This window comes from Ammodytes marinus (genome assembly GCF_949987685.1).
Source record: "Ammodytes marinus genome assembly, chromosome: 22".
Lineage (NCBI taxonomy): Eukaryota > Metazoa > Chordata > Actinopteri > Uranoscopiformes > Ammodytidae > Ammodytes > Ammodytes marinus.
In genome coordinates this window covers 9,370,113-9,487,612 of record NC_137226.1, presented here as the reverse complement: position 1 = coordinate 9,487,612, position 117,500 = coordinate 9,370,113, and the positions used below count along the sequence as shown (strand labels likewise).

Here is a 117,500-nt window from a genome sequence, read left to right as displayed (position 1 = left end):
TTTTGCAGCTTGTTTAGCAAATACTAAAACATGATTAACTTTTTTCTCCCCCTGTATCCGGTGAACGCAAAGCAGCCACCGAACCACCCCCCACTCGCATTAGACAGGGATTTAAAACAAGCGTACCCCCACACACAACAACAGAGTCAAGTCCTTTGAGCGAATGTATGAAAGACAACGTCAATAGCTAGCCATCAGCAAGGTTTTAAAGTTTAGTGCAGTTTAAAATTGCACTTATTGGTACCAAATAGCATGGTATATACCTTCTTGCTCTATGAATTATTGCTTTGGCACACACAACACTGAAACCTGCTACAGCTCCAGAAAATGATTGACAGATCTTTTAATTCAGGGGCCAGCACTGCACACAAGAACTGTGTTTTAAATATTAATGTTTCCCCGGTGCTGTCAAAAAGATGTTTACACACCAGTTATTACTGTAAACACGGCAGTAGATTTGTCAAGTCGTTTCCGCTTATGATCAGTCAAGAAAGCAAACGGAATGCTGATCTTTCATCTCCAAAGTCAAACTGTTGACTTATCTATGTGACAAAGCTGTCTCCTAGGAATTGACATTTCTGTTAAACTAATTTTCAAAAGCAAATACATCAAGGAGAGAACATGAAGCTGCCCGAATGATATAGATTTGTATCAACATGAGATGGAAATGCTGTTAATTAACATATATATCGCAAGTTGATAATCATGCTTTATGTATAAACGTGCCACCTCATTCCCTCGACAGAATGCTGCAATTGTGAGCATTATCCAGAACGTAATTGGGAAAAACAAATTAGTGGTATGTAAACATCATTTCTAGTAGCATATGACCACATTAGTCCATTGTGTTTCATTCAATAATAACAATGCAAGTGATTTATGAGCAACACAGTAAGAAAGGTACTTGATTTGAAGTAGGTTTTATTGAGATGGATAGATAAAAGCTGGTCAATGTAGCTATCCATCCATGGCCATCACAGGTAGGGTTAACACTACAACCTTGCCGCAGTGGGAATACTGTTATCGTAAACTCTATAGTGTTGCTAATTCAGAAGTTCAACACACAACCACGCTACTGCACACACAACAGCCCTGATATCTGGCAAAGAACGTGCACATCCGCTTGCACGTAAACACAAACTAGTGCACACACACACAAGAGAAGAAGTGGATGAAGGAGAAGGCTTGAACGAGCTGACAAGCAGAAGATTAATCCATCTTTCCCGGCCAGTCACTCCCACTCAAACCTCCTCCTCCTCCTCCTCCTCCCATTTCTGTTTCCAGCCTCATTGTTTTCAATAAAGTGTCAAGACTGGCCATTTTATAATCACATTTGTGACTTGAGATCTGGGATTCAGATGCAATCAATGTCTATTAGAATCACGGGGTTATTGATTGAAAGAGGAGCGATGGTGTGAGCGATATCTCCCATTACCATCCTCACTCTGTCCCCTCACACACACACAAATTGAACACATATTTACACAGTAGGATCTGTGCATTCCTGTCTACAGGATCCTGTTACATTATCGCTAGTAACTCAAGCATCTTATTGTTATTATAGGCAGAAAGAAAATAAGTATTAAAGAGGAAATTTAAAGAAACAGACAAAAGAGATAATTTAATGTATGACTGTAACAGTACTATGGCTATTTTTAAAATCAGTATACACATTTAGCATATAATAGTATTTTTGGAGGATTTTGTGTACTATTTCGAAATACTTTTTTTCCTGCTTGTGTTGGCGCTGTGTCAATTGAACCAAATTCAAAGACATGTTTGTAAGGGGATGACTGTGTTCCTATAACATGAACTGTAGTTTTGATCAATTCAAGGAAGTATTGATTTCTGAGAAAGAAAAAAAAGTGTCTAAGTGTGTATTTGCGCAGAAGGATAAAACGCAGAATGTGGAAAAAAAATATCAACTATAAAAAGCATTGAAGAAGAGTGGGAGATGGTGCTTCCTGTGCTCCTCCATTTATTCTTAGCAGTATAAAGGATTAAACATATGCAGCTGTTCGTCTTTGTGTGTGTGTGTGTGTGTGTGTGTGTGTGTGTGTGTGTGTGTGTGTGTGTGTGTGTGTGTGTGTGTGTGTGTGTTTGTGTTTGCATAAAGCGGTGTATGTCAGCTCGGGTCTGCGCAGCATTTCCACAAGGTGACATTTAGGGGACAGTTTCACACACTGAGGACATGGCTCCCTTAACTGCTGTTTATCACCCGCTTCTGGAAACGTCACCCAACCTTACAGTAGCAATATATCAGGATAGATGTTTGTGTGTGTGTGTGTGTGTGTGTGTGTGGTTGGTGTAAAAGAGAGGCAAAGAGAGAAATAATCTATGATCTTTATTGTTTTGTTTTGGTTATAAGTGTGGTAGTTATTTAGATCACGTCTATGGGAGGGCTGGAGTGTAACCTGCTCTTAAAGATAGTAAATAAAGTCTGGGCTTGTGCAGATCTGCTCCCATGGGTGACATTGGGATCAGCAGTTACATTGCCTCACAATAAAAAAAAGACCATGGTCAACTTTCATGTTGGCCAATTAAAAATGCTCCTCCAATCACCCCTTCGCCAGGGCACTGCCCTGACAAATAAAGTTGGTTCATTGGAAGAGTTACATTTACTAAGGCACCAGCTAAGGGTTGCCAATAAAACCTTTATTGATTTTATTATTTATTTTGTGTGTGTATCAGTGCGCGCGTGCACACACACACACACACACACACACACACACACACACACACACACACACACACACACACAAACACACACACACACACACACACACAGACACCAGTAGAGATTCTTTATCTTACAGTGGGGGAAAGGTCTTCTCCCATCTAAGAGACATATTCAGTATATTTGCTCAGAGGCACTTAAGCATGAGTCACTGACACATTGGATCGAAGTAGAACTATTTTCAAGTGAGCTTTGCTGACATCGGTTTGACCATATGGGAATTCAGATCAAGTAAGCTGCCAATTGGATCAAAATGTTATAAGTGCGAAGTTGTCTTGCGCCACAGGCGAACTCTGTTCTACATACAAAAAAAAAAACAGTTACAGTGACCTCAATTTCACCCAAGGCAAATTTGGGCTTTAGACATCTACATAAAGTGGAATTATTTTGTCTGTTCTTCACTAAGATTAGACCAAAGGGTTAAGGTTCGGAGTACAGGATAAGGGTTGGGGAGAAGCAGTTGGGATGGCTACAGCTACTATAGGATACTTTCAATGTATATATGTCACTGAGAGTCTTTCCAAGACTAGACGTATAAAGATGTGTGCGTGGTAGACTTCTGCTTGTGTGTAAAGCAGCCTCGAGTCCCAGGACGACTCATTAAGCGTGTAGTCCTTCCATAGTAGAATGAGAAGAGCAGGAGACTGTGCTGCAGTCTGCACTCAGCATGCCAGTCACACACAGGAAGCGGTGTGTGTGTGTGTGTGTGCGTGCGTGCGTGCGTGTATGTATGTATGTGTGTGCGTTTGTGTTAAGGAGACATACACATCCAAACCTCGTATACAAAAAACCTGGGCTTGCTTTTTTTCCCCTCTCACCCACATTCTCTAACACTTTCATAAGGGACACGGTCACACTGACCCAAACACACACACACATACACAAAACTTACAAAGGCTGACATGGATTTATGTTGCTGCTGAATGAAGGCACACCCGGGGGGAAAGGGGCAAATTCAACCAAAGAATAGGAGCACCCATTGTTCAGAATAACACACAAACACACAGACACACAACTTATGTGATCACACACTCTCTCACCCTTACCTGAAAACTGCTTACTGTGTGTGTGTGTGTGTGTGTGTGTGTGTGTGTGTGTGTGTGTGTGTGTGTGTGTATGTGTGTGTGTGGGAGAGGCTTTCAAATGTAGTCACTGCATGCCACTGTGTACTGTGTGCTTAATGGAATAATTGAGTTCAGGGTTTCTATTGACATATGCAAGGATGTAAAAGAAAAAAAAAAGGAAAACACAAGCTCACACTGATAAATGCTGATGGAAGAAGTGTTCTGGGGACTACTTGCGCTGTGATCGTGATAAGCATTCCTCGGATTCATGTTTGTTTGAATGGAAATGAAGCATGGGATTATGTTTGGTTACTGTCTTGTGGTGAAATGAATGGAAATGGAATTTTGTGGAAGAGATTTGTGAGATGACTGCAGGACAATGTGCTTTAAATGAGCGCTTGTTTGATTTGGGAATTGGAAACCAAAATGTCTTTACTTCATTCTGATTTGCACTGTTTAGTGATTAAGTAAATACTGTTTATGTGCATTTTTTATCTTATCCGTTGTATGTCCATCTGGCCCGCTTTCTGTCATTTCAACCCTCCTCCCATGCCTTGTGTTGTTTCCTTTTGTCTAGCCCTCCTTCCTTAATTCAATCTTTCTAAACGCAGAGAGCAAAATGAGATCTTAACAAAACTAGGGACAGTGAAAGAGAGAGGGCAAATGAAGGAGAAATTACGTGAATCCTTTGTGGCGCTCACTTTCGCCACCAATTTTCTTCTCAGTCGATGAACAAAGAGTGTGTGTGTGTGTGTGTGTGTGTGTGTGTGTGTGTGTGTGTGTGTGTGTGTGTGTGTCGGGGGGGGATAGAACACAAACAAAAGGGAAAATAGGTTGTGCTCCTCCATCGCTCCTTAGCCCTCCCGACAACTCCACACAGCAATCGATAATCAATCCCTAATCTCTCTTATCTCTCTCCCTCCCTCTCTCTGCCTCATCCTTTCTTTCCCTTTCAAGCCCTTCCGTGTCAGCCAGCTAAGATATTGAACCTGCTGCGGGGACACGCACAGGGCCGACACAAATGGAATTTTTTATGCACAGACACAAACACACACACACACACACACACACACACGAGTAAAAGCAAAGACACCATGACATGCTAGGCACTTAATAATCCTCACTTCTGTTCTGTGGTAACACTCATTTGATCTTCTAGGCACATACACACAGAGTAGCCTAGTTGTCATGTGAAGACTGAACACTGCAACTTTATTCACTTACAAACAGCTAGCAACTAACGCTACACTTTTCTAAGTCAATTTTATACTGTTCAGTTGTGGATGGATTAAATGAATGAGATAGGCCTACAACATTGTAATCAAAGAGCAGAAGAAATGCATGCTAGCCAGATGTTGTGTTACCTTACTACAGATGCAAGCCAACAGTTTCCTTCCTTTCTTGTGTGCTAAGCTAAACTAAAGCTAACATGTAAACGTGAAAATGTTTTTTTTTTTATATATTTTTTGGACAGTGTAACGCCTCGTTTCCACATAAGGATCCGACCAAAAGTCCATTCATTCCTATGTGGTGCTCCATAATGTCCGTTTGCCTCCGAAACTCCTCCAGGGCCCTCCGTAATATTTCTGTCCGGTTTCTGTATTATACGTTCAAATAATTTAACTTTTTACGTGGATTACGGACAGAACCTGTGGAAATTTTGCTAGGTTAGTTTACATGTGATGTCCTTCCACTCAGTTAATGTTGATTGTCAAGTCAGTTTGATGATTAAAAAGTAGCCTACTTGTTCATATAGTTTGAACACTTTGTGAATCAGAGTGAATGTTATTCTGGTAAAATATTATATAATTTAAATACGTTATACACTGTTTACAGTCGGATCGTTTTTTATCAGTTTGATATTAAATACAGTCATCATATGTGTCGGTTTGATATGAAATACAGTCAGATTTATTAGTTTAATGACACAATTGAGAGTGCCCGCGATCGCTGCGGCATCGCCAGAGACACGGACGCCAAGACTCACTTGAGATTTCCTTCCGTTGGACACTAGAAGCAACCTCCGTAAGTGACATACGTAGGCCTATGTGGAAACGAGGCGTAAAGGTTGAGAGGTGACAGGAAACATGGGGAGAGAGATGTGGGGTTGACCTTCAAGGTTGCCGTCTGGAATCGAAACCAGCGACGTCGCAATTAAGTGACATGCACGCACAGCAACCACTCGGTTGGCCCTCCAGTAAAAGTGATAATGACTTGGATTGACCTTGACGAGAAAATCTACAAGCACATTTTCCAAGACGCTGAAGTAGTATTGTATTAAAGAAGTTTCATGAGATGTAGGCTAATGCAGGAAGTTAGCAGTGCACCTTTTCAGTAGAAGTAGGGCACATAAAGGGCACATTCAATGTTTGCTTTTAAACAAGAGTCTTTAGTCTAGCCATATCTGGAATCGGACACATTTAAAATTAGAGTGGTACATGTCCTCCCAATCCCTAGAGGTAATTACACCCTTACAGACAGATAAGAGATGCCCATCTTTGCCTGGCTTATGTGTGCCTATAGCGCTAGCCCTTGCTACAGAGTGCCAGTAAAGGCAGCAACATAGCCTATCTCTTATGTGCCTCAACACTAAAGGTAAAACTTCAGCCACACACACACACGATCTTCATATGGAGCTCAAGGGTCTGCCGCTCAAATATAAGCAATAAATCTACCTCCCCTTCACCTTCATGTAGGCTACATTAACATGAGGCCATTGCTTTAGGAAATGTTAATCTAGCCCATATGGACACGATAAAAGCGAGAAGAGAGATTAGCGGTTGAAAGTAGACAGGGGAACGGAAGAAACAAAATGGCAGAGAGAAGAGGGATCCAGGCTGCCAGTGATCTAATAGCATTTAATCCATTTGCTTTATGTAGCCATATGGACCCCTCTGCAAGCCTGTGATTAAACCTGTACCATCACCTTCCTGTTTACCTGCTGCTGCCACCTTACTGTCTCTTGTGTCTTATTACCCTTATACCCTGATTTCTTTCGCACTTTCTGAAAAGAGCTAAAAGAAGAAAAAAAGAGTGTTGAGTTATAGGGGAGAACGGGGTAAGTAAGCACACTTTTTACTCTAGTGAGAATTGCTCATCACCAAAACATCTGTCAATAGCCATTCCTACATTAAATTGAAGCTTAAGGTGTTGGCTAGAAATGTGTGTCTCTCTTTTTTTCCAACTTATTGTAATGAAGAAGTAATTTACCATCAAAGACACTCTGACACATTGTGACAACCAACCCCATCAAGGGGTCGGTTGTCACACACTATGGGGTTGTTTGTCACAATGTTATCTTAATGGGAAAAATCTTAAAAAGAAGGCAGAACCAAATTTGAATGTTTAATTGCATTGTCAAGTTGACAAATAGGCCTACATAACGTTCTGTAGCCTTGGCAGCTGGTCTAGTTTGGGATGCACTGGGTTGTTTTGATTTTGTTGCCCTTTTTTCTTTTGCTTGCTAGCTGCCTTTTCCTGCTCTATTCTTTCCTTCTCTGGGGTGTCAGTGAGGATACAGCTTGACAATTTCTTTCGTTATTGGGTTCCTTTTCTGTCTGCAGCCTTGAGATAACATGTGACAACCAACCCCCCAAAAAATTTGACGACCAACCCCAACTTGAATTTCTTGCTAGCATCAAGGCCAACAACCATCTGACAACTAATTAGCTTGCTAACCACAATCTAAACTATAGTTTACCCTTCACACTTTGTATGGGTAACAAGTGTTTTGTTATAAACCCATTGTGTAAAAGCCTAGAAGAAAAATACTGAGAAGCAAAATATTTTGAATTTGACATGAAAAACACAAAACATCCTCTCACCTGAAATGCAGCTGTCTTCCTCTGAGGAAGTCTATGTATGTGACCTCTGATCCCAATTCTGGACCTTTTTTATATCAACATTTCAGAGCTAGCGCGCTCTGGTGGCGAGATATAACGAATGTGACATCCAACCCATGTGACAAATTACCCCGTTCTCCCCTACTTATGAGAGAGACAGAGGGAGAGATAGATAGATAGAGGGCTAAAAAGAAGAGACGAGATAGGGAAAGTGCTTCCCATGCCGCTAGGTGCCTGTGTTAAACATCCACAGCTGAGTTGTGGTGTTGACAGAACATTGACTAAGAACAGTGACTGCTTGTCAGCAGAAGCCACCTGCTGGTTCTGGCGATTGTATGCATGTGTGTGTGTGTTTGTGTTTGTGTGTGTATGTGTCTCTCTTTGCGTGCGTGTGTGTGCACGGCGCCTGCTGTGGTTATTGGGGATGAAGAGGTGTCCCCGCTCAACACCTGTCCAGCTGCTGGCACTGGCAGCGGGCGATTCACACTCAATTGCTCCTGAAAAAAAGAAAGAAGATAAAGCACTAGATAATGCTATTTAAAGGCAAAAGCTACTTTGACATCTAGTAAGGTCTATTATTCTGTGTGTAATGAGCATTCACCTGCAGGTCAGGCGTGAATCCAGAGAACACATGGCCAACTAAATATGCTTGGGGACACACCGTCTGCAAACATCCCTAAGCAAAGTTTGAGTTGTTTCCCTGCAGGCCAAACTTGCAGCCTTTCTCTATCTACGCAAGTTGTGTAGTCGGTCCAAAAAATGTAATTTAACCGTCAGTTACATTACAGAAAGCATCCTTTATGTAACCTGAGTTGTATATAATAACACCATTACCTCCATTATGAGCTCTGATATCTGTTTTCTAAGGACATCAGTGTGTAAACCAGAAGAAAAAAAACAGGAGAAAAGAGCCATGTTGTCATCCACTCCCAGCCTCCAGCTTGTTTCTTCTTTGATGCTTTTAAAAGGCGTTTGGTATCTTCCAACTCCCGTCTTCAAAAAGGTGGCTCGTTAGACAGCCGAGGAACAGTATTTTGCATTTCTTCACATTTAGAAAAAGAATAATGATCTACAAAGGGGGCTAAATGTGTGTGTGTGTGTGTGTGTGTGTGTGTGTTCTTCTCTGTGGGGGAAACGGAGAACAGTGTAGCTGCTGCCCCCCGGAGCGATCACTATCTCTGCGTGACGTGTGTAATATACGGAAGTCCTGGGAAAAACAGAACAGACAGACCTGCAAAGGGCCTCCAAAAGCAATGACTCAAACATCAAAAAGACAACTTGAGATTGGAAATACTTTTGCACCTGCTCCCCCCCCTGTCTCACTCTTAAGGACAGGGACAGCGAGGAATAGGCCAGCAGAGCTCAGAGCTTTTCAATTCCGCCTCCACAAGTGGTATGAAGTGTGAGGAGGGTTGGTGGTTGGAGTCGCCAAAAAACTCTGCTTGGTTCTCTTTCTGGCTTTGTTCCATGGTCCCACGTCTAACACTTGTTTTAAATTCCAAATGTGGGCACTTCAGAGCTCACATCTTTTATTCATTGGTCTGATTGTGAAACACGTTGGTGGTTTTTTGAAGAGCTCACGGCGGTCACCTCCCCTAAACCGCATGCTCTGCTGATTGCAAAGCTGCTTTCAATCAGGTTCTATGGTTATTCAATAAATCACACACGCAATGACACATTCAAAAATGTGTAGGAACATGTATTTAGCAATTAAGATCCCGTCAGTCACACACACACAAACAAAAACCAACAAACACAAATCAAATGCTCTCTTTATTAAGTGGGATGAGATTTTTCAGACTCTGGCACCATAAAAATTCAAAAACCCTTGCACCCACCTAACCATGAGAAAGACACACACACACACACACACACACACACACAGATTGACAGAAATGGCTCTGCAATGATGTATCAATTGCCAGAACAGGAGTGCTCCAAACTCAATAGATCTCACCGACATCCCAATTCAATTCATAAACGCACCCGTATACGTTCTACAGTAGGCCTACTCATCATTCGCAGGCAGCATTACATTACAGACCATAAAAAAACGTGATGAGTAGGATTCATACAGTAGGTTGTCATGGTGACTTCCTCTAGGCTCATTGTATTAGCTATATGGCAGAAAAGAATGTGTTCAGTAGTTCAAATACAACCTACATTGTGGTTACACTTTTCATCATCTCATTGTGCAAATAATGGGATGAGTCAAAAGTGCATTCTTGCAAAGAGAAGTTTCGGGGGGAAATCTATAAAGTCACGTTGCATGCGCCTGCGAATGCTGTGGGAAGAAAGGCATGCTCATATATAGATACAGCTATAAAAAAAACTCACTAGATAAAAGGGAACAAGGCAAGACACAGATAGAGACGTTGACAGGAGAGAATATATATCATAAGTTCTCACTAATAATAGTGCACCATAAGATCAAACATTACCATACATGGATGTGTGCATTACTCATTCATGATCTGTGGATGTCAGCATGACACACACATGGTGTTCTATCTTCAAGCACATGGAAGGGAATGAAGACGGGTTAAGGTACAAATTCTAATATATTTAAAATCATTGAAGTTTTTTTTTTAACCCCGCCACCCCACAAGGGATCATCCAAAGTTGCAGGGAAAGATTTTTAACACAGTATTGTAAAATAATGCATTTATAAGCAAGTGTGCACGAGAGGCTATCCAAATAACGAGATTGGATGAATGCAGTGGGGTACCTCTGGCGGTGTCTGGTTTGGAATTGATATTGGGGAAGCTGGGGTGGGCAATTAAAGAAGAAAAAACCCCAAAATGAAATAAATGCAGTTCATGCAGTTTGGTACATATTAAATTGGGAGAATAAGAGTGACTGATTGATGGTTTTCATTAAGGTGCCACGCCACAATAATGTTTTTCTTCCATACAGCAGAAGAAGAAGTGTATTGCCTCAAAGCGCATGTCATTAGTATCATGTTCCGGTAACTTACACAGAGATATTAATTTGCTGAAGCCGAACTGGAGTAATAAGGAGCTGTATCTGTTTCAGATAGTGATGCTGCAGTGGTGTTCCTTTTTGGATAAAAAGAAGAAGCTGTTATCCTATGCTGTGCTGTGCTGTGCTATCCAAGCCATGTCCCATAGTGACCAAAGCCTTTTTTTTTGCCTCTGGCTCTATGCGATTTAAGGGTGAGGAACAATTTAAGGCTCATATTAAATACATAAAATAAAATGTCAGGTCAGTGTGCGTGAGTGTGTTGCAAATAACGATTGCGTTTTTTCGATCCCGATATCCAGTCAAAGTGCTGAGCTGACACAAGCAACAAAAAACACACCCTTGAGTGTCTATGAGCCCTGCTTCCATTACCCCCAATGCCACTTAAACACAATGAGCTCAACACATTGATAAGATATTACCCGTTGTCCCCTCGGGCTGCCCCAAAAACACACACACACGCACACACACACACACACACATAGAAGTTTAGCATTTACACACACCTCCAGGGTTAAACTCCCCCCAAACGCTGATAAGCCAATGTCATTCACACAAAGCGTTAACACAGCACCATGTCTGCTGCATCAAAATCAATAATGTGCCAGAGGCGAGGGCTGCGTACCACCTTTAAGAGCAACAGCACCAAACAACGGCAGCAATAATAACCATGTTAATGAGCTCCGGAGGAAAGGTCAAGGCTAAACAAAAGAATTCCTCCTTATAAATATTTAAGTGTGATCAACATTAGCTGTCCTAATTAACCCATCAGTCTTTGCCCGTGTGAAAGGGCCTTTGATTAGTCAACACTCAGGATGCCTCCTTTTCTCCAGTGAAGAGCGACTCTGCAAAGCCCGGATGGGGAGGCTGTTGAGGAGTGTGTGTGTGTGTGTGTGTGTGTGTGTGTGTGAGAGTGAGTGTGTGTGTGTGTGTGTGTGTGAGAGAGAGAGAGAGAGAGAGAGAGAGAGAGAGAGCTTGGGGGAAGACAGGCGGGTATTTTGTGTTTGTTTTTGAGTGTTATTTTAACCAATAACAGACTAAATGTGGATTGAGGAGTAAACCTAGCAAAACAACATTTTTCCAAAATACACAAGTTTCCGCCCAAAGTTCATGAGGAAAGGATATATATATATACAGTATATTGAATAGACTACATGGCCACTGGAGTGTGTTCGAAAATAACATAATTTGCTTAAGTTTATTAGTATTAATGAGTATTAACAAATAAAAATAAATGATCTACAATAGTAAACTCCACCTTACAACACACTATGTAAAGACAGATGTTAAAATTTAGTTTGGGGAGATAGGGGAACCTTAAGAGGCCATTCAGGTCTAATGCAGCAGGGAGAGAATGTCATACCTTAAAATAGCTGCCAAATTGCTTTGCACAGCGAGGCTCAGACCCTATTTACCATCACATTACCAGATGTTAGTCTGTGGACATGGCGGGGCTCTGCGGTTGGCACGGCCACCTCACAGCATGATCGGTTCACAGATCAAATGTTGGCCCAGGAGTCCTCTGTGCCCAGTATTTTTTATAGAGGGTTTGATTTCCTCTTGCAGTCCAAAGTCATGCAGGTTAGGTAGAGTGGAAAGTGACAATGTGGGTGGGTGGGGAAGGGGTTGGCGCTATACTCTAATTTGTTTGCCAATGTTTACAACGGAAAGTTGAATTAAATTCACATTATTACGATATGATAGGTAACAGTTAGAGTGTATTATAATTTGGAAAGTTGCCATGGTGTTCCAGATGGCTTTGGCCCGATGCCTCTTCTGGATGTAAAGTAGACTTATATGGGAAGCCAGGAAGCAATTTTGAAAATGGATGCCATCACTACTAATGGATGTACATGCATGTATGTGCACACACAAACACATATGACAAATAATCAATACAGCACCACAGCCCAATGCCAAATTACAATAGTCCAAGTTATGCAGATGGATTGAGTGTTGACCCCGTCATTGTCCCCTGGGTTATACATACAGTACATGATTGTTTGTGTTTGTGTGTGTGTGTGTGTGTGTGTGTGTGTGCGCGCATTGCTGACAATGACTCCATGATGTCACCCCTCTCGATATGACCCAGTCCCAGACATCAAATGGAGATAATCATGTTTGAGTGTGTCTGTGTTGCCTCGAGGCACCTTCCACAACCACTGGGAACAATGACATCTCAAGCAAAGCATGCTCGAGTGTGTGTGTACACAGTATGTGTGTTTCGGGGGTTTAATGTGCAATATCTCCCGTCTGCCCTCCGGCCCTTTGCTTACAATATGAGAGTCTAAATGTGCATGAGCTGCAGCCATATTGGTAATAGTAAATAATAATGTATGTCTCTTCTGCCTGTGTGAATGGGTGTCCAGGAATGTGTTTGTGTTTAATATAACCTTTGCTGCATGTGTTTCTGTACATCACAGGACATGACTATAAAATAGTTCATTTGAATGTGTGAGTTTGTGTGTGTGTTTGTAGGTCTCAGAAGACACAATGTGAGCAAAATGTAAATAAATGGGCTCCAGTCAATCGAGTGTATTGGGCAAAAAATAAACAACACAAACGCTCCAGGCACTAGCTGCAAGCCACAGCACAAGTTGTAAGTGTAAAGTAATTTAAATCCTTCTCTGAAGGATGCAAAAACATTTCCTTTTTTTTTTACAGTTGTGGGGATTAGTCTAAACTTGCTTCTTCTCGCAGGTCACGGGTGGATAGGCTTATAGCGGGCCATGTAACGGGTTTAGTAGCCACCGGCTTATGGCATAGTCAGATCATGCTTTTAGACACGTTAGCAACCTATTGCCTCAGGACATCTTGGTGAAGGCCTATAGTCCATTCAGGGTTTATCATCTAAGAGAGAAAAGCAGAGAAATGTACTGTAGCAAGTAAAGGTGCTTCTGTTACTTTTAGAAGTTGGGATCTACCTTACAAAAATTACAAATTTTGATCAGAACATGAATATTTGGTCCCTTCAATACTACACCTTATAGGATGGGGTGACAGGAAATTATACACAAAAAAATTCAGCGTAATTCTGATGGAGGGATTAACAAAAAGATATTCCCTACTTGATGTTTTGCTGATGGTGGTAAGGAGCATTGTCGAACAAGTCGGTCCACAATCTCCCATAGGTGGTTAATTGACATCTGACTTTAAAGGCTACAACAAATGATTCTCTTTGTTTTCTCATGTATAGAAAGTGGACCAACATCACAAATGTTTACGGTGACAATGGGTTAAAGGAAAAAGTGAGGGGATACTATAATAGCGCTAAACACAGTCCATATAGGGAGAAGGTTGAGGGTGGAAGAATGGATTCCATGGAACAGGGGTTCTCAACCTTCTGCAAGCTGGGCCCCCCCAAAGCTGGGTCATTGCAGTTGGGCCCCCCCACCGACCCTGACAACCCCCCCCCCCCCCCGCCCACACACACACACACACACACACCACCCTACACAGATAGATAGATAGATAGATAGATAGATAGATAGATAGATAGATAGATAGATAGATAGATAGATAGATAGATAGATAGATAGATAGATAGATAGATAGATAGATAGATAGATAGATAGATAGATGGATAGATGGATAGATGGATAGATGGATAGATGGATAGATGGATAGATGGATAGATGGATAGATGGATAGATGGATAGATGGATAGATGGATAGATGGATAGATGGATAGATGGATAGATGGATAGATGGATAGATGGATAGATAGATAGATAGATAGATAGATAATCTATTATTGTTATTATCACAAGGGCTAGGCACAGTGGCGCACCTTTGAGTTGAACATTGGGTTTAGGGTTGGGGTCCGGAAATTTCTTATATTTTAACGTTAAATTCTGGTGCACTTTAAAAGCTAATTATGAGATTGTATCAATGAGACACTGAGGAAATTTTTTTTTTTTAAATCTCCTTAGAAGAGAAGAAAATAGTAGCCTAAATAGAACATACACAGAATAAATTCTACAATAGGTATACCTGTTATGAAAAAGCTTCACAAAACAAAGTCTATGATCAATGGGAAACACTGCTGTCTGACAACCCAGTTCAGAGAATGTTTCAACTATTGAGTCTTGGATTTGGAAAGTGGCCAGATTTAGCTCAAAATGCTACCTGCGATGAATGTGCTGTGCAGCCTGAACACGGAGTTGTGTGTGTCTCAGTGGCGATTCCAGGAAATTTTGACTGGGGGTGGCCAAGGTGGGCCACAGAGCTAGAGTGGGGTGGCCATCGCACCCCTGAATGAATAGCATGTGATATGCTGTACAACCAATTCAAAGATGATTTATAATCCCAAATGCCCAAATCATGTTAGTATCCATTGTAATGTTTGTCAGAAAACTAAACCCCTGAAGGGGGGTCTGGGGGCATCCCCCCCAGAAGATTTGTTTGTGTTTTTAACATGTAATCTAAGCATTCTGGTGCATTCTGGCGAAGATAATAAAGGAAAAAGTCAATATTTATTTCAGTTCAGATGAATAGTAAAATTAGCAAGACAACATAACTTGCTAGCAGCCAGATGCCTAACAACTGGACAGAGGGACGGATGACAACTAGCTTTTGACCAAATATCTTGGTAAAAAAATAAACCTTTTTTTATGAAATTCTGCCCTAAGAACATGTTACACTTGCTAACTACAAACTTAAATTTTTTTATTCAGATTTCAAAAATCTGCTGGGACACGTGCCCATACACATGCATGGGTGGCACGCATGTCACAAGCACACTTATGCTGTTTTCAAGACCTTTGCTGACCAGAGACCAGTTCTAGTGGCCACAGTCCTACCATTAATTCAGTACTTGAAAATTGCAAACTGATCTCATATCAGTGGATTGGAGTGTTTGTGTGATGAACTTGGCAACTACCTATCAAAAAAAGTTAAGAAAGAAAAAAAATACATATCATCTCTGAACTAGGCTACATATCAGGAAAAAAATTGAAATTACAAAAAAAAAAAAAAAAAAAAAATTAAGATTTTTTTTTTTTAATTTTTTTTTCATCCCCCTCGCGCCCCCCCGGTAGAGTGTCCGCGCCCCCCCGGGGGGGCGCGCCCCACCGGTTGAGAACCACTGCCATGGAATATCAGACTTTAAACTTGGAGACTGCTTATTTTTTCCCCCGCTTCCAACTGTCAGTCAATGTTGTGTTGACCTAAACCCCAACCTAGAGGCATCACAGTATGAACATTTGAAGATGAATCTATTTTTAAAATGTAACAGAGATCAAACCAGTTAAAGCGAAACAAACACACACATTTTTTTTATAGTCGGCTATGCGAGTTTCATCTCATTACCAAACTTCTACGTTACCGTTTTTCTGACTTCAGCCTTCCAGCAAGTCATTTATAAAAAAAAAAATTGTTTTGTTTATGTCATGCAACCCAGAAAAGAGCAGGAAAAGATAAATTGCAATATGGTGATTAGAGTGATTGTCGCTGTACGAAGAAGACACACACACCCTCTGATCCTGCAATCTGTTACTGCACATTAAAACAACAGTGAAGTCTTTATAGAGCTTTTTATATTGTGCCCTTGGGAAGCAATTTTTTCCTCTGGTGAAAAATATACTATGCACCTGACCTGGTGACTAGAACATTAATTATGCGATACGGACTTAATGCACATTGTTATGCTAGGGGTTCTCTTGTTCCTCATTTATATTAAAAGCCATTACCATCACCCAGCATCATGACACATTTTTTTAAGGGAAAAGATTTGTTTTCCATTTAGCCACCTGTAATGTATGATGATAGAATACACAAGGAAAATGACTGCCACTTTCAAGGGAACTTTAACAAATCCATTAACAAATAGCTCAATTTCATTAAGTTTGTGGATCTAAGCATGTATGTGAGTGTGAGTGTGTGTGTGTGTGTGTGTGTGTGTGTGTGTGTGTGTGTGTGTGTGTGTGTGTGTGTGTGTGTGTGTGTGTGTGCGTGTGTGTGTGTGTAACTGACTTCACGGTCATCCTATTGCGCCCGCCATAGCTGATGTTAAATCTTTTCAAAACTGCTTTTACTATATAGATCATCCATCTTTGTGTTGCACGCTTTCACATATTTTAATTTTTTTTACTTCTTCCTTGCCTTCATCAAATCTTTTTCTTTGCTCTTTCAATCACTTGAACAAACAGATAGTCCTTTATCTCCATAGCTTTTTTACCACAACAGGAGAGAGAGCCTGTGATTTATACACAATTAAAGCTCATTTGACTCAACAGGGTGTATTGTTGTCCTCATTACATAACTATTACTCATTCTAAAAAGACGAGGCCAAATTAACCTCCGGAAGGAGAATAGAAGCACTTAAACCAACTTAAGCAATATGCCCGCTTTCTCGTTGATACATGGTGTTCATATTAAGTAGCTATTAGGGCAACCAACACTGTGTATTACAGAGGGAGAGGCTTTTTCTAACCTTTCATTCAAAACCTAGCAGCAATATAGGCTAGTTCATGGCTACCAGGGCTGCTGTGCTCATGGTTAACATAGTCATACAACAACAGCAGTGTTGATCTCTGTCTTTTAGGTAGTTGAACTATTTTGGACGCACATGGAAAGATTGATACCAATCTCGAATTGTTCCAGCAAATATACAGCTACAACCAGCAACTGGTTAGCATACAAGACTGGAAATGGGGTAAAACTAGACAAACCTTGTGTTCCAATACCCATACTTCCATACTATAAAGTATGCCAGAATAAGACTAAGGATGGCCCAATACATGCATGTCAAATGCAGAATGCCAAAAATACCAGGATGCCCCAATACATCCATTAGCATTTTGCCGTATGAAAACCAGCATGCGCTGTATGGAGTATAGTATAAAGATTAAGTATGGGTATTGTAACTCAGGGTAAGTAACTTCACCCCTGTTTCCAGTCTTAAAGCTCCCATATTGTGCAAATGCACTTTTCCGATGTGTTTGAACATAATTATGGGTCTACGGTGTGCCTACAGACTGCCAAAGTATCAAAAAAAAGAAAGCTCTCTCCTTTTCTCACTCTCCCTTTTTCTGAAACCCTCCACCTCTCCACCCAATATACTCTAGTCAGAATTCTCCCCGTTTCTGACGTCAAAAACTGGAAAGCCAGAAGCTTCCACTGTGCAGTCCACCCCCCTATTTCTTATTGGTCCACGGCCCCGAGATCCTCTCGAAAAATATTCCTTCACCCCCATGTTGTTTGCTTGTTGCTAAGCGACAAGATGCCTGTAGTACGGCAAAACATGATGAATGTTGCATAATCCACTAATTTATCTTAACCACAGCAGCCTCATTTTTAATAACACAACGGATAGGAAGCTACTTGTGCTTTTTTTCAAACAGTGAAACTGAAATAAATGTTTTTATTGGTATCTTTGCCTGACTGGTGTATAGCTATTAGCTTTGGGACAGGCATTCAGCTTTTGCTCATAAAAACATATTTCTATTACCCACACCAGTCTGGAATTGCCTCGTTTTTAACAGGACAAAGGATTGGAAGGTATACTGAAGAAGTCTGAGTTTGAAAATAATTTTTTCACTGATTTTAGTGGTATTGTTAGCAGCTAGCTCCCGAGCTAGCTTCGCAGTAGCCACCATCTTTTGCAGCATTTTTATTGTGAACATGCCGTTTCCATTAGCGTGTGGCTGTCAGTGCATCTGTATGAACATAGTCTTTCATGTAGACAAGGATAGGTCATGTCAAACTGTTCAAAGTGCGTTACTAGCACTAGACTTGGTTCTTCTCATGGGTAGGCTAAACCTAACTGTGCTAACAGGCTATATGTCATCATTGTTTACAAACAGACAGAGGGCGAGGCGTATCTGGCTTCGCTTCCGGACAGGGGGCGGGGAAGATTGTATATTTACGAGGGGAGCTGCAGCTCTTTTAAAAAAATAGGCCATTGTGAGATTAGCTGAACATCAGCATAGTACAATAAATGATCTGAAAGTTTTTTTCAGCAAACAATTGAAGAAAAACATATTAGGGACCACTAAGACCATATAATATGGTGTATAATAGAACCGAAAAGTGTATAATATGGGAGCTTTAATATGCTAAGCTAGTTTAGCTTACCAGCTGCTGGCTCTAGTTTCATGTTTAATGTACAAACATTAAAGTGGTATTGTCCTCATCTCATATTGCCCTGCTGCTTTAGGAAATACCAACTTGCACTGCGATAAACTGGCTTTAGCTCGATAACCACTAAAGTTTGACTCCGGCGAGACTTCCTCAGCCACCAAGCAGCTCTGCCTCCAGAAAAGTGTTTGCATGACCAAAACTTAAATCTGCCAAAAAAAAAAGTTGAAAAAAAGAATTAAAGACAGAAGGCCGGAAGGTAGCAGCACTTTCTAACAAAGAGCCAATAACTCAATCCCCCCCTCCTTTCCCCAGCAGCAGTAGATATCCCCAGCTGGGATGAAACAGCCTTTATGGTGCCAAGCAGACAGACACCGGCACAGACTCGGAGGAAATAAGAGAAGAGGTGCAGACCAAAAACAAAATAAGTACAAATAAATAACAGCAAGGGAGAATAGCAGGGGCGAGTGTGAGGGGGAGAAAGAAAGAGAGAGAACTGTATAAATAGTGGCCCCGGTGCAGGGCTGCAGGGAGGGCGAGCAGCCTGATGAATAGAGCCATCAGCCTAAGCAGAGGCTACAGAGCAGCCTGCCATCTGCCTAGCCATTACTAGAATAGAGTGTATGACAGTCTACCCTCATCTGCAGGCCCCACTGGCATCGCTGGCAACCAAGAACATTTCTTTGGGCGGGTGCGTGCCTGCGTGCGTGCGTGCATGTGTGTGTGCGGATGTGTTTCTTGCTGAAGTCCAAATGCGACGAGGCGTCCTTGCCTAAACAAAACCATGAGCACATTTTCATAGTGTCTTTTTCTTTTGTGATATTAATTAGTTTGGGCGAATGCATTTGTCAAGCGCTTGTAACTATTTGTAGCATACTGTGCCAACCGCTGTGTGTGTGTGTGTGTGTGTGTGTGTGTGTGTGTGTGTGTGTATCGAATGCGCGAAGAGGCGAGGGTGGCCCTCGGAGAAGAGTTACAGCGGCGTGGCAGACGCTTCACACCTCATTGGCAACCAAGGAGAACCAATCACCACCAACAGATCCGCCCCCCAGGCTGCCAGGCCCCACAGCTTATTCCTCAGTCTCCTCCATGAGTTAGAGAGTGTGTTTGAGTATAGAGAAAGAAAGTTGGGAGAAGTAAAGAAAGAGAGCAGACGGGGAGGGAGTGAGATCATGGAACAAAAGAACAAAAAAAGGAGAGAGTAAATGCAAACACAAGAAAGGGGATTGACACTAAAAAAACAGGCACAAAGAGACACACAGACGGTTAAGAACCGGAGAGGGAGTGTGTGGGGAAGACTTTCAAGGGAAAAGCTTTTTTTTTCTTCTTCTTCTTTGGAGGTCATTAAATCAAATGTGATTAGTCACCACGGTGGAGGATGTTGTCTTTGCAGAGCTGAGTGCATTCTGGAGTCAGCTTCTTAAGAGAACAGAGGCAATATTATAGGACTAAAATATCATAAAAGCATCCAAATGAAATCATAGCTTCACTCCAATCGCTCCTAACTACTCGTCCACTAGAGAGATACTGCTGTTGGTGGCTGTGACAAAAAGTCTCACTGTTCACTCAGAGACAGATGGTGCAAAGAGCCCTTCTACTGACAGAAGCTGATAAAAATTAACAGTCAAAATAGCATACGCTGCTATGGGTACAGGTTGGGCGTGAAATGAAATGTGAGGTAGTTGTAATGACAGAGAAAATAGCGTGAAATAATTTTTTATAGCATCACATAACGCTAAATATATTTTATTCCCAGAAGCAGTAAAATGGGTGAAGTGTCAAGTTTGAATTGAATCAGTAAATAAAAGAAAAAGGTGTGTGTGTGTGTGTGTGTGTGTGTGTGTGTGTGTGTGTGTGTGTGTGTGTGTGTGTGTGGATCCAGGGAAAAGTCCCCTCACTGATTTGAAGCTTTGCAGAATTACACAGCCAATATGTTTCTTTCTGTGACGGCTTTCAACTAAACCCTTTCTGTAGTGGTTGTTGATAGTGCTGGTTGGCAAATATACAACAATGGCCGGAAGACCATCCAGTAATTTTTTCTCATTAGTGTTGTGTGTGTTTCTGCATTTATTATAGTAGTATAATAAATAAAGTAGTTATTTGTAATGATAGTGCTGGACACTTAATTTATGCATGACAGACTGACTAAATATAAAAGAATACTTTGGAGCAAATACTTTTTTTTCAACATGACACCTATTTTCCAGAGGCATAAGCCATCTCTGAGATACTAGAATATACAGTCATATGAAAAAGTTTGGGAACCCCTCTCAGCCGGCATTATAATTGACTCTGCTTTCACAAAAAAAAAGATAAAAGTGGTATGTCTTTAATTTACCAGGAACAGCTAATTACTGGGATGTTTTCCAAACAAAGATTTTTTGAAAAGTAGTATTTGGTTGTATGAAATAAAATCAGATGTGAAAAACTGGCTGTGCAAAAATATAGGAACCCTTGTGGTTTTGTTGATTTTAATGCCTGTAACAGCATGTAAAACTGATGACTTTAAACACAAAGTTGGTTGGATTATGTTGTTAAGCCTTGAACCTCATAGAAATGTCTGTTTAATCATGAGAAAAGGTATTTTAGGTGCCTAAAATGCAAGTTGCACTTCTCTTTGACTCTCTGCTGAAGTGAGACAGAATGGGATCATCAAAGCAGTTCCCAAAAGATCTGAAAAACAAAGATTGTTCATTGTCATGGTTTAGGGGAAGGCTACAAGAAGCTTTCCCAAAGGTTTCAATTGTCAATTTCGACTGTAGGGAACGTTGTCAGGAAATGGAAGGACACAGGCACAGTGGCAGTTACTTGCTTCTGTTTCCCTAAGGTATGTCATATATGAAAAGGAATTTGCTTCTTTGAAATCCCAGCTAATGATGAACAAAAATCCCCAAAATTAGAAGGGGGTCCCAAACTTTTTCATATGACTGTAAATAAAATCGATGGATGAAATATTTTAGATTGGTCTTGAAAGAAAGCCTTACTATACTGTCATGTAGTTATCGAATAGTTTATTTGAGTTTTCTGTAATGTAAAAATCTTTAGCAAATATCAAAAGACTGCAGGTATGACAAAAAAAAGTTAGACCAGGTGGAAAACATTTCCTTTCTCTAAAAATGAAAATACTGGCATTTAATATTAGTTTTTTTTTATTTTGATTAGAAAAGGAATTTTTTTCAAAATAGTCTAAACAGAATTTCACCAACAGTGAAATCATTTTTTTGATGAATGGATATGAGGTTTTTGTTTGGTACCATTTTTTGTTTTGCGACATGAACACATATTTTCACCCTTAATATGAAAGCTCAATTCGATTCACCTTCACACTAAATACCTGTTTCCACTTTTCAAAAGTTTGTTGTCCTCTCTTTTCCGCTGCCTCCATCACCTCCAACCGGCAGACCAGCGGCCTTCAGTAGCCATGACAAACTCTGAACGCTTGGAGCTCCGTGCTCAAGGACATCTCAGCTATACTTGTCGCTGAAGTTGCACTGAGAAAATAAGAAGTCAATATCCGTTCAGCTCACTCTGCTATTATGCACTTATTCATAAAAAGAAGCTCATTACTTCTATCACCTGATAAATGGAAGATTTCAACTTAAGGAGGCGTGTATGTAAACTCCAGCTAATTTAGCACTACATTCATTCCAACTTGGATTTTGCACTTCCCTAATAAATATATAGCAAATATATATATATGTTTTAACAGCAAGTCTCCATAAAATTAAAAAAGGTTGTTAAAAAGGTCGGGGTAGAGGCCTTTAAAGGAAAAAGGTAAGCCCCATGTTAGGATATCATGATTCTCTAATCATCCTTTAATTATATTACAAGGGATATAATGTCATTACAGACATAATACACCGTTAAATCACTTATCTCGGCACGGAGGTACTGGGTCACATAGAGAAGTGGTGCGAGTGTGTCAGTCAGACAGGGACAGGGGAAAAACAAATGATGGGGGGGGGGGGGGGGGTAAGGAGAAAAAAGGTCAGCCAGACACCTGCCATGAACTCCAATACCCATTATCCCCAACCTTTAGAAAAGACCCTCAAACATGGGTGCGCACACACACACACACACACACACAGTATAATAGGAGTCAACCCCTTAGCCCTGAGAGACCGCAAAAGTCAAAAAGCAAAAGGACAGCTGAGTGACAGACATAGGGGGATTAGTCGGAACAGATCACATGCTTGCACGGACACACACCATGCCTTTCACGATCACTCGCTCCGTCTATCACACACACACACACACACACACACACACACACACACACACACACACACACACACACACACACACACACACACACACACACACACACACACACACACACACACACACACACACACACACACACACACACACACACACACACACACACACACACACACACACACACACACACACACACACACACACACACACACACACACACACACACACACACACACTTTTGTTTTCAGATGCAGAATTAAGATAACGTCTCCTTTGTGATCACCTGCCTCCACATCAAACCCAGACGTTGCCCTCACTGCCTGCCCCCTGACACACACACACACACACACACACACACACACACACACACACACACACACACACATTAACTGCATAAAAAGTGTGTGGGAGGCTGCATTATCCCCCCCCCACACACACACACACACATACACACAGTGGCTGTCTATTCAGTTAAACCCAACCCAGAGAGTCTGGCAGAGTGCAGACAGCGTGGAGAAGCCGTCTCCTCCAAAGCAACATTAGCCCGGGAGGCTGAGCAGAGAAGAAACACACTCCAGAGGGGAAGAGAAGAGGAGAGGGAGGGAGGGAAAGACAGAGAGAAGTAGATAAGTAAAATGAAATGGGGAACAATGAGGGGATAAGGGAAAGAGGTAAGAGATCCCCGCTCTTTCACTGAACAGCTCGAGCGTACAGACGATACACAAAACATTTTAAATAAAGAGACAGTTGAGAGAAAACAGAGAGAAAAATAGATTATAAAATGAAACCGAACATCTGGGACGACCCCCCCCTCTCCCAAGTTTCAGTCTCCCTCTCTTGGGGTCATTCACTCCGTTTGGCAAGGGCCGCGTATCCATCAAAGATGCACAATGCTTGCTGTAATTAGCATACAACATACACACAGACACACACACACTCAAGAGACAGAGCCCGCTGAATATTAATGACACAAAAAAAGTTCAACAACAGCTACTGCATCGCTTCGTCTTTTATTTTCCTCTGATCAGACATTGTCACAAGTGTTGGTCTGGATGTGTACTCAACAAACACAGGGATGGTTACATTATTAACACAACACAAACTCGCTCCAACAGATGCGAGGAGGAAGACGAAACAGATGCGCGCATGTGCATTGGTGTACATGATAGTGCCTTTGGGAACAAGGAAAAAACAATGAATTATGGACAAACAAAATGAGGACTGATTTTTTTTTTATCAGGAACAATATACTTTTGTTTTTCCCCTTACGGTGCTGGAGTGAAGAGGGGAGGGTGGGTGTCTCCAAAGTGGCTTGTGACAGAGGTGGATTGTGTTATTTTTTGGATTGCTGGTTACTGGTTCATTTTTTGCTTGTCCTTGTAGCGGGGCCAAGCTCAGGCCTGGCGAGTCCCCCTGCTGTCTCTTCTAAACATGGCCGACAGTGTCACTTGCCTTGCTTTCATACTCACAGGAGAGATAGACGTATAAGGTAAGTGGTTTGGGGGGAGGGGGGGAGAGAGGGAAAGGATTGAGGGGGGGGGGGGTCTCTTTTTCTCTCAGGGTTGTTGCTGTGTGTTTCGGTGCCTGCTCTAGTCTGGGTTTTTGAGGGTGTGTGTCTTGGTGCTGCTGACTCATTCCTCACTTCCTCCACTCTCCGGGTTTTGGTCTGTCGGTCGATAATAGGTAATCCCACACAATAAACTCTTCATTGCTCCATCTTCCTCTCTTTTTCTCTTTCTTAACCCCCGGTCCTCAACTTGTTCTGCAGATGTAAAAAAAAACAACAAAAAAGAGAAAAATGCATTAGAGAGAGAGAAAGAGAGAGGGAAAAAAATCCAAAATAGAAAAACAAACAGCACAGAAAGACATTATGTCACACAGGGAGAGACAAGACAGAGAGTGCTAGGGCCTAAGAGAACAATAAAAAGGGAGGAAGATGGAGTGAGTCGGAGGAGGAGGAGTAGAGAACAGACCCGAGGGCAGTGGATTTCCGTGTTAGCCATAAGTGCAACCACAAATCCCCAGCACTCTCTGTCAATAACCATTTGAACTGGCCTATTGAGGCTGATTCCACCGGATAAAAGCGGTCCGGGAGGAGGAGAGGGAGAGTAAAAAAAGAAAAAAAAACTAAGAGAGAAGAAACAAGGGACAGGAAGAGGGGGAATTACAAAAAGAAAAACAACCTTTTTCTTCGCTGACCAACTTAATAACGTTGTTGTGGATGAGGTAGGAAGGTGTCAGGTGCATTTTATTGCGGTAAAGGAATCCCGGTTTATTATTGTGCATTAGTGATCCGCCCGTGAAAGGATCACCGACAAATACAGTCTGCAGTCTACTACACTGAGGAATCCAGGTTTGGTCATGGACTATGAACACATCACTTAAAACGGATAACACCACTTCATTAGAACTGGTGCCTTATATTTTGAAGTTCCATCCATCATTTCTATTGCTCATGTTAACATTGTATCTACCGTTTCCAAAGTAACGACTGAATTATCTCAAGAGCAAGTCTGATCAGAGTGTCAATATCAAATGAGTGGACGCAGTATTACGAGCCAGCTACTTAAAAAATCCTTGCAAACATAACACCCCACTGAAGCCACAAAACAGAGATTTAAGCTTGGCCCTTTTCAGAGTTAAAAGCAAAATGGAAGGGTCAGTCTAAAATATGAAGTGGAGAAGGAAAAGATAGGAAGCAAGAGGCGGCCATGCGGTGAGAATACGCAATGAGGAGGCAGGCAGTGAATGGAGAGATCGGCCTCCATGATAAACTCCTTTCTTTTTTTTCGTCGGAGGGAGAAGGAGAGAGAAAGAGACTTTATCTGTCCTTCGACTGCCTCTTCCTCACAGTTGGCTATCGGGACCCGTTAAGTGCTGAATGCATTAGAAATGCGACTTGAGGATGAAGGGATAGTGGATGGAGGGAGTGTGGGAGCAATGGTGGCAGGGCAAAGGGGGCACAAAAGGGAGCGAAAGTGGGTCTAAATGTTATCACTGACTGTGGTGATAAGAACGCTAATTATCAGTGACAAACGCCGGAGCAGCTGACAACGGCTCCATCTTGGCCGAGGGGTCAATATTGAAAAAAATAAAATAAAATTAGATTTGGGGGGATTTGGATTTTTATCCTCAGTGAAATGGCATCCTTGACATCCCTATCTATGCATGGTGCCGTGGGATTCTTAGCGCAATTTCAAATTTGAAGGGAAAGGACAAAGAAGGGTGAAGAGATTTGGCTGTTTGAAAAGCTATGCTATCAAGGGCCTTTGACAGAAATGGCAAAGCTGTTAAGAGGGCACGTTTGGCTCTTCTGACCTCCAGGGGTCAAAGTCAATGCCCTTTGACATTTGTAGCGGTTGCAGCTTCCTGCCTGGCTCTGATAAAGCTGTGTAAACATCTTAATCATGAAGCTCCATCAGTTCATATCAACCCTACTTAATTCCCTTTCCTCTATTTTGCCGGCCGTGTAATTCTGCATATTATTCCTTTAAAGCCTTATCACAGATCTGTTCTTTTTTTTTGCTTTGTTTTGCACCTAATGACTTGACGATAAGCGCAGACATACAGGAGTGCGCTGCGATTGCCGTAGGGTGATAAACACAAGCGGATTACCATATCGTCTCGGGGTTGCATCCAGAACAATTTACGGCATCATCACAGCATCGTGCTGAATCTTGACGAGGCTACAGGTAGCTCCCTTAAACGCACACACCAATGCCCAACGTGCACATTCCATGCACCATGAATAAAACATTGTGCAATTTACATGATGTATAGCTTAAAAATCTGCCAGCATCTGACTTTTAGATCTAATACCACTACCCGCGACAGTGAGCGGGACACACAACTCAAGTTTGCCCTCATTTCCGGCAAAACAATGCAATTGCGAGAAAGAAAAAAAAGAAAAAATCTAATAGAAAAGCTCCTTGAATGTAAATTGGGCCTTTGTGGGACCAATGGCTGCTAGATACTAGAGAGGGAGAGAGGGGGGAATCAAGTTAATATCAACCTGAGTGACATTACTATTACCATACAGTGTGTGAGCGTGGGAGACAGAGGGCGAAAAAACATTTGCACTTTGAAATGAAAGGAGAGAACTCCAGAGAGGGCAATGCTAGCCAACTAGCAGCGCCTTACTCTCTTGGTCTTATTACATTAAAACACACACTGAGACAGCCCGGGGAACGCCTGTGTCAGCAGGTATTATGGAAATAGATAGTAAAGTTTAAGCCGGCTATTTAGAGTGAGCTTTATTCAGGCGCCAGTAGCCCAGTGGAAATGATATTCTCCTGTCTAAAAGCAAGGAGCCTGCACATTTAAATGGACGCTAGTTTGTGTGTGTGTGTGTGTGTGTGTGTGTTTATCTTTAATTCATTTAGACATGTAACAAGGGAAAAGCTTCTGTACACACGTAGATGATTCCAATGACCTAAGCTGTAGCTAACGCACACACAGGGCTACTTTGTAATACACACATTCGATTCAACTGAAAGCTACACTACAGGATTAGGATGCGCTACAACTTACATATCATCTCTCCATGAGGGTGCATGCAAATGTTTTCTTCTTGTCAAAAGGGAAAGAAAGTTGTTATTTTGGAGGATTTTTAAGGATTCAAGTAGTTAAGCATTGTTCTCACGTGCAAAGAATAGGCTACAGTTGCACACACAATGAAACGTTCATTTGTTGCACTCAACAAGCATGCGATACACATAATGCATATGCAAAAGATGTAACAAGTGTAGCTAATGATGTTCAAGTTCGGTAAATACGCACCTGTTTGTTTTGGTTGACACACTGCAGGTACCGGGCTGCTATGTTGGAGCAGTTGAGGGTTTTTCCAACATTGTCTTTGTAGCACGCCAGGATCTGGCCCTGCAGGTCTGCACACACAGGATACATCTCATAGCGCCTGTGGTGGGTGAGAAGAGGAGAGAAATGGTGAGAAAAATGTGAAAAGAAAAACACATAAAGATGGGCAATGCAGCGGGGATTGACAAAGTGAATGAGATATAAAACATATAGAACGAGAAGGAATAAAGACATATCCCTGGTTCCTAAAATGAGCAAATCGATTGGTGACTTTATCTCAAGAGGGTCCGTGGACTTTGAAAGCCAACTGAGCTACACTGCAATGTGTATACACCACCTGCCTTTTTCCATTAAGGTCGTTCCAGTCCAAAACCCCCTGAAGCAAGACTCAAATATACTGTATGTCCTGGGAGGAGGGTGAAAGGTCAGTGCAGCCTCCCCATAGCCTGCTGCGATGATCATTGGCCAATGTGTTCATCACAACATATTGACCAGAGAGGCCTGAGGGTTCGCTAAAAGACTGACAATAAGAGGTGTCAAATAAAGCTTCCAACAAAGGCGTACTATCCCTTTAAATGGGGAGAATGATCAGTGCCATGGGACGGCATGGAAGAGAAGCTGACACAGTAAATCAATGTGTAATGCACAGAAAACAAGAGAAGAGCATTGCTTTAGCAATAAGGCTTACTTGTGTTACAATGCAATTAAAATGAAGCTCCAGATAAGTATACCTTCATACCTAGTAAATTAGTCCAATTCTTATCTTTCTGATATTTGACCCCCAAAACGCTTGAAAATGTAGACGAGTATAGATCATGTAGAAGAGTATAGCTCACTCTACAATCCATCCATTGATGCATGAAGGCTCCCTGAGAGTGTCAACCATTAGCATACTGGGTAGCTTTCACCTTGGAATGGTATTAATAGCAAATTGAATCTTTAAGCATCCAATGAGAGTTGGCAGTTGTAGACTGTGAATGCTAATATGTGTGGTTATAAAGGTAACACATGACTCGCTTTGCATACTTGAGTCTGCTGCAGCTTTAGTGCTACTGTCTTACTGTCTACTGGTATGATCCAGGTGCTGGCACGTCTAATGGCAGCGCCTATGCTGAACTTCAGTGATTTTAAATGGGACTCCTATACGTCAGATGTACGCAAGTGTTGGATCCTTTAACCAATTTAAGTGGAAGGATGTACCAGCAGCCATGGTGCCTCGCCGAACGTTAACTGCTTTTGTCTGTCTCTTCCCACACCCCATAAAAAAACTATAATGATGACACATGCACATGCTAGGGCTATTATGCTAATGGCGGTGTCATCGTTTTGTTCACGCCAGTGCCCAGGACACTCCATCTGCCTCACTAAATGCCTTGCATGTGTGAAAGGGAAAGGGGTTTTGCCCGTCAGCAACTCCGGTGATCTCAAAGGAATATAGGGGATGGAGGTGTGGGAGGTTGAAGTCGAGCCCCTTTAGTCAGAATCAGATGTTTGATTTGCCCCCTGGAGTGAGAAATAACCCCCCGTTGGATACCAAAGCAAGGGACCGAGCGCGGTTCATTACCCCGGGTGAGATGCGGGCGGCAGGAAGCTGGTGCAAAGGAGATGTGTACATACGTGCACCGCCACATGGTCATATTTGTTAGAGTGGCTGGAGAAATCTATAGTCCTTGTAAGTGCAGGTCAGGGACAATTTGTGACAGCATTGGAGTGGCGCTCCTGATACCTTCAAAGACTTCTAACAGTAATTTGATGAATCAATACACACATTGACTATCCACGTAAGTAGATCCAAACGTCAGTTTTTAAATAGATTGAAAAAACAAGATCGAACAGGTGGAGTCCGTGATTCTGGGGAACGCTTGCTGTCAAAATAACTTTGTCAAAATCAGTAAATATCTCCTCACGAACAGCTACCTGGACCTGTGTGTGCAGTGCACTGAACAAAAATAGTGTTAATACAAAAATTAACAAAGGGGGCCCACTGAAGCTAGCAACATATCTGTAGCGAGAGCCCAGGCTGTGAATTAACACTGGATTTTTGTTATGTTAAGTTTAAATAACGGATTGCTGGTTGTACCTTGTGTATTTACTGTACGGACATGAGCATGCTATCAATGTGCTCATGTACAGTAGCTCTTCCGGGCAGGGACGTGAATAAGCATTCTATTTTTTCAAACAGTGCAACTATTCCTTTAAAAAAAAATACTGATTGATTCCACGTAAGGTCTCGTAAACACTTTGAGCACAGGCTGGAACATTGCGCACCATTGGGTATGGAGAAGGATCTTGCATTTGGTGGATCCACCGGGGGGACACATTCAGTCATTTGCTAGGAAGCCATGACAAGGCCATTCATTGCTCTGCGTCGTCGGGGTATTGAACGATGACAGCAGCGCTAGCAGAAATGGTATTCCTATATGGATCCCCGCGCTCATTTATTACACCGCCTATGGGCATCTACAGGGGAACCAGAGAAGCCACATACACCCACTAATTACTTTCTTAAGCGCTCGCGTTAATGCCAGGTGCATCCTGCTGATACAAACCGCCGTGTTTATCACCAGTAATGGCCTCCGAGAGGGAGGGAGAGAGAGAGGGAGAGGGGGAGAGAGAGAGAGAGGGAGAGGGAGAGAGAGAGAGAGAGAGAGAATGAAGGTGGTTGATAGACATGAGGAGCATTTCTTGATGAGGAGCTAGACAGTGGTGTTTCTATTTTTGCTTGCTCTCTGCTTCTCTCTGTGGGGAAGGGGCTCAGACAGTGGTTGAGTTAATCATAGCGACAATAACACTGTCACGGACAATCTGTGGCGGCACGTTTTCCATCCTCTATCATCTATCATTAAGATTAACATTAAGTTCCTGTCACCAGCCCCACCAAGACTACAAACCTCACTTGTTTGTCAGTTTTATATTAGGTGCTTTCATATCATTTACCAGTGTGAGCAGATGCAAAACATATTACTTTGAACACAACATCTAGAATATTATATCTTTAGCTTTAATATATGAATCTAATGGCAATCAAAAGTTCAAATATACAAGGTCATTAATGTACTCAGCTTTAGGCAAGCCAGAGGGGATTTTGATCCTTGTATTTGATCCCAATTCTCACCTACAATACCTGCCTGCCTACATAGTTAAGTCTCATACCATAAAAAAAACAAGGTTAACATAAGTCCCTTCATGATGAATCAGAACAAGATACATCTAAGTATATGGAGTAAAGAGCTGCAGAGGGGATACACACAGTAAATTCCTCCACTCTGGGAATCCTAGGCTAAAAATTATAAATATAGTCAAAAACAACTATGAATCATCCAGTTCCCATGTAACCTGAGCAGTAAGGCATTTGTAAACACGAGAGAGAGACTGTATCCCATTCCCAACGCAAAAACCTCTTCTTTAGTTATGTTTAAAAGATATACAGGAAATGAAATGGGGGGAAAAAAAAGAGGCAGTGATGGGCCAAAGGCAGTTTGACATAGGAATTTGAGTTTTGGTTAACAGGTTGTTATGTACTGACACAGAGCTCCAGTGGTTCCCAGACACTCTTGCTTCTGACCCGTTATTATGCTGCAAATTTGACCTTCAAATGGTTCAAATGAAGACTGATTTATTTCATCTCAAGGTCTTTTTTTAGAAGCTTGTAAAACTACACTACAATGGAGTATTTCGTTTTTTCTGTTTTCCTGACCACTTCCATTCATTTTGTGGCTTCCATCTAGAGAAATAAGCCCTTTCATATTATATATTATATAGACACTACAATGCTTTACCTGTATAGCCTTCACACTAAAACACACAATCGTTCAACACGGACAGATTAACACACGCACACACACTTGCTCAACAGTTAACCACTCATACCAAGCACAGTCACGCACATATATAATGGTACAATATACATTTCCTCACTAACAATCAGTATCATTTTATAGGGTAAAGAAACAAGCAGCCATTGTCATGCCCTCCACACAGTACACACACACACACACACACCACGCACGCACACACAATGCTATGTCCCCTATTGCCTTGATCCTCCGATAAGACTGAAAAGGAGGAGTGAGGCCTGTTAAGACGTCTATACATTACGGTTTCTCGGTTCTGCATCGTAAATCACGAAGCAGAGAGATAGAAAGAGAGATCTGACAATAGAAAAGGGACAGAGAGCAGGGGGAAAGAACAATTTAAATTAGAGAAGAAGAAAGAGAAGAGAGACGCAGGAGAAACAGATGCTAGACAATGTTGAGAGGAGAGGCAGAAATGATACAAGAGGGTGAATATGTCCCGTTTACTATGTAATAAAGCAGAACAGATTACTTCCTCACTCCTCTCTCACTGTTAGTCTGTCTGTCTACCTCCTCAAGGTGTCCCTATATCATTTCATACAATCCCTTTCTTTCAAGCCCCCCGCTGCTCAAGTCAGCACATTTCTATGTAGGTGGGGGACATATTCCAATAGTTTTATGGCTGCGGCTGCATACTTCAAAGAACATATTGACTGCGAGCTAGGGGATGCATGATTGAGATCGATGATAGGATTTGTCATATTGAGATTGATTCTGGGATTTTTTTTCTCCATACAATATGCATGTGTTATGCCAACGGACTAGGGTACGGATCAGAGCATTAGTGCATCCGTAGTACAATTTTTCAAACCAACATGTATTGACCACACAACGATGTAGAGCTGTGCGCTGAAATGACATTCATAGATCACAGTTAAGGACGCAACATGCTTCAATAGGTGAACAAAGTGCGGGACACATCTGGATACACGCGCGTCCATCTGTCATGGTTTGAGATGCATTACAACCCCCCTGAAAAAAAAGACCACACAGATACACACAAGTGAAGAGGGACACAGAGGTGCATGGACAAACTGACCATTCAAATACCGCATAGCATTCATCTTTCCCCCTACAAAAAGAGTAATTGATTGCACAACGGGTTCCAGAAAATTAGTTAGCAATACTTTTGAATGTGTAGTAAGAACACCGCTTGCTTGGTTTAACATACCAAGCAGTGGATGAGCAATAATAAAACCGGTAATGGCTACAAACGGGTAGACAAAAGAACATGAGATAAATCAAAATGATTCAAGTGTTTTCTGTGTATACAAGTAACCCTATCCTCAAAGAAAGCCATTTGGTGTACTGGCACATGACTTTACTAATGGACTTATCGCTCTATTATGATTAAAAAGCACTTGACCAAGAACGTTTTTATGGTCCGATTTCACACATGTTGCCAGTATTTATCTCCCCCAATCCCACTTGTTTTTCCACCCCGCACACGCACACACACACACACACACACACACACACACACACACACAAACGAAACACATACTGTAGCTCCATCGGCAGTATGGATTGCCCTCGCCTGCCACGGGGATTGAGTTCCCAATCGCCACATTGTCTATTTATCATAATTTGGGTCCACTTAGGGGTTAATAGGGTTAAGAGGTGGGCGCCGGTTCCCCCTTAAAAAGCCCTCATGTTCTCTCTAGTTAAGGCAGGCGTCAGTGCAGAGGGGGGTAAATAAATACAAATGATCCAGTTAAGGAGAAAAATGACACACATTTCGCTCATGCTGCTTTTTAAAAGCAGACCTGAGTGACCCCCCGCAGAGGAATCCATCAGCATGGATAAGAGATTGAATGAGAGAGAGAGAGAGAGAGAGAAACCGAATTAGGAGAAGCATCAGGGATAAAAGACTAAAAGAGAATGGATTAAGAGAGAGAGAGAGAAAGAAAGAGAGAGAGAGAGAGAGAGAGGGGTTATAAGTGAGTGAGATAGGCAAAAGTAGACAATAACAAAGAGGGAGTGATAGAGATTTAAATTAAGACAGAAAATGCTGTTCCTAAGTGAGCAGTGAGGGCGACAAAGATGGATGAAAAGGGGAGTATGTCTTTCCTGACCCTCTTCTTTTTTTGCTTTACATTCTCACAAGGAGACTGGTCCCTGGCATCAAGCAGAATAATACAGTGCAAACGTACATTGAAAGTAGCAATTGATTCAGGGATCCTTATTTGTGAGAGACACCTTGAAATTCATCCAACAATGTTAATTAGCAGGGATTTTATGGTACAAACATTTCCTGCCTATGCAAATGTCTGTTCTTTTCTGTTCCATCCTCTATTTCACTCTGCTTTTTCTCTATAGGAAGAAAATAATAATGCAGAAAAGCAATAAAAGCCGTGAGTGGGTTTCCCGGCCATTTTCGAGTCACTAAATCAGCCACTAAAAGCTGTGTGCGTGTGTTTGCATTTGTGTGTGCGGCACAACCCACGCAGGACCCTAGACTTCGCCGGGCTTTTTACAGCCTGGCACTGCAGAGCTCTTAAGGCCCCAAAGGAGAGCTTTTAAAGCAGTTATTGACTTCTGTCTCCTCGGCTGACCACCATCTTGTCCCTGCGCCCCCTGTTGCCTAGCTACTGAGCTGTGGTTCACACTCACCTAACAGAAGGGGTCAGAGTAGTGGCCGGCCTCGTCGACGGCTGTATCACAGAAGAAAAAAAAAGCCAAAGCACTTTTTTGCAATAACTTTTTTTGCCGAATTACTTCCTGACTGTCATCTTTTAGTAATTAAAAAGTGCCGCTTGCCTCAATTAAAACACCCATAAATCATTACTTCATTAATTTTGGAACATCAGCATTAGCTCCCTTTAAACAAGCAGGAGCACTGCCAAGAAAATGGTACGCCTCTAACACCTTATTTACATTTTTCAGCAGCAGGGTTGATTTAGCATGAAAACCAGCTGGATTATTTCCCCCATGTATCCCCCCCCCTCCTCAGTAATGTGAAAGATAAAACAATTGCAAAGCAAACATTGTCCTGCAATCTTTTGTCGCGCGGAATTTCCTGATTTGTCCAAAACTATCACGACAAAAAGCAATTAACGACATTTTTAACTTATTAAACTATTGGCAATAAACTTGACTGTAACTAGTGTTAGTTAGTTAGAATTAAATGCAACGTATCACAATGACATGAGTTTGAAAAATACCGCACTGAAAAGCAGCCACTTAATTACTAAGGAGTTTGCTTGTTATATTGTGTTATGTGTTAACGTATATAAACGTACATAAAGCAGGTGAGGGGTGGTTGTTTATTGTGAAATGTGTATGGGTTTAAGGGGTCGAAAGAGGGATAAGTGTGCTATTCTTTCTCCCACGTGTCGTGCTACAGAAATGACAGACTGTGAGGTGTGTGAGCCCTCTGACCCAGGCAGCACAGTACACCGGTGTTATGAAGGAAAACAACAAGCTTTTGCTCCACGCCTCCTCATTCCACCTTTGCTTGTATAAATATATGTGTGTGTGTGTGTGTGTGTGTGTGTGTGTGTGTGTGTGTGTGTGTGTGTGTGTGTGTGTGTGAGAGAGATGCTGAGATGAAGCGAGGGCTGCTGCTTCTGTTATTGTCAACTGGATGAAATTAAAAAGAGATTTATTCAAAAAAGATAAACGAAATAAACAACAGACAAAAGGGAGTGAGCGTGTAGCCTGAGAGGAGTGACAGTGAAGTGGCAAACTAAACTGAGATTGTGTTCTCTGTGGCTGACTGTACGGGGAAGAAATCGGATATGCTCCTCTCTCTCTATCGCTCTCTCTCTCTCTCCATTCTCTTTTTTCATGCTAATTTTTTTTTTTAAATTTAAAAAATTAAAAAATAAAAGTGTGAAAGAACATCATTGCCTTTTTTTCTGATCTTATCCCAAATCTCACCATCAAGGCTGGAAGCTAAGAGGAATCTCACTTTTTTGAGACCTGAGAAAAAGGAGAGGAGGAGACATGGGAGGAGTTGAGAGACTTAAATCCTCCAGTAGTCTTACGCAGCCTTGTCAGACTGAACTAGGTGTATTCACCAGTAGAAGACGTCCCTGTCCCTTTCTCAAGTCTGCAGGGACTCCCAAAACAGTGACCAGCTTCAACAATGAAGCCCAAAGCCCCACCAAAAGGTTAGCACTGACAGAAGGACTTAGGACTGTGCCATCCCTCTTTCATTCCCCCCCATTCCATCTCAATGCATGATCTCACATCTATCATTTTCCTCCATGCCTGTCAGTTTGCATTTCCAACTAAAGCCCCATTGGGTCACTGCAGCCAGTTGAGACACTACACACTACACACGCACGGACTACTAAGCGGATATTGACGTACACATGCATGCATACATGTGAGCACACTCGACCTTATTCATCGTCACACATATGCTCTGGTACATACATGTGGTGCAGTAAAGGTCATGCATCGGGTGCTGGCCAGCGTGATAATGCGTCAGGCTTGGATAAACAACTAGTGGTGAACGTGGCAGGATATAAATCAGGTGCAGGAAGAGATAGCCTCCTTTTTTTCTCCTTATTCAGGAAACTGGGAACTCTTATCTGCAGTCAGTGTCACAGGGAAAGTGAATAAAAGCTTCAGTCCTCCTGTGTGAGTGTGTGTATGTGTGTGTGCGTGTGACAAACCGTGTCTAAATACATAATCTTACATGTTGCATATATTTAAGCACATGCGGAAGAACTGTACACCGAATGTCTTGATGCAGTATTTATTCATACTCACTTCAGATAACATTGTTCATGTGTGTGTCCATAATAATTTGGTGAAAAACGAGACAAACTTTAAAATGTTCAGTTTGTCAACAAGTTTTTAAAGCATGAAATGTAAATATGCAAAAAAAATGACAAGGGATCAATTTCAATTTGTAATCGCTGTGACTTTACATAGAAAATTACAGCAGTGAGTAAGTGTGAACATATGTGGGAAAAAATATAGAAGTGTGGATGTCCCTTCAAATACCAGTGTATGTATGTATGTATGCGTGTCTTTTTTTGTGCAGTTTGGATGTAATGAGGTCACGGTGATGCAGTAGTGTTCCAGTTGAGAGAGCTCCATCGTTTTCAGGCGGGAATACTGTGGGAGAAAGGCAGGGAACAGCTGTACTGCACACATACTGTACATACACAATCTCACGTTTCCTTGCCACACACACAGAAAAATGACTGAGCTGATGAATGGGACTTATGCACACTGGCTACTTGCTGAAGCCCACAACCTATTTGTACAATGTGAAGTAATAAACTACACAAGTTTATAATGAAAACCACATTCGCTTCAAAAAACGCTATTAGTGATACAAGAGGGACACATGGGGCAAGACATTCTTGGTCCAATCACTTGTACTTCCGTCCCTAGTTGCCATGTTGACTATTACTGAGCATCAACCACAAAAGCACCTGCACAAAAACACATCCCATCCTCTCTTGAGACCTGATTTCCCTATCTTGCCTTGATCTGAATGTCCCAAAGTAATGACGGTTTCTTCTTATGGAAGTCCCAGACGTCATATCCACATGGTAAAGTCAACTCAAACCAACCAACAGCCCTCATTAAAACTTTCCAAAGCACATACAAGAGAGCCTATACTCCTGTCCCACACATATTCTTTTCCACTATAATAAAGCATGGCCTGATATCAGCCCCCTAACACTAATCAATCCCTGGAGTACTATCTCTCTCTTTACAGTGGCACCGACATGAGCTGGAGGGGGTGAAATTAAGACATCGGAAGAAGAAAGATGTCATCTCCCACACTTTATAAGATCCTCGTATTACCATATCAAATGTTAATTCTATCAAGTATGGATAAGACCTTGGCTTTTCTGCTTTTTTCTTTCTTTCTATCTTTTTTTTCTCTGGGGGACATTTTCAACTTTGAGGAAATCAAGAGCCTCATTAAGACAAAAAAAAGTCCTTTTATTATTTAGCCGAGGCCATGGATAGGATCTTATCTCCAGAGGTCTGTGTCATAAGAGAGAAATGGAGAGGGAGCTTTAAAGGAAAACACAGAGAGTGTGTTCACTAAAGATGTTCAACATACGAGTGCGTACAAACATACACCATCACACGTGAACCCGCGCACATAAACAAGGATGGGCAGAACACGCCCCATTAAATCCAATTAACCCTCCGCTCTGATCCCCTCAATGCATCCCTGCCCCTGTCTTGTAACACCAGACCTTCCCGCCATTTCATTAGGGCACACACACACAAGTACACACAAGTACACACAAGTACACACAAGTACACACACACACACACACACACACACACACACACACACACACACACACACACACACACACACACACACACACACACACACACACACACACACACACACACACACACACACACACACACACACACGCACGCACGCACGCACGCACGCACACACACGGATACCCTCTCCCTTTCTACAATTGTAATCCAGTCACAACCCAGCTAATGTACCCCCTGTAATCCAATCAGCCAATCACTGCTCTTCAAGCAAAGGCCTGCGTCACATGACTACCCGCACGTTAAAGCAGACATTGCCTTGCAGTTAGCGCTGTCATTTAGCGCTAATGTTATTCCACTGTATTCTTATTTTTTTCATTCTTTAATGTGATTGGGGAAGTCTCAGCTCTGGCTTCCACAAGTCTAGCTCTTAACCCCTGGTGGGCCAGGCTAATCAGTTTCCAGCATTTCTCAGGGAGACAATGATCCCAGTGTTAGCGCGGGCTAATGACAAGCTAACACAATTAGCCTAGCCTCCCTAGGGGAGAGCGCAGAGCCAGGGCCCATTCTTGCCCCACCTCATGCAGCCTCCTCATCCACTTTCGCTGCATTACTATGGAGCCTAATGGCCTCTTATTAAGAAGACAGATGGAACACGGATGGGTTGGGACTCTGCATCATCTTGAGTTACATATATGTGTCGGATATGTGCTTCATTCATCACTGCGTGGATGCTTAAAATGTTAACAGCTTCAATGAAAAAACAACAACATTATTTTTACAGCAAGGTGTGGCTGTAACATGTATACATAATATAGCTTAGAGAGTGACGACCAAGCATACACTCATGGCGCTGTAAATCACTATCGATAAAAAAAGATGCCAAAGACCTTTTTATTATTTGTGTGTACAGGGCTAGTGGTCAGTAGTTTTTACATTATGAGAGGGCCAAGGAGTCAACTAATTGAAATAAATGTGGACATCTTCTCTGCAGCACAGAGGTTATTTTAAACTTTGTGTGTCCAGATGTAGGAAGAACTACCCTTTTTATACAACTGCTACAAATTACCTAATACACTTTCGAAGCTAAAGTTTTACTGAAAAAATGGATACTCCTTAACCACTGTAAAAATGAATAGCATACAATAAAAGCCCTCTCAGCTATTATCAACATGTGTTCATGCTTATCAGTGAACCACATCGTCAACATCGGCTAATGGCATGGGCTAATGTGAGTCTGATTGAAAGACGTAGGTTAGCATAATTCAATAGTGTATTCACTGGTCCACATGGACTTCCAATCTTCAATGAATGCATCAATTTACAGTAGATAACACAAAATAAATACATACTATGCAGCAGAAACACTTGAGTGAATACAATAAAAAATAAAAATAACACTTTTTTTTTAGGTAATTGTAAAGTACTCAAAGCCTTTTATCTGCTTTGGATCAACTGCATCTCAAACTTACCTGAACTTGGTGTTCACGTTGTCTGCGGCTTTGTGGTAGTTCTCTGTGGTGACCTTGTAGAACTGAGCACTCTGCAGAGAGACAGAGAGAAATGCAAGACGTTATTTAGAGAAATGCATCAAATGTGAATCATGTGATTGTAATTTCATACACAGTTTATATTGACACTATAATAAGTCCAATACATTTTTTCACATCTTCAAGTTGAAACTATCCTGGGCAAAGGGCAACATTTAACCAAAGTGACGCCTCACTTTATAATTAATAAAGTATATATATTATAATAATATAATATATATAATGATTCCGATGATCGGATCCAACAGTGCAGCCGAGTCATCGGATGCCTCATTAGGGGGCCAAGCCCGAGAAGGGCTGGGACCGCGTTTTGCAGAGCAACGCGGTTCCCAAGCCCTGCGGGGCAGGGAACCCTATTGTTTTTGTAAGGATTATTCTTTATTCTTTATTCTTTATTCTTATTCTTCCATGCGTAAAAGTGGTGCTGCAGCCCAAACCGTAAAGGGTTGGGACATGCCACTTGCATGGCTTATCCAGGTCCATGGTACGTACGCAGAGGAAAAAATTCAGACATCCCGGCCACTAGGTGGCGCTACAACAAAGGAAAAGGCGTTTTGGGCTATAACTTCCGCACCGAAAGTCCGACAGTCAAAAACTTTATATCCACAGATGCACACAAGTTAGATGCATCTTTTGAGATAGGCCACGCCCATTTGCGTATATATACATTTTTCGCTATATCGCAAAAACTGTGTCAGTCACCAAAACATACTCCTCCTACAGTTTTCGCCCGATTTATACGAAACCAAAAACATTATGCTCTACCAACTCCCACGAGCAAAAGTTGGTCAAATAATTTTTCTACGACCATCGGAAGACCAAACGGTAGCGCTTTAAAGATTTGCGAAAATCCGTAAAAAAAAAAAAAAAGAGGGATTTTCTTGAAACTCAAGGGAGACTATCATGGGGCATACCTGAGTCTATAAAAAAAATATGGGCAAGAAATTCCTATGTATGCCGGACTTATTAAAAAAAAGAGTTTTTCAATTTTTTGGCCTTTTTTCGCCATTTCCTAAGTCTTTCGGCGGGAAAATGGGAAAATTCAAAAAAGTCTCTTTACAATGGAGAGGTTCACAATTTCATTTTGCTCATAACTCCCCAACCAAACATCGCACATTGAAAAATGTAACATCCACTTGTTCGGTACATTGAGCTGCATCTTTCTATCAAACACAGTTTTGCGAATGTCATCCATAGGGGGCACCAAAACCACAAAAAGCAAAGAAAACGCGTTTGGGCCTATAACTCCCACACCGAACATCGCACATTCAAAAACTTTACATCCCCGGATTCCGTGAAGCGAGGGGCCGGCGCCGCGGACGACGACGCCCGATCCCGAGTCGCGTGGGAGGCTTGGCCCCCGTTCACAACTGCTTGCAGTTCTAGTATTAATTTAAAACTTGAAGGGGGAGGATGTTAAGCGAACAGTTGTGTTACTAGTTGGGCATATTTTTCAAGCTAACTTTGCGATTGTATACAGGTTGTTAATGGGGAAATATGTACGTAGGTATGAAGTGTGCAATGATGAACAATTATAGCATTTTTTTATGTGTGTGTGGTTGTGCACCACTCATGCTTGCCTCTTTGGGCGAGGGGTGTGTATAATGGCCGTTTCTTTGTGTGTTGTTCATGTGTGCGTTTGTGCTTACACTCACACAAACAACTGCCGTAATAACAGGCAGCAATCCTGTAAGGTCAGAGGGTCGCCAGTTGACAACGTACAGACCACTGATCATATTCCCCCGGTGAACCGTATCAACTGAACCCATAGCTGAACCCCTCAACCTGAATTGCCTCCTCAAACACGGCCATATAACCTCACTCCTACACCATTTATATACTACTCAAGGAAAACCTGTTTGGCCAACCCTCTACGGCTGTGTTTACATTTATGATCAAACGGTGCAAGGTTGTAAAGTGAGATGGATGGCTTGATTGAGAATGAGTAGTATGAGGTTTGATCCATGGGCTAAATCTACACAATGTCTACCAATGCAAATGCTTTCCTGTGAAGGGCTCCACTATAAAAAATATTTTCTCTTACACTATGACTCTCACAAAACTAAAGCGTAGTTCACATGAGGATAAAATGTCCTTTAATCATCATACAGATGAGAGGTTTTGTGCCATTATCATCCTGCCTGGAATACAGAAATAGCAGAAATGTGACAACTGTAAGCCTTTTGGTCCCCATCTGCCCGAACCCAACCTCCTGGGAGGAAAGGCATTCATCATAGTTCGGAAAGGATCAATAGGAATGAACTGCCCTGCTGAAAAGATCAATAGTCGTGTGTAGCAGTGCTAAGAGAAGATGGGACATGACAACGCTGACAAAAGGTCTGATACAGATTTGAGCCCTATTCATTTGGATGGGGCATACACTGAGGGTTTGCAATGGATTCAGAGTCCTTCACTATTTCATATTGTTGAGTCATAGACATTGTTTCAAACTATTTATATATTTTGCAGACTGCTATCATAACACGGAAACAGGTTTCGTAGATATGATTTAGAGTATATTCCTCAAAGATAGTATTACAGTATATATTGAACTGAAACAAGGAATTACACTGTTTACGTACATTCAGACCCTTTACCATGGTGCTTTTCATCTGATAAATAATGTTTTACTTGTCATTATTGGGCAGTGGGCAAAACGAGGACAAACTACTTCCTGCAAGGATATATACAACAGCACATATGTGGTCAAAAAAGGAAGTGGGTTGAATGCCCTCTCAACCCACTGCACACATTAGTTTGTATTTTAAAACACAATTATAAAATTATAGCCAAAGTTTAAGAGTTAATGTGTAAGCTGAAGCTCTATCTGTGCCCCCTTTGCCTCGAATGAAGTGGTTTTCAGTTTAGACAAAGAAACTGTCAAGAACTAAAGAGAGTGATTTAAAAGAGAGGCTTATTCAGAGATAAAAAGACCCCCCAAAAAAGAGAGATTTTGAGGGCTGCTAAAGAGGCGAGAGTAAGACTGCTCTTGGGTGCCGAGATTGAGCCACTGAAAGGGAAGGGGAAAAGGCTGGATTTCGGTCTCTGTCTGGAATACCAAGTATAAGGTAATAATACCTGGCTAAATGGCAGAACTGGCACAAATCAGTGCTAATCCACTAGGAAGGACAAAAGGCCATATGTGACGATGATTGCAGGACCACTTACAATACGTGTACCCCCACACACAAACAAAGCACGGACATTAACGTCAACACGTACACACACAAGCTGCCCGGACATGGCTGCCAAAAAGGTCCAGACATACTCTGGTGGCTGGATATAAACAGTGCCACGAAAAAACCCCAAAAAAAAAACACACTCAATCACCAACAGGCAGACAAGAGTGTAATTTGTGTGATTACTGAGTGGTCTCAAACTGTAATTTCCAGCTGTTGCCCCAACTGATTTAAAGAGTAGCCCTGACCTTTTGTGAGCCCAGAGATGAGAGACTAAGCTTGTTGGTTAGGTGGAAAACATCCGTCTCCGGACCAACATACTATATTTTTACAAGCAGCAAAACAACCTTGTTTTTTTAAGTGTCATTGAAAGAAGTGTTATGACCGCTGTCAAGCAATTCTTTGTTAATCGATTAACAGAATTGTGTTGCTACAAGAATCTGGTACTGAGCATAGTACCTCCATATGCAATCAAGGTATCTACCTCTAAGGCACTGCTTCTGTTTATTTTCCTCCTATTTGCTTTCAACTTGTTTTTTTAGCTGGAGACTAACAAAACGCCGGTGGGGGGTTGTCAAAGACAGATTAAGTCATTACTACTAATGCGCTCGGCGATATGGAGAAGACATGAGCTGCACCTGAAACACAGGTTCCAGCTCAATTTAGTCAGAAAAAAATACCTCACATTTTTTAATGAAGAAAACAAATAACTCCCTGTACTGATGGCTTCTTTGTCTTATCTGCTGCTGAGCAGGAGGGCCAGGAATGAGAAGACACCCCACCACGGTCAACATTACAGTTCTGCAGACCTAGAGAAAATGAGACTTCTGCTGTGTGCAACTCGCTCAAAAAGGAGAGCGAAGAGGCTGGTTAAACTACCATTGAGCCCATCTCGAATAGAGAGAATTAAATAGGCATTTCAAGATTTGCCTTAAAGCTAAAGTGCGTAACTGCTGTTCATCCCCCGATGAGGAATTCTGAGTAATTACAACACCGTTGGTGCATATACATGACGTAAGCCTTCAGTGCTCATTGTTATACCTTTTGCTGTATGTGCAGGTTTTTTCTTAGCAGTAGAATCAACTACTGACCCATTCTTTGGGCGCTCTTTGGGATATTTCTTTTGTGAAGCTAGGCTTAATCAACTTTGCGTCAACTCGTTTGGTGATGGCTTGAATATAAGCAACATCAATTTATATGAAAAAGTTACACACTATAGCTTTAAGAAGCACGAAAACATCCTAGGGTGGAGATGCGAAAGACTCCAAAACCAACCCTAAATTAACCAATTTTGAGATCAGTCACGAGGATGAGCCTAACACAAACAGACACATCCCTACCCACAAAATCAGTGCATCCATTGCTATTTAGTTTTCAGCTCCAGTCTGTGCAGTAGAGAAGCTGGCTGTATGAGGAGGAAAAACAAGAAAGGCCGGTGGTCAAATTCTAGGTAAAAACCAAAGTGTAAAAATGACATATAGTGGTTTCACAAGGGGTTTATGTGCAAGGCCAGTTCTAGGCCAGGCCCAGTCACTGCCTGGAGTCTGCTGGTTGTAGCTACAGACACCGGAGTGATATCAATCTTTTCATGTAAGTCTTTGCAGAGAAGCCTCCCCCCCTGCAAATGTCAAACTATTCCTTGAGTTTATTGAAACAATTTAAAGTTTGTATAACAACTTTCAATATGATGCAGTCCAAAAAAATACCACCATTAACTTTGGCCTGGAAACTTAAGTATTAGCTGAATCAACATTTCTGTGACTAAATAAGCCGCCCTATAAGCTGATGTTTCTAAAAATTGTGTATCCCAGCAATTTATTTGAGCCTGTGGAGCGTTAACACTGTAGGGTTTTTTGTTTAACATAAACGAATGTGCCGCTCTCTTGTTGTGAAATCAATATTCCTTGAGCAGACTCCCCCCGTTAAGTCCCTGTGTGAATCCCATCATGCAGTTAGAACGGTAAACAGTCTCAGACACAATAATTCAACACTGCGGCGCGTAGTCATGTCTTCACTCCGGATTACTGGGTCTCCAGTTTTACCACCACCAGAGCCCGAGAGACACTACATTGATCGCTTCACGGTCAAGGGAGAAAATTCTATTACATCCTCACTGCTACAGAGTAAGCAAAGCAAACAAGACAAGCAAGAAGCAACTGTTTCAAATCTTCCAACTTTTAATTTGACGCTACAGCAGGAACAAAATGTGCCTTACATTATTTTAGCTGCAGTCTCAAGAAAGAGATAGAGGGCAAAAGGCTGAGAGGGAGAGAGGGGTAGAGAAATGACGGGCCAAGGGGAGAGATGAAGATAGCAAGTCAGCGACAGAGATAGAGAGATATAAGCTATTACTGTTTTTTTAATGCTCTTTCCCGCGTGTGTCTTCTTCCTTTCACCGAACTGTGGAACTTTGCTATGAGATGGCAATTGCCGCGGTGATTGTCCTCCATGGGAGAGCAGAAAAATCCAATTTCGTCGATATATACAAGGCGAAAAAGAAAGATAGAAAGAAGGAGTAGAGAAAAATCTCAACCAGAAAAAGAAAAAAACTGAAGAAAACACCACTTAAAGGTTTGAAAGGGAGAGAGATATATATATAGAGAGAGAGACAGTCGCGGTGGGGGAGGGAAGGCTGGAAAGAGACATGGAAGAGAGAGAAAAAAAAACATGGCCAAGTTGATTGTTAAATATGAGATTGTTTTACGGCAGGGCAGGTATTGAGTGAAAATGTAATAAATATATAGATATTGTTTTCAGGGGCTATTTGGTAGCTGTGGCCCCAATGAGCAGCAGAGGCAGCGGGCTGAGCTGCCTGGGTGCCTGGTGATGGCCTGTCACTGGAAGCCCCTCTGATGAATGGCCATGTTGGATTGGAACGGACGTGTAATATATATCAGACTTATATTTTCTCTCTCTCTCCCTCTCTCTACTGGTGCCTCTTGGAGGGCGCACAAGATACTGGGGGATTCCTGAGGTAGAGGGAGCAATGGAGGGCAGATGGAGTTAAAGGGTGAGGGACGTGACGGGAGATAATATTGAGCTGGCGGGGTAGTCCAGTTGAAATTTGATATAGTGCATTCTCGCTGTCAAAAGGGAGAGACAACTGATGATTTTCTTTCCATGGATTAATCTTTTTTTTTTATCAATTAACAATACTTTATTTATCTGTATTATTTCTTAAAATATTTTTATTTTATCCAACAAAACAGTCTACCTACAACCCGACAAATATTAATTTTACATAAATTCATACTGATGAAAGCGGAAAATTCTCTCATTTTAACAGGTTGAACCACTGAAAAGGCTGGTATATGTTCTTGTCCAAGCAGACTGCATGCAATACATATAGATGCAATTACAGTACACAGTAACAACTTGACCTGGATAAGGATTTGGAGCTGGTATGTTTGTTTTCAAGACATTTTATATCCATTTTCATAGATATTTCAAACATGGCTTCTTCTTGTAAATCTGTTCTGCACTACCTATATGTATCGAGCTCCATCATCTGGCTAAACAGGTCTGCTACTATCAGAACAGTACAGAGAGGCTGACGTGACTGGGCGCTCTGGCCAGAACAAGAAAAATGGAGCGTTATTAACACTGTCCAAACAAACTGCACCCCCTATGGAGTCCCAAGCCGCTGGCTGCACAGTGAGACAACATGCAATATGCCCACCATTGATCTTCAGTTACACACAGGAGGATCACACAAGACACACGCATGGTGGCCATGGATCCTGACAAATTTGTGGTGTTTGCGTGCAAATTTGGGAGACAAAGTGCTTTGGAAATAGAATTCATGTATCACCTTATTACTGAGCATAAAATCGATAAACAAACCAGTGTGCACTGTTTTGTGCACATTCACACAGACAAAAGCCTTTCCTGAAGCCCACATTCAATTCAATTTCTATTATTTTATTTCAGCATTCACTGAGGCATTGCTCTTTCAACCTTTCCTTTGCCTTGCTCTGTGGTTCTTTATCATTCAGTGACATTTTATCTTTTTACCACTCTTTCTTATACTTTTGTCTTATTCTTGTGCTTACGCTTTATCACTCACTCATAAATGTCACTTTCTCATAATTTACTGTGATATCTCCTCAGGTAGGATATCCAACTCTCCTGCGTTTTCTGCTAACCCACCTTTCTCTTGTTTAATATCTACTGTAGTTTCTTTTTTCTTTAAGCTTCTCTCTTTCCTTCTTGTGTGCTCCTCCCCCTCTCTCTCTCTCTCTCTATCTTCTGTCCCCCTGCGAGGTGTGAAGGTGATTTGTTGACACTTTGATCTAAGGAATATTGACCAGAGGCCAACATGGCTGATGAATGGCCAGTGCCTGGAGTCGATAATGCCTGTGTTAGCTTGGACTCATCACTTCCACCATCAGCACTCACATGTGGCTCCTTTACAGGGCAATGCAGTGGAGCTACACTGTCCAAAATATGTAATAATGCGAAATGAGCCGGCTACAATCTCGTACTATTTCGACATCTTTAAGTCTTTTGCAAAGACATCAACCAGCTAATGAAAAGCCTGTTACAAAGTTGGTTGTTATCTTAGGACACGATTCACGTCGGCAAATGGACTTCCTCGCCGCTTCCCAACCAAACCTGCACGGACCAATGCACTTCCAATTACTGACAGACGTCCAGTACTACCGCTCAATACTGGCTTGGGCTTAAGATTTCCTCCTCAACGGAAGGAAACTTTGCAAGCTGTAGTGACTCCAAAGGAAATTGTCTTGTCTTGTCTGTCTGTGTGTGTGTGTGTGTGTGTGTGTGTGTGCGTGCGTGCGTGCGTAGCCATGTGTGTGTGTGTAACAGGACCTAACAAATCCCCACATAAAAATGTTAAACAAGCATGGTTATCTGCAATAGTTTTTTAAACACTTTTGAGAATTGTGCTGCTTTGTTTAATCAACTATGATGATATGTGCACATGCACGGGTAAGCACACACAAGATACAACACAATTTCTTCCACCAAGGAATCGCAGTCAACCTGTTTGGGGAAAAAAAGACAAAATCATTCGACATCGGAGGTCCTTTTGAGGACAATTTGCCCACTGAGTTTGTGATATTTGTTTTCATTCCTGCATTCATGTGAGCATATAAGATGTTTTAAGAGTACTTATTCTTGAAACAATAGCCACAATGAACATCTGGCTTCACAACACTGAAAATTCCATTTTGCTTCCGCCGTAGAGGGCATTTGACTTTTTGCACTCTCCAAAGGGGAGAAAACGCCTTCCCAGTTTGAAGGCTTCATTTTGAGGACATTAAATAGGGACATTGTTTGATTATAAAAACACTTATGATTTGAGAGCAGCACGAAGGCATCCTTTGGAACACACATAAACGGGGCATTTGACCCCCCCCCCCCCCCCTCCATGCATCTCTCACTGGGACCAGCGTGGTGCTGCCAATTGAAGTGGGCTAAGCACGCCAGCTGACCTTTGTCCCCCTCCATAGGACACTGGTTTGACAAGGAACATCAGGGTAGTGTCATTTTCCAGGGAGAGGAGGACACACACAGGGATGAAAGAGATGTAACCCTTTATCCTTCAGACGGAGGAATGGAGGACGAATTAAGGAGAGGAAAAAAAAGAGCGAGAGAGCAAAGGAGCTGAAGAGAGACAATTACGGAGAGGCAGAAAAACGAGAAATCGCATGACACACTCACCTCATACAGCGTTTAAGTTGAAGGACGATAACAGAAACAGTGGGGGCTGAGCCCAGTGGTGACCATGCCCACTGCGAAAAGGCTGGCTGATTTTTTGCGCAGGAATCTGTGTGTGCCTGTGTTTGTGTCAGTGTCTATGTGCGTTTCTGTGAGCACTGCGGTGTGGCGATGAGTGCATTATACATTAACAGAAGTATATTATGAAAACTATTCCCCCGGGCAAAAAACTAGAGCTGCAACACGTGATGAATGTTATAAAATAGCTATGATGTCATCTCGCTTGGTGAGACCGTATACTGCGGCATTTAGTTTTTCTAGTTTGACTTCTGTTGAAAGATGGATATAACTTTTGTTTCTTTTTTGGATACTGTATCCGTGTAAAGCAGTCTCATATTCTCTTAAGTTGTTCCTTGGTTTGTTTTAGCACATTCTTTTGTTTATGTGTTAATCAAAAGTATGTCTATGCTTTTATTATGTAAAGTACTTTCTGCCACCTTACTTGAGTATGAGAGGTGCTCTATGAATAAAGTTTGATGTGATTAAACGTTGCAAACTGTCTCTTACCCGCTCCTCCAGCCGGGCCACCTGCTCTCTGTAGAAAACATCCTGCTTCTTTAGGTCTGCTTCTCTGGCCTCCAGCTGCTTGGCCTGAACACACACACACACACACGCACACACGAAGAAATGCCATTACTTATGTGCTCAGTGGAGCATTGCCCATTTTAACAAACAATCACAACATACATACATACATATTACGAGAGGGATCCATTAAGAAAACTAAGACACATTATAATACAAAACAGACACATTACATGGCCGTTGTTTATTGGCTTTCATATGCCAGACCGAATGATTTATTATTGCTGCGCCTGCCAGGATGTACATACAACCCGAGAGGAAAAAAAAACAAGTTTTGAATGTTCAGGAAAATGTGCACATTTCGCTTTATGTGTAGAAGATACAACTTTGTGTCCATGTGTGTGTGAGACTGATGGTGTCTGACATGTATTGTGTTTGAGCTTCTTTGTCCTCTTGTGCAATCTTTGGCCAAAGCCCTATCGGGCCAACGGGGATAACATCAGTTCTTGGTGTGAAAAGAGCACCATGGCAAGGCATATATATTATTTACCCATCCAACCAATCTCCACTGTCCTCCCTTCTACTGTGACCTTCACTAAACGTACGGCTGACTCTCTTTGGTGATGTACACAACAGATAAGAGCTGGATATATCGTTTACCAGAGAGGGAAAGAAAGCACACCTTTAGAAGGCCAATGATTCAAGTCCAAATGGAATTTAAAAGTGCAATAATCATGATAGAGGTTCTCTCTACGGACAGGACAACAAATATTTGAGGACTGTATATCATTAATTGTGGAATTATTAATAATAATTTTACTTGTCAAAGCCTATTGGTATATTTATTGCCATGGCAATCAATGATAAAACAGGATTTATAGACTTGTTGAAGTGCGACTTCTATCAAGCAAACCAGGTTTGACTTGAGGGGAAAAAAAGATTTGTGGTATTCTTTAAAAAAAAAAGTGTGAGAAGGGTATATTGAAAAAGGAGGTGGAGAGCAGGGTTATTCACGCAGACCTAGCCGAAAGCATTTTGTATTACTGCTCCCTTCTGTTAATAAGTCTTCAGAAAACGAGCTGAAATTGTCATCTCATCTATAATTCCACAAAGCATTTGAAGCAAGTGGGGGAAAAAAGCTGAAATACCTGCTGAAAAGAAAAACGTCACATGTCAAAGAAGCTGAAGGGTAAAAAGGAATCATCCTTGACTCTATAATGCAGGAAAGAGTGAGAGAGAACTGTGGAGTCGAGGAAAAGGTAACGATCTCTAGACTTACCTTCCGTGTTATCTCCTGATATAAGGGGGGCATTGGAAGAAAACAAGAGAGAGAAAGAGATTTGTAAAAGTGGCACTGACTCATCCGTGAACTTCTTTAAAGTGACATTTGGAAAGGTTTAGTGTTCATAGGCTAAGGTTGACACTGTTCTGCTTGAACACTTCATCCTCTCAATCTCCGCTCTTACTGGCATATACACACACAATATACGGTATATAACCATAAACCATTTTTGTATGCACACTTGCACAATCACACACATTGGAACTCAAGCATACCCACACAGCCTGTCATGCTGCAGAGGACTACACTAAGGAAGGCAGCCATGCAGGGAAGACATGAAGCCTCTGCTTTAATCACTACAGGATGTTGAAGGAGGCTGAGAGAGAGAGAGAGAGAGTATGAAGTAGAAAAAAATTGCATTACCCCATCCAATCTCTTCTATACTGATAACCATCTGTGTTTGGCTACTCAATGCACTGCGGGCGGAGCCGCGTGCTCTATGCATTGTGATGAGGAGAGGCGACGAGTGTCACCGAGGGGCTGTCCGCACATGAGATGAGTGGGGGGAGGCAGGGGTTGACACTAAGGTTTCAAAAGCACTTGCCCATAGGGCAAATACAGGTAATGTTTTACTTGCCCGAATGTCGTGCTCACTTGCCCAAGGCTAATTGAATTATACATTTTAGCGTATATGACCGTATCTCATAAATGCAAACACTGCTTACTTGTCTCATCCTGACCACAAACAACCAACAACAATTCATATAAGCCTATATATCATGACATCACACTACACCAAGCCCTTGGTCCTGCTGCAGCATCGTGAAAGGGCCTCTTTTTGCCAGGCACCTGGCCTGGTTTTGGGGTGCTCAGAAAACTCAGTCTAGCTCAGAGTCAAGCTGAATGTTAGCTTCCACACAAATGTGTTCAGAAAAATTTAACTTATTTTACGTATTTAAAAAGGTCACATTGTGCCAAAAAGTGATCGTCTGCCATAAAATTATTAAAGTCCACCATGTTAAAGCTATTGCCCAGTTATACTGTAAGTAGGGAGGGGGATCATTAATTTCTATTCATATTGATACCATTATAAATAATCCACAATCCAAATCTTTATAGATACTTTTCTATTATCTTGTTAAAAGAGAACTGGTATTATTGCTTTAATTGCTTATAAGCTGAGCAGAGCTAAGGATAGGACTTTAAACAGGTCATCATTCCATATTTAGGCCTACTATTTACTTTATATGGCTGGGAAAACAAGTCTTTCACCCAAACTGTATTATTCAAGCTTCTCGCGAAAAACTCAAATTTCTTTTTTTCTTGATGTTACATTTGAACACATCATGATGTCATTTTATTGACCTGTGCCTAATAATCAGTTTACTGAGCCGACCTGAACACATCACATTTTTTTTAAGCTAGCTACTTCTTATCCTGCAGATTTTGATATGGATTTAAAAACTATCAAATGTTTTAACTGCGGGACTTGCAGTCTCTCGTTTGTTGATCACCGCTGCATTGACTTAATGATGAGACGGCGCCGAGCCCGTCTGCAGCGGCAGCGACTCAGGACAGTGTTTTATTTTTTTATTTTTTTGGGACACGGAGTTGAAGCGGGTTGAAGGAGTTTCTTCAAGACAGTCGAAGGTAGCTTACAACACTTTTACAGCCTATGATGCGGACCAGTGATGGAATAATACGCCGAAGAAGGCCTAATTAGTAGAAGATCACCCTGCTCTACTCAATATTTAAAATTACATCATGTGACCTACTGGACTCCATAGCGGTATCGATAAGCTCAAACATCATTGATTTCTGGGTTTTGAATATAGCGGAACCAGGTCCATAGAGCCGGCTTTCAGAACGTAGACAGCGAAACTGCGCGCACACAGGCTGGTGTGTATGTGTGTGAGAGAGAGACAGAGAGAGAGAGGGCGAGAGATGCTGCTGGCTGCCGCGCGCAGCTGCTCAATTGCAAATACAGGTATAGCCGATCTATTTTGTGTGAGTTAGCGGGAATTTTTTTTCTTCTAAAACACATGAATAAATAGCTTAGACTACTGAGAACCCCACTTAAATCCACTTTCCCGTTCGGGCAACCAAAGAGCAATCTCAACTTGCCCAAACATTATTTTCACTTGCCCCGGGCAAGCGGGCAACCGTTAGTGTCAACCACTGTGGGGGGAAGTTTCAAAGTCAAGGAGATGCTCCAAGCTTACCCACTACACACACTGATGACAGAAACCTACAACACAGGCATGCACCTGCATACACAAACGTACACACAAAAACCACCACATTATCACACTCCCTGACAAAACTCATAAGCAACACCATGCATGACCAAGTTGCTGCTGCTGTCTCCGCTGTCCTCAGCACAACCTAACATTAGCCGGCCTTTTTGTCCAGTCAGACAACTGTCTCCATTGTGTTCCCTTACCAGCCTGAAGTGATATTGTGCGCCCAGTTTTTATAGAAAAGCTAAAGCTGCCTGCACTGCGGAATCAAGTTGAACTTAAACCTAAATGAAAGTGCCGGGTGAATGTAACCTGAAGTACACCCTGCAAAGTACACCGTATGTACACTAGAAGTAGCAATATCATGACCATTCAATTTGTTATCGATTTCGAGCATGCAATCAGGGCTTCTGTGATAGATTGGGAAAAGTTTTTTTTTTCAACGGATTATGTTGGCCGGGTTGCCAAAAAGCTGTCTCCTGCCGACAGCTCAATTTAAGAGGAAGAGAAGAGGGATGAGGAGAAGAGGGGAGGAGGATTGGCAGGGGGCTGTGTACTGTCACAAGCATGTCCAAACTCAATGTTACGCTGATAGGTGGCGACGGAAGACTTTGCAGCGAGAGACAAAAGATGCACACAGGCGACGAGGCGCAAACAACGGCTCAGACACACTGATCTGAAACGCACACGTCAGCACACACATGCGGGCATCCACACACCAGCCGGAGCAGCTGTATCCACAGAGAGCAGGGCTGGAGAGATAAATTTGTGCTGAAGGCGAGACTAAAGGGGTCATTAAAAGAGGAGAGGTGGTGACAGAAATGTGTACCCAGGGATTTTCCTTTTTTTAGCTCACTTTTGTGTATATGGTATACGTCTGTGCGTACAGGCAGCCGTGCGTGTGCTCAATTTCCATGCGAGCAGGCCGGCCCTCCGCTTTTGACGACACATACAGGCGCAGACACACACACACACACACACACACACACACACACACACACACACACACACACACACACACACACACACACACACACACACACACACACACACACACACACACACACAGTCAGGATTACTTCCGACCGATTAACCCCATTCAGCGGACTTTAAAGATAATCTAATCATACTAAAGGGCCAAACAATGGGACAGACTTCACCACTGCCCCTACACCTTTTGTTCGCTAATGAAGAGGCGGTGGTGGGTGGAGGAGGAGGAGACGCGGGGGGTTACTGTGTGGGGGGGGGGGGGGGGGGGGGGAGAGGAAGACAAGGGCAGAATTTGACAAGAAAATGGAAAAGAACCAGAGAGTGCAAAAAGAACAGAGAGATTAGAGGCAAAGAGAGGAAGAGGACAATAAAAGGTGATTTATCATTCGGGGTGTCAAGAATGGAGAACTGGCTCTTAGATTGGACATGAAGCTGGGGCCAAGTGTGTCCCTATATGACCTTTTTTTTAAAGTTAAAGTGTGAAAATTATCACAAAGCCCAAAAATGAAGAAAGAAGTTATAAGGAAGAATCGGGGGATAAAAGGGGACACCTGACACTCTTACAACTTCCCAGCTGCTTTGAAATCCAGGCTTCTCCCAGACAATGATTTCTTAGTGGAAGTGAAAGAGGACTGTCAATCACCCTCATGATGACATTTTTACAAGCACATTTCCAAAACTTTGAAAGTCCAGAGGACGACGTAATTTGCTAATTCTTATTCAGCCTCACTCTTTCAAATTTTCCTGCGCAGCAACCCTTGACATAAGATTTTTTTTTTTGTTGCAAACTTAAAATACAAACACTCATAACAGTACCCTCCCCACTGGGTACAGACAGATTGCACACGCTGCCATTTGCAACCCCCAGGAAAGCACATTAAAATCAACAGCAAACCTTTACATTCCCATCACCCCCCCCCCCCCCCCCCGGTCACTTTTTAAGTACAGTAGCACAATGGCTGAAGGTGACAGGCGGTTGAGAGTGAGACTGTGGTGGTCAGATTAAACGGATCGTTTAGGCGAGGTGAATGCCTCTGTGAATATCAATTAGCCAGCCGCTGAATAATTAAGGACAGCCATGTTTTTTAATTAGCCCACTGCCGCAGTTTGAGCTGGGAGCGGAGGAGTCGAGGAGGGGAAGAGAACGGGAGAGGAGGATGGAAGAGGGATGAACCAAGGTGGGTTTTGCTGCGTCAGCCCCCCTCCATCACCACCCACCCACCTCCTGTGTGCTCACTGATATGCTACCGTATACTCAATTTTCTTCCAACACCTGCTTCTTTGTTTAAAGTGTTCTCTCTGTTCACGTTTTTCTTCTAAAGCATACCAAGGGGACTGCGATAAAAATAACTCCTGCCCGCAGTGTTCACAAGGCTTAGGGCAACTACATCTGTGTGTGTATGTGCTTTTAATGTGTGTGAATGGGTATAGAACTCCCTGATATAATAAGTTAGACATTGGAGAAAACTGCTCACTTCTAGTTTCCATCTGACAGTCAGTCCGTCATGATTGGTCCAGTACCTTAACCACATAGTTACTGCTGCAACCACGATAACTAAGGTCTCCCACCCTTAAAAAAAGTCCCAAACCATGATATTTCCCTAAAACTAACTTAGTTTGTGCCTCTGCCTTAACCTAACCACACCTTAACTGTAGCATTGTCACATCATAACACAGATTCCTTGGAAGGCAAAGACAACTTATGTTGTCCTTGTGATAAGGACATCAAATCAGAAATATCCGTTAAAAAGGATGTTAAAATGAGTGTTGTGCCTACACAGTGTCTCATTTGAAATGTTGTAATAGGTTAATGCTGCTGATGCCATAGTGCATTCCAAGAGGCAAAGTCTAACACATGTTTACATAAGTTTCTCTGTAGAATCAACCATCCCAGACCCCTGCAGAGGTCATAAACTCATTTAAGATGGGATAGTCCCTTTTAAAAGGTTGGTTAATCCAACCAGACCTTTGGGGACTGAGTCTCTGCAAGTTCCACAGGATGAAGCTCTATTTGGAAGCTACCATGAAGTTCAAACCAGACATGGCAGGGCCCAGGCACCCTGCTGTGTTTACCTTATCTCAACTCTGAGACACAAGCTTCAAAGCTCTCTTTTCCTAAGGAAGGAAAAGCACCTTATTGGCTGGTTTGAATGTAAACACTGCTTGCTGATAAGACAACTAACTTCTGATTGGATGAGAATGCATTTGGACTGTTTTAATACAGGATACAATACTCTCATCTTTGCCATTCGCCTTCGGCTTCCAGCCGTGATAGAAGGTACGAAATGCTTAAACCTGAGGCCTAGGAATATAAGCAACCTCAACCATCAGTCTTTATTCTCGCTGGACGAGTTGATGGACTGCTTGGAACATCTTCTTCTGTTTTCCCGGATTCGAGAGAGAGAGTTTCCTACAGAAACCTCTTCACCAGAGCTGAAGCACACCTCAACCTCTCCTCAAAACAGAACGACCCCACACGCGCAAAGCGTGACGCCTGCACTGCCCGTTCCACGGACCGGAGCCAGCCAGCGGACCCGCCGAGAAGTGAAGCCGCCTATCACTTATCATCTGGGCCGTTACTACGCTGCCACCAGACGCAGCGCCAGCAGAGAGCAAGGCCCGATGCAGAGGGAGTTCTCCGATTCCTCCTCTCCTCCTTGCAGATAGAAATACATGGGTTTATAATCTAAACTGTTCTTATTATTGCTTGTGCTATGTCTGCTTTCTTAAATTAGATTAGTTCATGGTTATTGACTTATGTGTATCGTTTTAATCAACTTGCCTAAGTAGATAAACCCTTACATTTTGATTTTAAGAAGCAGTGTCTGTGATATTTGTGTCTTGTATTTCACTAATTGCTGGTAAATAAGGTTTATGCTCGAATATTCACTCCTTCATTATCTTAAATGTACATTGTAACCAACTTTGACATTCTCAAGATAAATCCCTTTAACATTATGACACTGTTTTTCTGATTTGATTCAAAGTTCCCTTTTTCAAAGGGTGGTGCTCCGTAGGTATTAATAAGTAATTTGATTAGCTGGACTAATTTAATTGATCATTAATTAACAATTTTTCTTAATATTATAATTTCCATGAAATTAATAATATTCTTGACTTTGACCAAATCTACCCCTTATGAATTCCCAACATGAAGAACTCCAAAATAACCAAATGATTTGCCTAATACCAGCAGATTTAACTTGACAGCTGTCAAGCTCCGTGTAAAAACTAAAATCAGTGGTGTCCAACCTTTTTTATTGGTTACCCCTAATTTGTCTCCCTTCACCACATGTCAAATGTGTCTATGAGTTCTGAGCTGTCTAATCCAAGCAGGTTTTGTCATCTTAAATGGTTTGTTTGAGTTACTTGAAAGGGTAAGGGATAAAAGAATATTACTGTATTAGAGTCTCAAAACTGACAACGAAATGCACTTTTGATTCTCTCCGATACCATTCATCATCTTGTTACTACTCACATAAACACTGCGACCCCTTTGGGGAGTCCTGACCCCTGGCTTGAGAACCATTAACCTAAACAAGAGGATCTTCTATGATATAATTCAGTTTATAACAGGTTTACAATACTAGTATTTGCAAAGAGCATATGAAGGTTAGGCACCACAATATTTAAAAAACAATTACTCAGTGCTTAAGAGGAAAAAACAATCTAATGATTGCCATAAGCAATTCTGCACATCTACCATTTTTCATTTCACACCTCAATGACAGAGACCTCTACATTGTTACAATGAGGTGACTCATTGTTACACTGCACGCTGATGCCCACTACGTGCTTAATAAATCACGCCAGATGAAAATAATCTTGCAAGATGCCATGATCGATATAGAGCACAAATCAAATCTCATCACATTAAGTAACAGCACCTCATCCATAACCTTGGTCTCTTTTGTCTTCGCCCTGCCGCCATCAAGCTCAGCCTCTGATTCACCGCTGTCACAAGTAGCATCATAATCAATGCTCCCTCACACCATCCGAGGGCGCGGCGTGGCACGGTGGGTCAGAGCTGCTCACCAAGACCCCATCTATCACAGACCCCGCGCGACAGGGCCCCTGTGACAAACTAATGCTGAAGCCGCGAAAGCCTCGGGTCCTGTGTGCTCCGACAGGCAGCCTGGGAGGGGTCAAAGATCACCACAATGTGACCGTGCTCCGCTGTTAATTGGCACGGCGGAGGTGTAGGTGGCACGTGGGAGGTTAGAGATGGATGGCGGTATAAGGGAGGCAAGGTGGATGGAGGAAAGGGGAGGGGAAGTTCATGGGGGTTGAGAAGATGAAAGGCAGGGAGAGACAGAGAGGTCAATGTGTGGACGGAATATGGATGGCAAGATAGTTGGGGGGGGGGAGAATTGGATTTTTAGACAGTTGTTAGGAAGACTGTCATATCAAGCTTGAAGATAGGAGAATATTTTAAAAAGGGTGATGTGGTGGAAAAAGCACAGTTTCTTACTTTTTTGGCAGCTACAACGAATACATACAAAGCTTATAGAGAGAGACACACACACAACTTTTTCAGACACACATCCCTCTAACAAATCTTGACTTGTACTGTGAGTGCCTCTAAAACCAATGCACCTCTATCTTTAAAGGCTATCACTGGCAGATTAAATCAAAGTGATGGAGTGTAAAATGATATCACCTTACACAGCTCTTATTGGCAGTATTACGCATCACCCTGAGAGTCACCAATAAAACACGCTTCCTGGTAGCAGTAACTGTAAAGGTCCATTGGAAACTATTCACCTTGGCTGGTTAATTAGCATCATGGGGTTTTATTGAGCGGCAATAACACTTAGGTTCAAGGCCAGCTATTAGTCTCGATGGGAGGTATGGGTAGGGCTGCAGCAATGAGTATTCTACTGATTATTCAACCAATTAATCAGTTGATCGAAAATACTTTAAATAAAAAAAGAAGGTAAAGAGAGATGTTCAAATTCTGCCTTCCTATTCAACTTCAATCAACTAGCCAACCATACCTTCATAAAAGGTGGGATGCTTGTCAGATTGTCGGTTTTGAAAAGATTTAAAAAAACTTGTCAGAAGCAGTTCCCCTTTTTGGATTGAGATCAGATGCTGTTTCATTATCCAATAAGTTCTTTGTTTGAAGGATACTGACCCCTCAAAGTATGCCTATGCTTGTTGTAAGAATATAACACAACTAACAACATTCCAAAAAATAATGTAAATAAATAATTAAGTATTGAGTTTGACTTGCAACCAATGCTACACGCTGATTTTCAAGTTACTGAACTAACATGCGTATTAAGACTGCTGGGCTACAAGGACACCCCGAAATAAACTTGACAACATGGCCGCCCTGTCACAACATAATATTGCAGCATCATGGCCACCTCTTCACAGGGATTTATGTCAGTTGAGCTGGAATTGGTCACAATAAAGTCAAAAGAAGCAGTGGTATCATTAATCATTGAGAACAAGCTGACTGTGGAGAAGCTCTGACTGAAGCTCTGACTGAAGCAATTACCTTTTTAGCACTACTCCGTACAAATTACCCTTTTTCTTTCCATGCATTGGATTGTCCCTTTTCCTATGTGGTACGGCAGGTGATACTTGCTTATGCTGTGGAGATTATGAATGAAAGTCAAGTTTATATACCATACCTGGTGTAGGGGAGAACGGGGTAAGTAGGCACACTTTTGACTCTAGTGAGAATTGCTTATCACCTAAACATCTTTCAATAGTCATTCCTACATTACATTGAAGCTTAAGGTGTTGGCTTGAAATGTGTACCCCTCACTTTTTCTATCTTCACTGGGTTGTTTTGATTGTGTTGCCCTTTTTTCTTTTGCATGCTAGCTGCCTTTTCCTGCTCTATTCTTTCCCTCTCTGTGGTGTCAGTGAGGATACAGCTTGACAATTTATTTCGTTATTGGGTTCCTTTTCTGGCTACAGCCTTGAGATAACATGTGACAACCAACCCCCCAAAAAATGTGACGACCAACCCCAACTTGAATTTCTTGCTAGCATCAAGGCCAACAACCATCTGACAACTAATTAGCTTGCTAACCACAATCTAAACTATAGTTTACCCTTCACACTTTGTATGTGTAACAAGTGTTTTGTTATAAACCCATTGTGTAAAAGCCTAGAAGAAAAATACTGAGGTGCTAAATATTTTCAATTTGACATGAAAAACACAAACAGTTGTCTCACCTCAAATTCAGCAGTCTAACTCCAAGGAAGACTATGTAGGTGACCTCTGATCCCAATGCTGGATATTTACATACCAAAATTTCACAGACAGCGCCTTCTGGTTCCGAGATATAACGATTGTGACAACCAACCCGTGTGACAAATTACCCCGTTCACCCCTATTTTAAACTTAACTTGACTTTTCCCTCAACAAACAGATGACGAAAAAGACAACAGAGCCACAGGCTGCAGACATAATTACTCTCCCTTGGGGATCTCTTAACAGAGTGAGTAATGACACAATGACCTGGTGGGTCAAAGGGCTGACCAGCTCAGGACAGGGACCAAGGGGCCAGGACGTCGACCAAAGGCCAAGAGGTGTAGGTGGTGAGTGTGGGTGTCTCAATGCTTGTGCGTGTATCTTAACTATTGGCTCTTTAAGGGCACATAAACATGAAGTGTCCTTGTTGAGTCTGTAGTTCATTGACAGTGAACAGGGGTCAACAGAGGGCTTGATCTGAACCAGCTGGCCTTAATGATGCTGAGACAGCGGTTTCAACCCACTCACGCATTTACATCTCTTTTGCAACTTATCCAAATTTGTAGATGTATAATTTTTTTTAAAGGAAGCGGATAAACAGTTAGGTTTATATCAATCAAAAATGTATTAAAGATACCTTTACGATGTCCTCAGAATTGAACGGCAGGGAATAACATCGAAAAAAGAGAGAAAAGATCCAGTGAAAACAAATGGTACAAGTGAGCCAACAAAAGGTTGGACTCCTGGTAGAAACATGAAAAATGACTTTGCTTTCTACTCCCAGACACTTCAAGCCCCTTAGCGTTTGTTGAAGACACCACCTCCACCACCACTCCACTGCATGCTCCTTCGCTGAGGGACAGCAACAACATCTGCTGGCTCAGAGATTGATTTATTGGCTGATCAGGCGCCCGCGGTGTAAACTGATTGATTGATCATCTTGCGGTTGGAGCTGTCTTTATCTAGAGCCCCGGGGAGCGAAGCTCTGGAGGTCCCCAGTCATCTGTCATGTCCAACAGACAAGGGAGAGATGAAGAGCCGTGGGTTCATTACCGAGACATGGGGGGGCATGTATGGAGGAAGTCTCAGCCAAGATGGGAACAGGGGGCATGGAGCGAGAACAATGGGAACATGAGGACAAAAGGGTTTTAGGGATGAAAGGAACGGAGAAGAAACTCTGGTGCTTGTAGAGCGAGAAAGATTGATACAGACGTACATGAAAGGCAAAAGAAGAAAGGACGGTGGCCAAGTCAATTACATCAAGATCGCCATATGAGTCAGTCAATCTCGTCTGTATACAGACTCGGAATCAAACAGTCCTGATAGACCTCATTTTTCATGTCTCATTTAGGTGGGAGGTATACGTACAAACTATGATTATTTGGTGTTTCTTTTTAAGGATCCAGGATAAGAAAAATATACAACTTCTCACGTTTCATTCACATCACTGTTATACGTAGTGAGCAGTGGGAGACAGTTATGACATCCAGGGAAAAGAAGGTGTGAGGACGAGAACAAGTGTGGAGAGTGCTACTAGGCATTCAGTCTGACAGTCGGAAAATTCCTTTGGCTGACGGAAGAGGACACAGTGAATGACCTGAGAGTGGAGAGTCACATTGTCTTTGGACAACAGATGTCCCTAGGGAGAAAAGTGAATGAAAGAGAGAGAGAGAGAGAGAGAGAGTTGGTGAAGGAGAGAAGAGAGATAGGACAACCTTTTACAGAAGGAAGGTGAGAGGAATGTCGATGGGAAGGCAATTGGGGAAGACATGGCAGGGAGGGGAAAAAAGGGACAGCCTCAGGATGTGTTGCTGACAAGGGACCTTATAGAGGACTCAAGCAGCATGGGCCTGAACCGTTAGTGTGCATGTGCCCGCAGCATGTGAATCTTTACTTGGATCCATCTGCATGTTTAAGACCATCCTAGTGTATGGGTAAGTGACAGAGTCCTGTGTGATTATGGCTGTGGGCATACTGTACGTTTCTCAGTGCATGTGTGCTCATGCTGGGTATCAATGCATATTCATTCGATCCGGCAGCAGGTGGTCTTCCCAGGGCTGATGAAACTGGGAGGGGGCCACAGTCCACCTTCAGCTTCTGCCTATCAAGCCCATGTCAGCAGACTCAGGGTCACCTCTAATCCAAAGGAGCCTTTAGCCAAATACATGGATTTTCCCCTTTCCTTGATGCCCTACTTACCGGCTGTTAGTTGTCACAGACAACTTACTTTAAAGTGATGCAGAGAAAAGAGCCAGGTTAGCCTGTTCATTTATATATGACTCGTAAGCTTCACAATCCTTTCTTATTTCAAGCTGCCGCCACAAAAATATAATTTTTTCCGGATAGAATGCTATGCCGTTGCTATTCTTCTCATGCTATTTGACTTTTGTTTCAAGTTTACACATTTGTCTGTGGTTCGCTGTTTTGGATTGGTTTGTTTCATAATTGGACTTTGCAACCTTGTTTTGAAAACTGCTTTGTGAAATCAATATGTGTCTCTCTCGTCTGCTCTCTCTATGCACCTTTTTATTCCCCTATCTTTTATCCCCTTTCCATTCTTTCACTCCTATATTTCATCCAGATTTTCTGCTGTTTCTGGCATTTTAGACTTCCCTCTTCGCTCTCTCCATATGTTTAAGTTCTTTCCAACGTTTAATCAAAATCTCTACCTCGAGCACCATTAGCTGAGCCGAACTGTTCACTGCTACAAAACCTCATTACTACTACTATCCTGTCAGAGCCAAGGGGGAAATTCACAGAGAATGACCAGGAAAAGGTACGAGCTCAAAAGAAAAATATCTGTTACTGATCCCACATATCTACTGTACTGAGCCACATACACACATACAATACTTTGTCGAAGTTGACACTTGTTTTTCAAATATTTGCACTTCAGTATCTGGCCATTAAATCACAGCTAGGTTGATTAAAAGAGAAGGTAGGAAACAAAGACAAAATGTTGCTATTCTCAATCATATTATACTCGCTGCAAAGAGGTTGTGAATAACATGATTGTCAATTTCAACACATACGTTTTATAAACACAGTTTAAACATACCTATCCATTTATTGTTGTAATCTTTGCTTTCCTGATTTTTTGTTATCAGAGAAATCGCCCTCTACTTCTTACCCTGACAACTTAAAATTCAATCAAACCCTGTTAAAATAACAGACAATGGTTCAAACCTGCTAGGACTCACTCCTAAAGCCACTAAAATGATAATTGCTTTTGTCGCAATCACTTTGATGAGGAGAATCAAATTATACAGTTGCTGTATGGGTGTCTTTAGCTGTAATGACTTTAAATCCACAAGTAACGATGTCTTGTTGAATTCACTATTAGGGAGGTGAAATCAAGAGGAGAAAGAAAAGTCAAACATGAAACACTTTTTTGAATATTTCTTCTCTCTTGGCTGAAAAGTGCCAAAATGCCAAAATATAATTAGGACTAGTATGTCCTGAAAGTATTATTTGGTCATTGAAGTCAACGGCAAGTGTTGTTCAGCTTTTCAAAATGTTAAGAACAAATGAGAAGGAACACATACATTAATACATACACCTCCAACTGAGTCAGAGGCTGTAAATTGACTGTACACGCTCTCTTGTCAGAAAGAAGCTCTCCTGACACCAGTATCTATCCATCAATCGAAGCGCTGCTGTAAGCCGGCCCCGCTGCTGGCCGCTCGCGGTGCCAATTAACTGACAGGGTAAGGGCCTGGCACAGTGTGCCAGCCACAGGTCCTGCCAATTAGAGCCTGACCTTCTGTCTAACCCTAATACTGGCACAGTGTGTGGGCACCACACCCTGGGCAGGGGTGAGGTGCGGCCGCCAATATGTAAAGGACGGTTGAGTGGACACCCTCCGAGATGTGAGAAGGTGAGCATTACAAAGACAGGAGAGAGAAAAAGAGGAAGAAATTGACACATGTATGATGAATGTACAGTACACTGTCAGTATGAAACAATCAAACAAAATGAATACCTTCTCATTTAAGCTGACCTCTTCCAATACACAAACACTTAATTATGTCCCATCTATTGAGAAAACAGACGAGCAATTACACAAAGATTAAAAATGCCTCTTCCTCAGGCACTGAACTCTTTACAAACCTGAAGGTTGTTAAGAGTTTGCATTTCCAAAAGGCAACTTTCCAGAAATTAGAAAACAAACAGAGAAACAGCCGATCATCATGTTGAAATTGAACCGCTGTACCTAATAAAGTGTCCGGTGAGTGTATTTACACAGAGACTGATACATTTCCCCTCCAGGCCTATTAGCGTCTGCTTTTTAGATCTGTAATTGTAGCTCCCCCTCTGGGCCAGTCAATGAAATTCTGATAATGCTGCAGAGCAGCTTTGCCATTATTACTATTTCAAACACTAATTTATATTTGATACAACTCTTTAACAGTCATTACAGTGCTAACAAAGTACAGTTAGCACTTGTTCTGCACCACTGAATATTTGATACATAAGTGTAAAATACGTCTCACACTAGTAAACTAAACTCCTACAATAGGATGAGGATGGTGCATTTTCCTTTTCTCTTTTAACATGTGAAGACTTTTGATATCGCCATGTGAAATGCTGAAGGAATTGTGGAACTAATCAGTTTTTTTCCAAACTGAAACATGTAATTCAGCATCATTGGTATGCTGTTGGTTCTTCAAGGTACCTGCAGATGTTGCGCTAAACCAAGCTTATGATCTGTGCTACATAGCCCTGTGCACCTCCCTTAATACATCTGCATAGCATACTAATCAAACGGGCTGACAGTTCTCTTCAATTCAGTTGTCTAAAGCCTGGCAGGGGTTACTTTTACAACAGAACTGGAGGTAAAGATAGGATGCAATTTGTCCTTGTAGAGCTGAGCAATTCCAAAATGTATGTAAATCACATTGTACGACTACCTCTCTTTATCTTTTCCATACTCTGATGTTGAGAGAAAGAATAATAAAATAAAAAAATAAATGTTTTTTTAATACCACCAACAGGCATCAATTCAAAACCCAGCAAGTTTCCTTTAATACCTGGGAAATTAAATTGTCACCGTATTATCAGCTAGGTCCAGTCGGTTGTATCTAAAATGCAACAGGGCGCAACTGAAGTACACAAGGTTCTCCTAAAAAAAGCACATTTGCTGGAGACTGCCGTTTTTAAAGGGTAGAAAGGAGAGAGCTGGGGTGTGAGCAACTTTAGGAGGGAGGGTAGGCGTTGCATTTAAAATGTTAAGCTTTACCCAAAAGTAATTTTCAAGCCAGCCGAGCATCAAATGGAACACAGTTTAAGGAAGAAGTAGGTACAGATTTTTTCCAGGAGTTCTGACAGGATGGACACGGTTTGTGTGTCTGACTGTTTGTGTGTAGGGAGCATACTAACAATCTTGGTATGCTGTATTATCCCTTGCTGTGAAAGTAGTAGTGGTTGGAAAATCATGGAAAATCGCATTGGCTACATGTGTGTTTCTCTCAATTTTTCTGTGTGTGTAAGAGCGATACAAATGAAAACAGAAGGAGCATAAAAGCATGATAAACAACTTCAAGGCTGATAGGTGAAACAAAATGTGGATTGAAGTTACTCTTGTTAATGAGGTGGCGACTGTTACTGAATTATAGGGGAGAGGACAGGATATTTTGAAAGGGGATTCATGTCTACTGGACAGAAAAATATTGGTTCAATCGACATGTGAAGTCTGCTCACAATATTTATGCTGTTTCTACACCAAACAAGATCATGTATTAAATGAATACTAACTTGCAAAGCCTATTACACTACCACTAGTTAGTTTTACGTATTGGTTTTCAAGGACACAAATCTACCCACATCCTTCTGTAAGCATATTTATATAGTTAAACTGTTGCCTACTGTCTCTCAATCAAAGTGCTAGATTAAGGTCTCATACACAGAGAAAGAAGTAAGTGTGAGATCTGAGTGGTTTGGACCAGTTGCCAACAGTAGACAAAACCATTGCCGCCAGGTAGACCCCACCCAGGCCTCTGTTTGGAGCTCAGGAAAGATTGATGACTCTGGGTTTGATTGAAAAGTCTACCTCAGGGCCAGTGATTGATTGGCCACTGGACCAGTTTGGCTCCGCAGGGAACACAGTCGTTGAAAATCAAAAAGATGGGATGGCGGAAGTCTATGATTTCATTAAAACACAGATGTGTGGACTGACAGATAGATGTAGGCTTTGAGAGCTACATGACCCGTTTATGCCACGAGCCAGTATATCTCGGTGTCAAAACTCGTCGTTTGTACGAACATAAAGAGAAGATTATATTGATATTGAGCTCCATCAGTCACTGGTCTTTTCTGCTTGGTCCTCAGCCAGTATCCACTACAAAAGAATCACATATCCCCCAATTGATGTTGCTGGGGAAATTCAGCACTAATTGACCTTTTATCTAATTAAAGGATTTGTTTGTGGGTAATGAGTCTGCTAAGTAACTCTTTGATGAGGCCATCTTGACCGCATCGGGGTTCTTCATCTAGAAATTATTCCGAATGACCACATGATGAGAAGATATATAAAGGCCGTCTTTATTAGGTTACAAATCAGGTTGAAGGGCAAAACAGCGCAGTGACAAGCGTTTTCCGACAATTTTCTTTTCCGTGTGAATTTAACTATACATTGACCCTTTTGTGTTTCTTGGAAATTTTGCTTTTTCTCTCTTGACAAGCAGGAATAATCAGCATAAAGACAATTTAAAAAAAGCATCTTTCTAAAAACTTTTGGGTAATTTAAACAGTAATTATGTATGTTATTTGTCTAATAGATGACCAAAGAGGAACAAAAACTAAAATCAAAAACTAAACTAAAATAATCTATTCGGAAAACACGAATATATTGCTCTACTTTCAACTACCAAGAAACCCTGGTGGTATGCTGGTGTTCCCCCTTTCCCTTACAGTGGTTCCCACTGAGTGGCAGAACATGTGTGAGCACTGACACCGGACATGTTCCCCTCAGACAACGGAACCCCGGGAACCCGACAACAACGTAGATGACAACACACGCCGTTGCCTACACTGCTGTGAAGTTTCAATTACTGGCAGACTTGGTGGCTGCCTACTGCCAGTCAGCCTGACAGGGAGGGGAGTGACTGGTGCTGGAAAAGCCTGAAGGACAAGCAGTCCCACCAGGGTGGTAGGAACCGTAAAGGACCTCTGCTACACTTGACACCACTGCAATTTATATTACAAGATTCTACGCTACAGAAATGACCGGTTTAGATCACCCCAATTGATTTCTACAGGGATGGATAAGAAAAATTGCTTACTGCAACATAATTCTTGTTGGAAAGCTGAGTAGAGTAGTGCTTATCACTCTACATAACACAGTCGCCCAGTGAATAAGAGAGTGAGTACAAGGTACATTCAACCCAAGAATAACAAATAAAAACCTATGTAGAACAGTGGACTTTTGATGTGCTTGCACACCTCCTATTTTATCTTTAAAAAAAAATAAAAAATCATAAAATACATATAATTTTTTACTAACTACCGTCAATAGTTCCTAAAATATGCTGAAATTAAAGGTGTTTTAGCTTTAGCTTTCAATGTATTTCTGTTTCTTTTAGACCCTGTATACAATACAAACCAGAATCTATATGTGGAATCTAAATCGATAAAATCTAAACGATACCCAACCCAGGTCTAACCCCGTGTCTTGGGGCAATCCTCCAGAATGGTTGTCACTGTAATTGGTGCTGCTATGGTTGCCGAGGCTATGGCTATTATAGGTGAGCGTGGGGAGGCATAACTGCTCGCAGCATCACTCTCGCTGTGTTTCAGTTAGAGGAGGGAATGTATGGGGTCCTGCTGTTCCCCGTGACCTGTATCTTAATGAGAAGGACAAATCAATACTACGCTGGACAAAGAATACCAGAACTACAGCTGCCATAGACTAATGTTTTCTCAGCAGCAATGAACATGAGCGTGGGGCGTTCAGGTCAATTCACATTCAATTAAAACAATTTGAAGTGCAATAAAATCACAAATAAAAACAAATTCCCAGCCTTTCACATTTTGAGCTACATCCAGAGCTTCTCCTTTCCCTGTCCTTGCAAAACAATGATTTTTGTTTTTTTTAATAAATTTTTTAAATTATTTTTTTAAGATTATCATATAGTTTGAGATAATACCCTGGTTGGGCAGATGGAGTGAATGATGACATATGCAGTGTTTAATAATGTAGTTCGCACTCTTTACTTTTGCTATTTCCAAACTACTGAAAAAAACAATAACATTCTCTTGACATCCTAAATGCCAGGGGGCTGAGAGAAAAATAAAGAAAAACACATTTTCTGGGAACACAGCAGAATGATGCGCATCACTCACAAAGAAGATGTTATGTGTCAACAATAGATTGTTGTTAAGGTGGACAATGTATTTTTTGCTACCAAGTCAACTTGAGTTAACTAGAGGACGTTCAAAGCTAAGCATTCCAATGTGTATTCCTAACTTCTCAAAATGACTACTACTACTACAATAAGGTTGTAGCTCTAAAGCACTGTTTTGTTAGATTCTGCCAACAAGCTAAATATTGCATGAAAGCCAGAGAGAAGGGGGGAAAAATCAACTTGAACTAATACCTCATGATTAATTGCTTAAGGACAAAACAGGGTAGCCTAGAAGATTATACGTGAGGTGTTAACAGGGTTACTGGGGAAAGGGACTGAACAAATCACCTCTGAAAGCTCTATCAACCATCAGATTATGTGCTTAGTACAGCAAACCACAATCTCTCTCCGGAGCTCTTCCTCGATCAAGTTATTGACTTTAACCAGCATTCAGAACCGATTTTCACCTTTCCAATTACTGATGCTTTTGTGCTTTACAACAATGTCTATCTCATTTGTTGTGAAACCTATGTAGAGGCGGTCATGTGAAAATTATCAAAAATAGCCTAGTTGCTCGAATGTATCTCTTTCAATCTTCATATATTGAGTCTTTTAGCTATCTTTTTGAGTTCAAATAAATAAAGTCTAACAAAGACACATAGTGGCAGGGAGATAGACAGACAGACAGATGAGGGATGGCGACAAACCCGCACACAAAATACCTTAAAAAGATGTTTTATTTTTCATCAAAGATGAGTTCGCTGTGGGTAGACCACAATCCTGGAGTCTGACAAACACAGAGTGAAATGACAATGGGTGGTAGACGTCTTGGGGGGAGAGGCAGCCTTTTAAAAAGGGAATAGTCCATTTCCAGTTGAAAAGAACAGTGGCCGCGTGGAAGCGTCTGACTTGACAATTACATGAGTGGTGCGAACGGCACTGCGTCTGTACTGATAACCCGTCGGATTCTATTAAAACTCCGGCACTCCAAAAGAATTCTCAAACTGAGGACATTATCACACAGACACAATTTAAAAACCCTCTGACAATGACTCTTTTGCTGCAATGTGTGTGCTTTAAGGAGGCGGAGACAAACTGGAGAGAGAACTGGATGTATGCCGAAAAATATAAGTTATAGACAAAGAATGAGTGTGTGTGCGTGTGCGTGCGTGCGTGTGTTCAGTCTCATGTTGAATGCCTAGCCACTGTAGTGCTGCTATCTGTAGTTACAAAAGGTTGCTAACAGCCCTCAGTTAGCCTTGGGGCCACAAGCAAAAGCTTCAGGGCGAATTGAAAGGAAAAGTTAGTAAGTAAATTCTTCAGGAGCAAGCACCAGGCAAAGACAAGGACTCTTCTCTGTGACAGTTCAGTAAGACCCTGAACAAATGATCCTAGCTCATATAATACAGATACAAAACAGGTGTTACATTCTTGCCCTTTCTCTCCTCCTCTATTTTGTCCTGTCTACCTCCCTATAAAAAACAACATAAATTAAATTACAGAAAGCCTACAACCGATCTTTACGGATTCTGAAGGTAAAACGGCATCACATTATGTGTCTCTCTCACCACCTCTTTTCCCCCTTTCAATTGAATGACCGTTCCAAATGAGGGATCCCTTATACACTCGTCCTGGGGCGTGGAATCACGTCAACGCTCCTTCTCTTTCTTTCTCTCAAACGAAATGATTCATTTTTCTATTACGGCGATGAGCGTGTGAAATGAGCTATATGATCAATAGCATAGGTTTGGAAACAGCAGACGCACTCCGGGGAAATGCTGCTTGTGTGTGTGTGTGTGTGTGTGTGTGTGTGTGTGTGTGTGTGTGTGTGTGTGTGTGTGTGTGTGTGTGTTAAGGAACGCTCATCTGACAATGTTTACAAGGGCAATTTACAGGAAATAAAGAAACAGGCTGCGGAAAAATGAAGGTAGCTTTAGTAATACAGAGGGATGAACAGGCAGAGATGTGAAAGAGGACAAACATATCGAACCGCACGATGTGGATAGAGCAAAGACGGGTTTACTTAGCGATAGTTTTTTCTTTCTTTTAAATGCTCGTGTGTATGTTTGTAGAGTCAACACAGTTAATTCTGTTCTATGAATTACTGCTCACATTGACGCTCTCACACACTCACAGCCCTGATATTTGTCACTGTAACGGGCATGACCCGTCAATTACAGCAAATAGTTTCACTTGTGTCGGCCTGTGTGATAGAACACGAATATGAAGGAATAAAACAGGGCTTGTCTTCATGACAAAATAGCTCTTATCAGCGAGTCCGTTCTTGCAAGGTCAAAAAGTGTAAATGTGCAGTGAGTGTCTGTATCATACTTTGGGCACAGGTTTAATCCATCTGAACATTAATAATATATGAAATTGTTTAGCCAGATAAAAAGGTACAAGGAGATCGTAAAGTTCACATGAAGCTACCATACATAGACGTTGTTTTTGGAAGGACTTACATAGAGTTGGGCGCGGAGCTTCTCGTCTTCGGTGGAGATCCTCTCTCTCAACACGGCCTGCTGCAGGCTCTCAGTGGCCACAGCGCGCTCCACTGACAGGATCCTGGACACCTCGTCATGCACCTGGGACAGAGTATCAGACTGGGCCTGGGCTGATGACCGCGCCCTCTCCGACTCCAGCCTGTGGAGCACCAAACGTTTGACATGATTAATGCAAGTTGTTTAATCCAATTTCTAAAAAATTTTACATGTTTATGATGTACAGAAAACCGTTGCACAACCTAGACTGCCTGGACTCAGGTTATAACAACAACGCAAATTAGGTATATGAAACACGTAAAGGACTATTTGACTCACTATTCTTTCCCAAACAACTATTTTTACAATGCATTATGGGCTAATTACATTCTCAAATCTGTATTTTCAAAATAGAAATCATGTCAACTTAAATTAGTTAGCATGGTCATCTCTTTAAGCACAGAGAGCCTCTCATCACCGATACATGATTAAAAAAAATGTTTTGTTAGGATATTCATGTATCTTCCAAATTATTTAGATTCAATAGTGATTTAACTACCAATTTGTGATAGTGTTTTGACATCTGGTATATATAGTTCTCCAATACTTTATCTATGGAAGCCTTTCCTTGACTATATCTCAGTTCTGAAGGGACCTACTTGACACCTCAAATAACAGTTTGACATTTGACAAAGACCCCTGTATAATAGAGTACTCCATGTTTGTCTTGTTTATCTTTAAATAAAGTGTTAAAAAAAAATGTATGGGGCACCCATAGCTCAGTTGGTAGGGCGTCCCCCCCATGGGCCTCGGCCAGCAGCGGACCCGGGTTCGATTCCAGCCCGAGGTCGTTCTCCGCATGTCACCCCCCTCTCTGCCCCATTTCAACTCTGTCTCTACACTGTCAATAAAGCATAAAAATGCCCAAAAAATATCTTTGAAAAAAAAAAATGTATAGTGTGTAATAACACAAGAAAAATAATGACTCCAGTGAAAAGTGATATAGACAGAGGCAGTATGCTCTCTGCAGACTCAAGACCACCATTTGAACCCTGTCACTGGGTTCTCACTGTTGCCTAGCAACGCACTCCCTTCTGGGCGACAGCGTGCTTGATTGGTGAAGAGGAGGAACGTCCCTGAAACCCTGAAAGTCTTTCGCTGCGAGAAATCAAACAGTGTCGGCAAGGTAATGTAAACACAGAACAGGCAGAAGGGAGTGCATTATGACAGACTGATGGAATACGGCAAGGATCGTAATAAAGTTCTCAGAAAAATTCAAAACAGCCCTGAAAGAAAGCCTTGATGAGGAGTAGGCTACAAACACTGAGAGTGGTGGCGAAACTTGACTGATTTTTTTGACCTATTCTATTCAACAGACAAGGAAACAGTTCAGTATGAAATTCCATCACCATTAAATGAACTGTCTTATCTATGTTGAGCCATCATTTGTAAAATCAATGTCTAATGTATTAATAATCCCTATGGTGGAAAACACTATTGAACCATAACAGGCATTTTTAAATGGGAAATTTAGAATAACAAATTATTTTCAAAGTTGGTCATTTTCGTTTTAATCATGAACACTGAAGTTAAAATGCATGTCTCATTTACAGCCTCATCAGGTTTGTGCATTGCTCATTATGATAGTTTAAGTGCATCATCCCGGTTGTCAAGCGTGTGGTTGGTAACAGGCATAGATAAAGTATCTGGATTTTACCTCCTCTTGGCTCTGTTTTCTCTTAAAATTACAAGCACCCACTCATCCGTCAATGTGACAGGTTTTCATCTTTTATTCCATTTAAAATAAATCTCATTCATACCTCCACTCACCTGTGAATATACCCAACATTTAGACAGTGAGGAATTGTGATGGACATACTCGTCTTAACTGATCCCCATCCCATGTCTTTGGCTTTGAGCAGATGACGGGTGGGTCTAATAAAAATATGTCTGATGTCTTAAAGCTGCCATTTGCCCTGCAACACCACTAAATGTCAGAGAGCAGGGAGAGCAAGGCGGGAGACAGGGGAAGAGAGAAAGAGAGAGAAAGAGAGGGAGGGAGGGAGAGAGAGAGAAAGAGGAAGGTGCGGGAGTGAGTGGTGGCAACATGACATGTTTGGCCCTGAGGAAGTGAAGCAAAGAAGGAGTGAGGCAGAGAGTGGGAGAAAAGAGATGGAGGGAGACGGAGAGAGACCAGCCATGTCCAGTCTCACAGTCCACTGGTCTGCACACGTCAGCACACTCCATCCATCATCTGGCTCCAACTCACACACACACACACACACAGATACACACAGTGAACCTCCTAATGGCCTTTTACAGTCACCATTTCCCTACAGTCCACACCTGCCTGCACCGCTAATGCACCTAAGCTACCTGTACTCAAGAAGCTTAAGGTTGCGTTCCGAATCGCATACTCTTTCTTTTTTCTATTCTACATACTACATTCGACGATAAAAAGAATCTAGTTAGGATGCAGTAGGCATACTATTGGGACATACTTTACTCTCTTATTTCATCATAACATTGCGCCTTGATCTTGCCTCTTACTTTTATATCCGTCGCATCCCTGTTTGTTTTCATATGGAGGCTTCGTCGATGTGACGTCACTTCACGTGCGCAATGGATTGTGGGTCAGAATCGCCCAAATAGGATGCAGTTTTCAACACTAACAATCTTGGCCGCATGAAGTAGGACATCCGGGTACTACTAACCATCCTAAATCTGGCCACAAGAATCGGGACATCCTAAATCTTTTTTCCACATACTATATAGTAGAAAGTATGCGATTCAGAACGCAACCTTAGTTGCTACTACTATGACAGAAGGTACGGTGAACAGGGATTTTAGAAAGTGATAGCCAAAGGATGTCGGCGGTGCTCATGTTGACTAGCATTAGCAATCAGATCTTTTGTAGCATGGAATCTGGAACCTTGTTGTTTGGGGCAAACCTACAATATATTTAATCATCACATAAACAATTGTTATAAAAACACTTAAGTAATGAATTACTGTGGCTAAATAAGCAATTTGCCAAATTAAGAAATGTTGAGTTCATAAGATTTGGATAAATAATTTAAAGTATCTCTGTATTTTGTTAAGGAAGAAATGAACCAATAAGATTTTATTTTTGCCTAAACCAAAACATGTCAAATGTCATGAGGATCAAAAGGAAAAACTGGGACAGGTGAAAGAAAGGGGATCAGGAAAATAAGAGACTTGCAAAAAAAAAAGTCCTTTTACTGACTTCCTCACAACTGCTAACCCAAGCAAAGACTGCTATCACTAGCTGGATGCCATCTATCTGCTTCACCTCTATTGCTTTCCAGTCATTATTGCCCTGTCCCTTGGATATTGGACACATTTTTCATTCCACTGTAGAAGATTGGCACTGGGTAGGAGAGGGCAGCTTTGAGGTGGAGAATGGTTGAGTCAGACACAGATAGAAAAAAGACCTATGAAAGGGGGGAAAAGATATAAGTGGATGATGTTTGGAACCGCACTGGATAGAAAGAGAGGAGAATCTTGGCCCAGTAACCTGTGTTTTTATGGATCAGTGGATCGAGCCTTGAAAACAGAAAGATGGATAGACAGAAGCAGTGAGGTATCATTAATTTTAAAAGGAGTGGGGTGCAAGGGGGTCAGACTGTGTCAGTCTTTCCAGAAAGTAACTATTTACAAGACATGACCTTGAAGGCTGTACATCGGAATACTTCAGTTCTCTTGAAAGTGACGGTGATTAGATCTGTGGCAGTTTACATGAAAAATTCAAAAGGGTGAGTAGCTGATAGGCTGACATTTTGGGTTAAGCAACTATAGTCAGTGGCAAGCTTAACATGTGTGTATGTATGTGCATATGCAGGCTGCCCAATAACAATGATGTGGATGAACGGTCATTACTCAACAGCCAACTCAAATCCATTAGATCGTCTTCACATAATGCTATACATTTAAACAAAAGATGGCATAGATTTAAAGTTACAAAAGACAATTGTGTCTTCTACCTCCTTCATCCTTTTACCTCTTTACCTTCCGTCTCTCTCCTCAGCTCTTGGACGATTAATGCTTCCGGTTGTCTACCTGTCAGCTAACGTTGACAGCTAACAGATGTGTCTCAATACGGTCTTGCCTGGCAGGATGGATTCTGACAGACCTCCATAACAGTGCAGAATCGGGCCAAGTGCCTTGAAACAAAGGCATTTAAAGGCCCAATGCAGTATTGATGTTAGGAATAATGTCGCTGAATACTGCCTATGAATATTTTATGGAGCTATGCACTCTCCCTGACACACACACACACACACACACACACACACACACACACACACAACACCTGACTGTGGGTGCTATGAATTCCTCGAACAGTTAAAATTAAGTGCATAAGAAAGGACAGTGCAGTGAAAAAAATCATTTAGAATGGCCCCCACTCTGCAGACGACACAGAAAAGCTATTTTGTACTCCCTTGTCTCCTTTGCCCAAAACTATGTAGAGATAACTGCAATGTTTCCAGAGCCTACGACCATGCACGTTCACCTCTGTTGTTGTCTTTTCAAATATCATACCGAGCGAATAAAGCTCCCCAACATACAGCTATTTCATAAACTAAAAGATGCTGAGCACATTTTTGATTAACCGAGCAGTAGAAAATAAGTACGGAGGGCCAAATGCTGCATGGCTACCATGGTGCTTTAAACACTGGAATATTAGAAAATAATTCACCTTTTGTGCAGAACTCCCTCCAATTGATTCTATCTGTTCAGTGTAAGACCAGCATGAGTAATAGACAAACCACGGACAGCAGATTTGCTAGGTGACTGGACAGAGTCAATAACCATTACTGTTCTACTGAAAAGGTCAGCAGCAGGCTACAGTACTGCAAAAAATTATGATTTTTTCTCTCTCCAAACAGTTTATTTACTAGTTTGAATATTCTCCCACTTGAAATGGCCTCATTCACCGGATATGGGAGCACTTTAAAAAACAAAATTGACCAGGTGTTACCAAATACATTACATCTGTTTGCACAAGTAGTGAAACATTGAGATGATTACATTACACACAAACACAGATAATCAAAGAGGTACGCAGTGTGAAATGTTCACACCACTGTAGCCTCAGGGCTCAACTGTAGACTGAGGGGGTCTTCCTGATTAGCTGCTACATAGCTCCTAGCTCCTGCAGTAAAAATGTATTGAATTTCATAGTTGTAAATAGTAAATTCAAGTGCAGTGAGAGAGTCTGAAAAAGGGTCTCCATGTCGATGATTCAGACATATTTTTTAAGGATTTTTAAAGAATCATAACTCCCCAAGCACAGTCCTGGTTGAATTCAAGATCTTTTGGTATTTCAATAACCTCACAACTATTCTTACTCTTTAAAACTGAGATGGATGTCTTGTGTTTGTGTTCGTGTATGCATTTAAGAGTGACCAAAAAGATAAAAGAAAATAAACAAAATAGTTTAATATATTTTTTTAATAATAAAAAAAATAACTATAACTATATATACACTCAACAAAAATATAAACGCAACACTTTTGTTTTTGCTCCCATTTTTCATGAGATGGACTTACAGATCTAAAATTCATTCCAGATACACAATTGTACCATTTCTCTCAAACATTGTTCACAAATCTGTCTAAATGTGTGATCGTGAGCACTTCTGCTTTGCTGAGATAATCCATCCCACCTCACAGGTGTGCCACATCAAGATGCTGATCTGACATCATGATTAGTGCACAGGTGTGCCTTAGACTGTCCACAATAAAAGGCCACCCTGAAATGTGCAGTTTTGTCTCACAGCAAAATGCCACTGATGCCACAAGCATTGAGGGAGCGTGCAATTGGCATGCTGACAGCAAGAATGTCAACCAGATCTGTGGCTCGTGCATTGAATGTTCATTTCTCCACCATAAGCCGTCTCCAGCAACTTCGCACAGCCATTGAAGAGGAGTGGACCAACATTCCACAGGCCACAATTGACAATCTGATAAACTCTATGCGAAGAAGATGTGTTGCACTGCATGAGGCAAATGGTTGTCACACCAGATACTGACTGGTTCTGAGTCCCCAGACCCCCAATAAAGCAAAAAAATGCACATTTTAGAGTGGCCTTTTATTGTGGACAGTCTAAGGCACACCTGTGCACTAATCATGATGTCAGATCAGCATCTTGATGTGGCACACCTGTGAGGTGGGATGGATTATCTCAGCAAAGCAGAAGTGCTCACTATCACACATTTAGATAGCCTGGCATTCCCAGACCTGCCACTAGGCGCTGGCAAATTAAATTTGCTGCGCGTGTTGGTCTGGACACGCTCCATTGAAGCTTTATCAAGAAAACCAGAAATCTGGCTGATGGTTTCAATTGGTTCTATCTAATATGGGCGCGCCAGAGCCCTTTATATGGTACTCTGGGGAGGACGTAACCGGATGACGACAGTGACGTGCATGCGACGTCGAAGCCGTGATAGTAAACATCAAAGATCGCTGCGGATATGTTGTGTGAGTTTGAGACTGCTTTGGCCTCGACCCTTAACGATTTGGAAGACGGCACTCAAATCTTTCATTAGCAAGTAAGTGGAATGTTCTGTTTTGCCGACCGACAACGGCAAACGTTTAATTTAACAGTTTAACAGCTGTTCGCTAAACGAACAGGGCTTAATACGTCGCTCTGATTGGTTGTAGTGCTATCCAACTGCGTGCAGTGGCATTTGAAATGCACGAGTAGGAGCCGCCCCTTGAGTTGGAAATTACTATTGATCGTGGCCAGACCCTCTATCGTTCAAGATATCAGGGTCTGGATTTCCAGGCAAACATTTAAACAGATTTGTGAACAATGTTTGAGAGAAATGGTACAATTGTGTATCTGGAATGAATTTTAGATCTTTAAGTCCAACTCATGAAAAATGGGAGCAAAAACAAAAGTGTTGCGTTTATATTTTTGTTGAGTGTATATAATATATACATAAATACAGGCTCGAGTCTATGTCTGTGTCTGACTTGGGAGCAATGAAGAATTTAACAGGCAGCCTGGTTAGCGGGGAGAGAAGACAGAAGGTCAGTGTTCTCACTCAAAAGTCTGACATGCAATTATAATGGCACAAGCCAACACAAGCTGCTTGACTATATACGCTGAAATAATGGGCAAAAGTTTCACAACAACGACTAACCTTTAAAGCGTCGGACACTCAAACACTTGAATTTCGTGTCGAGGGAGATTGAAAGAGAGGGAGGTAAAATGTTGACGTGAAAAACACGGGGAGAAAAATCGAATGAGATATAGAGGAAGAACATTGAGATACAGACATAAGAGACGGCTATACAAGGAATGTGGAGAAAGAGAAAGGAAGGGGGCAGATGAGGGGAACACCTGAGAGAGTAAGCGAGAGAGAAATAGCTGCTTTGAATGGTGATGCAGGAAGAGGAAGGTCGAGGGAGAAGAGGAAGGATGGTGTGAGAGTTTATTTTCCCTCATCCCTCCTTCCCTCTCTCCGAGTGTTTCTCTTAGTGGTTCTGCTCGGATGCCTCACAGAGAGGCGGGAAGGGGCAAATCTACTCCCTGCAGCCGCTCCTTGCTACAAATTAGTTTAGGCTGCACCAAATGAGTTCCTCATAGAGCCTTCCTTCATTTCTACCAAATGCTAAACATACAAAGCCAGATCTCAGGGGTTCAAGCATGGCCCCTCAAGCCAAACCGAATAAAGACTACCTCGGACTAAACAACGCTACTTCTAGAAAATTCCGTAGATCTGTGTGCCTATGAAGCACTACTAGATAGTATGATACTTCCATTCTATCCTAAGTTTGGAAATAATGAGAGACACATTTTAAAACAGGCAAACTGCAGGGGCAATTTTTGTTGAGGTTGAACATGACCTTGAGATGTTGGCCTCATGTATCTCATGTGTGTGTCTACATGTATGCGTGTTCATTCGCAATGACCTGAGGGCTTCACATATTCTTCCTATTCTCTGTGTTCAAGCTGTGCAGTTGTATCACTGCAGGGTTCTAGAACTAGTGAGGCACTGTGCAGTCCTTGTTAGCTGAGCTTTGATACACACACACACACACATATCTGACCTCTTAGTTATTTTGCTGAAATAGCTATCCAGTGTCCTTGCTTAAAATGTTCAACACAGCTATGGCCACAATCACTGTCTGTGCCTCATTTGCCTTCAACAACCAAACACTCCATGTAATTATTGCCTGCACTGTGAAAAGGTGAACTAGCCTATACCATTACAATGGTTTGACAGGCTCATCTATTCCAATTGAAATAAATCATCGGTCACCTTTACCTGCCATAACATCAAATTAATAGAAAAGCTAAACTGTGGTGATACAAAAGCAGAGTATGGCCTTGCGAATGGCAAGAAGGGCTAGTTAAAATGAATTCCAAACATTGTGATGTGGTGAAAAGTCTTGCTTTGGGTCTGTTCTGCAGAAACATGCCAAGACAAAAAAACACAATTTGAATAATGTGCTAAACCAAAAAAGTTAAAACAAACGGCACACAAGGCAACATTAAACATTTGTATCTGCAGTCTGTCTAACGGTAATGGTTTATTTACCATTTCATGTTTAGTTAAGTCTCAAGTGTAAACACAGCCCATGCCAAGCACCGAGAAAAATTGAGGGATGAAAGCCATTATTTGCAAGGAGGGCATCATTTTTGAAGTACTTACTCCTCTGAAAAGACATCAATAAGTGATCCTCAGTAAGCAGTTACATCAAAAAAATCTATAAACAAATGATTTTGAAGAACCCACTTGTTTTTCTCTCTCCTTGAATGAGCCTCAAAAACTACGGTTAATATTTGGCTAAGACTACCTCCTACTGGTTATGTGAATGTGTCCCCCCCCCCCATGCAGTACAATTGTGTGTTGTTTAGTGGCTAATAACACTTTTTCACATTCAGCAGGGTCTGCTGGAGATCATCCAGGCCTATTGAGGGGGGGGGGGGGGGGGGCTGATTATCGGACATTATGGCATGTGCACCTGCTTCTTTAGGGTCAGAAAAGGAGGAGAAGAGAAGAGAAATGTACTCCTAACACGAAGAGTATATTTTCTTCATCAGGCAGGGCTAATGTATCACCCACTCAACACCCAGGAAATTACCTTAGCATGGCGCCCTCCTTTCTCCGGCATGATTAATTGATCCGGTGAGAACAAGAGAAGGAGAGGAGAAGAATAGATAGAGGAGGAAAAAAAGTGCTGATGTGCTTTCGGAGGAGAGGTGGATTGGAAGCACAGTGGGGATCGGAAAGACTGGTGCTGACCTTTTTGACTATTAATGAAAGAGGGAAACGGTCACATCCGAAAATGTCTTGGGTCTATAATGAAATCTCAGAACAGGAATTGACACTAGCGCGGCAAACCCCGGTTCAATCTATCATGATGCAAAGGAGGGAGGAAGGTGGGGGGGGGAGAGCTAAAGGGAAGGAGATTCTGGGATTTTTGACTTTCAGAAAAAACAAGAATAGAAATTTCAACTCCAAAGCTCTGTCTGTGTTTGGGTGTGCGTGTGTGTCTGTCCTAACCAGTTTTGCAGGTCTTGCTCTGCCTTGGCCCGGTCCTGCTCCATGTCTTTATACAGTTCGTCTGTGATCTTCTTCCTCAGGGCATCTTCATCAACTGAAAAGGGAGAGAGACAGTTAGAGAGAGATGTTCGTAACTACGCAGCTGTTGTTTGCTGTCAGACATATTGTGCCTTTGTTCGGACACTGAATAGAGTCAGAGTGTCTAAAGGAGAAAAGAAGGGAAGGATGGAATGAGACCTGCCAGGTGTTTGAAAATCTGCATTAAATAAAAAGAAATGAATAGTTCATAATGAACCTTCCAACAACAACAACGGTACAATGAAAACAATACTACTATGATCTGGGTTGTTACTAGAGCTGAAACTATTGTCTCTTTAATCATGTAGACGATCAACAGAAAAATAACAGGCGGCTGTTTTGATCATCAATTAATCATTTAAATCGTTTTTTATGCAAAAATGCTAAACATTCCTCTGTTTGTAGAGTTAAATGTGTTCTCTCTCTGTGCTCTCTGCGAGTGTAGCCATGTGAGACACAAATCTTAGCCCTCAGGCTGCCATGCTATATACTTTATTGTTTGTGCTTGTGTGGGTGTCAATAGAAGCAAGGCCCCAAGGTATTAAAGCATAATATCACACCGACACAACACACAAACAAACAAAAAAGCCTATACAGCTTAAACACACGGCCACAAAGAGACACACACATCCTACATCCTCCACACCACCCTGTCTACATATATATATATTCATGTCAGGGACGTCATACATGTATGATTCCATGTCTCCGCCGCTCTATCTTGGCAGGTAATTAAGCATGAAAGTAAAGATGCCAGCCCTCGACCGGGGCCAAAACGTGCTCTGAAGACAGAAGTGCCATGCGGTGTGCTGCGGCGCTGCAGTGACAGGTCTGAGTGTGTCAGGATTACTCTCCCACTGCATTAGTTAGATGGGATAATCCCTATTGTCAGAGTCAATTATTACCTGGAAAAAGCAGGCCAGTGGATGTGGATGTGGACACACACACACACACACACACACACTAATTCCTGATTTAAATGTTAGGCTAAATACTTTATTTTTGGATTGGAACACAAACACACAACTGAAAAAGTGAACACACAAACCAAAGACAAAATAAAATAAACAATTAACAAGGCGTACTCTACTTAACAGGTTTCTAAGGACATTGTTAAAATAAAAAGGTAAAGAATACTGCAGAATCATTTCTTTATTGAAAACAATGATAGTCATTCTCATCCATTCACAGTAAGTTCATATTTACCCCGGAAATTATATTTTTGTCATTACAGAAAGAGCTCAGTGCCTCCTATGTACTTTGCTCTATGAAGAATGAAATAAAGTTCCACTTGTTATGTCACTCATTAAATACAGCAAATTCCAAATTATAAATATTTGCAGTTGTGAGAAAGTCCTGCTTAAAGCCACAAAACCAGAATGAAGTTAACCTGATCTTTTCTCTGATTTCCAACACGTTTTCTTCTCAAACCGCACATAACAAGAACTCCCAGAACTCACGACAACTATTTTCTACAGTAGAGAATGAATAAGCGTCAGGTAGAGGGGAGGTTTAGCATGACAGGGGCTTCAGAAGAAACAGCAGTGCAAACAGAGGTGGCGACAGACAGTTTGACAACTTTTCGTCACACAGTGCATTCTCAAAGACAGAGACCGTTTTCATATACTGTCCGGGGCGTGACGAAAGAATATCCATCTTGGCTGACAGCACTCACAAGCCCGATTGATCCACCTCAAAAAAGGAGAGCCTAATTACAAGTATGGAAAGAACTCCGACAGAAACCAGACCACCTATAGGGCTAACATCCTGACAGCTCTATAGAATTATTTTGTGTCTTTAAGCTAATTGTTTTGGTTTCATGGCCAGCTGATTGACAGTTTTGTTCAGTCTTTGCACCATTTATCTTTTATTACCTTAGGAGTAATAAAAGATAAATGATATAAATGAGAGTGAATATTGGACTTGCATTCACCAATGACTCCAAATACTGTAACTGTTGCTCAATGTGTGCTGCCTGCATGTGAAAATTGGCAACTCTAAATCATTCTTCAAATACAAATTTCAATCATTTTCTGAACTGACTACATAGTTCTAAGTGAAATATATAACCATTCCCTGTACTTGCTATATCATCACATCCACATTTCTGTAATACCTTATCTTCTGAAGGCCATTCCCTAAGCAACGTGACATTAAGTTGAAAATTGTGATGTTTCATTTTTTTCAATATTTCCAACACCTCAGGTAAAAAGCCCCTTTTTTAGGCATTTCTTCCAACTCACAACAACAAAGCCGTAGTGAAACCCAAGCTAATGTTGCCCCTCTCCATGATGAAACTTGTGATCATGAGTACAAACAGTACTTCAGCTTTCGACTGCTTTGAAACTAGCAGCAGTAGAACAGTGCAGAAATCCCTTTGATCGAAAGTCCTCAATTACTTACTATTCCCTCCAAAGATCTTCAGTGACTACGCTGTTATTGACGACAAACTCTAGTGGCACTTTAAATCAGAGGTTGAGCCCTGTCGTTATGACATTTTTCCATCGGGTAATTGGCATTTCTATATCAACTGCCCTTTAAAATATCTTACACTTGCATTGACAATATAGACCCTTTAGCACAATGAAAAGGACATATTTTTCCTCCAAGTTTAGGCAAGCCCATGCAAAGCAACCTCCTCATTTATCACCCACAATCCTCTCCAGGCCTGCAGAGTGAGGCTTCAGATAGCGAGCAGGCCTGAAGGGTCAGCCAGAGAACAGGTTCTGATATGATAAACACTGTCTGGGGTCCTTGAGGGAGGGCTGGTTAGGGTCAGAGACAATTCCAGATCGACAGAGCCCGTGTCAATCCTGAGTAGGACATGTAAATGTTAAAAAGATTAAAAACTCATCATCTTTTTTTTTTTTTTTTTTTAGACATGTCTCCCTCCTTTCCTCTCCCGCCAATCGCTAAACCCTCTAGAAGAAGAAGAAGAAAACCCATAGAGGAGGAGATGCGGCTGAGCACGGGCTATTGGCGCTGGAGATAATAGACGAAGGCAAATTGCGTTTCTCATCAGAAGTTTCATTAACCCCGGGACCCGCGTGGAGGGCATAATCTGTAACATTACCACTTCCTCACGTTTCTAGCTGGCGCGTAGTCGAGATGGCACGCTACCTTCCGCTTGTGTTATAAACAGAAAAAGGAGAAGAAAAAAAAAGAAAAAGCGCCGAGAGCAAGCTTCCAGCAGGTTCCATTTCTGATTTGCTTGTATTCACACACTTTTTTTCCTGTTAATTCAATCTCACAAGATGAAGTAGGATCTCACTGATAACAAGAAAAAAATCTGTTTCAAAAAGGAAAGGGATATTCTCATTTACAAGTTTCACACTAGCATGTATGCACACACACACACCAAGTCACTCACATTTTATCCATTTTTTTTTTTCTCGTCTATCTACCGTTTTCTCCATACTCCGTGCTGCACCTGGGAGACATCTTTAAGCAGGCTATTAGTCCGGCGCAGTGTGTGGGCTATGGTGTATGAATATTTATGGCACATTGGAGAAGGTGTAGGAGGTTCAACCTTGACTATGGTGTAATCAGCGCACATTCTGACTGGGGCCATGATTTAGAGACAGCTGACCTGCTGAGAGCCTCACTCGATAGCCAACTCTCGTGGACACACATAATCAATGCCCGCCTCATTAAGGCCTTACCCTTTCAGGATTGGGCTGAACTTTGCAACTTTTTTTTAACGAGATTCACATTCACATTCATTGTGACATTTTTTTTTGCTGTTCCTTAAAAAAACCATACCTGATCCATCATCTTGGGTTTCTTTTTTACCATACATTATACATGGTGAGCCTGGTACAAATTAAGCTGTGAGGTGACCTTGCAAGGATAGTATATACAAAATACCTAAGTATGCCAACAGATATCATTGTAAGTACGGTAAACATAAGGGCCAATGCATGACATGAACAAAACTGGAAAATCGCGATAATATCATTCAAATACAGCCGTGTCAAACACACATTCACAATCAACAACACTGCAGATGTACTGTGCATATAAAGAGAAGAAGGAGAGAAAGAAAGTTCTCTTAGCGGTTTTTTCTCCCCTATTTTCTCCTGGAAGACCTCTGCCACTTCTCAAGCTTTCCATCAGTCTTTCTTTTTCAGCCATGGTCAAGGATGGACATTGAAAAGACATAGCAATGACAACCCAAATGTTCTCTGACAGAAACATGTGGAACCTACATTTATATTGGACCACTTGAGGAGGAAAAAGTTCTGTACATTTTGTAATCCTTCACGGACACCATGTGCCACGAGAAGTAGCCCCGTAACTACACTCAAAAAATTCACATCTTGTTCCAAAATAAAGTGAGATATTGTTGTATTAATCATTATTAGCAAATTAGCATGTACTTTTATTAACTACTAATGTTCCCAGAAAGAAAAAGACAAGAGGGTCACACACACAAAACTCAGTGTCATATCGCCGACAGCTCTAGGTCCAAATCAAAATGTAACACACATACAGACGCACGCCCACCACCTCCTTCCCCTTAATGAGGCCTGGTGGTTTGTTGTGTGAAACTGCGGAGGTGTCGTTTTAATCACTGGAGTCAGTGCGGCGTGGCATAAGTTGGCCCTTTTTTAATTAGCATACTGATTGAGCACAGTCAAGGATGGGGAAGCCTGCCCATACCCTGGATGCCACCCTCTGAAGGAAAAAGCAGCCCCCGCGTCCTGCTCTGAACTGTGTAATGAACAGGTAACATTCAAATGTCCTCTGCCGGATATGTCAAGAGAAAAAAGGGGGTCGCCACACCGAAGTCACAATAAGGCTAAAACAAACTTTTCTATGTGTGAAAAAGGAAAAAGTGGAAACTAACTGAAAACACACAATATATTGACATATGAAGGTAATTAAATATATAACATAATAGGTTATAAACCTTATAAGCTTGTTATGACAAAACATTATAGTTGCATACAACTACATCCAAAAGACATAGAATAACTTTACCATTTATTTCGAGTTGTGTATCTGGTCATCTGGTGTAGGTACGTTTCAGGGGGAAAAAATATTCTTTTAGGTCTGTTTTTGGTCTCCAACCAATCCAGATGGCCATCTGGATGCTATGTGGCTAAATGCTCCCTATGTTCAACAGCTAGTTGACAAACATTGTGTGCCTGCTGTTTGTGACTGGACAAGTAGTGTGTGATGGGTTTTTAGACCTGGAAACCAACACATATGAACACATACATAAGTCCTGTCCTCCTCATATAATCCATTGTCTAAATTAAAATATTTATTATAGCTGCTCTGATGAAGGAGGAGTAATAGAACATGGATACAATTATCCGAAATTAAGAAGACTGCTGAGTTTAGCCTCACTATGTGTGAAAGAGAAGGGTTGTGGTGACAGCTAGAGCTCCACAGTAAAGGGCCACTAATTACAGCATCGATGTATTAACACCATTACAAGAAAGAATTAATCATTTCATTAAAAGTTAGGGGATGGCGATAAATCATAAAACGACGGAGGGTATTGTGAGGCCCATTTTTTAAAATGAAGACTAATTATGAATGGCAAGAGAACTTGGGAGACGAAAAGCTTAAGAAGGCTCCAAGTAAACACCCACACAATAAACATCATTAAAATTCAATGCAGCTGACTTTAAATTAATCCACGGACAGGTCGCTCCCTCATTACCTTTGCCTTTTGATTAAGCATTCTACTGAAGGAGCGCGCCAGGATGAAATGAGCCATTACAGAGGAGGACGACACATTTCTTCAGGTTTCATAAATGAAGGTCGCCCAAGCCTCTTGTTGGAGGAAAGAGAAACGCAGTTTGTCCGGATGCGTCATAGGTGAAAAATCACAACTTGACGAAAACCAGCAAAAATGAAGTGGACATTTCGAGATTTAAAAATGTTTCTGGTCTTGAACTCAACTGTATTAAAGATAGAGTGTGTAACTTTGGTTGCCTCCATGAGGAATTCTGAGGAATTACAACAACACTGCTGGCACATTTACATGAGGTAAGCCTTCGTTGATCGCGCATGGATTCTTTTCCGTCTGCTGTTCATCAAGATTTTTGTGGGCGCTTCTTGAGCTCATGTGCCAGTCTCAGGGGGCGACACTAGTTCGAAAACTCTGCCATACTGAAAAATACAGAGAGACTTTTTTGTGCAGCTGAAATGCTTATTCAACTTTGTGTCAACTCATCCAGAGATGGCTTTAATGTAACCTACACTCATTTATATGAAAAAGTCCCGCACTATAGCTTTAACTTTGAAAGGAAATTCTTCCTCAAACAAATACTCCATCCTGCATACGAAGAGGGATCTCGCTAAGCTGGTTTAGGCCTCGTCACCATTGATCAACTTGACCACCGGAACATTGCACAGTCTCAATACCGTATTACTGAACAACATATATCATAAAGCAAAATACTTTTACCGACTTTTTCCCAATCGCCATCTGTTTCTTAAAATGCATTACAAATACAGTGTTTTCATGAACTCACCAGCTGGTGCAGCAGGAGGTGGTGGTGAACTTGACTCTGGCACTACCACTGGCTCTACCACTGGCTCGGGGACAGGAGCGGGGATTACCGGTGGCGGCTCCACTTTGGGCTGAGGAGGAGGTGCAACTGGTTCACACGGAGCAGTAAACTCAGGCAGGGAGGGAAGCGTGGCAAGCGGCTCAGCAGCAGGCTGCGGGGACAACATGGCGTCCCCTGAGGGTATTGGTGGCAGGACGGTGACAGGTTCGAAAACGAGAGGGGAAGAGAGCTGAGGTTCTGGTTCGGTGAAACGGGGAGCAGTGATTGGCTCAATCTGGACAGAGGGAGGAGGAGGAGGAATAGGAGCTGGCATGGGTTCAGCTAAACACGGGGGAGCAATGGGTTCAATTAAGGGAGGAGGAGATTGGTCGATTACAAGGGAAGGAGGAAGAGCAAGCGGAGCAATGGCCTCCACCACCGCCGGAGTCTGGCAGGGAGCAGGGATCAGGGGAGCAACTTCAGCGGGAGGAGGAGGAGGGGGAGGAGGAGAAGGAGGAGAAGGAGGGAGGGATGTAGGCAAAATGACCGGCTCAAAAGCAGCGGGAGCAAGAGTAGTAGGAGGAGGAGGAGATGCCACCACAGGCTCAAAAGCAGGAGTAGCGACAGTGTTACCAGCGGCTGCGGGCATTGTCGGCAGCACCATGTCAATGATGGTGGGTGCTGCTACTACTACCTGTTCTGTGGGAGGTGGAGGTTGAGGAATAGGAGGTGGAGGTGCAGCCACAGTCTCCAGGGCTGGTGGAGGTGCGACAGGTTCTACAACAGGAGGAGGGGTGGGAGGAGGAGGCAGGCTGGTGATGGGGTCGGATGGGGGAGGAGGAGATACTGGCGTCAGGAGTGGAGGGGGGGCAGTGAAGAGAGGCGCCATGGCAGGATGAACGGTGGGAGGGGCATGTCGAAGTTTGGGGAGATCAATAGGTTCCTTCATGCGGTTGATGACATTCTCGGAAAGCTGCAAAAAGGAGAGCAGAAGAAAAAGGGTTAAAGGGTTGCAGATAACGTATTAAACAACACGTTGTAGCTTTCATTGTCAGTTTGCTTTGTTTACAGATTTAACAAACAAGACACAGAATGTTATTGTAAGTAAGTGAGCTGAATGTATTTGTAAATTTGGACAGAGCCAGGCCAAAGCTGTTGAGTCTTTATGCTAAACTAGTCATCTCTCAACTTTAGCTTCACACTTCACAGATAGAAGGAAGGACATTTCCAACATTGTTCTCCTGTTGAAAACTATCTTAACCTTGTGTTTATCTTGAGAAGACAAGGATTGCATCACTGGCACAAACAAGATTACACTTCACTGAAAGATAACATTAGCCTCGCTTTGTCGGCTAGCCAAACAAGTAATAATAGACAGAGCCGTGCCATCTAAAGCCTTTATCTGATCGACCAAAGCCTCTCTCAATCTTTATTTAACCTCAGCTGGCAGTGGCACATACAGAAAGAACAACTATGTGTGGCTACCACCTGATGAAAGAAACCATTTTAAATAGCCACCCACTTCAACACAATGTAGATGCATTCACCATTTAAACAAAAAACTCCCAAAGGAAAACATTATGTCATATCCAGGGTTCCTACAGCCTAATGCAAGTTAGATTTAAGACTTTTCAAATGCCACTCTGAATAAAATGAAAGACCCATTTCCCAAAAAGCTAAACTTTAGAGAGGAATGTCATCAATTACTTCGGGAAAGGGACGGTTTGCATAAAACCTGCCTTATTTGTTCCAGTGAAAAAAGTAAGTTGGTCTACCTCATAAGTTGAAAAATATCTTTCACAAGGTAAAAACATAGTTTGTAGATTATTATAGATTGTTTTCTGATCCCCCATGTTTTAGCATTTGGAATACTTTTGAAACATTGATTTCAAACATATTGATACCAATAAAGAGTTAAGATTTTTAAAGGATATGTAGAAACCATGATCAAGAATGCAACAGCCTGTCAAATGACAGCCAGCTACATGCCCGCCTTGAGTGACAGGCAGCTGAGCACGAGGCTAATGACGTCAACGTCAACATTGCCACAAGGACATTAGAAACTTAACTGAGTCCAAACCTCATAATATTAACACTATATGTTGCTCCATAGTACACGAATGTAATATTCTATGTTCATCTACTAATGTGTTGCTGTGAGAAATGAATGAAAACCAGGCTGCGAAGATAGCAACTTAGCATAGCTGCATTTTACAAACCATATAACGCTCTTGCTGCTGGCATATTTTTTACGATACAGCCAGCTCAATACACAATTGTCATGACTGAAGGTGCTTTAAGGCATTCATAAAGCATATGTCTTGTTAACAAATAAGCAGGTTTGTATACTGTCACTTACCCGTATGCCCTTCACCACTGTTATGTTCTCGTTCTCGTCTGACTCGAACGACACGCGGCGGGTGTTGTTTGCTCCCATAGTGAGACCGCAGGCTGTCACTTGTATTTCAATTATCTACATGTAATGTGGAAGACCAGCATCCGTTTTTATTTGTTTTTTATTGCAGTCTACTTTCTTTAGAGCTAACCGGGGCCCACACGCCACTGCTTTTTCGAACTTCCCTAGCATGACGTACGTACAAGAACGTGAGAGTTCATTGGACAGAAGCTTCACTGTCAATGCAACAGCAATTTTCATTGGTTGATTGTTCGCAAGAGGCAGAGCGTGTGTGTGACAGCCATAATAGGTCAATGGTGACAGCTCTGTCTGACTTTTTACAGAGAGAGAAAGAAAGAAAGAAAGAAAGAAAGAAAGAAAGAAAGAAAGAAAGAAAGAAAGAAAGAAAGAAAGAAAGAAAGAAAGAAAGAAAGAAAGAAAGAAAGAAAATAACGAAAAGAAAATAACGAAATGAAAATAATATAGCTATGTATAAATAATATTTATAGGCCTATGTATATAAATATATGAATAATATTTATACATAAATAATATTTATACATATTTATTTTAACTTTACAATTTCTTTCCGGTGTGTTTCCAGTGTATTGGTTTCATCAGTAGGACGGTGTTCACTGTTCCATGTGCACTCTGTGAAAAAGCTGTACAGACAAAAAGTGGTTTAATATTTTTGTTTAACCCAATAGAGCATTTTGTGGTAGGCGTATTAGAACTTTATTTGAGCATTTCCATTCTCCTACTATTGCACTACACTTCAGAGGTAAAATAGTGTACTGTTTGCTCCACTACATTTATTTCTTACTTGAGTTATAGGCATAATAATCTAAATTTTTAATCAAAAAAATAAAAATTAGGAAGGTGATTAAAGGATATAGTGAAATAAAGTGAATGACACATTAATGCATGACTATGCCTAGTGATAATCCTGTTTTACAATAAGCATATGATTCTGAGTATATATTGATTATTTTATTTTTGCTTGACACAAAACATATACATTGAATGTACATATTTGTGTGACCTTGCAATATAACACAAAATTAATGCTTTTTATTTTTTCATGGTAAAATATCTTTCATGAGAAAACGCGCACAGAGGTTATGCTGTTAACCGTTAAACCAGTGCAATGCCACAATAGGTTTGAGCTATCAAACATTCAGATGTAATAATTTAATAAGTTAGTTTTTGAACTCAACCAAATCATTCTTATTTAGATTTTTGCCATATGGAGCTGACAAAAAGAGAGCAAAGTAAAGAGCAAAACTATCAAGAATATGAGAGATGGAGAGACTGAGAGAAGAGGAGATTGGGATGGGTAAAATATGCAGCCTGATTGATGGAACAATGGTGTCAGATTTATTTTAAAAATGCAAAATGTCAGAATGAGTTGCCAAACCCATCAGGGAAGCAACTGACAGCTCCTGAAATCGAAATAGAACTGCAACGAGAATAGGAGGAGAAGGAATAGATATGGAAATAGAGACTCATTAGATTTACAAATGCATATATTCCCCATTGAGAACCTTTGCTACAGAACTGGTCCATCATCACCAAGACTTACATTCATGTTAAAAAATAAGTAGGCATGCAGCAGTCTAGTTACTTTTGTGTCCTGTTGCTTTTTTTCATCATGTTATGTAATCAGTAATCATTTCACTGAAAAATGAAAAACCTGTGGAACTTTGCATTACCTGACTCGTCAAAATCAGTGCAGCCACCCAGCCACAGAAGTTCATCTACAATTTGCCTTGTCCTGCTGTCTCACTCTGCCATTAACTTGATTATTTCTCCGCTGAGTTCTCGCCAGTATTTTCCATTCATCTTGCTGACATCATGTTTGGAAGGGGGTATCTTCCTTTTCCTCATCAACGTATTCTTTAAGATATCTCTCAAACAGTCAACATTTGTATAGCAGATTATCTAATATTGGGAATGAATGTGTAAACAGCAAATGTTGATTTTCATTTTCTATTATTAGCATATGAATGTTTCAGTTATTTTTTTTAACTTGTATGCCTTCCGATCCCAGTAGAGGACATGGGGGAAAATAAAAGAAATCCATTCAGCACCACCGATGTGGACAGTTTTTTGACAAAAAAAAGGACCCATGAGGCAGAGCTTATACAATATAAGACGGTTTGACTTGGTAGTGAGGGGGCTTACCTTCAGGAACAGGCAGCCAGTCATGGACACATATAGACTACCTCACCATATCTCAGAAGACTTGTAATCAGCAGGGTTTTTTCTTCAAGTTGTCAATATTTATTTAAATAAGCAATCTTTTAAAGATGTATTTAGATGTACTTAGTTTTCTGGAAAATTATAGCCTTTTTTCCTTAACCATTTTAGGAAAATTCATATACTGCAGACTTGCAGGACATACCATTGCAGATAGAAATTTCCCTCGAGCTGAGAGGATGTTATTAGGAATGACAGTTCATAAGAATCCCCTTCTAAACCTGATATATTGTACACACAAAAATAACCTAATACAGTTTGTGTTGTTTCTGCATTACGCATGTTTGTAATGCTGAACAAACAAAAATCAATCAAAGCCTTTATAACAGTTCCTTGTGTACACACACACACACACACACACACACACACACACACACACACACACACACACACACACACACACACTGGGGACTTCCATTCAAATCTTCAACACAGTATACACCTAGATTGAATTACATGTTTGCAATATAAAACTATGTACCAGAATGGCTGACAGTGCTTTATGTGCAAACAGAAACATCAACTTAATATGAAAGGAATAGAAAGCTTGTGGGACAAGTAGAAAAAAGGTATAAGAGTGAGTTAGAGGATGTCAATAACTGGAAAACAATTCAGATCACAGCAGATGACATGAAGTGGTTATTGCATATATGCATTTGTGTATCCTTTCCTAATATAGAAGGGAGCTATTGTACTGTAGTTTGTAAACCCTTGAACACAATACCATAAAATATATGCAGATCCTGAGGTTCATTTTCTGTTGTGTTCTGAGATAACAGGCATTGTAGTGTTTTACACGTTGTCATATTGTCACAAACAGATTTCCCCAAGGGGAATCCCTCCACTTTACAACAAGTCTATCATAAACAGCTTACGTAATAAAGAATAACAATGTGCAGCAATGCCCCAAGGGCACGCTTTGAAATGCCTCAGGCTGTATTGAATTTGACACTCATAGAAGACAAGGACATGATTTAATGGTAGAGTGTGCAAGTGAGCGTTGCGTGTTTTTTTTAAATGACATAATTAATATCGTAAACTATTAAAGTAAACTCAATCTGATTCTGAGCAATCATGCTGCTTGGAGACCTGGTTAATCTATTGGTATCTATTGGAAATATTTCATTCAAGGACTATGTGCAGGGGAGAGAAAATCCAGGTTGTCCGTGCATGTTCAGTGTTGTAACATTTTCATCAAAGCCTTCATGTCTGATGATGCTAATATAATATGCATCATTACTTATCATCATCTTAAAACATTAACAGTGACTCATCAGTTGATTAAAACCCAACATTCAACTAAGTAGATTACTAACAACAAGGAAATTCATTATTTCATGATCACCAGAATCATATCTAAATGCTTAAAAGCTTAAATGAGCTCCTCTCACATCAACCCATATCATCTGCTGTTATTGCCACATTCTGTGATTATGTATCGATACTTAAACTAATTGAGTTGTTGTGGTAAAGTGCTTGCGCCATTATTCAAAGTGCTATAAAAGTTTCTGTCGACAGCAGTTACATTTTCTTTTAATGAATATCAGATGAGGGGCACAGAGTGATTGAGATGCGGCGTTTGCATTTATATCTATCCATTACCAGACAATATAGGCATGTCCTACAAAGACCTTATTGCTCTTGTGCATCATCCACACATAGGTCAGTCAGTCAAAGCAATCACTTAGTGTCCAAACACACACCAAGCTGAAAGAAATAACCTTGGTGCTCCTTTATTGGAGAAACGAAGCCCTGTAGATTAGTTGGACTGATGGGACATGGGCTGCTGGGAAAGGTGATAAGAACTTCAAAATTAAACTTGGACCGGGGAAGCTGGGCGCCTTCAAAAGAAAAACAGTGGCTCCTGTATGACATAGTGATTGTTCCTTTTTTTTTTTTGGAAGAGACATAAAGTTCTCCCACAATGTTATCTCCTAAGGCCACCAGCGCATCAATCAGGGCACAGGCTGCTGGGAATCGACCCCCTTTGCTCCAGAATCAATGCCCTCTCCCATTCTCATTGGTACAGCAGAGATTGTCAGAGATACAGAGCAGGACAGCCCTGCCAAAACCAGCACTATATGTTCTAAATGGGGAAGGCTATTAACTCACTGACACACACTGTCTCTCTCTCCTTTGTTCTCTATACCCAGCCTTTCCTTTTTCAGTCTCAAGAGGACTGGATGGAAAATATTACAATTAAACAGTTTGTTTTGATTGTGGTACGCAAAATAAATTACTTAAAATCTCGATATTGCATTGAATTATATTATCCACCACACAGTAAGTAGAATCATTATAATATGTTGTACTTTTGTGAACAACACACTTTATGCATGGATGCCATAACATTCGGATTATTCTGAGATCCCTGTTGATGGGAATTAAAAATATAAAATACTTGTAGGCCCATTACAACATTTTATTGTGATTTTTTGAATGACTTAGCCTTATTAAATATATAACTAAAATATAATATATGAACAATACTGAAATATAGAGAAACCACATAGAGAATATTAAGACAATTTACAAAGAGTTATTTATTTTATTATACATTTCGACCATTTTTCACTGATGATAGAACTACTTACCACGTTCGACCTACAACTCCCAGAATTCCTTTGGGCACCCTCGCGCTTCTGTCTTCCTGTTTGGGTGCCGCAGCTGGAAAAATGGCAGCTGATACAGGGCGATACAGGAGTGCAGTTAGCAAAAACAAAGACCCCTCTGGTCTTCTTATCTCTGTCATAAGGTAAGGGTTAACACATGTTTTACGTTATTAAGTTAACGTTACTGGTGAGACGTTTGGCAGCTCTTAAACTATGGTAGTAATAGCTGAGGGGCACGGATTGACAGCTAGCTCCTGTGCTAAAGCTACATGATAGCAACATCCTTCCTGTATTGTTTATTATGTTATTTCAATTAAAGGTCACGCATTTGCTGTTTATTATTAACGGTTGTAAGTCTCGGTTTATATTAACACCAACTAGCTTTATTGAATTCCTTAAGTATAAGACAAGGTTGGACACAGACTGTGTCTAAAGAATCTCATCCATCGTTTCTACTTAAACTATAACGGTTCACCTGTACGGAAAACTGTTTCCCCAATGTCGGCCTACAGTTATCATTCCTTTTATTCATTCCGGTTGGCTCATCGAATTGCAACCAACCTTTTGATTTCGGAAATGTCTCTTGGAACAGACCAGAATTTTTGCTTTGTCTTGGTTCGTCTAAAGTTTATTTAGTTGGAGAACAGCCACTTATGTCTTCAAAGCCTTACATCCGAAAATAGACAGGAACATGTGTAAAAGAAAAATTAAAGTAGTGTAAAAGAAAAAAAGTTAATTACATAATGTAAATAAAGTATTACTTGTAAAACATGTTTTACTACCATGATAAAATGAGCATCTTCTGCTAAATATATGAAAATATGCTATATTTGACAACACCACTATAAAACTGTTCATTTTGCTATGCAGCATAATGTGGGGGTATGTTGGCATGCAAAGTCTTGCACTGTAACTATCATACCCTTGACGCTATATGATCTTTTCCACTCCAACATTGCTTGATGCTTAGTTCAGTCACTGAGTTGAAACGTAACTTTTCTTTCCGCCTTCTCCGATTGCAGGACTCTGTCCAGCAGTGACGATGTGGAGGACAGGGAGACGGAGAAGGGTCGTCTGGAAGAGGCCTTTGAGACATGTGACACTGATCTAGACGGGCTGATTGTTCAGCATTATGCCGAGCTCACCACTGCTATCCGGACCTACCAGAGCATCACTGAGCGCATCACCAGCTCCCGCAACAAGATCAAACAGGTAGGATGGAGAGACTTTAGTACAGACAATGGTCAATCTGCAGGGTGGTCAAAACTATGACTAGAATTCATGCTCACATTGTTGCCTGACATCATTTAAGGCAGTGACCTAAAGCTGTGTTAGTCAAAAAAACTAAATCTGTTTTTCATTCATTTGAAGTTGTCTCTTGACACATTAAAGGTGCTACGAGGAACTTTTAAACTGTTCTGAAACAGTCTCATTTTCCCCCTGATGATCAGAAATGACATGTAACAACAAACTAGACCATCAGTGCAAAGAGTTATATTTTGATATAGTTTTTCTTAATGCCTTTGCCATGGGTACGCACGCTCACCCTGGAACTACAGCTGGCGTAGTAAAAACACTACCGCTTTTGTCCAAATGGGGTGCAAGACTGAACAAAAACTGAAAGTTCATCGGAGCACCTTTTAAAATAGTTTCCTATCTCAATTTTTAGACTATAAGACTGCAAGATTGACTTGTCTAAACTAAATCCTTTTCACCCAAGAAGGAAACTGCCTAATTAATGATTGTCCCCTGGCGTTAAATTACGCCCAGGGGGCTGAGGATTCTTTCTTTAAGGTCAGCCCCTCAGTCCCTTCCATGGAAGATTGTGCAAATTCAACATCTAGTGTCTCTGGGCTTTTTCTTGGTACAGTTTTATCCTTTTTAAATAATGACTCAAGAAATGGCATATATAATTAACATTACCTCTGAACTATTTTATCACCAATATCTTGAAAGAGAAGCATCTAAGTTTTTTTTTTTTTTTTTTTCATTTAACTTTTATTTATCATCGAGAGACCAATTGAGGGGTGATCCTCATTTACAATGATGTCGAGTTCAAAGCAAATTCAAAGGAAAAACAACAATACATAAACAATATTCAATGCAAAAACATCAAATACACAACAACAGGTGAAGAGAAAAAAAACTATTGAAACATTTACATAGTGGTGAAGAGTGGCAGCAATTAAAATTAAATGGGTGAAAGTACAATATAGTCTAATTAAAACAGTTACAGGTAGAGTTTGGCAGATTTAAGATAGTTTGTTTAAATTGGTTAAAAGATATGAAGGTATTTAGTTTAATTTGTTGCTGTAAGTTATTCCAGGAGTCGGGGGCACTGAAGCTAAAAGCTGTCTTTCCCAGCTCAGACCGGGCTTGTGGGACATTAAGCATAAGCATGTCAGTGGAGCGGGTCTGATAAAGCCCATCTGACATTTGCAGCATTTCTGTTAAATAACGAGGAAGCTTCCCGGTCAAGGCTTTGTAAATAAAAATGTGCCAATGTGCGTCACGTCTCTCTTTAAGGGAGGACCACCCAACCTTTTCATATAAAAGACAATGGTGTGTATCATAAGCATCTCCTGTGATGAACCTTAAAGCAGAGTGAAAAACAGAGTCCAGGAGTTTAAGACATGATTATAATAATAATAATAATAATAGTAATAATTATAACAATACAATTAATTTTTACAGCACTTTCCAAAACAAAGTTATTGTTTGACGTGGTTGAACACGTGGTTGAACATGAATTCTAACATTTCTCATCAGCAAGAAGGGAAAACAGCTGTGTAGGTGTGCAGGGTCTGCAAATCTCATTTTTAATTGTCTGATCATTACAAGGTTAGCAGAAAAATAACAAAACCACCCACACCAGTAAACCAAGTGTTTTTTAAAAGTTGTGAGATAAATTAACTATTTTTTTATTTCTTATTTTCTATTTTTCATCTACGTTTCAGAGATCCAGTGATACTGTAATACACTTATTACATTGTGTATTCAGGTTTATATTATTGATAATATATAGTATATGTTTATTACTTTCACCCATTGTTTTATGTCACTGGACATGCAATTTCCTTGATGGAAGTAAAAGGAATTTTTAGCAGTCCTTAATCTTCTCTGAAGGCTTTTAGGCTTTTTTCAGTTGTGTGTCTACGGCACCCCTCTGTTTCCACATCCCCTGCTGGCACACGCTGAGCTCATACGATTCCACATTTCACATTCTTGACATTGCTGACAACTCAGCATGACACTCACATGAAATTCAATATTATTTAGACAGTAGTTTCGGAGAAGCCATGCTTCAATAGTATTTCTGAAAAAAATTAGAAAGATAATGTTGGGTAAGTTACTTGGCTAACTGTAAATCAGTGTTTTATGTTAACGGATTGTAGTTGAGTGAAAATCTCCTTTTCAAAGCCTATTGCTTTAAGGGGATGTTATACTTTAGGAAGATTCATGTAGGCTCACTCAGTAATACTGTATCAGCCTGTACAGGTTTCTGCCCCACGCACACATATACTTATATCTTTTAGCAGTACGGGTTTTTATATTGTTTGTATGTGAAATAAACTAATCTAAACTAAAACGTTTGGAGTCTTTACAGGGTACTACTTTAGCTCAAATGTGCCTGGAGGTTAAGTATGGTGTCCTGTTAGTTTGGATTTCAACTCACTCTCTCCTACAGGTGAAGGAGAACCTCCTGTCTTGTAAGATGCTGCTCCACTGCAAACGAGACGAGCTGAGGAAGCTGTGGATAGAGGGCATCGAGCACAAGCACGTCCTCCAGCTCCTGGATGAGATCGAGAGCATCAAGCAGGTGCCTCAGCGGCTGGAGGCCTATATGGCCAGCAAGCACTACCTGCATGCAACAGATATGCTGGTGAGTAGACCAATACCTTATGTTATATCTATTAGTCAATGTACACGAGGCACATTGAAATTCATCTTTTCGCATATCCCCTCTCAAGTTACCACACTTCGGAGGGGGTCAGATGTGGTTGTGTGCGGGTGTCTTTGTGATTCTAAGTATGTGTATACTGCATTTTAGTTAGAAAAAGAGAAACAAAATACAATACATTATTGATTTGGTCTTCAAATTAGCTTTGTTATATTTGGTTGGATGGTAAGTGAAGTAAAAAAAAAAAAAAAAGTGAGAAATGGGAAAAGGCACAGATTGCTGTCTTGTTTTTGAATGTGCGGGAATTGGAAATCCAATCCAGTGCAGATTCATAAATACCCGTGTCTCTTCCTGGTGCCTATCAGCCCCTTTTTAAAGAATCCTTCTTAAGCCTTGAACAGTCCAGTGGATGCAACCGCCTTTTACTTCAAGCGAACAACATCTTAAGTGCAGTCCAGCCAAGGCGCTGCTGGTGTATAGGTACGGGTGTACTCTTGTTCTTTTGATGTGTGTTTTGCAGTATGCTCGGCAGGGGAGCCAGGGATGGCATGGAGGACTAAACGACCTGGCTGTGTGATCTCTCTGCCTCAGTTCTCTTTTCCCTTCCCTTCCCCTGTCACTCCCACACATCTTTCTTGAGACTTTGTTAATAATTAGTTTGCTAGTATGGGGTTATCTGAGGAGGATAAGGCAGAGGGGAAAAAAAGAGGGATGATGATGGTACGCCCAAAGGACCATGAAAAGTCCTCTGTGTGGGCGAGTAAAAGAAGTGGGACTTAATTCAACCCGAGCACAGTCAGTACGGCGTGTTTTGTAAGGTTGTGAAAAATGTCAAAGACGGTTATACCTTTCCCCTCTGTCCTGCAATCTTCAAATGGGCCTCACTAAATCAGAATGGCGCACTTTCACTGGTATGCACACTTTAAAGAGCATTTTATTTGCCTCCAAAGACCCATCTTCTGTTAGATGTAAGCCTGCTACCTTTTTCTATGGCTACACATTCATGCAACTCATGAATAAATAAGGTCCACTATCAATAAACCACACTTTGATTATACATAGGGCTGTCAAGCGATTAAAAAAATGTATCTAATTAATTACAGGCTCTGTGATGAATTAATCTAAATTAATCGCATACTTATATGACACTTTTATGCCTGTTTATAAACAACTGTATAGGCTACCGTTCGTCTCTCTCTCTCTCTCTCTCTCTCTCTCTCTCTCTCTCTCTCTCTCTCTCTCTCTCTCTCTCTCTCTCTCTCTCGTAACTTCTGTCTCCTCCTCTCAGCCAGGTTACTACATTAAATAAATTTAGGAACTACTAGCGCCGAAAAAAAAACACAAAAAAACAAGCAGGCTAAATGACTGTCTATCTCCCACAACAGACAGCGCTGCACTGCCACAGGTGCGGTGCGCATAGCCTATGCCGACTCATTCACCGTCCTTCTCATAGCCAACAATATTGACACACACACACACACACACACACACACACACACACACACACACACACACACACAGACACACACACAAAGGAGGAAAAAAGACAGGCATATGCTTGGAAGAGTGAGAGGGGGCGGGTGTCCGTTTGAAGGAGACAATCGCAGCTAGCAAGCAAAAGTGAGACACAGAGGAAGATTGAGAGATACTGTTTTGAACCTATTGTTAATTAGGCACCCACTAAATCAATAATGCACAGACACTGCGGAGAATAACATAAGACGTATTCCTACCTTCATGCTTATTTGCCCGGAGCTTCCCATAAAACGTCCCTCTCTATGCTTCTTTCTTTACTCTTTTATCCCATGCGGGCCGTGTCAGCAAGCTACAGGTGCAGCTCCGCTATCGCCTCACCTCTTTTGCACCGGGTCAAAGGGCAATATAAAAGTGCGATTAATCTGCGTTCATTTTTTTAATCGCGTACATTTTTCTGTGATTAATTAATCGAAATTAACGCATTAATTTGACATTCCTAATTATACAATGGTAGAATGACGTCCTTTCAGTTGTCTATTTGGATAGTCTGTGAAGGATGCCACCAACCTTCCACATTTATTTAAAAGTTTCTGCGTAATGAAATGTATGAGCTAAATTGTTAGCTTGCAGTGAAGTGACATACAATACCGTACATGCTTGCTTGATACCCAGTGTTTGAGCAATGCATGTGAAAACTCTCGACACAAACTTTTTTTTTTTAAGATATTTTTTTTTGTATTTTTATGCTTTATTGATAGTGTAGAGACAGAGTTGAAATGGGGCAGAGAGGGGAGTGACATGCAGAGAACGACCGCGGGCTGGAATCGAACCCGGGTCCGCTGCTGGCCGAGGCCCATGGGGGGGACGCCCTACCAACTGAGCTAAGGGCGCCCCCCTCAAAATGTCTTAAAGATATAATGTCACCCTTCGCCAAGAGCAATTCTTCTCACAAAGTAATATAATGTAAAAAAAATTATCAGACAGAAAGTGACAATACCATACTTACATTTATTGATATACTGTGAAGTGCACTCACTTAGACGCACTCACTCAGTGTTCCCCTGCTGTATCATCATACTGCCTGTGTCACTCCTCTGAGAGTCTCTGATGTGTTTATTCTCATCAAGCTGTCACTCATTACACCAATCATCTGTCAGATGAGTGTCTCCCAGGTTTTCACTTGCACCGTCTGTTGCTTATTCCCTCCATACACTCTATTTGTCCCCCTCTTTTTTCTTATTTTTTTCCCACTATTCTTTTCCTGTGTAGTGTGGCAGGAGTGGACTAGCATGCTAACTCCTTAGCCTTTCTCTTTCCCCTTCCCTGTCTTTCGGTCTTGAAAACTCTGTGTGTCTGTCTGTGTCCATGTGAGGCTTATCTCTAAGGGTTGACAATTACAATTCAGACTGTGCTCTCCCGTCTCCTATTGAATGACAGTCTTGGACTCCATGGAGTTGGTTAAAAAACGAGACTTGCTTTGGTTCCAGAAAAAAGTTCTCTCCACTGCCTCCCTCCGCTCATCTATATCTTCTCTCATCCCCTTGTTCCTGTGTATTCTTGGTCCATGTGCACACACACATACAACTGCTGAAGCCCCCCTTGGAGCCCATATACTACTGACTAGCTCTCTTGTTTCCAAGCAAAGATTCCAAGCAAAAATCACTAGAGGCTTCATATCCCTTATTTTGCAGACAGGCCCGGCTCCCTAATGATATTAACCGTCCTTACGCTGTCAGCCAAGCCTAATGGTAATGAGACCCCCCCCCCCCAAAAAAAAACAAAACAAAAAAAAAAACATATACAGACGTATAAGCTCTAAATGATTTACAGTACAATCACACACACACACACACAAAGGACACACAAAGCCTGGCGGGCATGCCAAGCTATTCTATTAAGCCAGAGGGGGCTGATCATGCAGCGCATTAGCTCATCTTGTCACTAATGTGGCTCTCATTTGCATCAACACACACTTGACCCATGGCCCATGCTCCCCACCCTCCCCTCCCCTGCTACCTATTCCTTTTTCTGTTCCGCCCTGGGCATGCAAATATTTTTTCAAAGCGCTATCATCCGGCCATTAGTGCCCTTAAATTGCACACAGAAATACACATACATACACATAAGTACACATGTAGAGACGGGGACTTTCGATTTAATGGCATGAGGATTTATTAATTGCAAAGATGCCACAACCGCTGCTGCTCCTGCTCATAAAAAACTGTAGGGAGAGGGAGGGAGGGAGAGTGGGTGAATCTGGTGAAATAAATAATGTGACTCAGGAGGGCATGAGGAGACTTTAGATTAGTTTTTTTAGAGGGTAATATATTGTTCATATATGGAACATGACACTATACATTTGTACAACTGCAAATATTAGAAAAAAAAGTACTTATATATTCAGAAATTAATAAAAAAAAAAGTTTTTCATTGAAATGTTAAGTATGGGGACAACTAAGGCTTTGACTGAGTAAGTTTTGTAATTTTTGAAGAAAGGTTTCTTGGCCACTGGGTTCTTGATTTACACCGAATTTATAAGGTGTCATTTCAAAGGAAGCGATCTGAAGCTGGCAGGCCAAGGCAACTCTCATTACAATCACACCTCCATTAGACACCATGTAAGATGTTTCACCAGCAGAGAAACACTAACCACAGCCTAGTGGAGTGCTACATTTAATTTCCTGTCCTTGTATAGCCCTTATGCAGTTACTGGTGGGCAATATTTCAATATGACCATATCTTCTATTTGTACGGGCTGAATTTTGCCAAGGAAAATGTGCCAACCTCCCACCTCCATACTACAATGTTGGTTGTTTGATGATTATTTATTTTTCCACTGGCTTTGAAAGGTTTATGAAAATTGGATACAAAATGTGATTTCAGTGGCTATCTAGTGTCAGGCGGCTGTGGCTCAGGAGTTGGAAGGGGTCGTCTGCTGATCACAGGGTTATTGTTTCATCACTTTGTACTGTTAATGTAGCCAGCATTAACTGTTATTTCTTCTGTTGTCTTACTGAATTGATAGTGGGAACAGTCCGCAGGTAGTCTGGCTGCATATCGGCTGTTAATATGAGACACCTCAGAAACTTAGAAAGGCACAGCTAAGTTTAACCAGCAGTCTGGGTACTATGTTGTCCATTGCAGGTGACAGCAGTGGAGTCCTTGGAAGGCCCCCTGCTGCAGGTGGAAGGGCTAGGAGATCTACGCCTGGAGCTCCACAGCAAGAAACTCAACATCCACCTGGTCCTAATTGACGAGCTGCACCGACACCTCTACATCAAGTCCACCAGTCGCCTCGGACACAAGAACAAGGACAAAAATGCTGCCCGCCTCCAAGGGTAACGGGCTTTTTCTAGTATTTTTACTTTAAAAGGTGCTCCGAGGAACTTTCAGTTTTTGTTCATTCTTGCACCCCCCTTTGGACAAAAGCTGTAGTGTTTTTACTACGCCAGCGGCTGTAGTTCCTGGGTGAGCGTGCGTACCCATGACAAAGGCATTAAGAAAAACTATATAAAAATAGCATTCTTTTCACTGATGGTCTTGTTTGCTGTCACATGTCATTTGTGATCATCCGAGAAAAAATCAGACTGTTTCAGAAATATTTAAACGTTTCTCGTAGCACCTTTTTAAGCTGTCCTCAAAATAATAGAAATGTTAGATAGTACGCCTGTCATCGGGTGATGCTTGGACATATACTTGACTGTGCATGCTGTTTTTAAAATGTACAGTGTTTTGCACAAGGGTAGTTGCACTTGCAGTCAAAAACGTATATTAATAAGTCCTTTATTGACATCCCTATTTGCTTCAGCAAAGCTGGGTTTATTCTTAAATGGGGTCGCACAACACACCTTTAAAAACCTTTCATATTATTATATCATTGTGCTATCACTATTCGATAAAAGGCTGAGAGAGACAGAGGGAGTGAAGTCCACAATAGTCTTGGGCTGTTATGAAATACATCTTTGAGACAGTTTCTTTGGTCTGGGCTACCAGATGCCTATTATGCAGTAAACAGGAATGCCGCCTTTAAAAGTGATTTCTTCTTTTAAACTAAAAGTTTAGACTGTATAGATGTGCCTTCATTATAAGTTATGTCATTGCTCGGGACAACTTGCCAATTATTTACTGTATGGATCAACCAAGCCAATTACTGCCAAAAAAACAATTAGACCTCGTACACCATGTTGCTCTATTTCTTTAGCTTTGTACTGTGTGCTTTGAAGTTAAAAGTAAACAGAAGAAAACACCCCACATCATTTTTTGTAAACGAGTCAAACTAAACATTTATCGAAGAGTAAACATTACTAATTCACTCATAGCGAATTGGGATATATGCAGTTAGAGTCATGATGGATATACACACACAAATATATTGTGTTGTTTAGTTTCCAGGGAGGGAGCAAACATTTCTTGTTTTTTAACCTAGGTGGTAATATCAGTTGCCAATTACTTGCAGTAAACAAATGAGATGATGGAATTCAACATCCACCGTTTCTGTTAGACACCAGTGGCGCTTCAGATGATGAAGTAGTTTTTGCATCCACTAGTAGAATAACCTCAGCATTGCCTCTGTGACCCAAGGACCGGTCTCTTCAGTTTCATGATGTGGCCGCATAACTTATTAGGGAGAATGCAGCACGGTGGCTTGGAACACACTGTTGATGTTGTTGTGCGTTTTCGTGGATGGCTTTCAGGTTCATTGTTTGTTTTTTTGTTTTGCTCTTTCACACACAATGCTCTTCCACATGTGTGTGCGGCGCCGTAATTATGCTGGCGGTGGGTTGGTGAGCTACTGTGATTTATTACTGAGGGTCAGCCAGTGACAGGTCCTGGCCTTCCTGTATTGGGTCGCCTCTAACAACAAGCCGGCCTCCATACACCCCAGTCACTTAGCAGGCACACTGTGTTTATACCGCCCCAACTTAAAGGACCTGGATTGCTTCCACCTCCGGCTTAAGGCTTGATAAATGGCTCATTGGAAAGCAGCAGCGATCCCCCCCAGAGATGCAAGGCCTTTTTTTGGTTCGACAGTAGATTGTGTTCGTTAGAGAAGGGGCAGGTTTTCGTGCGTGCATTTCTTTTCGGTGCATACTAAACTTTTAAATGTGTAAGACAAACTTTTTAGCCTATTTAATCTCATGCAAGTTTTGAACGAGACATAAAACATCATTTTCAATTAGGTGGTGACTAATTTCGTCTTGAGAGTCACTGTCCTTTTTACTTGTCTTTACCTGTGTTTTACTTTGAACAGCTCCACGGCCAAAGACACATCTCCAATGCCCGGGTTGGATGCTGGCAGCCTCTCCACTCCGCGAAAGCTTTTGGATTCATCACAGTTCAGCACACCTGGATCCGGCAGTGGTACGGTCATAAGATCATGTTGAATGTGGTTCTAGAGAGGGAATAATGGACAAAGCAATGGGTGGTTGGTTATCCAAAAGATGTTGAAAAGATGATGATGATGATGATGATGATGATGATGAGAAGATCAGAAGAGAAGCAGAATTGTTCATCTAAAACCATAAGTCATTTGGTTGGCTCCCCATTAAAATTGCATACATTAGTAGTACTATAGAGACAAATACATCAACAAAAGCGATTTTGGTCTGTTTGGATAACAACATTTCAGTTTGTCGTTTGCCATTTTATTGTCACTCTGCTGATATTCTTAGTGATAATGAAGTCATTAGCATCACTCTGGCTTATAACCATTTGCATGTCATTATGGTTGTTTGTTGCCAACCACCTCTACACACACACACGCACACACATGCGCGCACACGCACACAAAGTATTACTGAATGAACACAGAAACGGCTGATCCAAACTCTTCCACACTCACTCACTCACTCACTCACTCACTCACTCACTCACTCACTCACTCACTCACTCACTCACTCACTCACTCACTCACTCACTCACTCACTCACTCACTCACACACACACACACACACACACACACACACAGACACACAGACACACACACAGACACACAGACACACATTCACATACATGCACTCACCCACATTTCTTTCATTGCGGTACGGTATGTCATAACATCAGCAACATTCAGCTATGATCATAATATACATTTCCTTTGCTCACATCACCATTATCATCTTGTCTCCCCCGTATCTGTACCATCAGTCAACCCAGCATTCCTGTCATCACAGCAGGGGAACAGCATTCATTATGCTGAAACTGGTAACCAGCGCTTTAACAGGGACAGATACAGCACACTATGTATTCAGGGACGTATACATTCACTCTAGGTTGTAGGGGCGTAGAGTCAGTACTGCTTTTTCTTTCCAGGCAGAGCAACGCAAACAAGAAGATAATGAAAAAAGTTAATCCTGCAATAACTTGGCATTCCCTTGGTTTTTCTGAGTTTTCATATTAAGCCCGGCACTTTTTTTTCACCACCCACTCTCGGCATTCTCACCATTTCATTTTAGCTCTGCAGATACCAGGCAACAATACACCCACTGTACATACCCCTGCCTCAGTATCCAGTGACATGTTATCTTATTGCTACTGCTAATAGTGTGGCAGTGACAGATTCACAATGTTTGCAAATGATTGGCAAAGTATTTTTTTCCTCTTACACCTTCAGCTGTTGCCATGACCTCCAACGAGCAAGCATACACACACATGTATGAATTACCATTAACGCATAGTAAAAATCCATTGGGTTCATCCACCCTGGGGGCCTAAAAGTAAACGCTACACCTAGTTATGCAAAGAGAACACTGTTAATTAGCTACCGCCGGGCATTAAGTGCCTAAATACCACCATGCTAACAACCGTGGTCACGACACAGCAGCTGAATCCCATCAACGGCCTAGCTTGCCATTTTGTCTAATAGCATAAGAGCACCTCATTTGTAGCTAATTGTCATAATTATTACACAAACTACAGTTGGAATGGGGGGAGAAGAGGAAATACACCCAAAGTCCATTAACTTGCCATAAGCATTAACTCTCTTAACGTGCTTTGGTGGGGATTTGGGAGGCCCCGTCTAATGGAAATTAGAGCATCATTCAATGCTGCCACTCTCAATTTAGCCGCTAATGTGGCTAAGTCAGACGGAGACAGCACGGAGGGTGGTAGAGACTAACAGGATAGGTGCAGGTGTGCGTTTGAAAGAGAAAAGATGTATTTACATTGTGGAAGCTTTAATTGTATTTGTCTTAGCGCTTAATTAAAAAGGCAATAGTTGAATCTTGGTTGTTTGGTTTCTACACGCGGCGCTGATGTTTGAGAAATGACTGAAAGCATTTCTAATTTTTCAATTCTAAAATGTATCCAAGAAAATACAAAGTGCCTCTTTTATGCATGACGTATTAATGTAAAAGCTATGTACAATAATGCCAATGATACATGTTTGACTAAGTGACACATCTTTAAGGACTTTGTCTTTTGTATCATAAGAGCACGATTGCTCTAAACACCCAACATTAAGATTTTTGGTTCATAAAAATTAAACGCAATCATTATCTTTTTATAATTGTCGGATGCGGAAATAATTGTATCCTTGCACCTACACATTTTTTTGGACGCGCTTACTTAATGTTCTAACCTATGTGCATGTATTTACCTTCTTTAGTGCGTGAACTGCAGCAGGATGGGCAGGAGTTGAACCAAGCCGAGCTCTCTGAGGTGGATCCAGAGGAGAACAGTGCTGAGTTCATGGGAATCCTCATCAAGGTACACACATGAGCACTGCTGAACACTTCAATTGAGATTTTTCATATATTGTACTTAAGTTACATCCACCCTTGTGCTCTGTACAGTTATTTCACTGTCCCTGTGTTCATGCTTCAATCAACATTTGTATTATCCTTTTTTAAATAATGTGTTCCTAATGACTTGCCTGTTAAAATAAAGGTGAATTAAACACAAAAACTATTTTATTCTTCAGGCTCTGGCCAAGTTAAAAAAAATCCCAGAGGCCATCAAAGCCATAATGGAGCGCCTGGAACCGGAACTGAAACAGATCGTCAAGAGGTCCACCACTCAGATTGCAGACCACGCGTACCAGAGAGGAGAAAACCTGGCCCAGGAGAGCCAGCCAAGGTACAGTCATGAACAGGGAGGAGGAGGAAGGCCCGCTAAAGGGGAAACAACTGTTTCCTGAGAGTGGAGAACAAATTCCCAGTGGAAAAATATTTAAATTAAAAAAGAAAATAGAATACTGGCAGTTAATAATAAACGGTAAATGAAAAGCGAAAGCAAAATATACTCAGTAGGAAACTCATGAATAGGAAACACTTATGTGGAAAGATGAAAGTCATCTTTTTGTTATGATAATGCTTGCCTGATAGAAAACAACTGGTAGCATTAGTAATGTTTCCAAACAGTGTAAACAGCATGCAGCTACTGTTGTTACCACTGAAGAAGACCTTAATAAAGCTGTCACTTGTGATCCCCTGTATTCTATCAATGCAAGTGTTCAGCAGCCTGCTTGGTTATTCTTCTGTAATCATATTCAACCCATTAGAATCAATTTCCCGTTTAAGGCGATCAGTCTCACTGTTGGTAAAGGTTAGGAATTGTATTATATCTACCCTCCCTGAAGGTTCTTACTCATAGTCCAGCTGTTTATACATATGATTTGGATAAGTCATTTCTCATGTTAACAGACAGTATAAGGTATATTTAGAGCTGACAGTAAAAGCAGCAGACAACATGTCTTGAATGCAGTCCCAGGGTGTTCATAGTCAGACAGTCAACCAGGTATGAAACACAGTGAAGGCACACCTGCCTCAGACCATGAAAACAGACACTCTGCTGCTTAAAACCCAGACAAGTCATGGCACGCACACGCACACGCACACGCACACGCACACGCACGCACACACACACACACACACACACACGCACACACACACACACACACACTCTCACTCCCCACCTTCCTTAGAGGACTGCTTCATCTGAGAAAGCAGTCGTATCACAATCGGCACACACACACACACACACACACACACACACACACACACACACACACACACACACACACACACACACACACACACACACACACACACACACACAGAGTGAGTGAGCAGACTTGGGGAAACACAGGTCTCAGTCCACTGATCCTGAACCATTTAAGAGGAACGTCTTGTTTTCTGTCAGGGATGTTCTCACCGGCCTGGTCTGCCTTCCTTCTCCTGATGCCTGCTGAATCTCATCTGACCCTGGTGTAATAGGCTACAGTGTAGCTCATTCCCAGCTCGGCTCCTTACAGATTGTTTTAAGTTTGCCTATGTGTGTGTGTGTGTGTGTGTGTGTGCGCGAGAGGACTTAACATTGCATTAGTGTCAGAGCATTCGAATTTAGTCGAACGCTTAAGGGTTTGTGTGTGTGTGTGTGCTTGTATGTGTGTGTTTGTATTGTTGATGCATACACACCTAGTTCTGCTTATGTTCACTTCAATTTAAAGTCAAGGCTTGTTGCTATGGAAACCCCCGACCAATGTACCACTTGTAGGGAACAATGGTCTTGCATATTGCACACAGTATATTTTATAGCACTGCAGACTAGCAGACTAAGCTTAAGCACTTTACAGCCCATACGAGCGGCGTGCGGCTGGCTCCTGGAGTTTTTTTTTTTTGTCCTTCACATCCTGTGCGATCAGCCACATTTGAAGCGTATTATCATTTCCAACTCCTATCACTAGATTCCAGCTTTTGTGTTAGATATGTTTGATAGAAAAAGGTTCACACTCCATGCACCAACGTTATTGGCATGGATACATGCTTGACTGACCAAAGAACATTCAAATTAAAGGCCTTGTATTTTAAATCCAATTTTAAAACAAGAAAAGCACATTGATCATGTGATTGATTGCTTTCCTTTTTAGTCCAGTTTTTTCCCTCCTGTTCAGTAGCGTGGCCAAACGTCTGAGGGACAAATTAATTTGTTTCAACTACTACAGTGCCCATATGTGGGCGTGTGTGTGTGTGTGTGTGTGTGTGTGTGTGTGTGTGTGTGTGTGTGTGTGTGTGTGTGTGTGTGTGTGTGTGTGTGTGTGTGTGTGTGTGTGTGTGTGTGTGTGTGTGTGTGTGTGTGTGTGTGTGTGTGTGTGTGTGTGTGTGTGTGTGTGTGTGTGTGTGTGTGTGTGTAGGAGTGTGTGTGTAGGAGAGAGAGGGGTAGGGTGTGCGTAAGTAAACAGCAGCGTGTATTCATGAGCTGGGCAAAGGTGCAGTATAAAACAGCTTCTTAGTGGTAACACATATGTAGTGTGAGAAAGTGCACATACCCACAGTACAGTATCGGAGCCGGGGTAATCATTCACTGTGTCTAGAAGTTGTTATGTTTTTGCACGTACATACACAGTTCATAGCATACACCTGCACGAACACACCCAGACGGTTTTGTGCTCTTCTCTCAGCCATGTGTGTGTCAGCTTCGATCCTGAGGGGGAAATGAGAAGTGAGGCCTCAAAGAGGAGATGGTATGGATTAGGATGGCCTCCGGTGGGAGATAATGAAGAAGACTGGGGCTGTCTACTCATAGTCCGCCTGTCTCTCTTTGTGTGTATGGTTGTGTGTGTGTATGTTTGGGTGTATAGGGAGTATAAGGTGGAGGGTACGGTTGAAGTGCCCTTAGAAATCGAACAAAAATAATCGGCGACGAGGTCAGAGCAATACATATTATAAGTGTCTACCTGTATGGATGCACACACGATCATACGTTGTTTGTCCATTTCTGAAAGCTGCTGTTCACTTTGTATGCCTTTTTTCTTGTCGGTTCTTCATGTTTTATGCATGAGAGGAGGGCTGAGAGAGAGAGAGAGAGACACAGAGAGAGAGAGAGAATTCCTTGACTCCTTGGCATTTCACAGCTACTCTCTCTCTGTCTCAGGACACATCTTCCATTCACTGAGTTATAGCTCATAGTGATTTGTGCCTGCTTTCCTCACCATTAATAACATTTACCCGCTGCTACTGCCAGTGTAGTGACAGACAGCCAACCAAAGGCCCCCCCTAGTGAAGCATCCATCTTGCCACTGGTCTACATTATCCTCACCTTCCCAGGAAACCTTGGCCACGTCCCAACACCTTTAGCATGCTATTTTTCTAAATCTGTGGTAATTCGTATTGAACCTTGCATTAATGAGGTATTGTGTCACATGCTGATAGAGGATAGAACCTCTAAGTGTATCCTGGTTGCTATATTTCAGGCTAATACAAATGTTATAGTTAGGTACCCAAGCAACTTTTTTTTCTTTGATAAATCTGAATACCTGTGGTTATATGCAGGAATTATTCAGTAAGATCTAGGGGTAAGCAGGCAATATATGTATCATGAGTATAAAAGGGTTTGGCAGAGTCTCTGTGCATCATAAGTTCAATGTAAGGTTAGAAATGTAACCATTTGTAATATTTTTACTTTTTGAATATTGAAAGCTGTATCAGAATATGGTTAATCTGCCTGGTAAGTAAATATGTACAGTATATAAATCCAGCTCCATCCGGGTCTTCAAATTGGTGATGTTATGATTTTTAAGCTTTATAGTTGCTTAAAAAGGCTTAGTTTGCTTTAAAAAAATTGTCTGACTTACTACCAATTAAAATAAACCCTAATTTAAAAAAAAACTGAGGAGAGCACTAAAACACCTGTGTTAGACCAACAGTGTGTATTTATATTAACTGCAATATCTCCACTAAAATGAAAGTGTGCACTCAACAACTGGCATGGGTGCACTGGTGGGCACTCATTCCGTCTCAACTAATGTAACCTGTGTTCCCTCTTCACTTTTGGAAGCTTTGTCCTTGTGCAGAAAGCAGGGTAAAGTATAAAAGTCCCTATGAAAGCATTTAGTGCAGATGAGGCACCTGTGTGTCTCTGATCCACAGCATAGCACTCTCAGATCAAGTGCAAGGTCTGTTCACTTTCTTCTTCAGCCAGAGCCCATTTAGAACTAATGAGAGTAGCTGTTCATTTCAGTCCAGGCTCGGGCCACTAAACATCACTACTTTTTCGATTGGCCAGGCTCAGGTGCTGGGTTATTGCTGTAGGAAATGTGAATGAAAGCAGGGGACTGCACTGCCCAGTTGGTATACTTAGATCAATTATGTGTTGCTATCTGTTATATCTGTAATTTTCTTCAAGACAGTCATAGTTATGCTTTTCCCTACATCAAGTCAGACTTACAGTCATATGAAAACATTTGGGAACCCCTCTCAGCCGGCATTATAATTGACTCTGCTTTCACACAAAAAAGATGAAAGTGGTATGTCTTTCATTTACCAGGAACAGCTAAGTACTGGGATGTTTTCCAAACAAAGATTTTTTGAAAAGTAGTATTTAGTTTTATGAAATTAAATAAAATGTGAAAAACTGGCTGTGCAAAAATATGGGAACCCTTGTGGTTTTGCTGATTTTAATGCATGTAACAGCATGTAAAACTGAGGACTTTAAACACAAAATTGGTTGGATTACCGTATGTTGTTAAGCCTTGAACCTCATATAAAGGTCTGTTTAATCATGAGAAAAGGTATTTTAGGTGCCTAAATGCAAGTTGCACTTCTCTTTGACTCTCTGCAGAAGTGAGACAGAATGGGATCATCAAAACAGCTCCCAAAAGATCTTAAAAACAAAGATTATTCATTGTCATGGTTTAGGGGAAGGCTACAAGAAGCTTTCCCAAAGGTTTCAATTGTCAATTTCTACTGTAAGGAATGTTGTCAGGGAATGGAAGGACACAGGCACAGTTGCAGTTAAACCCAGGTCTAGCAGACCAAGAAAAGTACAAGAGCGGCATATGCGGCGGATTGTGAGAATGGTTGCACACAACCCAAAGATCACCTCCAAAGACCTGCAAGAACATCTGGCTGCAGATTGTGTATCTGTACATGGTTCTACAATTCAGTGCAATTTGCACCAAAACATCTGTATGGCCGGTTGATGAGAAGGAAGCCCTTTCTGCGCCCACGCCACAGATACAGTTGCATGGAGTATGCAAAAGCTCATTTAGACAAGCCAGATTCATATTGGAAGAAAATGCTTTGGACTGATGAGAAAAAATTAAGTTATTTGGTAATTATAAAAAGTGCTTTACGTGGCGAAAGGAGAAAACTGCATTCCAAGTAAAACACCTGCTACCTACTTTCAAATTTGGTGGAGGTTCAATCATGCTGTGGCCACTTCAGGGACTGGGGCCCTGGTTAAAGTGGATAGTCGGATGAATTCAACCCAGTTTCAACAGATTATTCAGGATAATGTTCAAGCATCAGTCACAAAATTGAAGTTGCGCAGGGGTTGGATATTCCAACAAGACAATGACCCTTAACACAGTTCAAATTCCTGCAGAGGGAAAAGTACAATGTTCTGATATGGCCGTCGCAGGGATGATTTGAAGCAGGCTTTCCATGCTCGGCAGCCATCACATTTAACTGAACTGGATCGCTTTAGTATGGAAGAATGTTCAAAATACCTACATCCAGGATCCAGACACTCATCACAGGCTACCAGAGGCGTCTAGAGGCTGTTATTTTTGCAAAAGGAGGCTCAACTAAGTACTGATGACATTTTTCTTTTGGGGTGCCCAAATTTATGCACCAGTCAAATTTTGTTATGATGCTTATTGCATATTTTCTATTATTCCAATAAACAAAATGACACCACTGAATTGCTTCTGTTTACCTAAGGTATGTCATATATGTAAAGGAATTTGCTTCTTTGAAATCCCAGCTAATGATGAACAAAAATCCCCAAAATTAGAAGGGGGTCCCAAACTTTTTCATATGACTGTATATAGAGCTGTTTGATAATTATTATAGGTTATTTACCTTTATCATGAAGGTAAATGCCAGCCAGTTTCAAGCAGGCACACCAAACTCTAGGTTTCATTTTCCGCTCTTTCTATTATTAAAAGAGAAGTTAAATTCCTCTGTGGCTTTCCTTCATAAAGAAACCCAAGGCCAATTGATTTACTGTAGGAGTAGTTTATTTTCCTAACCAATACACTGTGAAGTGAATGTTGTGCTGGCTGTCTCGTAAAATAAATGTAGAGCTTTATTTTCATCACACCTATTTTTTATTTATTTATTAAGTGTACCTTCTCATTCGTTATCTTGATTCCTTCTTCTCTCCCCCAACTCTCCCTCCCTTTTTTCCACTCTCTATGGCTCCCTCCACAGGTTGCTGTTGGAACTGCTGGAGCTTTTGTTCGACAAGTTCAAGGCAGTGGCGGGGGCTCACAGTGTGGTGTTGGCCCACATGCAGCTGAAGGCGGTGCAGTGCCCGGGAGAAGAAGGCATCAAGCTGTACGAGCAGGCCGACGTCTCAGCCAAGATCCAGGCTGTGCTCCAGGTCAGATATAGAGGATATGTGCACAGAACCAAGGATGTATTTGCTCAGTATGGCTTAAAGGAGCACTATGTAACTTTGGGTGTGTCAGAGAAGTGAACACCCTCAAAGGTGTATTCTCATAAACTGAATGAACAAACATTTCCTTGAAAAATGTGATCCCTGGAACACTGTTTGAAGTTAGAAAGCTTCCTGAAAAGTAACTGTTTCACTGTTGTCGTTTACATCAGCAGGGCCCACAAACATATTACTAGTCTTACATTTGGTTCCAGATGCCTCAAAATATATATATTTGAAATTTATGATGATAGAATTATTCAATGCTAAGAATTACATGTAGAGAAAATATGTTTTGTGAACTACCTGCAGGCTCTGGGGAGGGTTGACATATGAAAACAAATCAACCCTCCCCAGAAACTGCGTAGCGCACCTTTAAAGTATAAGACGTTTCATTGTGTCCGACAGTCACATGAGAAATAGAGGACTCTGAAAAATAAATATTCAAACACAAGAGTCAAGTTTTAAACATCAACAATTATAAAGAAGTCCATTTTGAATAAATATGAATAATCTCCAAATCAAGCCTAGTTTGAAGTTTGGCATTGATGCTCTTGTTAGGTTGCCATTGCTACTTTAAGTGTTGTGCTTTATTATAGCACAAAGAAGATTCCTTTATGGTGAACTCTGTTGTTTGTTTAGCTTTTTTCTTGCCGGCGTAACCCCCAGGCTTTTATTTCTCATCCACTGCCATGGAGATGTTTTCATCCTTGGTTAATTTTTCCACTCAGCCCTTTTCTTAAAACATTGATTGCATGGGCCTTCTTCTTACAGTAAATTACTCAGCATGTAGAAACTGGCAGTGATGTGATGGATGGCATTCAATCTGTCAGCAAGAAGTAGCAGCGAGAGAAGAAAACAAGAAAGACAACGGAGGCTTGATTACTTGCATTAATCCTCGCTTCTTTTTAATTGGCGTGTATTTATGTCGGGTCCTCGCTCCCTGCTCCTGTTTGGTTGGCTCAGGGGATGAGCAGCTGTCTAACTGACCTATGGCGATTCTCGGAGGAAAAATCAGTGGCAGGCATTTGCTCTAAAAGGCGTGTGTCTGTGTGTGTTCATAGACTGATGCTCCTTCACTGGGAATTGTGTTACTTTTAATTGATGACACTTTTCTGAAGCATTTCTCATGTGTTTAATTGCATTTTAATTGCCTGCATTTGTTGGAGAAGGTGAGATGCTTCTTTCGTTATTTCAACAGGCTTTTCTCACCTCACCATTACTTAGATCTACTGCATATACACACACAGGATAAGAACTTGTATCTTTTGTAAGGGAAGGAATTTCAATGTTCTCAGAGGGCTGACCTGAATGCTTTGATTGGCAATCGTCTGTTTTAATTCTAGTCTGAGTTTTTTTTTCTCCAGCTGGCATGGATATAGGGGTGTTAAAGCGTATGCATGCATGTGCGTTTGGGAGGGTGTGTGCTTGTTGCATAGGCATGTACTGTAATAGCTCTGCTGTGCCAAGCAGAGTTATGGAAGGCATTAAGCCATTCCCTCAGCGTGCGATCGCTGCCAACACCCAGTTGCCAGGGGGCTCCACTCTTCCCCCTGTCTCTGCGATGTGAGATAATGTAATCTCTTGATTAGAATACTCATTACGTGAAATGAGGTTTTCTTATTCACTCACTCGTGTTATTATTTCCTGACCGATTGTATCAACGTGAAAAGCCCTTCGACCATTCCCCACCCTCCCACTTGCCGTCTCTCTCTCATCTCCTGGCCCTCCGTTCGTTCGTCACTCTTTCCCACTCTCTCCATTTCTATTTCCCCTTGCTCCTTCTTTCGTCGGCATCATTCCTGCCACTGCTAATGTATTACAGTTTCTCAATTTCCCCAATACCTTGTGCATACCCCTCTGGCTCCTTGTAATTTCCTTCTTAATCTCATTATCTTGCTTTTCTCTCTCTCTCTCTCCCTCACAGCTCCCGCACTCACCCTCATCCCCCCTTCATTTAGCCCGCTCTGTCCTAGAGAGTCACATATCAGCAATGAGAGAAATTAAATTCCTAGTGCTCCCACAGTGGCTCTGTTAACTTTTATTGGATACCGAGCCAGCTCTTATCTCCCGTCTTAAGACCCTCAAAGGGGGCCGGGAACCCGCACGGCATTGGTCAAAATTCGGTTAGGATCTTTGTTGCTCCGTCGTAATGTGTCTCTTTTGAGTTTGTTTATCCTCAGTGCTCTACAATAACTACTGTAACTCTATTTTAAATTTAGGTACTTCACATTTGCCTGCAAAATATGCAATTTAAAAAGGGATAATTGGTATGAAGGCTGTGTTTTAGTATCTTCCTCCCCCCCTCACTTAACAGTTCAATTATTGAATGCCTGCCTTTCTTGCGCCTCCTACTTATTGCAGTTCACAACTCTGACATGCAGAGGAACCTTCCTGGTTGGTGTTTTATTTTTTACCCTTTTTGAGAGGTGGAGAAGCCATGTTGACCTTTCCACATGACATATGAGCAGACAGATGAGAGAGCCGACAGAGACACAGGGTGCATACAGTTACAAGGTCCTCGGCAGACCAACACCGTTCATCAACGTATGACTGAAGCCTTTTGAAAAGTCAAGATTAATGTAATGGTGCTGATCCCTGTTCAAAAGATGCCGGAGATGCTTTTGCCGGTTTGGTAATTTCAGCGTGTTGAAGTATCGATTTAAAGCATAGACGACTGGATGCTGTAAGGAGTGTCACTTCACAGTTGTTCAAGTGGTATGCTGTAGACTGTGTGTGAGTATATTGATTGATTACTCACACCATTATTGAATTTTCATTTTAAAGTGTACACCACTGTATGCCTTCGCCACTCTCCATCTCTATCTACGATTGCCTTTTACCCCTTTTTCCTTCAAAAGCTGCCATGTTCTTCAAAGCAGTCTGCTGTATCAAAGAAATCACAGTGTGTATCCTTTAATGTTTAATATGCTTTTCTGTCCCCTTCAAAGAATGCAGTATGGTAGCATCATGCAATTAAGACCGGCAAGTTTTGGCAAGAGGTAAAATGTTAGTCAAAACAAGATTAGATGCCAAGCAAGTTTCATATGAATCATTAATGAGATGGAAGTCACTTTACAATATCAGGTAATTGGGTAACACAGTTCATGAAAGATCCCCACAGTTCATCAACTCCACGCATTCTCCTTTAAGATCACCCAGGTGGGCTGTTATTTACTGTATATTGGGCAGAGCGTGTCCCTGGCTACTGACGTTCATCACCCTTTGACCTTGTCAGCCCATCCGGTTTTGAAGTGTGCAAGTTTGTTAATTAGCTCGCCATTTGCGAATTCTGCCAGGATTTGTGGCTGGGTGACTGCTTGCCATGTCTGTTGTCTGCTCGCGAGTGTGTGCGTGTGTGCGTGTGTGTGTGTGAGTGTGTGTGTGTGTGTGTGTGTGTGTGTGTGTGACCAGAGTGCAAAATCATACTTTTAATGAGTGGCTTCCTCTCTGCCGACACAGCATTGCATTACTGCATTCAAAAATATGGAAAGATGCTGACTATTTTCCCGTCTCAAAGAACTGATTTGTAGATCAAATAAACTTCACCGGATGAGCTCAAACTTCTGCATATTAACATTTTCCACTGTAGCAATGGAGCATGCAACAGGGGCTGAGGTGTTTTTGATGTGAGTAAAATATTAAGGAGCAAAATTCAAATGACTGTTGAGGTACCTGTCCTTGCTTTAGATTAAACTTTGTGGCACACAACAGTAAAGTCCTCCCTCTCTTCAGTACTGGGAAGTTACATGGGCTTTGGGGCTATCTTTCAACACATTGACTCCATCTATTTCTAAATGAACCTTCAAATAAGTTTTTTTCTTACTTGCTGTCTTTTTATTTGTATTCATATGAGAGCCTTCATCCGAGTCTGAACTTGCATACTACTTCAATCATTTCGTTGCTGTAGATGAACCGAAGCAATGGAGGGATGTGATGTTTGTACTAGAACTATATGAATATGAAAGTATCTTAAATATGCAGTGCCATCT

General features: G+C 41.5%; 2 protein-coding genes across 3 annotated transcripts in view; one reads left to right on the top strand and one right to left on the bottom strand.

The window, feature by feature from the left end:
- Nucleotides 1-23,916: 23,916 nt before the first annotated feature.
- chchd3a (coiled-coil-helix-coiled-coil-helix domain containing 3a) lies at nucleotides 23,917-89,062 on the bottom strand. 2 transcript variants are annotated; one of them, XM_080051338.1, is made up of 9 exons: nucleotides 88,846-89,062; nucleotides 87,178-87,459; nucleotides 86,469-86,577; nucleotides 79,900-79,993; nucleotides 70,340-70,520; nucleotides 48,792-48,875; nucleotides 39,286-39,356; nucleotides 27,705-27,840; nucleotides 23,917-24,687 (listed from the first exon to the last, which is right to left on the bottom strand). In XM_080051338.1, exons 1-9 carry the CDS (start codon nucleotides 88,921-88,923, stop codon nucleotides 24,664-24,666), a joined length of 1,059 nt encoding a protein of 352 aa, XP_079907464.1. In that variant the 5' UTR covers nucleotides 88,924-89,062; the 3' UTR covers nucleotides 23,917-24,663. The 2 variants fall into 2 exon arrangements, with proteins under 2 accessions (XP_079907464.1, XP_079907465.1); XM_080051339.1 differs by having other exon boundaries at nucleotides 87,181-87,459.
- A 4,732-nt stretch (nucleotides 89,063-93,794) lies between these two features.
- The window catches only part of exoc4 (exocyst complex component 4), a 109,639-nt gene continuing 85,933 nt past the window's right edge, over nucleotides 93,795-117,500 (top strand). Inside the window, exons 1-8 of the mRNA XM_080050777.1 lie at nucleotides 93,795-93,895; nucleotides 94,775-94,964; nucleotides 97,441-97,635; nucleotides 102,274-102,467; nucleotides 104,381-104,490; nucleotides 106,736-106,836; nucleotides 107,051-107,205; nucleotides 113,283-113,454. Of these exons, the coding sequence (XP_079906903.1) occupies nucleotides 93,816-93,895; nucleotides 94,775-94,964; nucleotides 97,441-97,635; nucleotides 102,274-102,467; nucleotides 104,381-104,490; nucleotides 106,736-106,836; nucleotides 107,051-107,205; nucleotides 113,283-113,454 (1,197 nt within the window). The 5' untranslated portion in view covers nucleotides 93,795-93,815. The remainder of the gene's footprint in view (nucleotides 93,896-94,774; nucleotides 94,965-97,440; nucleotides 97,636-102,273; nucleotides 102,468-104,380; nucleotides 104,491-106,735; nucleotides 106,837-107,050; nucleotides 107,206-113,282; nucleotides 113,455-117,500) is intronic.

Bases quoted from the DNA above. Each gene is read 5' to 3' on its own strand.
- chchd3a (XM_080051338.1), bottom strand. From the start codon at position 88,923: ATGGGAGCAAACAACACCCGCCGCGTGTCGTTCGAGTCAGACGAGAAC. The intron at 79,994-86,468 runs GTGAGTTCATGA...CTCCCTTTTCAG, and splicing joins ACCTCCTGCTGCACCAGCTG to TTGATGAAGATGCCCTGAGG. The intron at 70,521-79,899 runs GTTAGGACAGAC...GGTGCTCCACAG, and splicing joins GAGCAAGACCTGCAAAACTG to GCTGGAGTCGGAGAGGGCGC.